The following is a 141,670-nucleotide window of genomic DNA, read 5'->3' on the forward strand; positions in this document are numbered from 1 at the left end:
TAGAATACAATAAAAACTTATTTGGTGGATAAGGTCCCTATGAGGTCAAAGAATATTTGGAAGGAGGGTCCCACAGAAAGTTAATTGGAAGGGTAGGAGGCATCAGTGACTGAGATGCCTGAAATGAGATTATTGGAGGTGCAGGTATTGGTGAGGGCAACATTTAGGGTATGATCATGTAAGTCAGTGGAGAAGATAGCGAAAACGTAGCAAGGGATGGGGCCTAACCCCCTTCATATCAAAGATGCTGGAGTTTTTGCAGGAGGAAGAAGTAATTTGGAAGCACCTCCATAGACCCTGAGTTACGTGGGGTGCAAGAGAAAAAAACACCCTTCACTGTTTTCTTTTCCCTTCATCTTTGCCTGTAGGTAGGGCTGTCGAGGAGGCAGTATCTTCAGGGGACAGCCAGATGTCAGTAGAGTGAGACAGTGAAGGGATGCTCAGGCAAGGGCTTCAGGATAGGGGGGCATTGACTGGTGGCAGACTGAGTGCCAGAGGATACAGGGGAAAGGTTTAGGAGGGTGGGGAGAGGTGGGAGACGGGATTAAATTAGTAGCTATGCAGAGTGGTTTGGGGATTCTGGTCTATGGGATTATGGATGATATGGGAACCTAGGACTTGTGATATGAGGCGTGATGGGGCATGTTCTGACATTGTCATTGAGGAAATATGGGCGGTCAGTCAAAGCTACATACAGTCCAGAGTATTTAGCTGGCAAGTATAAGAAGAAAAAGATGAATGAAATGAACTCTTGTATCCTTGAGATGGCCAGTGCTGTGCCAGGCACATGGCATATTCATTGATTAAAACTGCATATATTTGATGCTCTGGTGACTGTAATAGGAGCAAGTCAGAATCCAGAGCACTGCACACTGTAGGTGCTCTGAATCCTGTGGGTGATGCTCATCTCTAAGTACCTTTGATTGCTTAATATGGAAATAGTTTGCACTTTGTCCCTTCTGATGAAAGTCATTCCTGTATTTAGACTGACCAGGGGCTGGAGTGTAGTTGCGTTCTGCCTTAATTAGCAAGGTGTGGACAGGAGGCAGAGGTGCGGATAGGATGGTGACCTGTTCCAAGTTGGAGATTCAGGACATCCCTGTCCCCTAGCCCCTGTCCCAGACTAAAACCCAGCACCATCACTGCAGGTCCTTCTCTGGAAACTCAGCGCAGAAGAAAGAGTAGCCACATCCTTCCGTTAGAGTGAAGATGGCCATTCCAGCCCTGGGCTTTTGGCATTCCTTCTTTCTCCCTCTAGGTGCTTTTCCTCCAGAATAAATGATTTCTATTTTTTAACTCCTATTTTTCTAGCCTCTCTGATCTCATTTGCCTCCTCTTTGTTTCATTGAGTCTGGGGCCACTGTCTCTGTCTTTTCTTCCCCAGAATATCCCACAGAATGCTTCCCTCCTGTCCCAACCCCTCCCCCAATACCACTAGCTATGAGTCCAAAGCTTTTTCTAAGAGGCCTCTACAGTTCCCACTGATGTTATGCCCCAGTGTCTGAGGTGACCTGGCCTGGTCTCTGTGTGGCTGAGAGAGTGTCTCTTTGTGTTGGTTGATGAATGGCTGCCCTGTCCTGTCCGGGACCTCAATACCTGGAAGGTAACAGGAGAAAGCCCACTCCCCTCCTTAGGCTCTGCACCTGCTGCTCTCAGCTTTCCTCGGGGGCCACAGGGTGGCCGGGCAGGTAGCTCGCTTGCTTGCTAAGCCTTAGATGAGCAACGCTAGGAAGCAGGTCCAGGAGTCCTTCCTGCCCTGTCCTCTCTGGACGGAATGGGGCCTGCCGAGAGGCTGCTCAGACTCCATGGCCTTTCCCCCTCATCACCCCTGCTCCATCCCTATCCATCTCATGTTTCTTGCAGGGATTTGGTCTCCCAGTAGAACAATGAGCCTGCTGGGATGCTGTTTCCCTCTGTGACTGAGAGTTTGAACTACAGAATTTCTGGGCTGGAAAATATCTCACCCAGTTAGACATCTTCGCCTTTGCCTGTAGACAGAACAGTGTGCAAACCTTCAGGCCAGAGTCACTTTTTGAAAGTGACTCTGTGGTTTTCCTTGATAACACATCCCGGTGTTTCACACTGTAAAACTCAATTCAGTTCAACAAATGTGTACGGAGTGCCTATTTGATTGTTGTTGTTATGTTGCTTCACATATTATCTCATTAAGATATTTCATTGATCATTTTGGACAGGTAATACACACACAGGGTGCGATATCAGAACTACTGGAGGGTAAACCATGAAATGTGAGTATCTCTACTTATTCCTGTGCCCCATGCACGCAGATCCACTTCCCAGAAGTGACTACTGTTACCAATGTCTTGTGTATTTTTCTATAGATATTCTACCTGTATCTAATTTCACTTAATCTTCGCAACAGCCTTCTCGGGTGGGTACTGCGAATCCTCTTTGAAAGATGAGGGCACTGTGGCTCAGAAAGGCTAAGTAAAGTGCACAGAGTGTGTTAGTAACAGTGGCAATTCCACTCAAGGTATGTGTGAGTCCAAAGCCCACACGGTTTCTGTTCTAACATGTTCCCAGTCTGCCGTTTCACCCTTCCCTTCCCTTCGCTTCCCTTCCACAGCCATTCTCTCAGCAGGGTTGGCTCGAGAGCCTGGGTGTGCAGGGCCCTGTCCTAGGTGCTGAAGGCTCTTGTAGAGGCAGGGGATCACTTTAGCCCCTCCCCTCACCAGGCTCACGGAGGAGCTTGAGGAGGCCGACAAATTACCTGAAGCCTAGTGGAAATTTCACAAATGCTGCTTGGCCACGGAATTTCTATATGGCATTTACGCAGGCCATTCTCCCTTTCTGACTCTCAGTTTCCCTATCTGTCTGATGGGGATAAGCTTAACCGTCCAATAAACTTAACTCAAAGGGCTGTTGTGAGAATCTAGAGGTAATAAATGCAGAAGTTCTTAGAAAGCATAACATACAATCCCAGCATACGGGAAGGAGTTTAGGGGGTTCCTATGGGCAGTGTGGAATTGGGTTGACCAAACAGTTCTTTCGGGTTTTCCATAAGATAGTGCGGAAAAAGCCAAATGAACTTTTTAGCCAACCCGATACAAGCGGCTGGGATGTGATGGACTGAAGCAGAGTTATCACCATCTATGTTCTTTATTTCAGCGTTGTCTTTAGCAGGCATAGAGTTAGTCCAGTTGCAGCAGACAGTGACTGGAAGTAAAATGGGGGTAGGGTGTGGGGTTGGCCTAGAATGAGAAACAACACACAAGTGAGCCTTTTCCAGAACATTAGCCTGTAGGGGCTGAGTCTTCAGACCCACCTCCCTCTCTGCACGGTGGACGTTTACCTGCCTTCTACAGGGCCTCTTACCAGCAGATCAAGGGCTTTTCTACAAGTTCCTTCTGCCCAGAATTCTTCCGGTGCCCCTCCCAGCACATCTTAACCTCTTTTTCATCCTTCAGACCTCCACGTAGATCTCATTTCCTCAGAGAAGACTTTCTGGACTCCCCAGAGTAGATTAAGAGCCCTTGCTATTCACCATCCCCAGCCTACCCCCAGTGTCTCCTGATTAACTCACATCACACCAGTCAGTACCCATCCTGTCCACCAGCCTGTCAGCTCCAGGGAAGTGGGCACCAAGCCCATCCGTTCGCCTGTGTATCCCCAATGCCCAGCACAGAGCCTAGCAATTACGACATGCTAAAGTATTGGTTGAATAAATGTCTGAAGTCAGTCACTCCTACCTTTGGGTTCAAAACTTGCCTCTGTCTTGTTACAGCCCCTCTCACACAGTTGTGGTTCTATTTTTTGTACATGACTGTCTCATCTGAACCTTTTCCCTTTATATTCCTGGTGCCTAGCCCACATTGTGGCACAGGGGTGGTCCTGAACATTGCTTGCTTGCTGAAGGAATGAATGAACGAATTCTTGACAGGGAGCTGCTTTGAACCAGAGGGCATTTCCTTTGCAGTCAGTTAATGAGCTGTCTTCCCAGGTTGGCCAACAGAAGGTCCAGGAAACGGGGAGCAGGATTAGGCAGGAGCTGATGGGGCTGGAGAGAGGAGAAGGCAAACAGCCTGAGTGCCAGCTCCTCCGTGTTATTGTTGCCGTGTGGAGGGCAGGAGATGGCCCCAAGGGAGAGGACTTAGTCATCGAAGGGATCCTCTCCAAGGGCTCTCAAAGTCCTCTCTCATTGAGGTGGGCTTGGCTCAGGTGACTGACGGCAGCTGCCCTCGCCTTTCTCCTTGGGGAGGAGATGAAACGAGCGAAGGGGTAGGGTACTCGGAGATCGCCACCCTCTGGGCTTCTTTTCCCCAGTCTCCCCGTCCCCAAGACACCAGCCAGAACTGGGATGAGAGAGGGGTCGGGCCGAGCCGGGCGGCGGGGGAGGGGCGGCGCGGCCAGCCGGCTGGTGTCCTCTGGCGTCTGGAGCCGAGGCCTGGGGCTCTCGGCGCCCGCGAAGCGAGGCGAGCCGGAGCTGTGCGGTGAATGCAAAGAGCCGGGCGAGCTCCCAGCCCCGCGCCGCCGACGGCGTCCTCAGCCACAGCCCAATGAGAAGAGAGCAGATAATTTATTCTCTAATCCCGGTTCGGGTGCCGGGCGCTGGCGAGTGGCGGGGGCTGGGGAGGGGGGAGTCTCCTCTTCTTCTCTTCCCCTCCCGCCGGCCGCCCCCTCCCCGCCCCTGCCGGCTCCCTGCGCGCACACACACATTTCCTGACAATTAGCGAGCACACCTTGGCCGCGCGGCCTCTGGCGGCGCCGCAGCTTTTGTCTCCCGCCCGCCGGGCTGCGAGGCGCGGGCGCCTGGGCGCGAAGTTGCGGACGCGCTGCTCCGGAATGCCGGCCGCCTGCTGCCGTCGGGGGGCGCGGAGGGCGGGGTGTGGGGGGGTCGAGCACGCCGACCCCGGGGCTGGGGGGCTGCCAAAGAGAGGAGAAGAGAAAGAAAAAAGTAAGGCAGCGCTGCCCCTCTTCCTTTGTTATAACCCTGAGTGTGTGCGGGCGTGAGCGCGCGCGGGAGTGTCTGTGCGCGAGTGTGTGCATCTGTGTGTGCGTGCCTGTGTGCGCGCGCGTGTGCAAATGCATGCCTGCGTGTGCGGGTCGGGACCGGCCGGGGGTGGCGGGACCCGAGGGCGCCAGGCTGCTTTGCCCGAAGGGGAGTTGAATCGCGTCCCGGGTCTTTCTCGCTCTGCCCGGAACTCGGGCGAGCTAGCAGGTAGCCGTCCCGCTCTCGCCAGCTTCTCAAAGGACTGAGCTCGGAGTTTGTTGTTAGACAGGCACTGTGCGGGGGGGGGGGGGGGGGCGCGCTGGCCTGGGCCGGGCCCGAGGATGTTGGGGGAGTGGAACCTCCCGCAAAGGATCTGCCCCGACCGCAGGGGGCGCACCAGGGAGTCTCCGGGCACCGAGCGCGCCGCCGACGCCGCTACGTTGCCCCCTGGCCCCGGGGTGGGCGCTCGCGATGGCTACTGCGAGCCCGGGGAAGGGGCGAGGCTGCGAAGGTGGCTCGTGGGGCTATGGAGGGAATGGGAGGCGGCGAGACGAAGTCTGTCTAAATGCCAATTCCCTGAAGTTCAGCGCATCGGTTGTCATTTCATACCTTAATGCATATTTATGCTGCGCCGAAACAGGCTTCATAATTAACTCCCGGAGCATCCGCAGAGGTTAAAGGGACCCCGAAGATTTGTGCATTGATTGGGTACCACGGCGGTGTGTGTATGTGTGTGTGCGCGCGCGCGCGTGTGTGTGCGTGCGCCCCGTGCGAACCCATTGAGAAGAATAATTATTTTTCTCCACTGGAAGCTACAGCAGAGAATCAGACAAGGAGTGAAGAGAGAGAGAAAGAGATTGGAGAGGGAGAGAGAGAGAGAGAAAGAGACAAAGGAAGTGAGTGCGAGAGAGGAGACGGCTTAGCATCCGAACTGTGAGTACTGAGCGAAAACAAATAGGCCGAGAGTGCTGCAAACCCCTGGGCCGGGTTGAGGGCCGAGCGGCTGAGGACCCTCCTTTTCACCGGGGGTGGTTTGGCTGGGCGATGAGGTGTCCTTGAGCCTTGGGCGGACCCCAGGACGCGGGTTCAGGCACTCACCTGAAAGCCAGCTCCGACAAGCCTCAGCCTGCGTCAACCTGCCACCCCAGGTCCGCCGAAAGGAAGCCCCCCACTCCGACCCCATTGTCTTTGTTCGCTTTAAAGGTTTTTGCTGCTGGTGGGATTCAGGGGGGGAGTGTAAGAGGGAGCTAGAGCCCTGGTTCAGGAGGGAGCCGAGTCTCCCTCTCCCGGCTGGGAGAAACCCGCTTTGGGTGACTCCCCGCTTTCCTTTACCCCGTGGTACGGGGTGGGACGGAGAAGGGGCTATAAACGAGGTGGGGATCAGGACTTTGTGACACCTGTGCATTTGTTTGGCACTAAGACGGGAAAAGCAGAGGTGTCCGGTACCCCTGGGGCAGAAGTCCTCAGGAACCAGCTTGGGAGGCTGGAGAAGCCATTTCCTTGGGCAAAACCATCAACTCTTAGCCCTAAGTCCTTCTCCCACCTCCTTCCTCAACCTAGGGCCCTGGCATCCTTAGAGGGGCTGGAGCTGGAGGCGAGCCAGGGAGCAGGAATGCTGGCCTGGGTGGGGGTGGGGGACGCAGCTATGGAGAGGATGGCTGCTCCCTTTCCTGAGAAAGGGTCCGTGACAGGGTGCCCCTAGGGAACCTGGCTGGCCACCAGCCCCTGCCTCTACCAAACTGGTCAGGAGAGGGCGCCTAGGGGCTGGAGGGAGAGCCCTCCCTTCCTGACCGACATTCCACAGCCTTCTTTTGGAAGCACTAGTATCCTGCTCTTCTCCTCTCAACCCTCATTGACAAATTCTTCTTCAGGTTTGAATATACTTTTTCCTGGTGGTTTTTCAATGTACCTTCATCTGCCAGGGAACAACCTAGCCCAACTTAAGTAACACTTAAGCTGACTTCGGAGAGAAATTCGGCTGTTCTGAGGCCGAGATGGGAGCCCCAGGATCAGAAAGCTCTGAATTGATTGTCCTCTAAGAAGCCCCCTTGGGGAGCAGTTTTGGTGGCCTGCAAACCCTGCTTACATCCTCCAGGAGGACACAGCTGGGGCTTGGGGCTGGGAACCGCTTCTGTCTCTGTCACTCAGTTCCAACTCCCCATCGCCCCATGGGGCCTGATACAGTCAGGAGAAAGAAAAAGATCTACCACACACACACACACACACACACACACACACACACACGCAGAATACCCAGCTGAGGCCACTCTCCTAAAGGCATGAAGAGGAAGGACTGACCATCAAATAGGGGGGAGGGTCAAGTTCAGTTTAACCCCCAGAAGGCATTGTGAAGGTTCTGGTTGGTGGGGAAGACCAGAGGCAGGGCGGTAGGACTGCTCTGAATGCAATCATGTACATCCACATCTAGGCCTGTCTTGCCACAGGACTGCCTGCTTGGTGGCCGTGCCTTAGTGAGTGCTGTCTCCCAGTGCCCAGCACAGTGCCTGTCCCATTGTATGTGCTCAATGCATGTTTGCTAAATGAGGGGCTGCCCAAAGACCTTCTCCCCACCCTTTATCTCTGCTTGCCTCCTCCTTTGAGAGGTACTCCACTGGGGCTTGGAAAAGCCCAGCTGTGTAATTCTTTAGACTGGACCACAGTTGCCCTATGTGAGTTGAGGAGGGCATAGGAGAAAAGGGGTCAAGGGAGGAATAGGGCCTGGGCAAGGCACTGGAACCTTTTGACATTAACAAACGGCTCAGGTTGAAATGAATGAGAGTTTGCCAATGACCCGTGTTATTGTATTTTTCTTTAACAGCTTGACTGCTCTGAGAGGCAAAACTGTGGCGGGGGTCCTGTGCTTGGGGAGGCTGGATTCTGGTGACACAAGCGCTTCCCTGTGTTCTCCCTCTCACAGCCCAGCACTGGAGCTTAGTAGAGATCAGATGCAGGCGCTGGAGGTGTTAAGCCTGTAGGGACCACCTCCTGCCCCCAGGTTCTGCCCAGGCTCTCTCCTTCCCTAGTCTCTCTCTGCCTTCATTGCCTGAGGATATCACCAGGTCTCCTTTCTCCTTCCTTAAGAGCCCAGGGACCCTGCCGCCAGGCAAGGAGCTCTCTCTGTTTGCCTGAGAAGGCTCAGAACTGAGCCTCCTGAGACAACTAGAAAAAGCCTTTGGGAAAAAGAGAATTCCTGCCTGACCTCTCTGCTTTCTTGCTCAGTAGAGCAGCACCCCCTGTGCCCCGCCCCCCTCCCGGAGTGGGGCCAGGGCTCCTAAGTCAGTGACTGAGCAGGAACCTGAGCTGATCATACTTTGAAGTAGAGATGGAGCTGGGAAACAGGAAATTTGAGCCATGGGGAAGGCTACTACCTAGGGTCCAGAAATAGGATGGTCATCCTGCTCTTGGTGGCGATCACACCACTCGTCTGGCTCAGGTCTGGAGGACAATATATGGGAGACTTCCAGGTCCATCTGGAACTAGTCTTTTCCTGGGTCAGTTCTGCGCCAGGGACTGCAACAGTCCAATCGCAACTCCAAATCTGGAGGCCTATTTAGGACAGAGGCAGCAGAATCAAACCCCCTAAGGCTCCTCTGAAGTTTCAACAGTACTTCGCCCCCCATCCTCTGTGGGTAGAGTCAGATGCCAGGGTGTGTTTCCTACCCACAACCTGCTCTGGTACAAGGACCCTCCTCCCAGAGAGTACAGGCATGAGGGCACTCCAGGCACACACAAAGCCTGAAATATGGGGCAACCTAGATATCTCTTGCCCTTGTTTCCAAGCTTCATCATTCATTCATTCAACAAATCCATAACCATGTCATTCAACCAACATCTTTATAATCGTGGATATGCTTCCGGTTTACTCTCTTCCAGGTGAGAGTGAGTGCCTCCTTTTCAGTACCTGCCTAACATCCCGATTTGTTGCCACTATGGATAAAGAGGCAGGGCTGCTGGGCTCCACGCTGCCCCCCAAAAGTACAGAAGTCTATGAAAAGCTCTGAGAGGCGAAGTCAGCTCCAATGTAGATTCATTGTCTTGGAGTTGACGGGACGTAAGTTTTGCTCTAACTTACTTCCAGGTGCAAAAATCCCTTCCACGCTAGTGTTCTATTTCTGAGCACCTGCTGTGTGCCTGGCCTTGGTCTGAGAAGTGGTTGTACACCCTGTGTTTGACATCCTTCTGTGGCAGGGAGCACACTGGGCCGCACTGGAGCAGTTCTAGTTTTCCATTCCTTTCTCAGGCTGAGCCCAGTCTGCACCGCTCGCCCCTTCCTCTGTGGCTTTCTCTCTGGAGAGTGAGTGGCTCACCAGCCCCGTCCCCACTCCTCTCCTTGCAAAAGAGTGCGTCCCCCAGCTGGCTTACCTTCAGCTTGGAACCATCTCCAGCCCCAGTGCCCTGATGTAGGCTGAGATCCAGGGTGACTGTGTGCCCTCAAAGGGAATGGTGGGACCGGGGGCTTCCAGAACGGGAGCTGCTGCAGCCTACTCCCCAGTGAAACAGGCTTCAGTTTCCAGGCTGGACTTCTGTTCTCCGGCATATGTGGGCATCAAGGAACTTATTAGTGGAGAGGGGACAGCACACCTGCAGGGCCTCAGGATGTCCGCTCTCCAGTCAGGCAGACAACCCTGAGGGGAGGGCAGGAGGTCAGGAATACCTCAGGTCTGCTTTCACGAGCCATCAGCCATCAGCCGGCTCCCCCATCCCTCTCTGCTTCCTCCTGTTCTGCCTGTTTTCCACTGCAATCCTCCACTTTCCTCATGGTCAGCATTCTTCCTTTGCCAGCTCTCTCCTTTCTCTCTCTCAGCCTTCTCCTGCCCTCTTCTCTAAGAGCAAAATGCCCACCGAACCTCTGCAAGCCTCAGTTTTCTCATCTACCAAATGGGAATAATAATGATCGTGTTTGCATTCACCTAGTGATTATAAATAACAGGGGCCTAGCACGTGCATGACACATAGTTTCCACTCAATAACATATTAGTTCCTTTCCCTTTTTCTCCTATATCACTTCCTTTCCTCTTTCATAATTTCTCTCAGCGTCTCTGTTCTCTCTCTCCCACGTGTCTCCTCCCCTCCTCTGTTCCGTCTCCAGCCTCCATTTACTCCCTCCTATGTCCACCCCCACCCCCCAATTCCTGCCACAGGCTGGTGGCCGGGCCCAGGCTGTGCTGACAGCAACAGCAGGGCTGGAAGGGCTGTCTCGGCTTCTCATTAGAGGCCCAAGAATGTGTGGAGTCATGAGGGACGATGGGAGCCAGCAGCAGGAAGAATGGGGCCTCTGTCAGGGCAGGAGAAGTTTCCCAAATCCTCAGCTCAGCTGAATGGGAGTACCTGGGGGCCAGGGAGGGGTGGAAACTCCCAGAGGTGGAGGGGTGGCCACAGCTGGTAGGCATGGGGGACCTGGCAGGGCTCTCTGGGGTCACTAGCATGGGAATTCTTAGCATCTGTTGGCTTTTCCAGGGAGAGCTCAGACCTCAGAGGTGACTGTCTCTTTCCCTGGAGTGGCCTCTCCTGGGGAACAGGACCAGGGAAGCCAGAGAGACGTCATACCAGTGACCCTGTGGGGTGGCCTATAGGCACTGCTCCTTGAGCTGCCTGAGCCCCACTCGGTCCTCACCCTCAGCAGAGCTGCGGAAGGCTCAGAGGCAGCCACGGAGGAGACAGGAATTGCGGGTGGGGGGTGGGGGCTAGTCCTAGCTTGAGAGGGTGAATCCTTGGGGCTCTCACCAAGTGGTGGCCTTTCACTAGAAACCAGATTCTCGAGACTGGAGGAAGCAGAAAAGGAGGTGAGGCCTGGTGACCTCTCTCCCTTACTCCACATTCCAAGGAGGTCTCGGACAGGCTAATACCTGAGACTTGAGAGCTGTTCTCACCCCTCACCCTCCGGTCCTTCTGGCCCCAGGAACATGGTGGAGAGAGGCTGCCCCGCTCTGGAGCTTCCCTGGGCTTGTCAGGTGGGCTGGGGCTGGCAGGCAGGCTGAGCCTTTCCTGTGCTCGGGGCCAGGAAGCCAGGATTGGATCCCAGCTGCGGCCAGGAATCCGAGGGAAGGACCAGACCGGTCTGAGGATCTTCGAAATAGAAGGCGGGGCCGAGTGCGGGAGCAGAGGATGTGGACGGACACAGAGTGGGGGGCGGGGGGAGCGTGGAGAGGAGCTAGGCCTGCAGAGATGGGGAGGGGCAGTCAGGCAGAAGAGGGGGCCTCCAGGGAGCCGCCTCAGGTCTCCTGCCAAAAATTAAACCATAAAAACGCTGGAGGGGAGCAGCAGGGGAAGGAAGGAGAGAAAAGAGATGGGGAGGGAGGGAGGAGACAAAACAGCCCCTCCACACCAATAGCCCAGCAGGGGGACGTGAGTAATACATGGCTGGTTCAGAGGGAGTGAGATCAAAAGCGAGTAGATACAAGAGGTTTGTGCTTCACCAACCAGACAGCCACAGGCTCAATGAGACCTTTGTTACCCAGGCCCAAGTCAGGGTTGAAGGAATACCTGACCTCCCCTGCCTGCCCGGCCTGCCCTCACCCACCGGCTACCGGCTGGGGGAGGGGCGGCCAGGTCTTCACTAGTGAGTCAAGTTGAGTCGGGCACAGCTCAGACCAGGCCAGTGGTGGGCGGGAAGAGGGAGGAGGCCTGCCCTCTCAGGGCTGGGCCTGGAGCTTCTGGGGGTAAGTGGAGGAGTGAGTGGCTGCCTGGAAGTCAGGAAGTGGCTCTGCGGGAATGTGAGGGAGACCGCGAGGGAGAGGGGCCCTCGCTGGGCCCACCAGGTGAGCAGGCCCTTGGACCCCCGCCCAGAGCCCAGTGTCCCTTGGGAGGGGACTGTGGTCATTCTGCTTGGAGCCCACGGTTTTTTACAAGTCCTGAGTCTGGGATTTGGGGACCCATGGGAGAGGAAGGGAAGGAAAACTAAAGGCTTCTGGGGTTGGGGGCCGATGACCCAAAGTTCAGGTGGGAAGTTTGGCCCTAAGTTTGGGCAAGACTGGGGTGTGCTGTTGCTGGGGAGTGTGCATGGCCCAGTTGAAGGAGGTTGCTCCAGCCAGGGTCCTGCAGAGATCCAGGGCCTCTGAGCCGTGGGGGGAGGGCTCAGGTGGGGACTGCAGCTGCTCCCTAGCAGAGCCGGGGCCTGATCTGGTCCTAAGGCCTCTTACCGTTCTGTTGGGGGTCCCTGAGAGAGGTCAAGGCCATGCGCAGGGATCTGAATCCCTTGGGGCTTCCCTGAACTCCTTTTCTCCGAGGCTGATGCATGCCCACAACTGACGCATCATAGGAGAGGGAGTGAAGAGACTACTTGTGCTTAGAGCACATCTTTTCCAGGGTCCTGAGACCTTGGTTCACCTCGACTCAGCTCTTCACCCTAGTCCTAGAGGTGCCTGTACCAACCACCATATCCTGCCAATGAGGGAGGCGGAGCGCCAAGAGGCCCCCTCCCCCTCCCCCACCCCTCCCCCACCCCTCCCCCACCCCTCCCCCTCCCCCACCCCCAGCATTGCCCAGGGATGGCTCCAAAGCTGGCTGCCCTCAGCTGGTGGGGATTTCAAGGTCAGGCCCTTTTCCTGCCTCTACTTAGGTCTGAAGACAGAGATCCTTCCGACCACTCCCGCCCTTGTTGTGTCACGCAAGAATGGGTGCAGTTGGTAGCCACCTGGACGAGTCTAGGAAGTGCAGGCCAGCCCCCAGCCTTGGGGGTGCTCAGGACACTCGTTCACCCCTCTAGGCCCAGGCCTTCCTCGGCCCTCTTTGCTTCCTGTGGCTGGACTAGAAAGGGTTAAGCTTTGTAAGGAGAGAGCCTAATATGGGGCTGGTCTTGGGCACTGGCAGCAGTAGCTTTGAAAAGATCCGGCCTTATTCTCTAGAGGAGGAGGTAGTCAAGGACCCTGGGCGGGGGTCTGGAGGCTAATTAAGGAAATTTGAGGAGGTCCTTTATGGCCAGGAAGCCACCCCTCCTCATACCCCGGAGTGAGGCCCATTGTGTGGGGCTTTTGTAGGGCAAGAACTGGAAACTCATTACTGCGGTGGCTTTAATGCTTCAGGGGCCCCGGCAGGTGGTGGGGGATGGTAAGAGAATGTGACCTGGGGGGCCCGGTACTTCCTGGGAGGCAGTGTGGGTGTGTGGGTGGGGCTGGTGGGAAGGTGAGTGAGGGCTCCCCAGGTACCCCCAGCTCCCTGCATCCTTTTGAGATTCCTGCCGCTGGACCCCCTCAGCTCTGCTGTGGCCTATGGCTTTTCATTCCTATGTGATTACTGTTCCAAACTCATGTAGGGCTAAAAGCCATGGGCTACAGTGAGGGGCGCACTCCTACTCCTGCAGCACCTACATCTCCCCCCAGGACCAGGCTAGGAAGCAGCCACAAAGGGGGGCACCAAAGGGGGCTCCGCTTGGGGGCTGTGCATGCAGGGGATCTGGTAACCCGGGATCGAGGCTTAGCTGTGTGACCTTGGCCAAGTCACTTCCCCTCTCTGGACTTGGCTTCTCACTCTGAGATGAAGAGGCTGGATGAGTGATTCCAGAGGGAAATTCCCTTAGGATGGAGGGAAACATTCAGGGGGTGCTGGGATTTCTGAGTTGGTTCCTTTCCCCTTGCCAAGTTACTGAGGCGTGTCTTGTATCAGAGCTTTGGGGGCTGGAGTCGGGGGCATTGGACCACACAGCACAGCACTCAGGCCTTTGCTCGGTGCCTCCCGGACAGCCTCTGCTTCTCGGCCTTGCTCACGTCTCTGTGGTCAGCTCGGAATCCTCAACCTTTTTCTGTGTGAGAGAGACCTCGGGACTTCTCAGTGGCTGAAATGAAAGCGCTCAGGCAATGGAGTGAAACTAGGAAGGCAGCTGCTCCCCATGGGCTGCAAGTTGGAGCCCAGGGTCCCCAGCCTCTGGTCTGCTGCCCAGTCCAGGCATTTGCCTCCCTCCTTCTGGCTCTGTGAATGGTACCTGCTCTCCCTATTCCTGCCTGCCTGCCACTCATCTGGCCGAGGTCCCCATGCCTATTTCTGCTCTCACGTTTAAATCTGCCTAACTCCTTCCCAGCCATCCTGGAAGACCCTAGCAGATGCAAATAAGGCAGTCTGGCTAGAGCAGCAGAGGAACAACCTTCGCCTCCCCTTTCCTTCCAGCCCCCGGTCTGCCTAAGACCACTGAAGAATCAGAGGGTACTATATTTGGTATTGAGAATCAGACTTAGAATGTCTCAGAGCTCTTAATTTCCCGTGCCAACATTTACCAGGCATGATTCAATCTGTCTCACCTGTACTAACTCATCTAATCCTGGAAACAGCCCTATGAAAAGGATACTATCATTATCCCATTTTACTTATGGGAAATCTGAGGCACAAGGGAGCTAAGAAACTGGCCCAAGTTCACAGGGTTAGAAAGAGGCAGGGCTGGAATTCGAATCCCTGCTCTTGCCACATCACGCTGGGTGTTGGGAGAGCCAACAGGCAGATGCATGGGAAAGTGCTGTTCTCACACCAGGGCCTCTTCTCACCAGGTCTCTATTGATGTATGTCCACAAATGGCTCTGTGGTCCAACTCTAATCACCCTTTGTCCATCACAGGTTTTCCTTTTCCAGCAGGAGCAGAGGGGGGAACATGAAAACAACAGGAGAAGCAAAGAGCCCGAGCCAGCTGGGTTTTCGCTGGGGCTCATCCAGGCCATTTCCCCTCTTGCCCCAGCTTAGATGGTACAAGAACAGGGATGAGAATTTGCCAGGGTTTCCCACTTTCCCTCTGGGTTCTCTTGGCCAGAGATCAGAGGTGGCTGGTACCTCCCCCCACCTCCCTCCTTGTCCCGCTGCCCACCCCTGCTCAGAATGAGCCTATCCTATTCCTACAAGGACACCCAGGCACCTGATTTGCTCCCCTAGCTCCCCATGTCCTAATTGAAAAGCCAGGTTGAAGCAGTGCCCCCTTCCTGCCTACAGCTGAGTCCCTCCCAGGAGTCCTGTTGCACAGTTTGCCAGGAAGTCCCCGGCACTGGGCTGGGCCTAGGAAGGAGGGGACAGATGACCCCTTCAAGGATTATTATGGTCCTGTGAGGCTCCAGCGAGGCAAGGCTCTCAGTAGGGGTTGCTGGGTACACGTTTGTTGAATAAATTGTGAACTGGGAGAACAGGTGGGTGGGGTAAAAGCGGTCAGCTGCCGCAAGCAGGGGCACAAGACAAAGCCCACAACTCACCTGAGACGGTCCTACCTTGCTGCGCCTGGGCCTGGGGTGCTTCTGGGGTTAAAAAGTTGCAGCTCCTTTCTCTTCTTTGACTCTTGGCCACTGCTGCTGGGACAGGCCTAGAGGAGATATGCAGTTATATATTTCACATAATTGTTGAACTGAATTGAATAGGCAAGCTGTCCTCATGCCCCCTCCCGGAGGATTCACAGATCAGAGGGCTGTGTGTATCCTGTCACCTGCCTGCGGACAGCTGAAACCTAAAATATTCTGAGCCATCTAAGTCTTTTTCACAGTCTTCAGAGATACCCAGCATAAGGCCTGCCTTGGGAGAGTGGACCCGTGTTTAACACGGCTGTGATTCGAGTGAATCTCTCTGGTTGTATTCGTCCCACGGAAATGGAGTTGGACTGCTAACACTCTGCTTTCTAAATGCAGAGACTATTGAAAAAATCTCTGTCCCATCTTTAGAGGGGCACGGCACTAACGTTTGACTTCTGGGGCCCTTATAGCACCGATGGTCTGGACCACCACGTCACCATGTCAAGCTGATGACCCCAGTCATGCTTGTGATGACCCTTGTGATGGGCCAGCCTCAGACAAGCAGGCCTGGAAGACCCTGGAAGCCAGGGTAAAGACATTTCAAGACTTTTAGTGTTTTGACCCCTTGAGCTCCCAAAGCCCCCAAGTCCCCCAGAACCACTGGTAAATGCGAGGCTGCCCTTGTACTTTTGAAAGGTGGGGGCAGTTTCCCTCTTTCTCCATAAGTGGGCAAGCGAGAAAAGCGGGGAGGATTGGCTTAGGCAAGCCATCAGATGCAGAGGGGACCTTGGCTCCAGATTCCAGGCACTCAGTAAGCCAGAGGCTGGAACTCAGTCTCAAGCAGGCCAAGAAGGAGTTAATCTCCAAGGAGAACTGGGCTTCTCCCAGACTGGAAGCCTGTGCCCAGTTTTGCTGCTGCCAACCCTGGGAAGAAGGCCTGGGATCTGTAGTTTGTGCCACCACCCACCCCTGGCCTGCCTGTTTATCAACACAGTGCTGGAGACTACAGTTCCCAGAAACCTAACGAGGCCAGGCTTTGGGGAAAAGGGGTGGGGTGTGAGGCTCCGAGGAGGCCCGAGGGAGAGGGAGAGGGGAGGAGGTGGGGAGAGAAAACCCAATTCACTCCCTTTTTAATTCTTTCTCCTGGTGTGTCTGCTCCACCGCCGGAGCTAATCCCCCAAATCCGGTCTCCTAAGCCGCAGCTGCTTCCCTTCGCAGTGATGAATGACTCGGGGAGGGAAGGTGAATTCATATTTTAATTACTGAGGCGCGGTGCTAAGGGGAGCTGGGGAGGGGGCGGGGGCTCAGCATTGTCCTAGAGGCTGAGGGCACCCCTCCTCTCTAGGTCACTTCTCTTTTGCCCTTTACCTGAGGTGGCGGTGGGGCAGAGTGAAGATGGGAGGGCCTTGCTGGAAGCTACTCTGCTTCGGCAGGTGAGGGGATCGGGGTGGGGGGCAGGGGAAGGAGTATGTCCCTTTTTTGTCTGTCAGAGAATCCCAGCCTTGTCCCAACACTTGTAAATATCTCCCTAGCCTTCCAACCCCTACTGCCGCCCACTCTGATGAAGGACGTTGCCAAAATTTGAGACACCTAGGAGTTTGTGGTCTGCAAGCCTGGAGCCCCAGCTTCTTCCTTACCTTAGTTTCTAGCCAGCCCTGACTCCCTTCTTCCTCTTGGTTCTTCCACCATTCAAGCAGTCTCTGACCCACTGCCCCATTTTTGCTGAAGGGGCTAGAATCGGAGGACCCTGGAGGGTGTCTGCAGGGTCCTCTAAGAGAGGAGAAGTGGGGGTGAGAGGCTTGGGGAGGGGGCAGCGGGGAGGCTGGGGATGATCCTCTGTGGCTTGACAGCGCTTCTGCTTGGCCTCCACAAAACTGACCGGCAGAGGGTATTTAATGACCCCGTACCCCACACCATCTCATCTGGACCTGAGCTGGGGCCAGGCCAGAGAGGAGGATGTGAAAGAAACCAGGGCCAACAGCTTGCAGTCAGATGCAACCAACCGTGGGACAGCAGCCGTTTGTTCAGTGTTCACCTCCCTTTCCTTCCTATTCTGGGTTTTGGGGGGCTGTTTTTCAAATCCTTAGCCCCTCCTGGGCATGGAAATTAAGGTTAAAGGAGAAAGCTGCAGAGTGGGAGGGGAAGTTTCCATAGCGAGCATGGACCACGGATGAGCGGGGGGCGGGGGGGCGAGTGGGGAGTGCCCCCAGTCAGTCCACTGGCTTCACTGAGACTCCCAGACTGTTCATTTCAGACATTCAGACCCCTTTCCCCTCAAGTAGAAACAGTTAGAGGAGTTTCTTCAGGATCTGACTTCTCCAGGGAGCCCCCCCAGCTAGTGTGAAGAGCATAAGGCAGGGGGCCCAGAGCAGAGAGAGGAGCAGAAACCACAGCCCAGGCAAAGGGGGTCCCCAGGTTCCTGCTGGTAAGGCAGAGGGATTCTGAGGGAGAAGGAAGGGGGCTCACAGCAGGCCTGAAAGTGGGGTGGGGCTCTCTGCCCCAGGTCTGTCCAGTGCAGGGGCTGACCCGGGGACCTGTGTGCCACCAGGGCTTGGAGTCGTGCACCTTGCAGTGAAGACCCTGTCACTCCCGTCACTCCCTGGTAGAGAGTGGGAGGATAGCCAGGCACTTCAGGTCAAAGACCTGAGCTCCCCTGGGTGTACTCTCTGCCCTTAGAAACAAGGACCCAGCGCTGCCAGTGAGCAGTTGGCTTTCAGACACACCTCTCAGATACACCTCGGGAGCCAGGTTGCAGCCCCTAGCCCAGCTTTGAGCGGCTTCACTTGACCCTCCTTTCCTCTGATGTGTAGGTCCTGGTTCCTTCTCCCAGCCCCCACTGTCGTCACAGTGAACAGAAAACTCGGCACGTTCTCATCTTTCCCGAAGGATCCCTGGGAGGCACAGTCACTGGCCTGGCAAGGGGGAGGGGAATGTAGGGGGTGTTTTTGTGTACGTTTTGCTGTTTTTAAGAAAGCAGGCATTGGATGGGAAGTAGGGTGGGGACGGAAGACGATCTCTGAACCCTGGGACCAGAGACTGTGAGGGTGGTGATGGGGGCCTGATGGTCACAGCTACCTGCTGGACTTGTTTTAGTTGTGAATTCCTTCCCCAGATCAAACGTGCTGTGCCTACTGATTCCTCCCCAAATACTTTTCCTGTACTTGTGGGAATGCTTTGTCAATAGTACCCTTGATATACCCCACCTCCTGCAGCAAAGGAAGTGTATGCATTAACAATTACTGATCACAAGGAAACCCACAGCCCTCCCTCCCTTCTTCCTAATCAGGCTAGGATTCCTAGTGCCCTTTCAGCGCCTTAGCTTTGGGGTCTAAGCGTTAAACCTTGATTAATCTCCTGGAACACTGAAATGAGGAAATGAAGGCCCAGAGAGGCACAGTCACTTGCCTAGGGTGACACAGCATGCCGGCGTCAGAGCCAAGGATAGAACCCAGGCCACCTAAGCCCCCATTAAGATCCCGGTCTTGCTCTGGGTTTGTCACGGGAGGGATCCAGAGACAGCTGCAGTGGATAGATCTAGAAATATAGTAGTTGTGTCTTGGCTCTGTCTATATATATCCCGGAGATTGCTCTCTGCTCTCTATATATACTCCAGGAGAGTGGGTGTGTGGATGGTGCTAGAAAGCGGGTATTTAAATAACCAGTCTACCTACCCATGCTGACTCAAGCTGGGCTTCCTGCCCACCCAGCTGGCCATTGGAAATGCATTGCACCTATTAATTACAGTCATTAGCTGGATTACCAGCACACTGAGAGGGGGAGGGAGGGGAGAATCCTGACAGGACCCACTCCACTGTGGGCACTGTGCTTGGTGAGGGACTACCAGCTGGGCCCTCTGCTCTGCCTGGAGAAACATGAAGGAAGTTTGTCCAAAGGAGCCAGGTTGGCCAAGCCTGTGGAACTATTCAGAGAGCCACCAGCCGGGCCCTGCCAAGTTCCTCAAAGACAATGGAAACACTTTGCAGGTGTGCCTAGCATCTGGGGCATTGGACATTCTATGCAATCTCTATTGTAGGAGGGGCTGGGCGGGATACGGCTCATGCTTCCTTATTCCAAACCCCTTCCTCTCAGCATCTGGGCTGTCCCTGGTGTTCTTCCCAGAGAGACAAGTGATCAAACCAGGCCCAGGGTGCAGGCATGACCTCAATGCAGTGTGCTTTCTTTTGTCCCGGCTGCCCTGCTGGAGCTGACTTGAATGTATTTCTGCTCCCTCCAGGGCAGGCCCAGGGGCAGAGGAAGGGCAGAGAAGTGAGCTGGAGGCATCTGCGGATGGCTGAGGCCAAGGAGACCTCAGTGAGTGTTTGGAGAAAGGGATACTTTCACAGATTGAGAGCTGGTCTTCTGAAGCCCCCTCCCATGCCGCAGATACCAGAGGGGCCCCTGCTGCCTGTGATGAGGGTCGTGTCAGCCAGAGGTGGGGGACAACATGCCCAGCTGGGGTAAATCCAGCCTCAGCCCCTACCTCAGACTGACTTTTGTGCCAGGGAAGAAAGCATACCCTTACCCTTACATTCTTACCTCCCAAGCCCTTTGCCCAGCCTAGGTGCTCAATAAAATAGCCTGTTGGCTAAAAGAACTCTGTGCTGTCTGTTCTCTACTGAGGAGGATGGGGATTTGTATTGCCCGGAGTGGTTAAAGCAAGTGCCTTATGTTCCCTATAGATTTCCCTAAGGGTTTCAGACAAATTGGGGCCGTTAGGGAAGGGAGGAATCTGAGACTCAGTTCCAGGTGTCAGGGTAGAGGCTGTGCTGGATGAGGGACTTCCTTCAAGGTCCCCAAAGTCCCACACTTGGATTATCGGACTGTGTGATCTAAAGGATCCAGTGGGAACCCCCCCCCCCACCTCTAACCTGTGCAAGGTGGCACAAGACAGTTATTTTGAGCTGGCTTGATTCCTGTTCCCAAGCATAGGTGTGTGGTGACGAGGGGAGGCAGAGGGCGGGAGGGGGACAAAGGTAGCTGCAGCCGGGGCCTTCTCTTCTCTACCCTGGACTCACCCAGGCTCCAATTTGAGGAATGACATCAACTCCACCGACCAGGAAACACTGAGGTTTCAAAGAGGCCTTTGTTTGGTGGCGCGCCCCGTCCGCCAGCGGTGTGAGAGGTCTAGCGGGGCCTGGGCAGCCTCAGGAGGGCTCCAGGATGTTAACCCCAGCTTGCTTCTCTCTCCTGCCTTTCTCCTGCCCCCTCTTCCTCCTCTGCCTTTCCCTGCAGATCTTCTCTGGTGAGCAGCCCCCAGCCTGGCCCAGGGCATGCCCCAGTTCACTTTCGCTTGCTTCTGTGGCCTCCACGGTTTCTGCAAGATGAAGAGGAAGAAGGAGGAAGTTCACAGAGAGCGGGAAACGGCGGTGTGAGCGGAGCCAGGGCCCCTTCTTCAGCCCCCAGCAGGTCCTAGGCCTGAGGCGCCTGCTTCTGTCTGAGGCTTGGAGCAGGAAGTTTCCATCTGGCCAGGGCTCTTCTCAGGCGACCCGACCACCTGACCCCGTCTAACCTGTGAGCATCAGCCTCCTGTGTGCCCTGGCCTCCTCCTGCCCCTGGGTTTCCAATCCTGAGACCTCCCTGAAGAGAGGCCCCAGTCACACCAGGGGAAGCCCAGGACCTGCCGTGTGCCTTCCAGAGACTGAGAAGCCCCAGGGAGGCCCCAGGAACGGAGCTTCTTTCTGTCCTGAGGTCCCGAGGGCTCTGGGACTCTGCTCAGGGTAACCACTCCCATGAGGGACATGCTGCCTTGGGCCAGGGGAGCTGTTGCTAAATGGGAAACTGGCTGCTCTGCCAGAGAAACTCCCAGCAGCCTTGACCGTGGGAGAGGCCTCAGGCAGGTAGATGTGTGAGACAGACCTGCTCCAAGCCCAGGATGGAGTCTCTCCTGGGATGCCAGGACCTGAGGCGGGAGCCTCCAGAGCCCAGAGCCGAGTCCACAGGAATGTGGCCAGGAGATGAGTCCTTTACCGTCTGTCCCCTCCCAGCGTCCCTTTGGGCCAGCCCTGAGGGAGGCCACCTGGCTGTGAGTAGCGTGGCTGTGCAGGGCCAGCGAGAGGCCGGGCAGACGTCTGTCCTCACCTTGCCCCAGCTCGCAGCAGGCTCTGTGTCTCCCTCTGCACTGCTCTCTCCCACACTCCAGAAAGCAGCCTTCCCTCCAGCCCGGCCTCTCTGCCCACTCATCTCCACTATGTCTCCTCGGCAGCAGCTCAGATGTGGGCGGCCTCCTTCCCAGGCCCTGACTCCCCTCCTCAGGGACTGCCTTCCGGGGCCAGACCGGGTGATCCCTTTCCTGGACTAAACTGAGCCCTCCCTTTGTTCTCCCATCTCCTGCCTCACTCACCTGCCCCTTCCTTCTCTTCTCAGAAGCCCTAGAGGGGGAAATGCTGGCATGTGGTGCCTTTAGGGGACACTCTGGGAGGAGGGGGCCCTCTAAGACCTTCCTGGACTTGTCCCCTAATCTCCTTACCTCCAGCAACCTTCAGGGTCAGAATCTGTCTCCACTCCCAGCCTATTTCCAGGAGGTAGGAAGCAAACAAAAAACCATCTCCTTCCTTCGCTTCCTTCCTTGCCTCCCATTTCGATGAAACTCGGCCTCTGTCACTGTGCCTGGACCTCTCAGGTGCTAGAGGGTCACGCAGCAACGCCAGTGGCAGAGACACTTTAGGCAGATTCTGCAGCTTTAGCAAGTCTGTCCTCTACTTCATCACAGGAACAATTCAGCCCAGGAACAAAGTCACAGCCCCTCTGGCATCCAGGGACAGAATAACCTTTCTGAAACATAACAAGTGACCTGGGTAGAGGAGGTCAGGGCCCCAGGACAGGAGGGGCTGTGTACCCCTCTCCTTGGAATGTGGACCTCTCTGGGTAGTTAGGGAGGACAGGACACCTCCTCCACTGTTTCATGCAGAAGCAAGGGCACATTCTATCCTGGCAGCCTTTGCCTGTCTCCCTCAAGCCCCACACGCAGGGGCATTTCCTGGGCTTTTGGCGGATTTGGTGGTATCCAGGTCCTCTTTGCAAAGCTAGAGCACAGCTTAAGATTTCTCTCCTCCCATCCTCCAACCCCCTCCTTTGCCCTTACTGCCCAGCCCCAACCTTCTGCAATCTGTTATTTCCTTTTATATCCAAAGAATTATAAACAGAAGTCCTTCCCTCGAGGAAGGAGCAGTAAAGGCCAGTGGGGTCACAAGGGACAGAAGAAAAACCCCCTGGTTCTTCAGCCTCTTGGACAGCAGAGGCCTCGGTGAGGCAAAGAGATGGGCAGAAACGCTTTCAAGGGTTCCTTGATGGGCGGGAGAGCCCACCTGGAGACCAGGTACGTCCCTAGCAGTTGCCTGCGAGGCTGCAGCCCCAGCGAAGTCACTCCTGTGGTGGAGGATGAAATTGTATCCCTGGAGACAGAGGTGTTGGGTGTTCTGTCCTGACCACATGGGCTCACCTGGAGGAAAGGTCAGGAGAGTGGGAAACATATGCGGGAGGGGTGGCGAACGAGAGCTTTCCCCTGTGCTCTCAGGCTTGGCAGCCATTTCAGCTGCAGGGGTTTGGCAGTGAGCCAGCTCAGAGAGCTGCTTCCCCCAGGGGAACTCCATTGGCTCCGGAGGGATACTGGATATCTTGAGCCCCTGCTATGGGAACAAGGAGAGGTCCCAAGGTCAAGGCCCAGCTGTATCTGCAGACAGCTGCCCTTGGCCTCCAAGCTGTGGCCCCTTTTTCATCCAGGGCGAAGGTTGAGGCCAACACTGCAGCTGAGTAGGAGGCGGCAGCAGCTTCTAGCCAACTCACCCTACAATCTATCGTCCCTCAGTTTCCTTCTCAGGGAAATGGGGACTTGGCCCCTCTCAGCATCTCGAAGGGGGAGCCCAGGAGAGAAGTTTAACCCAAAAAGGCAGAAGCAGCCCCCGCATCCACAGACCACGTGCCCCAAGCACCTGACTTGTAGCCCAGGCTTTTCTTCCTCCCGTTCCTTTTAGGGGCTGGGGGTGGGGTCTGGCTGCCTTGTTTCCTGCCCTGAGTCTCACGCCTTCCCAGAGGTCAGGTTGCACTGTTTTGTCCTCCCTGTTTCTAATTTCCTCCACTCCAATGTTCTCTCCCAGACCCTGCCTTGAGGTGGGGACGAAGAGCTCCAGGGGTGAGGCAGGTGGCAACATGAGTAGACGATTCCGAGGAGGGGTCGGGCCTCCCGGTCTTGCTGCGTGGCACTGAGTCCTCCTCGCAGACAGGTGAGACGGCTTCGCTTTCCCATCTATAAAAGGGAGAACGCCGCCGGCTCATTTCCTCTCTAGTTATGTGGGCTGTTGTGTGGCGGGATAAAGAGACGTGAAGGGTGCTTGAGGCTCTTACGACTTGAGTGTTGTCTGGGACCCTGGCCGGAGGGGTCCCGAGGAACTTCTTGTCTCAGGTCTTTTTTTATTAGAATGTCATTTCCTTCTCCATTCCCAGAGAAGGGCTTTCTGCATGTAGCATATGGGTCAATGGGAATATATAGGAAGATTGTTATTTTTGGAAAAAAAAAACAACAGCAATAATTTAACTAACCGAACTATGCACAAAGTAGCACAGTGGGATGAAAAGAGCATTGAGCCGGGAACCAGCTCTCCTGGGTTCTAGCCCTGCTTCGTCACTGATGGCGTAACCTTAGGCTAATTATATCCTATTTCTGGGATTCAATTTCCTCAACTATAAAGAAGGGACTGCACTAATGTCCTCTAAGTCCCCTCCAGAGTCCAGGGCTCTGTGGGTCTGGAAAGTTGAACCTCAGTGGGGCTCAAGGCTATGGAACCAGAGGGGTTGCAGGTTTCCTGTGCCCCAGCTGGTGTGCTTTGTGCATGCAGCAAATGTGCGGGGAGGGTGGATGGGAGTGATATGGTAGATCCAGGAAAGGGTGGGAGGAGTGAGAAGGAAAGCCAAGGCACCCAGAGCCTCTCCTGCTAGAATCCTACCCAGCACTCCCCGCTCAGGGAACCAGGATGCCCTGAAGTTCTGTCTCTCCTTCTTGTAGCCAGGACTCCAATTCCAGGCCCTGTTGGGGCCATGCCAAGTGCCACTTTTGTGCACGGTCTCTCTTATACACACACATACACACACACCTAGCAGATGGAACTCAAGGACCCGCTCCCTGCCCCAGTTTATGTAACCCTTTTGCACAGCTGCTGGTGAGCCCATCTCCAAGCTGACTGACCCACCCCACCTTATTACCTTGCCTTCTGCAAGGGGAAGTGCCTCAGGCTGCAATCTGCTATCTACAGACTGAATGTGCGTTTTGCCCGGTGGTCTGGGATGTGCCGGGGGTGGGATGGGCTGATGACCGTCTTTGGATAGAGAGCTGCAGCCCCCAGTCTCCCAGAGCTCCCCCATGGCTGACTCCTGACCTCGGCAACTTGCTTCCTCTCTCCCAGCCCCTGTAAAAGGTGGCGACAAGACCCATTTCCTCCCTACCTCACAGGAAGGCATACATTGCAAGGGTACATTGGATCAGATGTGCCCAGGTGTGGCTTGAACTTTTGGAGACAGACACAAGTGTCTTCCACAACCATGAAGATGCGATTGCACCAGAGAAGAAAATCTCGGGCTGCTGTGTTTGGTGGGCTCCTTGCACGCTGGCCCAGAAAGCGTGGTGTTCACCCTGAAGGTGGCTGCTGTGTCCAGCTGGTGATGGGGCTGACACCACGAGAACCAAGAACCAGAAGCTGTTCCCAAAGAGTGAATGCTCCATCCCCGGACACAAAAGCAAGAGCAAGAGATAGCTGTCCCCGCCATAACCCTGTTCCCAATACAAACTGCTCCCTAAGGCCAAGTTGTGAGCAATGCAGGGACATGGGAGTTAATCCTCTATCCCTCAGGCCATACTCCCAAGTCAGTGCGCCCTGTGCTGGGCTGTTGTGGCCAGTCCTATCTGGGATCAGAACCACAGACCATGAAGACTAAACAGTGACCTTGGCTGTTCACAGGGGAGCCCAGGATGTCAGGACCATCCACCAGGAGGGTGAAGTGTGGGGGGTACCCTGGACATCCCTGGATGAACTTGTTATACTGAGGAAGAAATTCTAAAACCCAGGAGTCCCAAGACTTGGGAGCCCAGGCTCTGGCAGAAGCCTCAGGCTTTGGAGTTTAAGGGTTTCCTAGTGGGTTACTGGTCTGTCTCCTTCCCCTTGGGCAGTCTTCCCTTCTCCCTCAGCTTATTCCTGTGTTCCATCCGAGAGGCGGGAGGAAGGCTGAAGGGGAAGATGGCAGGACCCAGAGATCCTCAGGACTCTCCCAGCCTTCGTTGCCATGGCAACACTGCTATTTTTATCCCATTGTTCATGTTGCTCAAAGGTCTGACTTTCTCTGTTCCAGAGAGGCCAGGCTGGCTTCTGCCCTCATCCTTCAATGCAGTACCTTCTCCCAGAGGCCTGAGAGGGGAAAAGAGTAACGGAGGAGACAGGAACCCACTGGGTCACCCCTCAACCAGGGGAACTGTCTGACAGCGGTTTGCCTCTGCACTTTTGAGCCTTTGGTTTTCTAGTGGCTTAGGTGCTCAGTTTTATGTTTTTAAGGAGATCAAAACTCCCCATCGTCTTCCTGATAGTCTGCTCCAGAGAAAAAAGGAAGAGCTGCTGCTTGCAATGACTTTTTCCCACAAAGCTATGACACTGGGGCTGCTGCCCTTCTTGGGAAAACCAGAGCTGGTTCTGGTTTTGTACCAACAGGACATTCTGGAAGAATGTCCTGTTGGTACAAGCCAACCCCTGGCCCCTTGAAGGGGGCTGGAGAGCTAAGTTTGGTTTATTAGTAATCAGATGTACTTAACATCACTAAGGAACCTAAACCGGTACCTCCCTTTCCTTTGCCCCTCCACCAAAGAACTGGGGCAACTGGGCTTCCTTCATGCCTTTGTCCAGTTTTTATGCCCAAAGCCAGTTAGCATATATTCTCCAGGCCGGAGAGCAGACTCATGAGTTTCTCTCCTTCCCTCCCCCCACCCCCCAACAGCCGTTTCTTTCCAGAGGCTTGAGGTCTTAAACTTTGATGATGCTCTTGAAGCAGGGTTTAATGAAAGGATTTCTTAGCCTCCCTCCCTGGCCCAGCCTCTGGTCCTCTCCCTATGCACCACCCACCTCAGTGGCAAGGTACCCCTGAGAGCCAATGGTGCTAACCTTCCCCACCTATATGCTTTGATGGTCAGTGAGATTTGAGCCCAACAGCTGGGGTGGGTGGGTTCGGAGGGAGCATTTCATGCATGTCCTTAAGACTATGAACCTGGAGACAGGTCCAGGTCTTCACCCAGTAAAGTACAATCATATTGTGTCGGGCTCCTGCATTGAGGTGAACTGACTCCTGGATGGCTAATTTTTCTAGGGGGGCTGGGACCCATTCACCAAGCCTCTAACCGGTTTCATTTTGGCCCAAGATGCATGGTTTCCGAAATCTATGCACCTGGAGTAAGCGCTTTTCTGGTTGCCTCTGAAAAGCATGCTGGCAAATGCTGCTCTGTTAATTGCTGTAATAAAGACTTTATTATATCCCTCTGCAGTAAATGAATTATGTTGTCAGAGTAGATGGGGCCTCTACCCTCGTGTTTATTTTGCACTGTGATACACGGCAGCAGCAGAAGCTAAACATTTATTTCCACCAACTCTGTTGTGGAGAAGGGAGACTGGGAGGAAGAAGAGTGTGAACATAAAGTGAGGTGATGGGGCCTAGGAGGTGGCTTCAGGAGATACGCTGAGCCCTGGGGCTGTGAGCCTCACTTGTGCTATCTAGAAACTGGGGGAAGGCTGGCCTCCTGCCTCCTAGCACCTCAGAGAAATAGTGGGATAAAGCTGGCTGGAGGAGATGAGGTGGAGAACAGGGAAGGTGGTTTAGGACTACAATATGATCACACAGATATAAAGATGCTTTTATTTTTTACAGGAGAATAAAGACCTTTAGTTGTACTTCTCAAGACTAGTGATGTAACAAATGGGAAATTTCAGACTTAAAGGAGAGACAGATGCTGTAAGACGGCATAATATTAGGAACAAGAATGATTATATCATACAGTATGTGAATTATATATCAATAAAACTATCTTTTTTAAATTTTTTTTTACATCTTTATTGGAGTATAATTGCTTTACAATGGTGTGTTAGTTTCTGCTTTATAACAAGGTGAATCAGTTATACATATACATATGTTCCCATATCTCTTCCCTCTTGCGTCTCCCTCCCTCCCACCCTCCCTATCCCACCCCTCCAGGCAGTCACAAAGCACCGGGCTGATATCCCTGTGCCACGCGGCTGCTTCCCACTAGCTATCTACCTTACGTTTGTTAGTGTGTACATGTCCATGACTCTCTCTCGCCCTGTCACAGCTCTCCCTTCCCCCTCCCCATATCCTCAAGTCCGTTCTCCAGTAGGTCTGTGTCTTTATTCCTGTCTTACCCCTAAAAACTATCTTTTAAAAGAATTATTATATCATAACTCCACTTTGACTGGAGGGCCAGCAAATCCAAATTATCACTGAAGCAAGAGGCTCTGAGGGGGCCAGAGAGCTAGAGCCATCAGGTTTAACCCCAGAGCCAGCATCCTGTAAGGCATGGAGTAGCCGGGGCAGGATGAGGCTGAAGTGTCACATGCTGCTCCGTAGTTTAGAGGGTGGATTGGCTGCTCCTTGGAGGGGCTGCCCCTTCTCCCGGAGCAGCCACCACAGTGCTAGTACATAAGCACTCAATAGTGGTCGCTGATGGTCTGGGACAAATAAGTGCCCCACACCTTTCAGTCTCCAGGAGTCAGCTGGGGTGCCTGCCCCTGGCCCTTCTGCTGTCAGTATCCCAGTCCTTACCCCTTGTATGGGGAAATGTGTGCTGTGCACGCCTGTCAATTCAATCCGTCCCATCAATATTGAGTCCTGACTGTGCAAAGCCCTCTGGGAAGAGCTGTAGGAGAAACACAGGGAAATCAGACATTGCCCTGCCCCTTGAGGAACTCACGATTTAATAAAAAGCAACATGCAAAGGCTTGAAGGATGTGACATGCAAGATGTAGAGTACAAGCAAAGTGTTTGGAGAGTGGGGAGGGATCAGGGAAGGTTTCGCAGTGAGGTGGAATTTGAGCTGAGACTTGAAGGATGGAGCAGAAGGCATGTTCAAAGCACAGATCCCAGGGCCCCTCTCTCCACTTTGCTAAGCTCTACGACATTTGCCCATAGCTGTATGCACATGCAAAGCCAGCAATCACCTTGCAAACAGGTGCTATACGTAGCCTCTCCTGTCACAGGTGGGCCCTATTGCTCCCAAATTCCTTTTCTCTCCGGGAGTCTGACATTTCAGTAGTGCTTCCTTTCTTTTACTTCAGGATTTGATTCCCTGGGGCTTGTCATCCAGGAGGATGGTGAACACTGGGCAGTTATCAGGCATTTGCCCCACAGCATCAAAGAATACATTGGATTCCCTCCCGGAGCAGGTTTCATTAGGATGGGAGAAAAGCATGGGAGTATCAGTGGGCATCTGGCCCCAGGGCGGCATGGGTTGGTGGGGGGAGAGGGCACCTGGTGGGGAAAAGGGGGCAAAGAAAGGGGTAGCTGGGAGCTCTGACAATGAACTTCCCCTACGTCACAGCTCTGCCTGGCCAGGCTATGCAGTCTATGCCTACTTAAGCTCCTTCACTCTCTAGACCTCCTCCCTCCTTTTCCCTTCCTCCTCTTCTCTTTCTCCAAGTACCTTTTCTCCTACCCTCTTTCCAAAGGATGTCCCATCATGTCCCAGCACACTGCCTGGGTCCAGACTGGGGAGAGAGGCATGGGCTGGCTGTCCTAAAGATGCTGTGTTTCTGTCCTGGATCTGCCCCAGCTAAGATGCTTGTTAGTGGCCAGAAAGACGTGTGACTTCGTCTGTCTAAACTCTGGTTTCCCTCCTTATAGAATGGGTGGATCTCTGCCTCCACCTTCCTTCCTCTCAACTGGCTATGGTGGGGAAGAGCACAGGACATGGGTTCTGATCTCAATTCTCTTCGCTAGCTATGGCAGCCTAGAGAACTCAATCTCCCCAAACCTCTGTTTTCCATATGTAAAATACAGATAATAATGCTCGCCCCATGTTTTTTGAGGATCAAATAAGACAGCATGTGCTAAAATGCTTACTTAGTGCCTGGCACAAAGCAGGAGTTCAATGAGTTAAGTGAAGGGGTTAGTTGAAAGAATTAAAAGTGGCAGGGGATTTTGCATATCTCACATATCGTACTGACTCTAGCACAGTAGTGTGGTGTGGTGAAAGTCAGCAAGTGTTCCTCTAACTTCTGATTCTCCCCGTCCCCCCAGGGCTGAGCGGTCTAGGACGAGTCACTTCCCTGGCCACGTTTTGGGGAGCATCCTGCAGGCGACGCTCTCCCATCATTTCCGCCTCAACAGAGTTGGGGCTGCCGTAGGGAGCGAGGGGTGAGGGGAAGTGTGAAGGAAAAACAGCCCCACGCATCGCTCACATATTTACATCTGAACTGTCAAAATAGTTATTTTAAGTCGAGTTCCGTCTGCTGCGGGTTTAAAATCAAGCAGGGCGGGGGCGGGGGCGCCCTGCTGGGGAGCGGGGGCGGCGGGCGCGGCGGGCCTAGTGCGCTCGCGCAGAGCGGCTCGGGGTGCTGGGGCTCCCTGACGATGCTTGTACATGAGGCGGTGCGTGCGTGGGTGCAGCCTCTTCCTTTCGCCACTTTGCACCGAGCTTTGGTAGGCGCGGAAACCCAAATCTGCCATTTCTGCCTCTCCGGAGCTGATGGGAAGGCTCCCCCAGTCTCAAGGGAAACCGCGCAACCTATCGTAGCCAGGATGGAGATCTGTCCTGTTCTTACGGTTCAGTGGGAAGGAGATTCCACGGCTTTGCTTGTCCACCCTCCCCAGTCCCTGATAACCTCAGCCTGGAAGTTCTTCTCCCTAGCCTACCATCAGCTCTCCTAGCTACACCTCGGGCCCATTCCAACTCTAAAGCAAGACCTCACGGGCTCCGGATCTAGGTATCATTTTGAGGACCAGTTCCCCCATCCACACACAGCCATCCATACCAGAGCCCTTCCCAGGAAGGAAGGGGCTGGGGCATTCATCAGGACTGGTCAACGTTTGGGTGGGCCTGAAGCTAAGGCCCCCTGGGTCTGCAAGCCGTGGAGAGAATGACTTAGCGTTAAATGTCAGGGAAGGCAAGAATTCATTTTTCTCTGCAAAGTGAAGGGCCTGTGGGTTTGACGCTTGTGACGCTTCTTTCTGGCTCTCGCTCGCTCTCTCAGGGGCAGTGGGATTTGAGACAGACGCTGGCTGGCTCTGCTGCCATCAGTATGTGTCCCAGCCCTGTCCAATGTCTGCTCTGTAATGAGTACTGTTTCGGAATGTCACCTCTGTTAATGGGGAAGCGGCACCTGCACACAGCCGGAGCCACCTCTCTGTCTTCATTAGGCAATCCGCAGCCTGGCGGCCGGCTGCCCTCGCTGGGTGACAGATGACGGGATGAGGAGTGAGAACAGCGGCCTCCTGCTGTCCAGGATTCGTTCCCAGACAATGACCCCGAATGCCCGTCCCTGCCGGCCCCCCCCCCCAAGAGACAGCTGGGAAAAATGCCCTTCTAGGGCAAGGTGCGGCAAGGATAGATAATAGCTAAAAAGCAGGCAAAAGAGAGTGGAGGAGTCATTTCCAGAAACAGACACCTGCCCTAGCCCCTGTGGTCTCCTGTCCAGATTGCACTTTAGGGTCTTCCCCTCCCCCACCCAGCTGTCTTCACAGGCCACTTTTTATGTCCCTCCTGGTAAATCGATGCACCAGGCAAAGTCACAGGGTGCGGGTGTAACACTGTTCTAATTCCAGACTTCCCTCTAGGCAGACCTGTATATTGCCTCCCAGCAAAATCCTGCTCCCTTTAAGCCTTAGCCCTAATATCCTCCTGAGACAGGGGACATTGAAATGAGCCAAGCCTCAGAATGGCATGAGACACTGACATTGCTTCAGAGGACCCCTGCTCTCGTGATAGAAACATCACCACGGGTACCGTATTTCACTGGGTGGGCTCAGTGCTCCCCCTTCCCCTGCGGCTGTGTTATATCATCGCTGTGGCGTCTCCTTTACTGGCCAAGCAAGTTAAGCTGGGCTCACAAGCGTCCTTCTGTACTTGTCTGTGTGTTGGAGGGGAAGGTGGGTTGGTCCTGCTTTGGAGGGTGAGGGGTGGAGGTGATGATCATTCAGAATTGCCCGAGGAACTGTCTCATCCAAAAGTTACACAGCTAGTTGATGTCTTGACTGGGGCTGGTGGTAGAAGTGGCTTCACTTTGCCAGGCCCTCATTTTGAAAGGCTGTGAGGGGGCCACCTGGGGGTCTGGACCCTTCCCATTACTCCTCTTCCCTGACTCAGTGAACAGCACCCTTGACCACCTAGATATTCGAGCCAGAAATCATCCTTCAATTCAAGCCAGAGAGTCATCTTGACACTCTCCACCCCCATTCGATCCATCACCACATCCTGTTGGCTCTCCCTCCTAAATCTCCCTCAAATCTACTTGCTTCCATCTCCACGGCTACCACCTTAGTCCAAGCTGTCATCCCTTCTCACCTTGCCCTCCGGTCTCATCTCTACCACCCTCTCACTGATGCTGCTCGAGCCACCCTGACTTTCTTGCTGTTCCAGGTACAGATGACCCTCCCTGATCACCCATTCTAAAAATTAGACCCCTCCCTCCCAAGTCCTTCTCTGTCCCATGTCAGTCTCATTATCACACTCTGAAATTCTCTTGTTCACTTCATTTGCTTGTCTGTGTGCTTTCCCCTTAAGAGGCATAAACTCTAGCAGGGCAGGAACCCCTTCTGCTTTATTTACCCTTAAATCCACAGCACCAAGAGCTGTGCCAGGCACGTGGTAGGACTCAGGAAATATTCGTTGAAGGAATTAACGAGTAAATGAATGAATGGGTTGCCACAACCTAATGGTACCCTGTCCCTGCGCCACTCCTGTCATTCTCTCCATCGCATCTAGAGGCATCTTCCTCAAACAGATGTCCTCATGCCACTCCCCGGCTCAAAGCCCTTCGGTGACAGGCAAAATGTTGGCAACTGTTGAAGCAGAGTGAAGGGTATGTGTGGATTTCATTATACTTTCGCTCTACTTGCTTGTAATTTATTTCTGCTGGAAACCGTTTAAAATAAATTGAATTTGAAAACTGTGGAAGCAAAAACACATCATAAAACCTTCAGTGGCTTCCACTGTCCTCAGGGTAAAGCCTTGGAGGTCCTTCTTCTCGTGCCCTTCACTCACCAGCCACTGAGTCTTCCAGCCTCACCCTTTGCCGGTCACCCCATTGCTTTGCACACTGAGAGGATCCCCGTGAAACATCCACACTTCTTTTTTTTTTTTTTGACCATGCCCCACGGCATGTGGGATCCTTGTTCCCCGACCAGGGATCGAACCCGCGCCCCCTGCAGTGGAAGCGCGGAGTCTTAACCACTGGACCGCCAAGGAAGTCCCCATCCACACTTCTTAGCACCAGGAACAGTTAGAATTCTCCGGAACGGTAGTTTTGTTTTCATTTTATGAGTATAGAATTGTAGATTTGTGTGCATGTGGCTGCTGGAAAGCTGGGTCAGCTTGGAGCTCCTCCTGCAAGGACAGTAAATGTACATTTAGGCCATTGGCGTCTCCGTCTCTCTTAGCCTCGTTCTTGGCTCCATTTTATGCTCCTGCTTGTTCTTTCTTCTTCTGCTTCTCCTTGGTGATCTTTCTGTGCCTGTCTTCAAACCCTTGCTGGTACAGACTCTCCTTTAAGCCGTGGGAATTCACTTCTCCTGGGTTTTAAGGGCAGAAATGGATGTCCCACCATGCCCTCTCCATCTTGGCCTGTCATCTTTTATTAAATTTGACTGTTCTTTTGTGGGTTGTTCTCCTCCTGCGGTGTGAGCCCATTCCCTCCAGTGCATTCTCTCTCTCTCAAATGTCCTTAGAGGAAAAGCAGGTCCCTGACTGGTCTTTATAGGAGGACAAGCTATATACTTTCAGCTTCCCCTAGTTCACAGGGAAAGGTAGGCTATGATACTAAATAAGGTTGAGAGATGCCCTGTCACACCTGTGTCCCCTCCCCACCAAGAACCCTGGGATAGGACACTGGTGCCGCGGCAGAATAATGGGGTTTTACTCACAGCCTGCACTTTTGAGGCCTTACTATGGGCACTGCTGAAAATAGTGTATTAAGCACTTGAGGTGCATTAACTCAGTCCTCAGTCATTCTATGAAGAGTACACTATTATTATATTTCCATTTCACAGATGTGAAAGCCAAGGCCCAGAGTAACAGAGCTTATAGTAAGTGGCAGGTCCAGGATAGGGACAGAGGCAGTCTGGCCCCAGAGTCTGCACTGAACCACTCTGCATTTGCCTCTGAGGTCCTCTGGAGGGTCCTGAGCTCCTCGTTGAGACTCTGGCAGTCCACAGCCTCCCTGAATTCCTTCTACTACTGCTTATTATCATTCCATGGGGAGACTAGGGTGAAGGACCCCCGCGTCTCGCTCCCTACTGGCCTCTCTTCCCCTGCAGTGCACCTTGCCCTGCACTGTCAGATTAGTCTTTCTGATGGCCCTGCTGTCATCACTGAGCACCCTGTCAGAGGCCTCTAGGGGCAACCCATCATTGGCATCAGAGGGCCCCAGAATGGGAGGATCCTGGAGGCATAAGGGACCTGAGGCCCTACACCCTCGTAGGAAATCCTAGGCCTCATCTGGGCCAAGCGTGTCCATCCACTTATGTAAAGCAAATCCTTTGCTGAAGCTAGACTGCTCTCATCCCCATCACTACTCCAGGTCTTTGTTCATGATGTGTCTGTCCTTGCCTGTAATGCCCATCCTCCTACTTCTGCGTATCCAGACTTTACTTGTTCGGTATGTCCCACTCCGAGTTCCACCTCCTCCAGGAAGCTCTGCCTGAACACCTCCCACCCCTAACCAGGGGTGATTTTTTTTCTCTGCTTCTGAACTTCTACAGCGTTTATGGGTACTGTGTTGGTATCTGATTATGAACTTTGACTTCTTACCTTTTATCTTACGTGTTTTTTGTTTGTTTCTCCACTTAGAACGTAATCTCTTTGAGAACAAAAACCACATTTTAGATGTCTTTCTATTGTCCACAGATTATCCAAAGTTTCTCGCACTTGGGTTATGCACAACAAATCTCCCTGTACAGGACCTATAGGATACCAGAAAGGGAGCCCTCGAGATAATAATTTGTCAGCATCTAAGGGCTGGTTTGTCTTCATAACAGGACTAGAAGATAGATCCATTTTGGTTTTAAGAAGCAGCACAGAGAACAGGGTAGATGGGTAGCTTCCTAACTTTGAGTAGCAGTGAAATTCTGCCTTTAAAGGCAATCCTCGTAGGAGCCCAATATGTAAAGCTGGCACAGGTGGAGTAGTTCTGGCTGCCCTGGAGTGGGGCTGTCCTGTGCCCCCCACCCCTCCATGGCAGGTTAGAGGAAATCTTGGGGCTGGAGTATCATAGCTTGAAAACCACTAGGGAAGATCATGTCTTATTGTACTTCACATAAGCAGCATTTACTAATTTGGGTGCTGAAAGAAGAAACTGTATGCACTCAATCTTATTGAAAGCGTATTTGCTGTTGTGTTTATAAAATGGCAATTAAGCGACTTTCTTCTCTTTGTTTCACACAAATTTGGTTTTGTTTTTTTTTCCATTAACCTTGTTCATGCCTTATTCTCTTGAGAAGATGCTTCTGCCAGAGCCCTCACTGCATTTGATTAAACAATCCGTTCACTCCTCTGTTGTCCCCATTAAACAGGCGGCTCCTTGAAAGCAGACACTCCGCTTTATCCAACTGCTCATCTTCAGTCTTAGCAGGGTGCCGGCTGTGTAGTAGGTGCTCAGTCACTGAACTCCCAAGGGATCTGACTCTCTAGCTACACAGCCACCTCTCAATGAGCCAGGCCCAGCTTGTGGCCTCCGTGGAAGGTCCACGTGGGATCTTAGTGTGGCGTAGCTTTCTCCTGCTGCTCAGCCTGAGACTGAGCTGAGCCACACTCCCCTCCCCTCCCCTGCTCCCCTCTTCCCCTGCCCGACTGTCACGGGCTCTGAGAATATTAGTTAATTTTAATATTAGCCTAAGAAAGATTAATTAGGAAGGCAAATTTGCTCCTAAAAGTGTAATTAATTCCAAAGCCAAAGAGAAGAGAGCTACAGCTTATCTGCATTGCCGCTGCCTTAAAGGAGTGTGGAGAATCAAGGGCTGACTAAATGAGCACAGAATAATTTTTTAAGTGTCAGTGCTGTGTCGACTAAACTCCAGATAGTTCCTTGAAGCGGGCTCATGGCTGAGACAAAAGATTTAGACGGAGGTGGTGCCTGTGCAAGTGAGACAAAGAGGAAACCTCCAATCAGACATCCTGTCTGGACTGTTCCGGCTCCCAAATCATTCACAAATCATGTGTCTTCCTCTCTTGTCCTCCCACAGACTGGCCTGGTCCAGGTCGGAGTCAACTCTTTTCTGGACTATTGCAATAACTCCCCCAGGTAGCCTCCAGACTCTGCCCTACCAACTCATTCTCCACTCAGAATCAAACTGAAATTGTATCAAACGCATAAACACATCGTCCTCTACCTAGTGTCAAACATAAATTTGGTCATGCCATGTGCCACTTACAAACGTCCAAATGTGCCTAGAGGTGATTAAGTCCTTAGCCTGGCCCACAGAGCTCTTCATAAAGTGGCCAGACCTGTCCACCTGGTTGATTTCCCTCTCGCTCACCACATCCTAGAATGACTGTCCCCAGCCCCCTTGTTACAGGGCAAACTACTGTTCATTCTAGAAGTCTAAGCCCAAATGAAACTTTCAACCCTTAGAACCTTTCAATTCTGGGTTCCTGGAGCACTACAGCTTATTTTCTTGTAGTTATTTGCTTTCTTTTCTCTTTAAGGAAATGCGCTCCTTAAAAGAAGGACTGTAGCTTTTGTATCTTTGTATTCTCTTCTTTCTCCCCTAAGTTAGGCCAAGCATAAAGTCTGTCCCATAGGAGATGATCAATAAATATTTGTTGAAATAAATTGGTCAGTTGATGGTTTCAACAATGATGCCAACTGGATTAGCTCACTGAAACTCAAACTTCCTTCTTTCTCCCCCAGTCAATAGTAAGTCCAGCTTGAAATATCTGGGGAAATGCCTCAGTTCTCCATTTCCTTGTACCTGCCCAGCTGAGGTTCAGAGGTCCCGGTGGATTCGGGAGGAAAGTGGCAGGAGACTCTGCAAGCCATGCAGACTTCAGCCTGACAGCTGCTGGTCTTTGCTTTAGTTAATTTCCCCCTTTGCAAATGGTTATTGGCAATTGAAACTGCAAATCTACTATCTGCTCCCCTATGTAAATTGCATTTACATTTAAATTGTTCATTCTTCCAAAGGATGGGGTTAGTAAATAACAGCAGATTAAACTTGAGGAGAGGAAATTGTGCCCCATGTCAAACCTGAGACTGAAGTGACATCTGGCTTTTACTATTTCCGTTATTTCAGTTTAATAACAGCATGTGGCATTAAGGGAAAAGAAATTGGATCTACATTTTAATGAAAGAAGGAAGCTCTCAGGGTTTAGATACCTTATCATGTTGAATACCTAGTCAATTGGCAATTAAAACTTGTTTCCCTGGAGAAATGGAATAAAACATCTTTGCAGCAGTGGAGAGGATAAAACAAAAAACAAGCTAATGACCAGGACTTCACAGATAAAACCAAGGGAAACGGGTGCTATAAACATCAAAACCAAGTATTTCAGAGTACTGCAGAGTACAGGAATTCTTAAACAGAATAACACTGAGAATAGAATCATGGATATGCCAGTGGGATCCTCAAGAGAATAACTTCAGATAGAATGGTTTGCAAATAATAGGGGGCTCCACCCAATCAGATCATCTGATTGAATCCTTTGTCAACCTAGCTTGGTATTAAACCCCACAGGCCTGACCAAGAAAATATTTTAGAAATGCCAGTTTAATCCCAATAGTCTGTTGAAATGGAAGCAGTCCCACCTGCTGGCTGCTTTTTTGTTGAAAGCAGTTCTGGGAAATGTGGATAAAACGCTTGTGCATCCTAATAACCCAAGCCTATCATTTGTTTGCTTTGATTGAAACAAATGTGTCAATTTTCAAAGTCTTTGTTTGGTAAATCCAGTGTTCAGATGTTGGCAAATGTTCGAGTTGCATGTTTGTTTGGAAACTGATGCTCTATTCAGAAACTCTAGAGCCATAGCCCTTGGAACCACAGCCTGGGATCACCCAATGAGCCTCCCTGACTATGCATGCAAAGATGGTCCGTCCTTTCCCAGTATCTGGAAAGTGTTGAAATGATAGACTCCCATGGGCAAGTGTAAATGGGATGGAGCCTCCTAAGAAAGAGACTGGATGTAGAATTTTTCTGAGGGTAGGGCTCATGAAAAATTAGAACAGCGGAAAACATCTATATGGTACTTACTATGTGCCAAGCACTTTATGTGTACTATAACTCAGTGAATCCACATAACAGCCCTGCGAGATAGGTACAGTTTTCATCCCCATTACAGACGAAGTAAAGGAGACACAGTGAGGTTAGTAACTTACCCCACCCAATGTCACCCAGCCGGTAAGAGACAGAGCTGGGATTTGACTCTAGCCAGGCTGGCTCCACTGTCCCCTTAACCCCTTCCCGTGATTTCCTCCTATCTCTGATATTTAATGAAAGCATTGTGTTTTCACAAAGTTATATTGTCTTGCATAATTGTTTTTAAAGTCTTAGCAGTCTTTTTTGAAATACCCAAGCTAATTGTCTGAGGGATTTTCCTTAAACAAAATAAAGCAACAATAACAGAAACTAGCCTCTGCAATATGGACAATAATATCTGTGCTGGAGGTCTTACAGGAGTGTGCAGAGGATGAAATGAGAAGATATGAGAGTGCTTTGAAAAGACCAAAGCCATCAAAATTCTGTGACATATTATTATTTATCTATAGTCTATACTGATTCTTATTCCTACATGAGCAGTTCCTTAACAAGTCAATACGGGTTTCTGCCACTTTCTTTTGTCCCCTAGAGTAATACGGCCAAATTACCCAACTACTACTGTAAGTCTTTTGATAATGGCCTAGTCACTTGAGTCTGTTTGATTTCTCCTTTATCTTCCCAGTTTCTTGGCACCATTTGGTCTGGTAGCAGCTCCTTCTTACTCCCTGTGCATAATGATAACTTCTCTGTGTCTCTTGACATTTTACCATGGCAGTCTGCCTGTGAAGTCGACCAGTGCCTCCTTCTGTTTGAACTCAGGTTAAATGAATCATCTGATTTTCACATCAGTCTGTTGCCATGGGGCTTCTGATGTCACACTGTCAGTATTATGATTACCATAATACCTAACAGGCAAAAAGGGATTGGTTGCTAGTGGAAACCCTTGGGTGAAACTCACACAGTTTTAGTAACCAACCCAACTGCATAGACTTTAGACAACCATGGGTAAGTGGATTAATCATTAATTATTCAGTTGGATGCCATGTGAATATTTTTCTTCCATATGTGTGTTCCCTTTAAGCAATCGTCTAGTGTCACTTGAAACTGATGAGGGCTCTTTTGGAGGTTATTTTTGGGAAGGTGGTGAAACAACAGACAGCTGTTCTTGGGAACAAGTGTCATAGGATCTGCCTAAGCTAGCTTCCAGTTAAAAAAAAGTCTGAGGTGCATTGTCCTTTCCTTCATAACATTAGGTTGTTTACTAGTGGTCTGAAAGTGTCAGTTCAACTTCCCAAACACCTAGGAAAGAAGGTAACTTACATTTACTAAGAACCTACTGTGTGCCAGGATGTGACTCTGGTCAAAGTATAGCTTTAAGGTGGAGAACTGGTAAGCTAGGTGTTCTTGAACAACCCTGTTACACACGACAATTCGCAGCTTTTTCCAGCTTGTATACAATGTTCTTCCTAATCAGACATTGACTGACCACCAATAAAGGCAAAGTCAGCACTTAAAATTGGTCCAGATCCTCCTATGCTGAGTAGTTGTCTTGCAGTCATTTTCACTGCAATATTAAAAGACTGGAAACGTAATAGAAACGAGGTACAATAAATAAACTCCTGAATTAAAAGGTTTGTTAAAAGGTTGGACAAATGCGTCTGTCTTTTTAGGATCTTGTTAAGTAGGTGGAGGGGTCACTTTTAGGGGATAAAGGGATCAACGGAATAAAACTGATTGAACTTGAGGCTGTGCAGATTTGGAAAGCCATATCAAGACTTGCCTAAATCTATATAAATCAATTTGTGTGCCAGAGAATGAAGAGCTGACTTTTTTCAAATGCCAATTCAGCAATTACAAAGTCTGCTGGTGGTTAATTAAAAACTACCATCTCATTATGTTCAGAGTTAAATTACAAGTGTGAAAAGACTACTGTTTGCAATAACTGAATGCTCTGTACTCTCTGTGCTCTCATCAAAAGGAGGGCAGGGATAAATAACTTTTATTTAACTCACTGAAAAATCTCTCTCAGCTCTTTCATGTTTAATTAACTTCTTCCCAGAGCTTGGGTCTTAACTTAGAGTTCCTAAGCAGTAATGGAAATATTTGTTCATTTTGTGCAGAAGATTTTTCTTCCATTAGTTGAGTAGAAAAGTTAGAAATAATTGAACCCCAAAGACGCTGGGGAAAGTGACACCCATCCAGAGATTTTCATTGAGGCCACTAAATCCAGAAGAGATTTATGACAGAAAATGGCAGAAAATGGTGATTTTTGCTTTACTGCTTGTGTGCCTCCACGATTGGGGAGCTGGGGTCGTAAACACTTCTGTGGACCGGTCAAGTTTTAGTTCTCATTTGTAAGTCTGTCTTAAGGAACTTAATGTTTTGCTATTTCAAGGATTCCACTGTCAGAAAAGAGACCAAACTTTTATCACCATGGTGGATGTGAAGTGTCTGAGTGACGATGAATTACAGAACGAACTTGACAAGTTTGGATTTTCACCTGGCCCAATACTATGTATGTATGCAGCAAGTATTAGAGACTACTCAATGATTACCTATAAGCTACCTCCAAAGATCGAGAATTATTTACAGTGGAAGGAACCTATGCAATAAAAACCATTAAAATAGAAATAGGAAAAAAATTTAAAACCCAGCTCTTACTCACAGATTAGTAAATTTGGTGCCAAAGAGGAAGGATTGTTTTTTTACAGTAGTGAAACACCAGTTACTCTTGATTATATCACCCTGGGCTCTTTATGCATTTCTAGTATGTGCACTGTGTTAACTGTTTATGTACTTACTGTCCATATTTCCCGCACATAGGATGTACAACTTCGTCTGTCTTGTTCCCCAATGTACCCAATGCCCGACTCCGTGGCCAATCCACAGAGGCCCCACCTTAAGTGATGGTGGAAGGAAAGGAGTGAGTTGAGTAGTTGTGGGGTCTACCTTATCGTAAAAGCCATAATTAGCCAATAATGTAAGATACAAGAATAAGGACCTGAACTGTGAAATATTTTGAATCCAGTGAGATCACATACACAAACAGAGAAACTTAACTGCTCTCCACGTTCCTTCTCAGCTTCCACCAGAAAAGTGAAGGAAAAGAAGTTAGTGCAATTGTTGGTCTCAACTCCCTGTGCATCACCCGAGATGAATGGACCCAGAGAACTGGACAGGGCTCAGGACTATGATGACAGTGAAGGTACCATCAGAAGCTGTACTGTAGATAGCAGCTGTGCGCTTACTCATACCTTGTCCAGCATGATTTATGCAGCTTTAAATGGTAGGCAGGGTGACCTGTGAAACATCCCTACGGGCTCTTTGCACACAGAGCCTGGAAAATAGGCCCTTGGGCTGCAAAAGGAATCTGTTAACTCCATGTCTACATTCATGCCAGTGCCTCAGTGGGGTAGACTGTCAGGGGAAGGACTGGTCATTCTGCACGTTCTCTTACTAAACAGAGCCAACTCTGTGTTTGATTTCTAAAACCGGAAGTTCCTACAGGTGATTTCCAGGCCTCTTTTGAGGTCTCAACCTCTGCTTTGCCTCAATCAATAAATTTGACAATGATTTTCTTCAGATTAAACGATTGCACATCCATTAAGAAATATGAACTAGGGACTTCCCTGGTGGCGCAGTGGTTAAGAATCCGCCTGCCAATGCAGGGGACACGGGTTTGAGCCCTGGTCCGGGAAGATCCCACATGCCACGGAGCAACTAAGCCTGTGCGCCACAACTAATGAGCCTGCGCTCTAAAGCCCGCGAGCCGCAACTACTGAGCCCACGTACCACAACTACTGAAGCCTGCGCGCCTAAAGCCCATGCTCCGCAACGAGAGAAGCCACCACACTGAGTAGCCCGCGCACCGCAACGAAGAGCAGCCCCGCTCGCCGCAACTAGAGAAAGCTCGTACACAGCAACAAAGACCCAACACAGCCAAAAATAAAATATAAATAAATTTTTTTAAAAATTAAAAAAAAAAAGAAATATGAACTAGGTTGCACCTCCCCAAACTCCTCCTGTGCCTACTGCCTTCCTGATTTAATCTGGGCTGACCACAGCTGGTCTCTTCCAGGTCCCAGGGAGGGCGGGAGTGGTGAACTCTGGGATCCGTGGGCTTCCCTTTAAGTGGCCCCTGCCCCAGGTGCACCGTTCTCCTGCAGGGGTGTCCAGTTTGGGCTCTTAGGGGTGGGCTTGAAGATTCCCACAATGCATTCCGAGGCTCTTTCATCCAATAAATATTTATTAGGAGTCCTATGTGAGCCGCAGTAAAATAACAGAAACTATCACTTATTGAAGGCCATCAGTGCATTTCTGGCCTAACAGGCATTATCTCATTTAACCTTCACAATACTTAGGTGAAGTTCAGACAGGCCAGGTGACTGGCCCAACATCATATAGCTAGGAAGTAGCCCCCAAAGATAAGCTTCCATTAGAATGTGCCATGAAGAGTGAGGTCCGTCTATCTTCATTACCATCACGTGTCCAGGTCCTAGAACAGTACTAGGCACACAGCAGGAATTCGCATATATTGAATATACTGTGACAGAACTGAGATTTGAACCCGGGTCTGGCTGTCATAATTGTGCTCTTTCAACCACATACTCTACACTTTTCTCACAATTTCTATTATGAGGATGAACAGATGACATTTTTGTCCATGTCTGGACAAAAAATGGCAGTTTCATATAGTTCAAATTAAGAGCTCAACAAACAATGTAAGTGCCTGGGGCCCTCTGAAAAGTCCCCTGTAACGCCTGGTATTGGTGGTGGCGCAGGCACTGGGAGCTTTCCCCGAGAGTCTGGCATGGCCTCATTTGGAAATGGCAGCAAAGTTTGGGGACAGACCCCACTGGCCCCTGAGCAGAACAGCTGGCATGGGGGTACCTCAAGGCAAGTGACGACCCCAGACCCTTTCTGGATGTGAGATGCCTGCAAAGTCTTGACCCAGACCTGGGGCTGCCTCTGTTCCCTGCCAAAGATACAAGCTGAGGGGACTAGACCAGCCCTCTGATGAAAAGCAGTGTCAGACTAGAAGATTCCAGAGAGGAAGGCTTGTACACTCACTGCTCACGACTGCCCAGGACTGCAGGTCAGACCTGCACAAGCAAGCTGTTGTGGTCTCAAGCCATCCCGGTTCCCAGCATGTAGCCCTCCGAAGAGGTGCATTTATGCGAGGGCTAGGAGAAAGCTGGTCCTTCGGTTTGCTTTAGACTGTCTACCTGATGCTAGCCAACTGCAGGCAGTCAGGTCAGAGGGGGAAGCTCTGGTTCAGTCCTACTCTTGTAATGCTATTCTGCAATGTCAATGTCAATACAAACAGAAAACCTGCTTCTCAAGGTCAGGTCTGAATTGGATGTTTGAATCTGCCCGTTGAGGACCCTCAATAAGACCCTAGTGCCATTAGAATGGAGGGGTTGTCATGGAACTCATGGGATCTTGTGGAATTCAGCCTTGGGCATTTCACAGAGACATCCTGGGCTGGGGTGGGGTTGTGGTGGAGGGGCAGGGCAGTTCCAGGCCTGAGGCTGAGCATTAGGTCATCCAAACAATGGGTGGATTCGATTTTTCTCATTTTCACTCATTGTTTTGTCACTAGGTGGACATAGCGTTAATGATCTCACCTCTTTTCAAACTTCCCAAATATCTGTGACATGGAGAACTCATTTAAAATCCCCTGCATTAGGGCTTCTCTGGTGGCGCAGTGGTTGGGAATCCGCCTGCCAATGCAGGAGACATGGGTTCGAGCCCTGGTCCGGGAGGATCCCACATGCTGCGGAGCAGCTAGGCCCGTGCGCCGCAACTGCTGAGCCTGCGCTCCAGAGCCCACCTGCCACAATTACTGAGCACACGTACCACAATAACTGAAGCCCATGCTTCAGGAGAAGCCACCGCAATGAGAGGCCTGTGCACCGCAAGGAACAGTGGCCCCTGCTCACCACAACTGGAGAAAGCCTGTGCGCAGCAAAGAGGACCCAATGCAGCAAAAAATAAAAATAAATAAATTAATAAAATCCCCTGCATTAAAACCTCTGCTGAATGTCCAACAGCACACAACTGCTCCAAGTTTATCAAAATGCTTCTTCACAGACTGAAGCCGAGGGTTGATCAACAACCTTTTCTGCTCCTGGCGGTTCCCCTGCTTTTAAAGCCTTTTTGCACAGGTTTGGCCTGCCCTCCCCTGCATGCTTCTTGGGATACAGAAGAAATCCTCCTTCCCTATCTTGACAATCAGGGATGCATGAGGCTTAAGCTGCTTTGAAGGGGCAATGACTAGACTAAAAACGCGCCCAGATGAGCAGCCAGCTCAGGCTCTGCAATGTATTTCTCGCAGAGGTGTACAAATGTGACAGCCTCCCTGGTAGAAGCCCTCCCTGTGCTCCCAAGGGAAGGCCTGTGTGTTCCACAAAGGCCACTGCAGAAATGTTCTTTTCCCTCAGAAAGGCAAAGTGAATTTTCTTCCCCTCACAAAAATCTTTGCCCTACAGTTGAGAGAATTCACTCCTACCATTGGTGTGTATTCCCTTTGCTAGCTCATATGTTCTCATGGCCTATTTTCCTTTTGTTTCCCATGATCCAGAGCTTAATGCCACTATCATTTCGAAAGGAAATATCATATTCTCATCAGAAAAAAACAAGGGACCCAAAAAAGTGTGTACAATTCTAATGCATGAATACTTTTACACATATATTAAATATAGAAAATAGCACTTTTCATGTGTATTAAGAAGGGAAATAGAGAGTCACTACATTCTGTTACAATGGTAAAATCCTGGTTTAAAACAGCTCATTTTAATGAAGGTTTCTGTTTTCTGAAACTATTTCCACGTTCTAGCATAGGACCCAGAGTCACAGTGTCCCCCTGCGCCATCTCCTCACCCTGAGATAGCCACCCTCTCTCCCCTCCAGCTGTTGTCCCCTCTCTCTCCTTTTGCCGCCCGTGGTCTCGTATAGACCCACAGTGAGCATGGAATAACTGTGAGTTCCTGTTCCCGTCTCTCTCTCTCTCTCTCTCTCTCTCTCTCTCTCTCTCTCTCTCTCTCTCTCTCTCTCTCTCTCTCGGACACTGCGGTCATTGAAGCACAAGACCAGGTGTGTGAGAGTAACAGGTTTGGGTAAGCCCAGCTGGCTTAGAGACCCTGCCCTTCCACTTGCTAGTTGTGCGACCTTAACAGATCTAAGCCTCCCCTAGTGCAGCGCTTAACAGCAGCGTCCGCTTACAGGGTGGCTGGGAAGGGAAAGGCCAGTAACGCTCTTAGCCCTGGACCTGGCACATCATTAGCTCACATAATGAACTCCAGGTCGTCAACTCTGGGGAGCCTTTCTCAGTCTTCTGACCACTGTCCCTCCTTATTTAGAGACACCTGCTTTCTTCGGTTTGGGCAGCTCTGTGCTCTCTTGGTTCTTGGTTCTACCCTCTACTCAGCTGTGCTGAGTCTTTGTCTTTTGGCCCCTAAAGAAGCTTGTGCCTGAGGTCTGTCTTCAGCCCTCTTCCCTTCCGCTCTGCATCGTTTCCCTTGCTGTCTCCTCACTTCCCGCCTCTATGTCGTGACTCCACATAGAACCTCCACACAGGACACCCCTCCTAGGCTTAGGCCTGCATATCCAGCTGCTTTCTGTCCTGGAGAACTCCTTCCTTCTCCTTCTCTTCCCCTCCTGCTTTCCCTCCTTCCCGCATTCACCCAACAAATGTTTGTCATCATGAACATTTCAAAGATTAGATATATGTATATATGTATTTATACTTCCCCCTGTGGTTACATTCCAGCACCTCACATTCAGGGTATCCAGGATCAAGCTCATTTTCACTCATCCCAACCTGCATTTGTGGCCTCTGTTTATCCTGATGGCTTTATTGCCTTCCCACTGTCCAGGCTCAAAGCCTCCCCTCAGCTCCTTAGGTATAAACAATTGCCAAGTCCCATGGATTAGAATTATGAGTTTTTAAAAAATTATCCCCCCTTCTCTTCCCACTGCCGCTATCTTAGCTTGCATTCAGCTACTTAAAAACAATTTTTTTTTTTAACAATTGCAAAATCCTCCTAACTGGCCTCTCTTCCTCCAACTTTTCCCAATTCAGGTCCAAATCTATCAGCAGAGATTGAATCACATTATTAATTTGCCTGGAGACTTTACAACAAGAGGCAAACTTATTATGCACCATGAGGAGACACCAACGTCTCCTGTAACTTTATCTCCCTCATCGTCGGATCCAAACCATAATTACTTGTTTCTGCATCTCTCACACTTTCTTCCCACGTGCCTTTGCCTCAACTGTTCTTTATGCCTGGAATTCCTTTCATTTTCCCACCCCCTCCCCATTTTTCTTCCTGTTAAAATATTGTGATCATTTAAGGAACGTCTCAAAGGCCAATCCTGTGCATCCCTTTACAGTTGCCTTTTATTCCCTTCATTGGCTGTCACGGGCTCTTGCACATAGTAGGATCCCAAAGCTCACCTCATCAAACACTCTAGTGACAAACAGGTTAAGTTTACAAATGTGATCTAGTATTTAAACTACCTGCTGAGCTTAAATACCAAATGAAAAGGAGCCCCCAAGTAAACACTCCTGCAGTACGCTCTAGCTTTAACTTCCCGTTTAAACACAATTCAAATTAGATGAAGGAATTCAGATATCTTATAAATTTTCTAAAAGGTTTTTAAAAATCTTCTAAATGGCTCATTAAAGGAATCCTTTCCATTCATTAAACCTCGTTTCCACAGAAAACCCTTTTGTATAGTTCCTGCAAAGACATTTACAGGAGAAACAGCAGCCTGAGTATTTAAAAACGCATCAGGTGGGACCAGTGCCCTTCAGTCTTTGCTTTACATAAACCCGAAATAAAACCACATCAATATTTTGAATTGGCAATAGAATTTAATAGAAAGTTTGTGATGGCATAAAATGTTTTGATCTGAAGGATTTACATAAGCCATTTTGATTCTCAGAAGGGCCCCAAGACATCTGTTCAACTTTAAATCTGAAAGTAAATGTAAATAAGCACTTAAATTTCCATGTAAAAGGTGGTAGAACATGTGTTTATTGAGACACTTGTCGAACACCATAGACTTTAATTACTTAAAAGCAGTGGTCTGTACCTAACAGTCCTCTAAGTACCTGCAAAGGTAGTATTTGCATTTCTTTGAAACACCAATGAACACACATTTTCCTCTCATTTCAGTAGGTTTCTAGTGGAATACAAACCACTTTGAGATTTGGATTATGTCGATGTGTGGACACTTTTTCATAGTCTGTGTGCTTTATCAAATCACATATATGGCCCATTTGATTTGGTGATTAAGACCACCGGAAAGCCAGGTCATTATTTTTTTTAATTGTTTTTCTTTTTCATCAGATAGACTCTAAACACAGCTTATGTTTCCACTTATGGAGGAGGGAGTTAAGCCAATGTGTATAACTCAGGCTCTAAGTCCCCTTCCCCTAAAGAGGAAAAAAAATAGGGTTTGGGGGCAGTAGGGACCATATAATTTATCATCCCAAACAGGATACTTTTGAGAATGAAAGGGGAGACTAACCAAAAGGGACTCTGGAATAACAGAAGTAAAGCAGCACTGTCCTGGCGAAACAGGGCATATTGTCACCCCGGGTTTGGGAGTGGTTCCAAAGGGTGAAGTGTTTGGACGTGCATGCTGGTTGCGGAGGACTGATGCAGGCAATATCCAGAGGGCAGCTTACCCGGGCAGGTGTGTGCTCCTGGCCCCATCTGGGTGTTTCCTTATTCTCTCCCAGACAGAGCATGCTGTTTCCTGCCAGAACCTCTGTTCATTCTGTTCTCCCATCCTGGAATGCCTTCTTCTCATCTTGCCACCTGTCCTATACTACATTCCACTAGGAGTTTCTCAAAATGGATTCTGTGGGTCTGGTTCTAGGAGTCTGCCTTTTCAATCAACCCCTACTTCCACCCTCTGCCCAGGAGCTTCTGCTCTAGGCTGTAAACTTTTGAGGGTAAAAACCTATGTCTGAATCCTCTATGTTTAATTCAACATATGGGGGGAGAGGGAGTTACTCAGTCCCTGTTGGCCAAACTGAAAGGAAATTTTACCCTACACTGATGTTGAAGAGCTCGCTTTCTGACTTCCTAGTCTGTGGCATCTCCTGGACATACCTTGATGTATTCTCTTGAGAGACAATGCTTAGGTCATCACAAATTGATGACCATCCAGGGAATGGTTGTAGCAGAGCTTCCACTCCTGGATCTCAGCCTGTGAGTTAACAACTGTTTATTGTGTACAGGGCATTGTGCTAGACCTTCTTGAGGAAGAAAATAGGAGCAAAAGGGGCCGTAGTTTCTGTCCTGAAGAAATTTAAATAGAGCTCTGGAAACAAAGAATATGTGTACCAAAAATATGGACTCTAGAGTCTGACTGCCTGGGTTCAAATCCCAGTTCTGCCACTAACTTTGACAAGACACTTGGCCTCTCTGTGTCTTAGTTTCGTCATCTATAAATACGGATAATAATAGTCTCAACTGCATAGAGTGTTGTGAGGATTCAGTAGAAATATGTAAAATAGAGTAGTGATGACATATAATAAGAGTTGTATAAGTGCAATAAGTATTATTCTATCATTAATATTATTATTATATAAAAAGCATGATCTTTAATTAGCTGCAATACAAAGCAATATAATTAGTGAAAAATAATATAATGGAAACTGAATCTTTAGTACTGAACTCCCAAGTGCCATAGAATGTGATTTACAGGTGCCTACAAATATGTTTATATAGTTAAATATACAGATGTAACTAAAGATTGTTCTCTGTGGGCGCCGTGTGTTGAATGAGTCAGACCAAGCATTTAAAAAAAGTCATATATGCCCTCCCAGTATATAGGATTCCTTCTTCTCAATCTTAGGTTTAAATCCATCCTGTGCCCCTTTAAACACTTTTTTGAACAATTTATTTTGAGATAAGTTCAAACTTAGGGAAAGTTGCCAGAATAGTACATAGAATTCCCATATCCCAGATAATCTAATTGTTACCTTTTACCACACTTTTTTTTTTATTGGACTACAGTTGATTCACAATGTTGTGTTAGTTTCAGGTGTACAGCACAGTGATTCAGTTATACATATATATATATATATATATATATATATTCTTTTTCAGCTTCTTTTCCCTTATAGGTTATTACAAAATATTGAGTATAGTTCCCTGTGCTATACAGTAGGTCCCTAGTGTGTGTGTGTTTGTGTGTGTGTGCACGCATGCAGGTACCCTACCATTATGTCTTTCTGAACCACTGAGAGCAAACTGTAGACATGAAGCCCCTCAGCCTTCCAGCATGTATTCTGCTACCCCCAAAGGATACTTTCCCACATAACCACTGTATAACACTCCAAATAATGAAATTTACATTGATTCAATGCTAACATCCGATATTCAGACCCCATTCAGATTTCATCAACTGTTCCAATAATATCTTTTGCTTTCTGGTCCAAGGCCAATCCAGGAACATGTGTTGCCTTTAATTGTCAGGTCTTTTCAGCCTCCTTCAGTCTGGAACAACTGTGCCTCAGTCTTTCCCTGTCAAATGCCCTTGACTGTTTTAAAGAGCATAGGCCCTTCATTCTGCAGGTGATTTTTCTGATTTTTCTTTTGACTATTCATAGAGGCCATGCATCCAGGCAGGAATTCCTCAGAAATGATGCTGTGCTCTTCTCATTCTGTTTCACTGCTGGTAATGCCAGCCTTAATCACCTGGAAAAGTTGGTGTCTCTCAGATTCCTCCATAAAGTCATCATTTTCCCCTTTGGAACGGAACAGTATTTTGTGGGGAGATATTCTGAAATGACACCTCATCAAACCTTATCCATTAGCCCAGTACCCATAAGTGACTGCCTAATTCAACTTCCATCATCATGATGGCCCATTGGAAGTTTCTATTTCTATTATTTCTTCTAAGTTTATTAGTTGGTATTCTATTGTGAGGAAGACTTTCCCTTCACCCTCATTTATTTATTTATTTGTTGGTTGATTGGTTGGTTGGTTTGTTCATATGTCTGTTCATTCATTCATTCATTCATACTAGTATGAGTTCATTGACTCTTCATTTCAGTGGTTGTATCTGTTGATATGATTATTTATCCTAATGCTCAATTTGTCCCAGATTTGGCTAGTGGGAGCCCTGGCAGTCCAGTGGTGAAGACTCCACGCTTCCACTGAAGGGGGAGTGGGTTCAATCCCTGGTCAGGGAACTAAGATGCCACATGCCATGTGGCAAAAAAAAGAAAAAAAAAAAGATGGATACTGTGTCCTTTTGACGTGTCCTCATCATTCCTTGAGCATTTCCTTAATTTCTGGCCCAACAAGATGTTTCAGACCCATCTTGGGCTTTTTCTGCCGCAGGAACGCTGGTTCCTTTTACTGCAGGATATCAATTCAGAAACCAAGATCTAGGCCTTCAGTGAGCTCCTGGTTGCTGGAGAGTTGTTGCTTCTAGGCCCTCTCAGTGGACAGAGCTAGAAAATAAATGTTTGTGTATATGTACACATACACATATGCATCTATCACTATTTTTATATCTCTCTCTCTATGTATTTTTAAACCATGAGTCCATATTGACCTCCAGTTACAATCCAGCATTGCAGTGTTCTTTCTAACCTTTCTCCTTTCTGTGTTTGTAAGTCACTTCTCTGACAGTGAGAAACCTGCCTTCCATTAGCCTCAATATGTTTACATTTTTGCTCAATTTTCTAATTTTCTCAGTGTAACCAATCTCACAATCATAGTAGCCTGCTTCTCCTCTGCATGGTCCCCATCATCACTTCCTTGACCCCTGGACATGCCAGCACCTCTATGTGGCCCTCCCCTTACTGTCCTCCTTGGACAAAGGGCACACTAAAGCCTCCATGCGGTCCCCTCCCCTACTGCTCTTGTTCTTCAACCACCAGGCGCCCCAAAGTCCCCTCCATATCCATAGCTCCCTACCCCATTTCATTGTCCTGCAGGCATGCTGACACTCTGAGTCCATGTCCCCTCTGCCACACTTCCAGTGCAGGACACACTGACATTCCAGGGAAGGAAAAGGAAGAGAAAGAAAGCTTCATGTCTCTTTTTCGTTTCCAGTTCTGAGGTCTGTTTCATTGTCTTCGTGCCAGGACTTTAATAGGATTTTTACTCTCTGTGTCTCAGTTGCTATTGTTGCTGATAATATACCTTGTAGGCCTGTAATTATCATGTGCAGGGCCTACCTCAAGTGCTGCAATCAGAAGGCCCAATGTACCAAGGGAATATACTACCATTAAGACTACCATTAAATGTGTGGTTTGAGTTGCATGTCAAGATTTTAGGAGACCTGATCAGGTTAAACATCTCTACAATAGTTTCTTAATTAATTGAAAAGCATCTTTATTCCCAACAGTAGTTATATATTACAGTTGGATCAAAGTGAAGAGTAAATTACATATTCTATAACTACTTAATAAGCCCTTTGTTCTTACCTATGACATGTGCTAATGGGAGCTAAATGCCATCCTTACAAGGAATGTAATTTAACATTCTTCTTGTAAAAATACTGACCTCCTGGTAGATATGCTTAAATATGCCTAATGATCAATATACCTTTATCTTGTTGATTACATGCTGATTCTTTCTGTGTAGTAGAACCCAGCTTTGAAATACAAGAGCAGCAGGAAGAGATAGTGAAACCAAATTCTGATTACAATGATTCTAAGATGATAATAAAGGTAAACTTATTTATTTTCATAAAACTGAATTATGAGCAGTGGTGGTCTTTTTCTGTAGGAAAAATATTAATTTGTTTAGGAAACACAGCTTTCCCTTCCCTTTCATCTAATATAACCATTACTGACTTTAGCTAATTTATAATTTGCATTATGAGTATAGACACATGTATCCGTTTTAGGGAGAGGAATTTCCTGTTGTACCTCTCACATGAGGACCCCTGAGTTATTTTAATCTCTTGGGACTTGTTAGGGCTTTGTGAGCACCAAGCACTATTCGTCGCAATTCATGGGTCCAGGCATGATTTACTATAGATAATCATTGATTATGGAATTTACTATCTGAAAGCCTTCTTGGAGGAGGCTATATGGTTCATCTTATAGATGAGGAAACAAGCAGAGAGGGCATATGACTTGCCCAAAGCACAGAGAGTTAGAAGAAAAATTGGAATCGAATTCCAGTCTCCCAGTTTCCATTCTATTGCCCTTTCCAGTATATCAAGCTGCCAGAGGGGCGGAAAAACAACCAGGCACCTGAGTAGTGAAACAGCTCCCCCCAGTGTCCCTTTTTTTTATATCGCAGAAGGACTCCAGAACATCTGTTCACCCATGGAAGCAAAGACTTTCTTTCTGATGATTGCTTTGCAAAGAAAGTCCTTGCGAGGCACTCGTTGGTGACTCTTCCATTCACACATTAAACCATGCTACAGAAATAATGAGAGTTAAAATGGGCTGACACATATGCATATGGGTACCTGGAATTCTCCCAAGTGGACAAAAAAAAATCTCAAACCTGAAAAACTTTTTTTGACATTTTATTATAACATATCTTACGCATCCAAAAATTTATAAAGAATCACAGAATGGGTAGAGTCCCACTCCAGAGATTTAAAAAAAATCATTGCTAATTCAGTTGAAGATCCCAATGTATCCCTCCCTGGTCATATTCCCTTCCTTCCTTTCCCCCAAGGTAACCACTGATCTCAATTTTCTAGTTTTCATTCTTTTCCTTTTCTTTACAGTATCCACAGACATTAGTTTCTCATGATTTGGGACTTTATTTAAATTATAATGTAATGTAAGTATTCTTCTGTAACTTTCCTTTATCATTCAGTATTATGTTGTGAGCTTCATCCCATATTTGTAGCTCTAGTTCATTCATTTTTATTGCTATATACTTATTATGAAAATATATCTATCCATTCTTTATTTATTGGACATCTGGATCATTTCCAAGTGTTTCTAATACAAGCAATGCTGCTACAAACATTGTGACAAATGATCCATTGTGTAAATGTACAAGAAATCTTCTTCTGATTGAATGAATGATCTAGGAGTGGAACTGCTCCACTAGTAGTAGAATCAAAGGATATATCTCTCTTCAACTTAACATAGCATGCTAAATTGCTCTGAAAAGAAGCTGCAGCATTTTATGTTCCTACCAGCAATACATTAAGAGCTCCATTGTTCTAAATCTTCTTCAAAATTTAGTATTGCCAGATTTCATTTTTGTCAATGTAGTGGTTGGAGGATGGTAGTTCATTATGATTATAATTTGTATTTTTCTTATTATTAATAAGTTGAGCATCTTTTCACATGTTTGTTGGTCATTTGTGTTTTCTCATCTGTGAAATGCCTGTTCATTTCTCTTACCCATTTTTCTATTGTTTACCCTTTTCTTGTTAATTTATAAGAGCTCTATATATTTTGGATACTAATTCTTTGTTAGTCATTAAGTATAGAACATATCTTCTAGTAGCTTGGGATTTTTTTTTTTTTTTGAGAAAAAGATTTTTTTGCAGTAGTCTTAGGTTCATAGCAAAATGGAGAGGAAGGTACAGAGATTTCCCATATAACCCCTGCCCCCCACACATGCAGAGTCTCTCCCATTACTAACAACCCTCACCAGTGGGCTTATCTTTTCACTCTTTTCTTGGTGACTTTTTTTTTTTTTTTGCATTGAGAGCCCAGAATCCTAACCACTAGGCAACCAGGGAACTCCCCCTTGGTGTCTTTTTTTTTTTTTAATGTAATTTAAAAAAATGATTTCAAACTTACAGAAAGATTCCAACAAAATGTTCCTGTGTGGCCTTAACCTAGGTTTACCAAGTCTTAACTTTTTACCACATTTTTTTTGTAATTTTATCTATTATTTTTTTCTCAAACTAAATTGTAGACATCATGACCTTTTACTCCCTCCCCAAAACTTTATTATGTATTTCCTTAGACTAAAGACATAAGGACCTTCACAGTACAATGACAGGAATCAGAAAAAAATTTAATTGAGATTAAATTCACATAACATAAAATTTACTATTTTAAAACGAACACTTTAGCGGCATTTAGGACATTCATAATGTTGTGAAACTACTACCTCTATCTAGTTTCAAAACATTTTCATCACCCCAAAATAAAACTCAGTACCCATTAAGCAGTTATTCCCCAATTCCCTTCTGGCAACTATTAATCTACTTTCTATTTCAGTCAATTTACTTTTGGATTTTTCATTTGAATGGAATCATTCAGTATGTGATGTTTTATGACTGACTTCTTTCACTTAGCTTAAGGTTTTCAAGGTTCATCCATGTTGCAGCATGTATCTGTATCTTTTTATGACTAACAGTTCATTGTATGGATATACCACAATTTGCTATTCATTCATTCATTGATGGACATGTGGATTCTTTCCACCTCTTGGATATTGGGAATAGTGCTACCTTGAACATTCACATACAAATATTTGAGTACGTGTTTTCAGTTCTTTTGGATATATACTTAGGAGTGGAATTGCTAGCTCTTATGGTAATTCTATGTTTAACTTTTTTAGTAATGGCTAGTTGTTTTCCACAGTGGCTACAGCATTTTACATTCCTACTACCTATATATGAGGATTCTAATTTCTCATATCCTTGCCAACACTTCTTATTCCACTCCAACTTTTTTTTAAAAGTCAGCCTGGTGGGTGTAAAGTAGTATCTCATTGTGGTTTTGCTTTGCATTTCCTTAATGATTAATGATATTGAACATCTTTTCATGTGCTTATTCCCCTTTTGTGTATCTTCTTTGCAGAAACGTTTATTCAAGCCATATGCCTATATTTTAACAAGTTAACTTGTCTTTTTGTTGTTGACTTGTAAGAGTTCTTTATATATTCTGAATACTAGACTGTTATCAGCTATATGATTTAGTAATATTTTTTTTCCCATTCTGTATGTTGCCTTTCTTGATGATGTCCTTTGAGATCACAAAAGTTTTCAGAAGTTTGTCTATGACAAGTCTTGGCATAGATTTCTTTAGGTTTATCCTGTTTGGAATTCATTCAGCTTCTTGAATCTGTAGATTACTGCTTTTTGCCAAATTTGGAACGTTGTCAGCCATTATTTCTCCAAATATCTTTTTTTGTTGTTGTTGTTTGTTTGGGTTTTTTTTTTTTGCGGTACACGGGCCTCTCACTGTTGTGGCCTCTCCCGTTGCGGATCCCAGGCTCCGGACACGCAGGCTCAGCGGCCATGGCTCACGGGCGCAGCCGCTCCGCGGCATGTGGGATCTTCCCGGACCAGGGCACGAACCCGTGTCCCCTGCATCGGCAGGCGGACTCTCAACCACTGCGCCACCAGGGAAGCCCTCCAAATACCTTTTTCAGCCTGACCATCTTCGTCTGCTTTAGGAACTCTGATTACATACATTAGATCTTCTAATCCCTTAAGACTCTGAGACTCTGTTTTTGTTTTGTTTTTAGTCTATTTTCTCTCTCTTGTTTGGTTTGGATGATTTATATACGTCTATCTCCAAGGACATTGATTCTTTCCTCTGTTTTCTACATTCTACTGTCAAACCCATCTAAATAAATTTTTTGTTTTGGTTGTTGAATTTTTTTCAATTCTAACATTTACATTTGGTTTTTCTGTATATATTGTACTATCTGCAGAGAATTAATATTTTTCGTTTGTTTCAAACATGTCTCATATTGTTCCTTGAAACATTTTATGGTGGTTGCTCTAAAATCCTGGTCAGATGATTTTAATATTTTTGTCATCGTGGTGTTGGCATCTGTTATTGTTTTTTCTCACTTGAGTTATGAGACTCCAGATCTTACTTAAATCTTTTGCTTTAGCTGACCTCCTCATACTCCACACTGGTGGGGAAGAGGGGTGCCAACTCTTTGCTCTCACGTGGGGGTAGAAGTCCAGTTCCCCCACTGGGCCTCCACTGATGCCCTGGTGTGTGTATGTGTGCCTTATCATTGCTGGGCTGCTGCAGGGGCTCCCACGTGGCCTCCACTGACACCACCCAGCTGGGGAGGGGGCTTCTGACACATGGAAGTGGAAATCCAAGCTTCCCATGTGCCTTTATGTTGGGGGTGGAGTGTGCCATTTGGCTGAAGTAGAGCAGTTACTGTCAAAAAGTTTTGTCTTGCTAGGCTGCTCCTTTTCCCTTTCTTTGTCCTTTGGCTTTTTGGGGGGCTTTTTTGTCTGAACCCATTGATGTTTCCAGGTTACGGCTTCTCCAGCACCCAGTCCAGGATTTGTGAGGTAAAAAGAAAGCTCAGAGCACTCACCACATGTCATCCCTCGGGTCCCAAGGTCCCTAGCCCATCTGCTTCTCTCCATCTTTCAGAGTCTTTTTATGTTTGCTTTGTATATAACATCCAGGTTTTTGGCTGTACTTAGCAAAAGAAACTGGGAGAAGCACATCTAAGCCATCTTGTTCCCAAAACCATTTTTGAGCAGTCTGTCCTTTCTCTTCTTATCTGCAGTGTTAACTCTTGTCATATATCAAATTTCTATACATACATGGGTGTTTTAATACGTACCTAGGATTTGTTTAAATCAAGTATGGTAAGGTGATAGACATGGAGACAACTGCCTTTGAAAGAAGAGTTTATTACCTACAGCTCCCAAGAGGAACCCGCACATCATGCCATGCAGGGCCACATGGGGAAGTATCAGGGTCAGGCAGGAGGTAGGAGTGAAAGAAAGCATGGGCTCACGCCTTTAGTGTGATGTTTGCAGGAAGGAGTGGGTCAAGCAAGACAAACATTTTAGGATTAGCTAGTTTGAATAATTTTAGTGGGCTCTGGGCTATAAGTGTGGTCCCTAGTTGTCCAATATCTGGCCAACTAGGCGAAATAATGGCTTGGTGTGTGAGAGTTAGGTAGGAAGGTGTTTGGGGTATGCGTTTTGGATTGTTTGGTTTGCATATGAAAGGCTTGCTTTACTATCTCTAGGAATTAGCTAGCCTTTTTTTTTTTTTTGCAGTACACGGGCCTCTCACTGTTGTGGCCTCTCCCGTTGGGGAGCACAGGCTCCGGACGCGCAGGCTCAGCAGTCATGGCTCATGGGCCCAACCGCTCCGCGGCACGTGGGATTCTCCCGGACCGGGGCACGAACCCGCGTCCCCTGCATCGGCAGGCGGACTCTCAACCACTGCGCCACCAGGGAGGCCCTAGCTAGCCCTTTGAGAGGCAGTCTCTCAAGGATTAGCAAGGCCCCAAGATGTCAAAGCATAAAATACAGAAAATAAAAACTATGATTAATACAATGGGGTCTCTGATTAATTCATCTAGCCTGTGCTGAGAGCAGAATGTCTTAATTCCCATAGCACCCCTTCCCCCACCTTGTCGTTGTTTTTAAATGGTGTCTTTATTTTACTTGTCCCTTTGTTCTTCCACATAAATTTTAGAATGTTTATCAAGTTCCATAAAAAATTCAGGTTGGAGGGCTTCCCTGGTGGCGCAGTGGTTGAGAGTCCACCTGCCGATGCAGGGGACGCGGGTTCGTGCCCCGGTCCGGGAGGATCCCACGTGCCGCGGAGCGGTTGGGCCCATGAGCCATAGCCGCTGGGCCTGCGCGTCCGGAGCCTGTGCTCCGCAATGGGAGAGGCCACAACAGTGAGAGGCCCGCGTACAGCAAAAAAACAAAAACAAAAACAAAAAAACAGCTATGTTTGCAGAATCTAGCTCTGAGCATGGGGAGAAAGGAGCAGAAGTATTCCATTTCCCCATGGGTGCCATTTACTCTCACTAAGCCACTGCTTTAATGAACGCCAATATTTTTTAGTGCCATTGTAAATGGTGTTTATAGTGAAAATCATATTACAACAACATTAAAGGAATTGTTTAAAGATGAAAAATAAGACAGCTACAAATATGCCACCTGACGCAAAAACTGATTTAATTTTTTCTGATTTAATTTTTTTCTCTCTAGGTTTTGTTTATGTGCATATGCAGTATGTATTTACACAGTTGCCATCACTGTGTACATACAATTTTATACTGTTTACTGTGTTTAACATTAATCGATAACCTTTTCCCTGTTAAATAGTCATTATAATAATTATTTTTTATATAAATTTATTTGTTTATTCATTTATTTAATTTTTGGCTGCATTGGGTCTTCGCTGCTGCACGCGGGCTTTCTCTAGTTGCAGTGAGCAGGGGCTACTCTTTGTTGCGGGGCGCAGGCTTCTCATTGTGGTGGCTTCTCTTGTTGCAGAGAACAGGCTCTAGGCTCATGGGCTTCAGTAGTTGTGGCACACGGGCTTCAGTAGTTGTGGCTCGCGGGCTCTAGAGCCCAGGCTCAGTAGTTGTGGCTCACGGGCTTATTTGCTCCGCGGCATGTGGGATCTTCCCAGACCAGGGTTCGAACCCGTGTCCCCTGCATTGGCAGGCGGATTCTTAACCACTGCGCCACCAGGGAAGCCCTTATAATTATTATTATTATTATTGGCTGCAGAGTCATGTTGATAGGCCATAATTACTCTTTTTTTGAAAATCAAAATGTCTACCTTTTACATACTGTAGGAGAGCTCTAGGAATGTTAGTAAGGCAAATAAATTATAGAAGAAGAGGAAATCAAAGACCTATACCTCCTTATGGCAGGAGGAAAGAGAGGGAGGGAGTATCTGATTGCCTAAGAGCTGTGAAATCCTATAATTTGATTTTGCAACAGATTTCTACCCTAATGCCTTACTTAACATATCTATTTTTAAATTTAAGAGAATTAAAAAGAAGTTGCATGTGACAGGTACGTGGAGGTTCATTTTACTACTGTCTACTTTTGTATATGTTTGACACTTTCTGTAATTAACAAGGTTTAAAGAAAAGAATGTGCTTATAAAGGATTTTTCCGACACCCTTGGAAATCATTTGAGGTGTCTCTTGGTGAGCAGATCCCCACAGCCCACGCACGTGGGAATTTTCAAAGTCTCTCTACCTCAAGAGTCTTTGCTTCCTTCTTCCAGGAAATTGATATAGTGTATGTGCAGAGATGTCCATGCTGGGAACAGTGCTCCCTCAGATGTGGCACTCTTGTGCCTGGCACAGCTCCCACCATCTGCAGAGACCCTGCCCAGGTATCACTAAACCACTGTTGAGAACATCTTTAAGAGGGTGGGGCAGGGAGTAGAGGGGAAGGGGTGGAGGCAGTAGCTGACTCATCATTGCTGGCCTAGGCTGGGAAGGGGTGACCGGTAGTAAATGGTTGTAGAGCAGGCCATGCCCTCTCTACCCCACCTTGGGCTGAGACCATCACACCTGCTGATACAACACATCCTGGAGGTGATTGTCCAGACTCATTAGAGTTACATGCTCTTTTGGGGTGTCCTGACGACACACTTGCTAAGACCAGGGCTCTCCTTTCTCCTGGTAACTCTGTGACTCACGTGAATGCCCAGGTGCCCCCTGTCCTGTCCTACCCTCCATCACACCCTAGTCAGTCTTTCTCAATATTGCTGTCAGAACATCTCCTTTTGGGACTTCCCTGGTGGTCCAGTGGTTAAGAATCTGCCTTACAACGCAGGAGATGTGGGTTCAATCCCTAGTCAGGGAACTAAGATCCCACATGCTGATGGGCAACTAAGCCCGTGTGCTGCAACTACTGAGCCCAGGCCCTCTGGAGCCCACACACCATAACTAGAGAGAACCCCTCACACTGCAACGAAAGATCCCACGTGCTGCAACTAAGACCCAATGCAGCCAAAAATAAATAAATAAAAATATATTTTTAAATTACATTAAAAAAAAAAAAAGAATGTCTCCTTTTGATTTTCCTTCTGGTTCTTGTTCTATGCTGGTGTCGGTCAGTCCTTTCCTTGTCTGAGACAAGTCCCATCCTGCTCCTGTATATCTGAGAGTTCTTGGTGGCTGTCTCCTTTGCCCTCAGCCTCTGGCAGTATCATGAGGCCTCTGGCAGCACGGCAGGTGTCAGAGGCTCCTGTTGTGTTTAGGGGTCCTGAGCCCCTGGGAGGGGGGCAAATATCTACACCCAGTGGTAGATATTACGGGTTGATTAAAGAGAAATGGAAAATCAAACCATCATGTTGTACACTTTAAATTTATACAGTGACGTGTGTCAATTACTTCAATCAAACAGGGGGGAAAAGAGAAATAGAAAACAGCTCTGTGAGATCCAACAGATGGTCTGATTGGGGAGAAGGAAGTCAGTGCAGAATACTTAACAAAATCCCCATGCTCAATGGTCAGCTGTTTAGGACAGGGATGGTGTGGTGGTCCCTTCAGAAATCCTCACTGCCAGCGTGGGGACTGGTACTCAGCAGCACGGTACAAATGTTTGTTGAATGAATAAATAAAACTTCAGGTCAATAAAGTCAGGTACAGAACATGTATATGAGTGCCAAAGAAATATAGACCAGATGAGTGATCTGAGTGGATAGAGTAATAAAGAAGACTTCTTGTAGGAGGGAAATTATTTTTAGAAACTGAAGGGTGGAGAGGAGTCTAGTGTAGAGTCCCATTGATAATACTGTATGACCTTAGACAAGTTACTTAACCTTTCTGTGCCTCAAACATCATCTTCAAAATGGAGCAATGAGAGTGCCTACCAGTTGGGGGCAGGGTGGTCTAGGAACCTCAGTGAATTCATGGGAAATGGGACCTGGAACTTGATAAACAGCGGTCAGCAACATCATCTGATACCACATCTTTACATTCTTAGGGGTCACCCTGGACACTGCAGACATTTGAGGATGATAAAGTCTGAATCTTAAATATGAATGGACCGTCAAGGAAAACCAGACATATGAGGAGAAACAGCAACATGAAATTAATAACAATTATCATTATTACAATCATTATGACTAATGTTTATTGAATGCTTACTATGTGCCAGGAGATGTTTTCATCACTTTGCATATATTAAATCATTTAATCTTTGCAACTGTATTTCACAGGGAGGAAACAAAGACCTAAAGAGCTATACCTTTTCACTTTACTGAAAAAAATACCATCATGAAAGAAATTTGGGGGAAAAGGAAAAAAGAAAAAAGCCACGACTGTCTCTCCTTCTACCCCTCGTACAGAACATTTTCACTTTCCTAAATTATTTTCTAGTCCTCGTTCATCGCCAACTTGTTTTTTGTTTTTTTTTGGCCAACTTGTTTTTTTAAAATAACTTTATTCTTTATATAAGAATGGCGCAGGCTCATAAAATAAGTTCCAAGCAATAAAAAAGTACAAATAAGAGAGCAAAAGAAAGGGTTATTTAAGAACAGAATGCTGCTGGCATCATGTGACCTTCGTCACTGGCATGTCTATTGTGTGTGAATCACTGAGGTAAAATATTACTCTGCGGAACTTGGATGTTTTTACTAATTACTGAATAAAAGAAGGCAAAGTGAAAGTCTGTGCTATGAAGTACTAAACAACCTGATATACCAAAAACTTATCAGTTCTCAGAGTATATGACTTTTTCTAGAAAAAAAAAGATTCTTTGTACAAGACATTGGAAACAATAAATTCTTCTTTATATATATATATATATATATATATATATATATATATATATTTGATTCATTAGAGACCCAAGGCTCCCACCAGTAAACCAAAATCCCTAGGAGGCTTCTGCCTGGATTCTAAGCGTTCTGAGGGAAGAAGGTAATGCTTTTCTTAACATATGAGGAGATATTATTGTCTTATGTAACTCTGGGAAAAAAATTCATTATTCAGATTTCTGTGAAGGGTTTGAGTCTGTAAAGAACGTGTTGACAAAGAAGAAAGATTGGTGATATCTCACAATTTCGAAGCCGAAGGGGCCTTACATACTGTCCAGTTCACCACCCATGTTTAGAGATAAGCAAACAGGCCAGAGAGGCTGAGGAGGATGCCATAAATCACGGTGAGCTGAGACCATCCCAAGTTTCTTGATTTGTAGTCATTTAGAGACATTTATTCCTATTTGTGGTAAAGGGAAAAGAGAAGAAAAAACAAACGAGCAAGTAGTTGAAATAAGTGCTCAAGACAGGATATTTTATGGGTCAGAGAGTAAAGCCTTCTGGAAAGTTCCCTTACTTCTGAATAAACTTGGGCCGATTTCCAGGATTTGACTAGCAGAACAGAAAGTACCCCCTTGCCCTTTTAAATGCAAAATAAACAGATTTCAAAAATAGTTCCCATCTCCACCCTGAAAAGCAGTGCTTATACCTGTGGAGAGAGAAGGAAGAGGGCCAGTGAACTGATGCCCCCCATCAGCTTGTACCCATCCCTACTGGGGACCAGGGTATCTGTAAGTCCCTAAGCTGGCCTTGCAGCAGCATTGAAAGACGTTACACAGTAGGTGATAAATAAATGCTCTGTGGGATTTTAGAGATCTCACATCCTGGTGATACCCTGTTAACATTACTCATTGAAATTAGCACAGGTTTTAAATGAGTGGCACTCTTCCCTAAAGCCCCACTGTGGTTACTCCCTTGGGCCCAAAGGTCCGCAGATTTTAAGGGGTGCTCAAGTAGCAGTTGTACACAATCCTAAGAGCCACTACTGTTTTCACAGGTGTGCTGCGAGAGCATCAAATGTCAGATTCAAAGCATGGAATAACATCAGAGAGAACGCCTGCTGCATAGTGAACAGGAGCGCTGGGAGCAGGAACATAGAAACGTTTCCAGCAGGCTTGAAACTTGCTGTGTTTGGCATCTTCATCACTGTGATATTTGTCTACATAACTGTGGAAGGGAAGCCACTCTTTGGTTAAGTGCTTTAGAAGCAGAGTGATGAGCGCATGCCTGAGAACTGCTCCAAGCCCTCTTGCTTCAGGAAAGAAGAGAGGCTACTCTTAACGGGGTGGGCCCAGCCCCATAGCCAGGTAGTCTTCCCTTGCACTGTGTTGCTCTCAAGGATCTGTAGCCAGGCTCAGACAGATAGAAGCAATGAGGGAGAGAACAAGGCACTTGTGTCAAAGGGCTTGATAGTAGGAAATTCCCCGAGTCAGGTTGGCTACCATTAAAGGTACTTTCATGTTTGTGCAGACCTCTAGAAAGGACACTGTGCCTGGAGTTTTTCCCTTTAACCATGGCAATAAGCCGTGGATCACATTTTATTCACTCATCAAATTGTATAGTCAATTATGGGAAAGGCCACAACAGGTAATTAACAAAAAAGGAATTGTCTGGTTTGGCAAACACAAAGAACTAGCCAACATCACCAGTAATGAAAGGAAAACCACTTAGAACCAGATCAAATATTTGCCGTTGAAACTCAGCAAGGTTTGAAAAAATTGAGGCCTGGTGAGGGAGTGTAATGATCATGGCCCCTGGGAGCAGGTAGAGCTGAGTAGGCACCTGAGCTCCTCTGTTTATTGGCTTTGTGACCTTGGGTGAATTAGTTTCTTCTCTGAGCTTCAGTTCAACTTCTGAAAATAGGGATAAAATAGACCTCTTAGGGTGATGAAGAATTTGAAGAAATGATATGCATATAAAGTACTTAGTTTGGTCCATACCTGACTGGTAGTAAACCCTCAATAAATGCTCAATAAATGCTTAAGCAATGTTACACTTTGGCATAATATTTTGGCTTCTGGGAGGAGCTAATTCTAGATACAGAGAAGTCTTAGGTACCAGGAAGTTGACTGTAGCAATTTTCATGGCAGCCAAAATGTAGAACCAACCCAAATATCCAACAATAGGGGAATGCTTTAATAAGTTGAAGTATAGCCTCTTGATAGATGACGATGCAAGAATTAAAAATATTAGTTTATCATGACAGAAAATGCTTATATAAAAAATTTTATAGCAACTTTATTGAGATGTAATTTGCATGCCATACAATTCACCTAAAGTGTACAATTCAATGATCTTTAGAATATTCGTAGGGTTGTACAACCACCACCACAATCAATTTTAGAATATTTTCATCACACCTAAAACGCTTTTTTTTAATGGTAAGCAAAAAAGGACAGAAATTTGTTACTACTGTATTATCGCAACTATACAAACAACACTGGAAGAAAATATGTCAAGATGTTAACAATACTTCAATGATGGGACTCTGATTTTCTTTTCCTTATTTCTATGTTTCCATGTTTTTAAAGATTTCTATAAGCAGGGTGTGTTAATTTGCTAATGTGAGGAAATTTTAATTTTAACAAATTGTATACCATATTACAGTTTGGCTGCAGGGAAAACTGGCTTAAACAGACAGGGATTTATTTTTATCTCATAAAAAGAAATTTGAGGTTTAAGCATATAATATTGTTAAAAATAACTAAATGTAATATGAGCCTGATTCAAATAAACGAACTGTAGAAAAATTATGTTCAAGAAAATTTGAAACTGACTAGATATTTGGTGATATTTAGAGATGTTGGATCTCATTGAGCATCAGCAGCTATTCTGTGACCATGAGTTAAAAAGCATAAGAGGAAGGCAAAGAGAATCACAAAGACATTGGCCTGCTATCTTTGTTCTGTTTTTTGTTTTTGGCCATGCCGCGAGGCTTGTGGGATCCTAGTTCCCTGACCAGGGATTGAACCTAGGCCCTCGGCAATGAAAGCACGGAAACTCAACCACTGGGCCACCAGGGAATTCTCTGGCCTGCTATCTTTGAACTCCTGAAATTAGTTCTGCAACTCAGGCCATTGCATTAGCATTTAAGGCAGAACTTAAGGGCTCACCACATCCCATCACCAGCTCTGTGTTACGTATTTCATCCAGAACAGTAAGAGAGGCTGGAAGAGTGGGCACTCGAGCTTTTGCAGCATCTATTTCAGACAAGGGAGAAGAGGACTGGGCATAAGAATAGGAGAAAGCAACCTAGAGTGACAGCCACATGTTCAGTTGTTAATAATATCAAGCATTATAAAAAATAAATAAACCTCCTAGACAGGGTTCTTCAGTACTTTGAATTTTTGCCAATTAGTTCTTTTAAATCAGAATCCTGGAATCAGTTTAAAGAGACTGCACAAGACTTCTAGTTAGTGCCTTACCACTCAGTGTGTGGGTCCCCCAACCAGTAGTATTAGCATTTCAGGCCCTACGCCAACCTACCAAGCTGGAGTCTACATTTTAACAGGATCCCAGGATTCCTATATGTATAAAAGCTTGAGAAGCACTGCTGTGGTCTCTGCCCATCAGATGTTTATGTAGGAGGAATCCTAGCTCAAGCCTAAGCCAGCCTGAGGACCTGGAGTCCACTTAGGAGTGTCAGGCCAGAGGACCAGTAGGGTAGGTCCATCAGGGGTCTATGCACACTGGGGACTGCTTCCCTCTTTGAGAAAAGTGTGTCTTAAAGGAAGACACTCAGGCATACAAGTTTGTTTGTAAACAGTAAATGTTTCACTATTCATCCATCCAATAATTTGTCTCCTGTATACCCTCAATAGAATGGCAAATAAAATCAATATAAGATACAATCCCTGCTCTTAAAGAACTGGTAGGGTAGATGGAGATGCCAATAGACATTGCAGTGTTAAGTGATCTCCTTGATGGTAGGACGGGGGCCCTGGGAGCAAAAGAGGGCAACTTTCTCAGATGTTGGGAGTGGACATGGGTGGCTTCCTAGAGCAAGTGGTATCATAGCTGAATCCAGCAGAATGAGTAGGATTCAGTCAACAGAAGGGGGAGGAAAGTGGGTGAGGCTAAAGGTGAAGGGACTGTCTCCAGGCCAAGGGCACAGTGTTTACAGAGATTGGTATGTGAAAGAGAACAGGCGAGTTTGGAACCACTAGGGAAAATGAAGGTGGTGGTGAGGGATAGGGCTGGAAATGAAGGCAGGGTTCAAATCATGGCAGGTCTTGGGGGCCATATTAAAGAGTCCTAACTTTAATTCCGAGGCTAATGCAGAAGAGGAACTCTCCTAAGAACTAACCGTCCCTGCCTCACTGATTGTCTTCCGCATCAGTTTTCACAGCTTCCCCCGAGAGCTGGGGAGAGAGGGCTTCTGAAGAGGTACCAAACCTAAGGAGCTGGTGGCCCAGCCCCCTGAGGGACCTTGGGCGCGCAGGGCAGTTCTCTGTGTTGGGCCCTGGCAGCAACAGGAGTGGGTAGCTCAGCATCCGTGGGAGGGAGGGAGCACACTCTGACATGCTCTTCAACATGTGTGCCCTTGACAAGGGCAGCAAATGTAGCAATGCTCCAGGAGCAAAGGCAGCAGAGGGGAAGTCGGGACATGCTCCCCGGTGTTGGTGAGCAGACATGAAGCACATTTATGGGACTCCCGGAGAGGGAAGGAAGGAGTAGCTGCAACTGCCCCGTGCAAATAGGGTTGTGGGGGGGAGTGAAGGCGAGCTGTTGAAACCCCTCTGCATAGAGAACTCTAAAACTGCACTGCCATGTCTTGTGAATACTCATGATGTGACGCAAGTATTTCTTGACCCTTTCTTCAAGGCTCACTTTTCCCTGGTAATCTGGGGAAAGTGTGTATGGGGAGTGGGGCTACTGTCCTCCCAGGACCACTGTCCTCCCTCTCTCAGAAGCTGCTGCTACCAAGCTGACCTCAGCAGAGGGTTGGTGCAGGGAAGCTGGGTGTGTAACAGGCTTTTCTGAAACTTTAGACATAATGAGGAAACTGAAATGTGGGGAGGAAAGAACTGGGCCTACTTTGGTGCCTTTCCCAACACAGAGTCATCTACCCACCCCCACTCCACCTTCAGCTACCCACTGATGAAGCAGAAGCCATGACACTGAGATTTTCTTTTTTTAAAAAAAATTAATTCAGTTATTTTATTTTTGGCTGCGTTGGGTCTTCATTGCTGCAGGCAGGTTTTCTCTAGTTGTGGCGAGCGGGGGCTAGTCTTCATTGCAGTGCACAGCCTTCTCATTGCAGTGGCCTCTTTTGTTGTGGAGCACAGACTCTAGGCACACGGGCTTCAGTAGTTGTGGCAGAGGGCCTCAGTAGTTGTGGCTCACAGGCTCTAGAGCACAGGCTCTGGAGCGCAGGCTCAGTAGTTGTGGCACACAGGCTTAGTTGCTCCGCGGCATGTGGGATCTTCCCGGACTAGGGCTCAAACCCGTGTGCCCTGCATTGGCACGTGGATTATTAACCACTGCGCCATCAGGGAAGCCCTGAGATTTTCCTGACTTTGGGCCAAATCAAATTCCCAGGCAGGGCTCCCTCCCCCACTAGTCTCAGCAATAGGAAGGGAATTGGTATAGTGATTTATTCTCTCGTCAAGGGCAAACTCCCAGCCATCAGGGTGTTTATTTTTCCAGTTCTAACTACTTGTCTGCCTTCCCTACAAATTCTGGAGCTCCTTGGGTTGGGGACTGTATCTTAATCATCTCTGAATCTCTTCTCAAAGTCTTAACTCCATCCAGAATGAGCCCACTTCCTTTTCAAGCCATTTCCAACCCAAATAGACATTTGAAACCACAAAACCAATAACCTAGATATCACCTCCTACTTATTCCTATGAGGAGAAGTTCCTAAAATGAGCAAACTGCTGCTGAAAGGCGTCCCCGTCAACCTCATTATGCGTGTTTACCCCTTAACAGTCTGTCCTTCCTGGGCATGGGTAGTGTTCATGCGGGTAAATGTCACTATTTACCTCGGGTTAAGACCTGCCACCCAGAGAGGATGTTCTCCCTCTGATTGCCAAGCAGTTAAGGGAAGTGCTGGCTGGCGAAACAGGATTCAGCTAATTGCACGTCCCGCGGGGCATTGGATTTTGTGGGCATGTGTTCTGCATATGGGGCAACGAGGCCTATTCTATCACGTGTGCTGTTGAAATCTCTACCCAGCCAAAATTCAGGCTGGCAGATGGAAGAAATTCTTAAAGTCTCTATTTCTGGTTTTCAACATTCAAAGAAACAGTGTGCTACCACCTCTTAAAAATAATTGGTTAAGCACCAAGTTATATTCATTGCCACAGTCATAAATAAAGAAGTGCTAGACCACATTATTCACATCTAGAATATTGATAATGATTCTTACATGCAAGAAAAAGGATTACTGATGTTTGGGAGGTTGTCTTTTTTTGCTTTTTTTTCCTTCTGTCCTCAAACCCCACCCGTACCCCCCAGCCAAGAAAAGTCTTGTTGATTAAAGTGAAGAGGCTGATCTTTGAAGTAAAATTAAACTTTACTCTTTCCCGAATCAAGAAATAATCTCAAGACTAAAATAAGAAAGTGGCAAAGCAACTTAGCATTTGATTCTGAGGAAGATTCCCCCAAGAGACTTGGATGGCAGAAAATGAAAGGGAAGCCAATTAGCTTGTGTGAAGCCATGCTAGCTTTGAACTAGCTTCGCTCCAGAAGAAATGCACCCATTAAGAAAGTACACAAAAGTAAGCACAACTGCCATCCAGGCTTCTTCCTGCCTGGTGCACACAGACAGCTTCCTGTCCATTTCCTGCTGGCAAAGCAGGTGAGTGGAGAGCAGGAAAAAACATGCAGAGGTGTTGTAGCTACGCACCAAGCAGCATTGCTTTCACGGGCCCTCCGGCGTTACAGGACCATGTTCACTGAAGAATGATGACTCCCGTGAATGTTCTCGTGTGGGGGTGTAACCTAAACACAACCCTGCCTAATGAATCACTCTCTGGAGAGCCAGAAGGGGGCTATTCTAGGTATACTGCCGATGTGGGTGAGGACGCGTCTCCTCATTTCCTGGCAACGGGAGAATGCTGTGACGACTCCAGTTCCTAGAGAGCCACTGTTAAAATCCTCTTTGGAGTTGAGGGATTAGCTAAAAATATGTTGAGGGGACAGGATGAGTTTGCCTTTTGGTTCTTGTTGTTTCGACTAGGGTTTTTTGGCCTCTTGTGGAAAATGGGTTACTAATGTCCACTACTCTCCTGATTAGAGGGCAGCTCTTTTGCTTTTCATAAGACTGATGTCAAGCGAAAAAGAAGGGCAAGTTTGCAACCTGCCCAGGTAAGGATGGCTCGGCTGCCACGAAGAGCACGTCTTTCTAACTGATGGTGCTGGAGAGTTGAAACATAGTCTAAGGAGGACAGCACAGGGGAAGGTGACTGACCAGGAACTCAGGGGATCCGAGTTCCAATCCCACCTCTGCCCCCAGCTACCTGTGGACACGTAGGGCTTTCCTGGGACCTCAGTTTCCTCCCCTGTAAAATGAGCACGAGAATTCTAAGTTAGAAACTACATGGATGAACCTGAAAGACAGTGTGCTAAGTAAAATAATCCAGTCACAAAAGGGCGAATGCTGTACGATTCCACTTCTATGAGTTACCTAGACTAATCAGGTTCACAGAGACCGAAAGCGGAATGATGGTTGCCAGTGTCTGGAGGGGGGCGGACTGGAGAGTTGCTGTTGGATGCGTACAGAGTTTCAGTCTGGGAGGATAAAAGAAGTTCCGGAGCTGGATGGTGGTGACGGTTGCACAGCAGTATGGGTGTTTAGGTTCACTGAGGCACACAGCTAAACATGGTTCAAGTGGTGCATTTTGTGTTATGTATATTTTGCCACAATTTAAAAGAATAAGAAAGAAACGAGGCGATTTTTCGCAGCATTAGTGCACAATATCAGGGGTTCTCAAACTCAGACATCCACAGGCCCAGGCAAATTGTGTAAATGAGTGAGCGAGCCCTGTGACTTGCAGGATGCACATCACGCTGGAGGCGGCAGCAGCTCCCCAGCCCAGCCGAGACTGGCCGTGTGGGAATGTGGGTAGATTTTTCAAGAAGAGTGAAAATTCTGGATACTTAGGTGAAATCTCTGAATTCTTCAAATTGGCAACTAATCTAAAAAAAGTTTTTAAACCCACGAAACTGTGGGCCAGACAAATTCTATTCTGCTTGCAGGCCTCTAATGTTCTCCCTCCATGTGGATAGCCCATCTGTATCATCTGGTTTCCTTTCTTCTTTGCATCCCATTCCCCGCTTCTCCCTCAATAACACATTGTGGCCAAGACAAGCTGTATCTGGATAAGTCCCTTGACTTTCCACTGTGTGCCCATAGAAACCCAACCAGAATATGCCAGAACAGGCAGGATATACTCCACCTGTAACAGGCGTGTATGCCGGCGTCAACATTGTGGTGGTCCTAACAGGGTCCATCAGAGATGTGGGGGGCACTTATGTACATATTCTAGCTCCAAACTCCACTAACTCTATCCTTTTTTTGTTTACTTTCCTTAATGGAGACATAGTGAAATAGTCCCTGACTCTCCCATCACACTTGATGCCTTCCAACTCTTCATTTCTGTTTTGAAACTGATCAACTTCCTCGCTATATCTGGTGTCCGTTCTCCTTAGCATATTCAGAAGTCAGATGATATCATGCATATTTCTTGATTTTTGACGACTGTGGAAAATATCGATACATCCCAGTACGTGAGACCTCAGGGTAAAGGGATTTTATGTTATCAGAGTAGTAACAGCCATGTAGATGCTAGAGGTTTCCTGTACTGTATTTCACTTATAAGCCCGATATTGCAACTTGGCAGAAGAACATAGGCAGTTTTCCGCATTTGCTAGCAGCTTTATTTAAAGGTGGGACATTGCTTGCAAAAGTAGGCCATTTGGAGAGGTGTAGGGAATACATCGCTAATCACCTGCCAGTCTATTTCTCGCTTATACCAAAACTGGTAGCAAAAAAAAGGAGAAGTCTGGGCATTTCCTTAGGCAAGGTTTTCTACAATTAATTCTCAGTGACAGCACAGATGTCTCCCGCTTGTGAAAAGCCATCAGAAGGTTCTTTTTGATGTGATGTGCTCTCCCAAAGTGGGGAAGCAGAAGTATTGCTTAGATGAACAGATCTGCATTCTCAGCAAATCCTGCTGGTGATGGGAAGGTTGGGGCTCTGTACTCAGTGAGTCTTTCTGCCTGTCTACTCCTGTGGTCCAGCATGGCCTTATGCCCAGTGATTCCTCATTCAGCTGCAACTTTTTCCAGATAACTTCAGTTTGCCTCTTTGAGAGCGGTGGCAATTTCCTTCCTAATGGTGTGTCTTTTTGTTGACATTTATGAAGGGTTTACTATGTCCCAGGCCCTGTACTAGGAGCTGGGCTATAAGGACGATCTAGTGGGAGAAGCAGAGTCATAAACAGAGGATTATAACTTGTCCGGAGTCTGTATGAATGGATGCTGCTTTGGTGCTCTGCCCGGGTCCCCTTCCCTTGCCCAGTGTACCCACGCCTGCTGTGTGGGTTGGCTGCCAAAGGCTCATGGGTACCACTCTCCTCCTAAGCGTTGTCCTCAGCTGATGGGGGCTGCTTCTCCTGACCAGTCAGACCCACCCAGGGTAGCCCACAGCCAAAGACTAACTGATTGGGAAAAACAAAAGGCCAGCCCTGTGGCATCAAGGTGGGGAGAAGACACCTCTGTGATGTTAATTGTGTTCCAGAGCGCTCCACTTCCCACCCATCCACCTTGGATCAGGCCAGGGCTTGATGGTACCTGAGACCACAAGAGCTTAAGTTCCACGTGGCTCTTTCCCCTTATCCTGCTTCAGACCCTTACAGGTTTTCTGAAGAGCACTTCTGCAATAAGTTACAGGCCTCAGACTCTGCTTCTAGGAAACCCAACCTGTGACAGGGTTATGAAGACGATATTTTATAGGAATCTTCATGAAATGTTATACCTTTCTTTGCTTTTGAAGCAAAGAATCTGAGTATACAATTTTTCAGGAGAAAATATTTGTGAATCACATATCTGATAAGGGGTTAATATCTAAAATATATAAAGAGCTAATAGAACCCAACAGCAAAAAAACAAAATCAATATGACTAAAAAATAGGCAGAGCGTCTGAATAGATATTTTTCCAAAGAAAACACACAGATGGCCAAGAAGAACATGAAAAGATGCTCAACATCACTAACCATCAGGGAAATGCAAACCAAGACCACACCAAAATATAACTTCACACCTGTTAAAATGGTTATTATCAAAAAGACAAGCAATAACAAGTGTTGACAAGTATGTGGAGAAAAGGGAATCCTTGTGCACTATTGGTGGGAATGTAAATAAGTGCAGTGACTATGGAAAACAGTGTGGAGATTCCTCAAAATATTAAAAATAGAGCTACCATATGATCCAGGAAACCACCTCTAAGTATTTATCTGAAGAAACAAAAACACTAATTTGGAAAGATACATGCACCCCTATGTTCATTGCAGCATTATTTACAATAGCCAAGATATGGAAACAGCCTACATCTCCATTGGTAGATGACTGGATAAAGAAAATGTGGTATATATATATACAACGGAGTACTGTTCACCCGTAATAAAGAATGAAATCTTGCCATCTGCAACAACATGGATGGACCTAGAAGGCATTATGCTAAGTGAAATAAGTCAGACAGAGAAAGACAAATACAGTATTATCTCACTTTTATGTAGAATTTTAAAAACAAAACAAAAAACCAAGTTCATAAATACGGAGAACCGATTGGTCATTACCAGAGTTGTGTGTGTGTGGGGGGGTGCATGGTGGGCAAAATGGGTGAAGAGGGTCAAAAGGTACAACTTCCAGTTATAAAATAAATGTCATAGGCATGGTGACTCTAGTTAATAATACTATATTGCATATTTGAAAGTTGTTAAGAGAGTAGTTTTTAAAAGCACTTATCACAGGAAAAAACATTTTTTTATAACTATATAGGAACAGACTTACTGTGGTGGTCATTTCACAATATACACAAATATTGATCATTATGCTGTACACCTGAAATTAATATAGGTTAAATTATGCCTCGGTAAAATATATATAAGTATAATTTTGCATATTTTGGAATGACTTCCCCTTATGTTTCCTCAGTAAAATGAGGACATTGAATGAGATGCTCTCTCTGCGAAATCTTATGTGTCTTTGACTTTGTAACCACAAGCATCACTTTGGGGATGAAGTGGAAAGAGAGAGACCTGGGTTCAAATTCTGACCCCACACCTAACAGCTGAGGGTCCTTGCAAGCTGCTTGGCCTTGCTGAGCCTTCCTTCATCTGCTGAATAGGAAGTGATATCTATCTCAGCATTGTTGTGAGGACTAATGAAATAATCTATGCTGAAGCACATGGTGCAGCACCTAGCAGTAAATCATACTGTTATTACTACTAATATTTTACTTCTCTAGTAAAATAGGGACACTTAATAGGCCTATAAGACAGCTTGCCCCACACTACATGGTCCCAGACTGCTGTGCTCTCTGAGTCGTTGGCTTTGTCTGTTTTTCCTCTGCCCCAGGCTGTCAACTATCTTGAACAATTCTTTCCTGCATTTGAATTTTCTGACTAATCTGCTATAGATTGGAGAAAACCTCTAACCAGACTTATTAGAATTGACTGGGTTATTATTATTATTATTATTTTATTAAATTTCTTGGCCTGTCTACTCGTCTCATGGTAAGTTGTAGATGGGCAGCTTTCAACTAGACTGTGGCCTCTTAGAGCTCGAGGACGATGTCTTAATCATCAGTCTCTAACACCTAGTCTAGTGCCAGCAGAACCAATAAATGGGATCTAATAAATTCAAGTGGGAATACACTCTTAATAAGGATTGAAAATAAAATGTAAGTAAAGAGGCTCAAAGTGAGGGCCTAAACCTCTGCTACAAAGTCAAGGCCATACATTTTTGTTCTGGATAGCTGAGACTTCTAGGTAAAAGATTTTGAGATTGAAAAAGGTTTTATTACATAAGTGGACAATGTAAGGGGAAAGGAGAGGGTGAATTTTATCTTCCAATTAATGTTAATAGGAGGACTAAAATTCTGAATGTTAAAATTCTGCTTTTCTTTTCCACAATCCCCATGATGGGCACAGTGTCTTAATACTATGGGTTTTGCAAACAATAGTGAAACTCAAGGGAAAAGCCACATGGTGTTTGTCCCCTGTAGCTCCTAATCATCCTCCTGTCATTCTCCTTTGATGTCTTCCTTGTCTGTTTGCCTAAATGACACAGATACTCCCGGCCTGTTTCTGGGCAGAGTTGTTTCTTGCTCTTGGAGAGTCGGACGGGAGCCAGATGAGAGAGAGCTAGGATGCTTAATCAGCTCTCTTTACTGCTCAGGCCATCAGGCAGGGATGGGAGGAGAGACGGCTCCTCTGAGATCAAATTCTACAAAGTGCTGCAGTGGTACATTTTGTTCACACAACAATTAAACTGGTTAAACACTGCCTGACCCTGGGATTGCTGGCTGGGGGCCCGGGTTTGGTCTTCTTATCTGTCTAACAGGAGCCTACAAAGCAAGAGTCCTTCTGGGCTGTCTCTAGGCCTAGTAAGGAGGTATATTTCTTCCTTATCTTAAAGGCCCAGCAGCTTCTGTGCAAAACTCACCTGGCCATAGCTCAGTGGAAATTGGAGCATCTCCTCTCAGAATCATTACCACACAGATTCCCCAAATCCAGTGGTCCTCAACCTGGCAGCCCATCAGAATCATCCGGGGACCTTTTAAGTGCCGTCTGGTGCCCAGGCTGTCCCCCAGACCAGCAACCTCAGAATCTCTGGGGGAGGGACACAGGCACCAGTACGGCCAAGGTTGGAAATGAACTGCCTTGGGTGAAGACCACTGCAGAGAAGGTTAAAAGATTTCAAATGATTGAGCTCAGAGAAGAGGAAAGAGTGTGACCTTAAGATTCGTGAAGGCCCCAGTGATGTAGTAGAAGAAACTTCTACATGGTATCAACTCACGGGGCTTGGGCTCTGGTGCTGCCACCTACTACCTCTAGATCTTGGGAAACTAACTCTGCGCTTCCGTTTTCTCACCTATAAAATGGGTTTTGTGCGGTAGATAATACACAGAAAATACCTGTACATAACAGGTATTCAAAAAGTAGCAGTTACTAGACTCACAGACTTAGAAAACAAACTTATGGTTACCAAAGGGGAAAGACGGTGGGGGGAGCATAAATTAGAAGTTTGGGATTAACATATACATACTACTATATATAAAATACATAATCAACAAGGACTTACTGTATAGCATAGGGAACTCTACTCAATATTCTGTAATAACCTATATGGGAAAAGAATCTGAAAAGGAATGGATATATATATATGTGTATATGTGTGTATATATGTGAATCACTTTGCTGTACATTTGAAACTAACACAACATTGTAAATCAACTATATTCCAATATAAAATAAAAATTGAATTAAGAAAATAAAAGGAGACAATAAGAGGATATATATATTTTAAAAAGTAGTAGTTATTATTAACACAGGCAGTGCTTCCTTAGCCAGATGAGAACACTTTTCTTGGTTGTCTTTTCTCCACTTGCAAGCCTTTCCCCATTTAAGTTGGGAAGGAAGATTAGAAGAAATTTAAATTGTTAAAATTGCTATTCTAGATGACTTCTTTTTTGCTATATACTTTTTTACATTATTTTCCAATCGAACTAGTTAACAACATCTTTTCATATGTTCATAGGCAGTTATTCTTTCATGGCATGACAGGTAATTAATTTTCACAGTTCATTTAAATGACAGAAAAATAAACCTACGTGGAGGCTACAGAAATTGTGGTTGGACTTTTCCTTGCTTTTCTGGTCCTGGTTATACCCTCTTTTAGTCAATCACATACCCACCAAACATACCTTCATAGCGTCCCACTCAAAGGATGTGAAGTTAATATAAATATCGCCTGCTAAGTTTGCTGTGAAACCTTTAACCAAAATTAGTTTAACTCAGGATGTCTTCTGGGTTTGTTGTTTTTAATTCTGAGGATTGTGTTTCAACAATCGAGAGGTATATTTCCTAATTTTGAAATGCTATATGGAATTGCACAGTTGTAACTTCCTCAGATGTATACACAGTCCCATGAAGCTTTCAGAGGACACTTTTGTATAAATTAAGATGCTAGAATTAAGCATGGTCTGTGGTCACACACAAAATTTGGTACTCATCTAAACTTAGTGGCATAAGTAACATTAACTAAAATCTTATTATATGCCTGGAACTGTGCTAAGTATTTTACATGCATTATCTCATTTAATTCTTTCAGCAACCCTATGAAATAATAATATAATAATAAATATATATTATATTATTATAACTATATATATATATTATTATAACAATACTGATTTTATAGCTAAAGACATTGCGACCCAGAAAGTTGATTTATTCAAGATCAAGTGGAGAACTGGGATACAAACCCATATCTATCTGATGCTAAAGACTTCACTTTAAAAAAAAAAGGCTTTATTGAGATATGATTAACATACCATACAATCCAACCACTTAAAGCATACAGTTCAATGGCTTTTACCAGAGTGTGTAATCCTCACAACAATCAATTTTAGAACATTCTCATCAATCCAAAAAGAAACTCTATCAATTAATGAATGGATAAAAAATGTGTGTCGGGGGCTTCCCTGGTGGCACAGTGGTTAAGAATCCGCCTGCCAGTGCAGGGGACACAGTTCGATCCCTGGCCTGGGGAGATCCCACATGCCGCGGAGCAACTCCAGTGCACCACAACCACCGAGCCTGCGCTCTAGAGCCTGTGAGCCACAACTACTGAGCTCACGCGCCTAGAGCCCGTGCTCCGCAACGAGAGAAGCCACCGCAGTGAGAAGCCCGCGCACTGCAACTAAGAGTAGCCCCCGCTCGCCACAACTAGAGAAAGCCCGTGCACAGCCACGAAGACCCAATGCAGCCAAAAATAAATACATTAATTAATTAATTTAATTTTTAAAAAAATGTGTGTCATATCCATACAACAGAATGTTATTAGGGGAAAAAAAAGAAATGAAGTTCTGATATAAAAGATTTTTTTTTTGATTCTGCTTTTGGTCTCATATCTAAGAAACCATTGTCTGACCATAGTTAACAATCCCTCGATAGTTGGTAAAAGAATAGATTTTAAATGTTATCCACACACACACACACACAAAAGGAAAGATAATGTGACGTGATGGAAGTCTTAACTAACCTTATTCCGGTAATCATTTTGCAATTTATACATGTATTAAATCACCTGTACACCTTAAACTTACGTATGTTATATATCAACTATATCGCAACAAAGTTGAAAAAAAGAAAGAAAGAAACCGTAGCCAAGAAGATTTGTGCCTATGCTTTCTTCTAAGAGTTTTTCTTTCTTTTATTAAACTTGTTTTTTATTGAATAGTTTTAGTTCTTATATTTAGGTCCAAAGCTTTTACTCTTAGCCACTGCACTTTACTGTTTTGTGTGTGAATAGACAAAAATATGTCTACAACCCATGGAGGAGGGGGTAGAAAGAATGAGGCAACTGAGTAATTGGAAGGTAAAGTTATCTCTGGATTTTAATGATCTGCATTTGTCCCACGCCAACTATGCTTATAATTAAGAATTAAATCACTTGGTCATGTCCTCAGTATATTTTTAAATCTTGTTTACAAAAAGCACTAAACATTCCTATTTCCATGACCCTAAGTCCTCATCCCTCCCAAGACTGTGTTGATAATCTTCTAAGTAGAGCAAGTTCCTCTCCTATAAAACCCATTACCCTTTATTGAAATCAGTTGCATGTTAATTTATTAGGCTATAAGACAGGGACTGTGTCTTTCCTTTTCACCGTCGTGCCCTCGGTGCCTAGCATAGTGCCTGGCACCTGTTATGGGCTCCACACATCCCTGTGGAAAGGAAGGCTGCATGGGTTCCTCATCTATAAACACTTCAGCTGGACCAAACCAGTTTTACAGTCTGCTGCCAAGTTAATATTCTAAACACTGCTCTGATCATTTCACCCCTGGCTCAAAAACCTTCAAGGACTCTCCATTGCCTTCTGAGAAGCCTAGCTCCTTAGCCTGGCATTCAAGCAAGGTCTGTCTCTGGCTCTACCAGTCTTCCCTTCACCTGATCTTTCAGTACTCCAAGGCATCTTTGGAGCTAGTCAGACCTAGAGTGAAATCCTGTCACTGCCACGTGTTAACTGCTTGACTAGAGCCACAAGTTGCTTAAACCCTAGAAGCCTTAGTTTTCTCACCTTTGAAGTGGGAGTGCTGACACTCACTTTACGGAGGTAGTTGCAGTGGGTTACAAATAATACATTTAAGCATCTGGAATATTGCAGGGACTTAACATATGAGAGTGGTCCTTTGCTTCTGTCATAAGATTACCAGATTTAGCAAATAAAAATACAGGATACCCAGTTAAATCAGAATTTCCGATAAATGACCAAAATTTTCTAGAAAAAGTAATCCTAAATATTCCAATTTAACTGGGCTTCCTGTATCTTATCTGTCCACCCCCGATGTGTGGTTTTTCAACCACACCCCAGTCTGCAAACGCGGATCTACTGTGTCTCTGCTTGAACGTCCTCCTCTCTACTTTGCCAAAATCTGCCACCCATTTGCAGGACTGGCTCAAACACCTCCTCGCTCCAGAAGTCTTCTCTGGCAGCCTTAGAGAATTATGCTTTCTTCTTCCTCTCCACTCCCAAAGTGCAAAGAGCACACTGATCATGTGTCCCTTACACGCTTCCTTCTACTCTGGACATGTATGTCCTGTGCCTTATTCCCCCTGGAGCCTGGAAGTTGCCTGAGCCCACAAACCAGACCTGGTATGCCATCTCATGCTTTACACTCAAAGGTGCCCCATAGCTATTTGTTAAATGAGAAAAATGAGACTCGATTGTCCTAAATCAGAGCTACTTTCTATTTTCATTTTCAGAGTAGATTTCCCCTTTTAAATCCTGGAATCTGGGTATCACTGGCACATGGGGCTTTTAAGAGACTTTACCGAAATCTTCCAATTTAGGATAAAGGGGAGGAATGTTAACCTTTTTCTTCTCTGGACAAGGAAATGAGAGTTCATGAAAAAGAAAAAAAACAAAAAGACAGAACTGGCAAACCACTGGTTACAAAATAAAATAATTACAGCGTTAAAGGAAAACGTCTCCATGTGAACAAAGTTCTCTTTTCTTGCGTACACAGGCAGACAGATGTATTCCAGCATCTGTCTGAGTAGGTTTGCACTGAAAAGAGGAAAAATGAAATCCCCGGGGCACTGTTTGCCAAGGGATTTGCTCCCCTTCTTTGTCTGTTCTGACTAATCCCAGAGTGGCTGAGAGCTGCCCATTTTGTCTCTGGGTTCAGGCAGAAGGGAGAAATATTTTTCAGAATAGCCCATGAGATGGCTGGGCTCCCTGAGACAGGATTTGGGGAAGGACAAAGGAATCGTGTGGGTATTTTGTGAAGGGTGTCTGGATTGGGGGCCTGTCATTGGGAAGGCATCTGCTCTTGCCATTTGCAAATCTTAAGTAATCCTCTGTATACAGCCTCCTGGCGCTCCTTCCTGCCCACTTAGACTGTCCTTCCCTGCAGTGCCCTCTGATGTCAGGCCCCCTCTTTTACTGCTCTAATTCAATGGCTTCTTATTGGAGGTTCTGCCTGGCTAATGGCTTCTTCCCAGCTGCAGAGCTGACATTTACTTACTTGATTTCCACCCCTCCCTGTCCTCTCTGGCCTCCTTTGTGAGCAGAGCTTAAATCAGGCAGGATTTCAGATCCAGCACCTTTTTAGACTCCAGTTTGGGCCTCCTTTTTTGGGAAGAGGAGGGTGGCTACGTTGAGAAGAGCCTGGGAAATAGACCCTGGAATGATCAATCCTGACACCTGCAGATAAACCCAGCTTTGTGACTTATCTGTATCCCAGAACCCCAGCTGTCCCATGGGCTACCTTCCTTCATTTGCTCTTTAACCTGGACCCCAGCCTGTTAATTTCAACTGGAACACTCTTTCTTTAGTTCATCACCTAACATCAGACCACTGCCAAAAGAGCCGTTGCTCATTTTCATCATCGGAAAGGTTCCGGGGTGAACATTAGACCCTCTCGTCACTAGGATTTCACATTCAGAACTGCAGTTTAGAGCTATGATCTTCTTAATGGCTATCTTAGTTGTCACAATCCCAACTCATCCCCTTCTCTTCCCTGTCCCTAGATGTGAGCAGCTTTGGAGAGATGAGGGAAGTAATCCTGAAAGGATTTCACATTTGAAACATCTTCACCGTATCATCATCTTTGCATTTGTCTCTCACTCAGTCTTGTATCCCCAAACAATACAGAGAAGGAAGAAGAGCCAGTATCCCCGAACATTTGCTCAGAATGGATAGCCACAGATTGAGTTTAAAATTATTCTCAGATTATGGGTTATGGGATGTATTTATTTATAGGCATCACTCCATAGGACAAACAAACAAGGAAGCTCCCCTTTGGTCTAGGGCCGTTTGGCAGCAGGGCTTCCATCTCCAGCATCCCCCGAGCAGCTATCGTTCAGGCAGGCTCTTTGCTCGCGGTCTATCATCTATCCCCAGGGACCAGTTTTACTTGATTCTTAATTATATTCTACTTTCCACCCCCTCCAGTCCCTTTATACATGTGCCTGTGTGCTCACACATACATATACACACACAATTCCTCTTTAATTGGGCTGCAGCAATCCCTCTCAGGCGCTTCTAATGCGGCAGACCGTTCATTCTTGGGCTACCCTAATGGACAGCTGTCTCCCCGGGCCAATGCTTCATTAGGTGTGACAGCCTGCAGCCAATAGTCACCATGCCACTCTGCTCAGGGGCTCAGGTGCAGCTCAGGAGGGAGTTTGGGAGACAAAGGGCAGAGGCAGTGGTGGTGGGATGGCCCCTGGAGCAGATGCAGAAAGCAAACTGGAGTGCAGTTCACTTTCTTACATCAGGTTATGAAATTAGGAGCTGGGTTAATAAAGGAAACTCTGTTACCCAGGTGTTGCCACTGTAACCGAGAGATTGACGTTCAAGCCTCAGGAAATATCGAGAATAGCTGAATCTTCACAGGTGACCCGCTACCTGCAAAATCAATGTGGCCTGTGTACGAACATCTCCTCCCTGTGCAATCCCCCTCTTTTACTTCTAGCTTTCACTCTCTCTTTCCTGTCTTTGTGGGGAGAGGTCAGGGGATAAGAATATCTCCTATGTTCTAGACACTTATTACTGATATACTTGTTTATATAAACATATAAAAATCAGTGTCATTTACATACAATAAAATCCACAGTTTGGTGGGTTTTGACAAATGCATATACCCTGATAACCACCACACCATTAAGTATAATCTCATAACCCTCACATTTTAATCCCCATGAGATAGATTGGTGTTATTGGCTCACTTTTTTTTTTTTTTTTTTTGGCGGTACGCGGGCCTCTCACTGCTGCGGCCTCTCCCGTTGCGGAGCACAGGCTCCGGATGCGCAGGCTCAGCGGCCATGGCTCACGGGCCCAGCCGCTCCGCGGCATGTGGGATCTTCCCAGACCAGGGCACGAACCCGTGTTCCCTGCATCGACAGGCGGACTCTCAACCACTGTGCCACCAGAGAAGCCCCTTGGCTCACTTCTATAGCTGCAGAAACAGAGGACCAGAAAGATTAATAACAGTAGCAATAAGAATGGTAAACACCAAGGGCTGGGCACTGTCCTATGTACTTTACACACATATTACCTCACTTCATCCTCTCCACAATCCTATTAGTCCCATGTTACAGATGAAGAAACTTGTCCAAAGTCTCACAGCTGAATAATTGGAGTGGGATTTCTGGTGCTCAGTTGACGTTCTTACCTCAGAGAATAAAAAAATGTTCCCCTAGTTAGATTTTATTTTACTCCAGAGAGACAATCCCCCCAAAGCAGAACTCAGAGTCATAGAGTGGAGAAGCCACACGTACCACATCTCTGCCATTCCCCCCACTGGCTTTCTTTAAGCTCCGGACAGTCTGCTCTAACCTCATGGACAGAGGAGATGGGTCTTAAAATGCAGCCTTGTTTGGTTACCCCTTGAAACCCTGCGCTTTTCATCTAAGAGATTTCTGTGAGCCATCTCCTCAAGCAAAGTGATCCAAATTGCCCTAAAATGTTGGGCGTGAACTGGTAGCATGTGTCTAGCTTTGCTAGCAGTGCTGACTTTTCGAGGGAGCTGCTCTCCCTCTCTGAACGCTGATGCCCACTCTATGCACAGAAGGACAAAGGTGTGGGGTGGCTATTTGGGACTCTAATACCAAAAGGTCCACCCACGCCTCTGCCTTTTACTCACAGTCCCAGCACTCCAGAACAGGGAAACCGGCAATGGTTGGCTAAGGGCTGAGGTAGACATTTGTTCTCTGCATAAAAGCCCTGGCAGTGAGGCTAAGGACGGCCCCTTTCTCTCTTCCCTCCTTTCTCTCCCATCTGGCAGAGGAGTCCGGCTCCCTAAATCTTTTTGTTGGTTAGTTTCCATGACAGTTATTGTCTGTGTGTGTGAACATGTCCACCCCCTCACCCTTTCTCCCTACAGAGCAGGCCCTCACAGCTGAGGCTCGGTAGAGAGAGAGGCAGGCAAAGCCGCCAGGGCTCTTCAAGCAGGCTGAGTTCCTCTTGGTGGGGGGATCACGCCTCCTGAGCTCAGAGCCCCCCAAGCTTCCGTGCATTCAGGATGGGGCCCCCTGCGTAGGGCCTGGCTGTATCCCAGTTCATCAGCCAGAGGCAGCAGCAGGGAACTCGTAATCCTGGAGAAAGCCCTTGGGATCCTGGGGACACTGTAGTCCCTGCCCCCAGCCTGCTCCTAGGAGGAACCTCGAGCCGACCCCTACCGGGTCCTCTCCAGCCCCCTCTCCTCCTTTGTCTCTGGCAGATGATCACTTGATATCCTTTTCCCCTGGTCAGGAAAGTTTTATTTCAATCCATGTATGCAGAGTGTCACCTTGGCATTCCCCAGTGCCTGCTGCTGGGGAGACAGGTAGCAGTGTTGGTTAGAGACAGACTGGCATAGGATTGGGAAGGGTGAGGGTCTCTAAGTGCCTTTCTTCCTCAGCTTGGCCACTCTGGCTTTGCAGTTAAAGTTTCCTTCCCAGCTGGTTCTAACCTAATTAACTTCCAAGATCACTGTCTTGGGCACAGACTGACCAACATACAGCCAACATCCAGAACTTCTAGTTCTGGTCTGAATTAAGCTCAACGTATTGAATATGAACTATGTACAAATTGCTGTGCTTGTCTTCAAAGGAATTGCAAGAATGACACACTATAGCGGTTCCCACCTTCAAAATGCTTACCACCTGGTAAGACAAGTAGAACCTCTACACAAATGGTATGTGGACTCCAGGGTCAGACAAGCTTGATTTCACACCCTATTCTGGCTCTGTGACCTTGAGCAGGTCACTTAACCTCTGTAAGTCTCAGTTTCCTCATCTGCAAAATGGGGATAGTAGTGCCTACCTTATAGGCTAAATGATACACACATATATATATAAAACTTAGATCCGTTCATGACATTAATAATCACCATATCTTTGTTAACTATAATTATTAAACTCATATGAAATTTAAATTATATAAAATATGTAAAGAATTTGGAATAGTTCTCTGAATATCAGTGGTGGTTATTATCATGGGAGGCAGTTGTACGTGCTCACACAGTTACAGATAAAGTTCTAGGAAACATGAGAAGATCGCTCTTGCCTGCCAGGATCATGCAAGGCTCCTGGAGGAGGTGGCATTGAGTTTGAGCACTGAAGAGGGAATAGGATTTCAACAAGCAGGGATGCATAAATGTAGCAGAGAGCACCAAGCCATGGTGCGGCACTAAGAAATGAGAGTTCTATTGGGTGTCAGCTCTAGAGCACTTTGGCTGGAGACCAGGCACCGAGCCTGGCCGAGAGGCTGAGCTGGACTTTGGGCCCCAGCATCTTGAGGACAAGGGCCAAGTTTGGGGTGTGACACTGTGAATACCGGAGTAACTAGCCCAGCCCTGGGAGGAGGGAGAGTGTGACACTTGAAAGACATCCAGGCTGGGAACCCCAAGACAAAGGTTCAGGTCCTGGCTGAGCTCCCAGTTGAGCTGGGTGCTCTGAGGCTCATGTCTTCTCCCCCTCTGGGTTTGTTTTCTCACCTGTGAAATGGGAATAATAAAACTTGGTACACCTCTCAATTTTGTTATAATTATTAACCATGTCATATGAATGTGAAAGTATAAATCAATATGTAAAATGCAAAGTACTATTCTTCAAGATAAAGAACAAATAGTATATCATCTGCACAGCTCGGGGGAAATGCAGAGGAATAAATCATTTAACAAGGAGACATGAAAATCATCTAGCATAACACCTGACTCATAACAGTAGTTGAATAAATGATCTCTCCCATAACTGACTGATTGGTTAACTTATTCATTCATTAATTCAACAAGTATTCCTGGAGTCGCCACTGTATGTCAGGCTTTAGGCTTGGTGATGGGAGAGAGTGGTATATAAGAGAGGCATAGACCCTGCCCTGAGACCCTTATAAGCAATTCAGGGAACTGGCAACCTGAGGACGTCCCTCTGCCCCATACTAGCAGCTTCCATCCTGCTGGCCATCTTCTAGTTTCTTTCAAGGATTATTGCTATTGGACATTTATTTTATTTATTTTTAAATCAGTGTTCTTTTTTAAAAAAATTTATTTATTTATTTTTGGCTGCGTTGGGTCTTTGTTGCTGCGGGAGGGGGCTTTCTCTATTTGCGGTGAGCAGAGCCTACTCTTCATTGTGGTGTGCAGGCTTCGCATTGCAGTGGCTTTTCTTGTTGCAGAGCATGGGCTCCAGGGCACGCAGGCTTCAGTAGTTGTGTTACACAGACTCAGTAGTTGTGGCACACAGGCTTAGTTGTTCCGCAGTATGTGAGATCTTTGCGGACCAGGACTCAGAACCCGTGTCTTTCCTGCATTGGCAGGCAGATGCTCAACCACTGCGCCACAAGGGAAGCCCGCTGATGTTTCTTTTTCATTGATTTTAGGTTCCTAAGACACACACCCCTCCATGGGTCTTGAGAACACCTCCTCTCTGCCCTCTGCTGGTGGGGAGTTGTAAGGGCTTCACAATAAACAGCTCAATGTTCGTTACTTATAAATATCGTGAATTCCTGCTGCCTTCCATCACCCCTGAGATGAACTGAAATGCTTTAATATTTAAAGAGGAATGAATTTGTAATTAGCACCTTAACTGTTATATCTGAGCCATTCCGGAGGTTTTCTATTTAAATGCAAATTGAATCTTCCTGAAGGAAAGCTAATACGTGATAAAAGTAGATAGCAAGAGATGAGGCAGCAGGAGGAGGGAGGTGGTGCTGACGTTGTGTTTTAGACCTGCTGCCTGCGGCCCACAATGCCCACACCCATAGACCAGGCCCTGAGGCTAAGGGAGCCTGAGGTGGGGTTTGGGTTGCTGGAACCTGAGTCTCAAGTCTACTGTTTGTGGGGATGCCCAAATCAGCAGCCATTTGGGCGGGTCCTCACTGGGCTGCTGGAAGTCATCTTAGCATCATGGTGGCCTGGAGAAGATATTGGCTTTGGAAGAAGATATTTTCAGACAGAACTGGGTTTGAATCCAGAATCCTCTTCCGATTAGCCATAAGAGCTTGGGCGAGTTTCTGAATTCCTCTGAGCTTCCATGCTTTCATAATGTGAGCAGCCGTTAGTGCTTGTTCCTCTCAAGATTGCTGTCAAGATTATGTGAGAAACAGAGAAAATGTGTCAGGTATACAGTAGGTGCCCAGCAAATGTTAGTTTCCTTCCATTGTCATAAGATATTGCTATGCAAACTTAACACGTCAAGGTAAGCGAGAAGCAGGCTGTCAAGGAAAAGGTGGTAATACCTCTATTTCCCTTTAAAGTAGCGTAAGTGGGCAGGGGGCGGGGGCGGACACAAACTTTTTCTATAAAGGGCCAGGTAGGAAATATTTCACACTTTTCAGGCCATACGCTCTCTGTTGCAACGATTCCACTCCACCATTGTAGTGGGAAGGCAGCCACAGACAACACATAAACGACTGAGTGAATGAGCGTGGCTGTGTTCCAGTATAACCTTATTTATAGATGATGAAATGTGAATTTCACATCATTTTCACATATCACAAAATATTTTTCTTTGGATTTTTTTCCAACGATTTAAAAATGTACGAACCGTTCTTAGATCACATGCCATACAAAAACAGGTGGAGGGCTGGATTTGGCCCACGAGTCATGTTTGCTCACCCCTGCCCTAAAGTATTACAAGAGGCCTTCACCTAAGATTTGGGAGACTCTGCACCAAGGAACCTCTCAGAACATAACTCCTGAGGCTGGGACCACAGGGCAGGGATGTCACCCAAGGAAGAAAATAGCCCTTTGGGCCAGGACTTCCAAGGATCCCTGGTGACGGTCTCTGCTGGGGTGGCAGCCGTTGTGTCAAGCCGTGAATAGAGGGGTCATTCTACTTCTTGCCTAGTGATGTCCAGGAAGGACTGAGGGCTCGTGGGCACTGAGCAGGCAGCCATCTCCTGGTGACAGGCTAGGGGTGGGTGCTCAAGGGCTGTACCCTCAACTGGGAAAGCAGTGCAAGCTCCTTGGGCTCCCCAGACCTCCCAGGGGCACACCTGCTGAGGACAGGCCGGACCTCTGATTCACCCAAGGCTTGGCCTGTTTCTCCCCTTTCCTGGGCTCTCTTACATCTATTGTTAAACACACACACACACACACACACACACACATACACACACACACACACACACACACACACAGAGCCCACTTTCAGCCAGCCTGTCATGCCTCTCCCCCTTCTCTGTCTCTAGCACAGAGAGAACACAGGTCACTACACCAGATGGCAACTTTGCTGCTGAGGCAGACTGCCGGTCTCCGGTGGGAGGAAGGGTTAAAGCAGGGGAATGGATGACGCCAGCTCCGCAGTCCCCACCCCTTTCTCTTTAATAATGTGCCTCTGCCTGGTCCCTTCTCCAGAACCTCTGGGGAGGAGGGTGCGTGTGTGTGTGTGTGTGTGTGTGTGTGTGTGAGTGTGTGTGAGATGTGACGCACCAGAGGACAAGGGGGAGAGGTGAGGAGAGACAGTGCCAGAGGGAGAACCACCCTGTACGTCTATAAAGGTCCCAACCAGGGTGGACAGACACCTCTTTCCAGCTGGAGGATGAGCCAGACCTGCTTCTCTGGCACCCATGGAGGATCGTGGGCTCCCGGAGGTGGAGGTGAGCAGAGCCACAGGCTGGAGAATGAGGCTGCTCTGTTAGAAGCTGCCCGAGGCCTGGCAGGAAGACAGAGGCAGAGGGCTGGGACCCCTGAGGGTAACTGCTCTCAGCTCCTGGCTCTCTAGAGGCCCCAGGCTGAGTGTCATCTCACGCCAGTCCAACTTGCGGGTCCCCCTCCTGCTCCTCCCAGCCCCGTAAAAGGGCCTGGAGCCTTGCATCCCACGGCACATCAGGTTCAGCCAGTATCTGCTGCTAACAGGGAGGCAGGGAAGGAGAGGCAGGCCCTGAGAAGCCCTCCTCCTAATGTAAGCAGTGATGATCAATAGGAACCCAGCAAGTGTGATGTACAGCAAGTGAGCAGTACCCACCTGGAAACAAGGGGGCTCTCCAGGGAGTTGCCAGGACGAGGATGAGACGGCAGCCTTGCAGCCTGAGCTTTTGTCCTCCGGATGAGACAGTTTTGCCGGGAAGTGGGGGCCCGTGCAGGAGGTGAGCAGGTGAGGCTTTTGTCTGAGGAAGGCCTTATTCCTGGGCCTCAGAGCTCTGTGGACTGGGCTGTGTGTCCACCACCCTGCTCCCTCAGAGCCTGTCAGCAGGAGAGCCAGCCCCCCCCCGACCTTGCCCCCTAAGTGCACACACGCAGGCACCATCCATGACAGGCGGGCTGGCCCATCTGCCAATCAATCTTCCTTGCCGATTTCCCAGCTGGAGCAGCGGGGCTGGTGTGTAAATCATTCAGGGCCCTCTCTCAGCTCTGCCAGGACATGGAGCTCTTTTTAATTAAGAAGAATGGAGGGTGATGTTGGCTCTGGAGATGGCGGTATTAACTTACTAATGGGCATTTAAAGAGCTGTGTTTGAGAGCCCTGCTCCTGCCTTCCCTAGCCTACAGCCTCTTGCTCCTCTGCAGAGCCACCCAGACCCCCGTCAAGGCTCTGCTATCCTCTACATTAGAAGGGGTAGAGGATAAGCCCCCCCACAGTGCCCAGTCAGGCCCTGGCCCTGTGACCTGGGACAAACGGGCCCATTTTTTGCTTTTAGAGGAAGGGCCAGAACTGGGATGACTTGAGCCCTGAGTCCTCTGCCTCCTGTTCTTGCAGCTTGTGGGAGGTCAACAGGCACCCCGGAAGTGTCAGGACCCAGCAGGAAGCATGATTAGGCTTCCAGGTGGGTGCCCAAGGTCTACAAAAAGGCAGCCCATTAGCCATAGCTGCAGCTATCACAGATCCCTGTGTCCCCGGCTGAGCTGGGGGAAAATGCAGGTGGTGGCAACAACAGCCCCAGGGGAAGGCCCCCAGTAAAGTCCCTTCCGGTGACAGAACCTTGGGTAGTGGGCAGTGCCTACAAGAGTCGGTGAGGCCAGACCTCTGTGTGTTTGCACGTCTCGGAAGAATGTGAGGATGTCCATTCTGGAAACTGCTGCTTTGTCACTACGGTTAAACGATTATTTCTCTAGGGCTTGCCACCCTGCACGCCCGCTGTGGAAGAACACTCCGGCTGGGAGAGACCTCAGGCTGCCGTCTGCTTCCTCTGCTTTCTAATTTTACAGACCCCAGAATGGATATGACTCGCCCAGAGGTGCACAGCCCGGTTACGATAAGACAATGGGCTGGAACAAAGGTTTCCTGACTCTCAGTCCTGTGTCTTTCCTGTTTCCAGTACCTCCCAGGGGAGGTGACACCATGGTCTCTCACCTCACCTCCTGCTGGTGTTTTAATTTTCTGATGCTCCCGGGCAGGAAATTCTTCCTTTTTTATAACCCAGATCCTCAGGCTTTATTATAAGCCCCATTTCCTCTTACAATTTCCTCAATAAACACAGGGAAGTCGTCAAGGTCTTTCAAAGAAGGTTTCTCTTCCTGCTGTCATTGTCATCTTATGCATTAAACGGAAGAGTATGCGCTTCCCAATTCTTTCTTCTAAATCGTGCATTTTGTGAGTCTGAAAATCAAGATGACCACCCCCCCACCCCGCCCTGCCAATCCCTTACCTGTGATCCATTTTACACTTAGGTAAAATGTCCCGATTTTACCTAAATAGGCAGAAGTTGCTCGTGGGTGGACAGATGCATTTAACACTGATACCCAGTAAGTCCCTCTAGGCTCTATGCTGTATGCTCTGTGCTCTGTGCTCTGTGCTGTGTGCTCTGTGCTCTGTGCTATACTTTGGAGTAGGAGGAGGGAGCAAGGTGGGTACTGGAAGGAGTGTGGCTAACTCAGCTCTCTAATCAAGGCTGCATGGTCAGGAGGGGAAGCCCTGTTGTCTGAGGCCATCCCGTGGGGCCTCAGACTGACACCCTAAGGGTGCAGTGCCATATGAACAGATGCAGATTATGGTTGTGACTGCTGGCACCTGTGTTGCACCAGCTCCAATCAAGTCCTCTTGAGCCCTAAATCCTTCCTCTGGGCTGATGTCAGGACTGAGCAGGGCGGGCTCTAATGAGGCTTTTCAATGTTGGGGGAGGAATCTACCCTTCCCTTGGTCTGCTGGCAGCCTCAGTCCTAATTGGATGAGTCACCTTCCCTCCCCAGCCCCCGAATACCAGAAGCCCAAGCTTCTGGTGAGGAATAAGAATGTGCTTGTCTAAAGGAGGGGCACCAGCTGTTCTCCAGATCACAGTGCTGTTTAGGCTGCAGTGGAAGGAATTCCAGTTAGCTAGGAGGAAATATCCTGTCCAAGACATAGGCCCAGAAATGGTTGGATACAGAGGGTGTGGGCCCTGGTGAGGTGCTACCACGTGAGATTGGCACGTGCTGTTGGACACACTGCCTGGAGTGCACAGAGAGCCAGAGGTATGGAAACCTGCCGCCACAAAGGGAGGAGAGCTGTACTCTACAGAGGACCTACTGCCTGCCCAGGAGCCATGCCTGGCATCTTGTTGCCCCCATAATGCTAGAAAGTAGATTTTCTTCTTCCCTTTTTCACAGATGAGGAACTGAGATTCAGGATGTAAGTGATTTATTCATAGTCACACAGCCAGGGGACGGCTGAGCCAGGATTCAAGCGTCTGTCTGATTCCAGATTCCACACACCTTCCCACTGCCCTGTGACTGTGGGGCACTGCAGAGAGAGAACTACACAGGGGAGGTGACCCAGCCTCGGGGGGCTCCAGGTGCGCCCCTCCCCCAGAGTGGTACCCACAGAGGGAGTTCCATGGTATCCACTGACAGGAGGGTAAACTGTATTTCTGAGGAGGGAGAAAGGAGCTACTGTAGAATTTAATAGCTAAACAACCCCTCTTTCCCCACCCCCACCCCTGTGTGCTCTACACTTGGAATCCCACCAGTCCCTTGAGGCCCTACACACAGATACTACATCCATAGTCTGCCACACTGGGAATCTGCCTAGTTTACTGGGAAGAGACTGTCACCTCACTACACCCTCAGCTTTCCCAAAACCTACCACAGAGTTCAGTGAAGGCCGGCCCCTGAATAGCTAATAAACTCAATCGCTGCTGAGTCAGACTGTGCATTTTCATGTATGTAATTAGGCCTTAATAAACCCAAATTGAGACTTAAAAAATAATAATAATAGGGGCTTCCCTGGTGGCACAGTGGTTGAGAGTCTGCCTGCCGATGCAGGGGACGCGGGTTCGTGCCCTGGTCTGGGAAGATCCCACATGCCGCAGAGCGGCTGGGCCCGTGAGCCATGGCTGCTGAGCCTGCGCGCCTGGAGCCTGTGCTCCGCAACGGGAGAGGCCACAACAGTGAGAGGCCCACGTAATAATAATAATAAGTATTTCTGGGGCTGAGCACCCCTCAACCGATTTGACTGATGCATTAATATCACAATAATTAAGACTCCAAAGTACCAAAGGCTTCATCTTTAGAGGCTTTCATGAACTTTCCTCTCCCCACTTTCCTACCTTCCCAGTACCACCTTGTAACCAAGGCAAAAACTCAAACACTTTCTTAGAGAGCAGAGAAACCCAGACCCGATGCAACACAAGGTTTTAACGCAGAAGGATTTAGGCTTGACATGAGGAAGAACTTCCTGATGGGGAAAGTGGTTACCCACAGGAACGAGCTGGTGAAGAATTAAAGGGCGTCACTGGACTCCCCACCTCTGCTTGGCACTCCACAAGTCCCCAGCTTGGTGCACTCAGCCCAGGCATGGAAACCGCAGGTGACTCAGGGAATCTTAAGTGGTGGTTGCTAGGTTACAAGCTTCCTCAACGTGCATTCAGTGTAAAGACTAAAGGATGTCACCTGGCTGGGAGGAAGAGCTATGGGGGAAGGAGTGGGGGAAATGGAGAAAAGCCAGGACTTCCAAAACAAGGAATTAGGCCATGGCCTGGAAGGCATCCTGTTCTTAGTACTTTTCCAAGGGTCTGAGTCCCATAGTCCTCACAGAGGGTGTTGCTTGCAGGACATGAACATTAGGTTAGAATGGGGCCTATTCTGGGCCTGGATTCTAGTCTTTTCCCAGCTATGCTGCCTGGCACAGACAGTATGGCAACGGGGAGAGGACAGTCACTGAAACCTTTGAGGTCTGGGCCCCTTCCTTCACTGTAATTGGACAGAAAGCCAGGTGAGAGTAGTGAAGTCTGATGTCCTTAATAATGCACAATTCTTTCATTTGTGATTTAATTATGATAAAGCGAAAGAGCACTGGATTTGGAATTCACAAACTAGACCCACCCTGAACAGCTCACACGGTCATAAGTCAGTTACTTCATGTCACTAAGTCTCAGAGTCCTCATCCATAAAAAAGAGTGCTAATACCTGCCTGACAACCTTTCCTAGGGTTTTTAAGATTACGAGAAAGCGGATGTGCGAGGGCTTAGTTTAGCTCGAGTTACGCAAACATAAAGTAGTATGAACTTTATATACCTGCTCACTGAGCTGTCCCAGCTGGGGTGGGTGGAGGCACAAGAAGCCTTGCCTCACTGCTTTGGGAGAAGGCTCCATGGGCAAGAGAGGCTGAAGGTGGACCCTCAACAAGCCCCTCTGAGGAATGCGTATGGCTTTCAATCCTCCTGATCACCCTGCCGTGGTTTTGTGAAGACAGTTTAAATTGATGGTTGAGGGTTTGTTCCCTATTCCTCTGGGCAGACTGTGATCTCCAGGAAGAAGAGAAATGTTTGATGTTTCCTGTGAAACTTCATTACTTCAGACCACATTTTTTGGAATTTGTGTTCTTATTGAATAAACAGAACACAAATTTCAGGGAGGGGGAAATTTCCTCCCTTACTCGTAACTCTTGAGTTCTTTTGGCTGGTCTAATAGTTAAATTGACAAGATTATCAGGAGGGGAAAACAAACCAATTTCATTCACATGCACAGAGGTCCCATAGAAATGGGACCCCCGCAGTGCCATAGCAGGCTGTTTATGTGTCATTTTTATTTATTTTTTATTTTTTGCGGTACGCGGGCCTCTCACCGTTGTGGCCTCTCTCTTTGCGGAGCACATGCTCCAGACGCGCAGGCTCAGCGGCCATGGCTCACGGGCCCAGACGCTGTGCATCATGTGGGATCTTCCCGGACCAGGGCACGAACCCGTGTCCCCTGCATCGGCAGGCGGACTCTCAACCACTGCGCCACCAGGGAAGCCCTATAGGTCATTTTTAGACAAACAATTATTTGTGAAGACTTACCAAAGGGGCTTGCACTTCAGGTACAGACTAATGAAGTAACAAAATCTGTTTATACAGTTTTCTTAGCCTTGAATTCCCTAACTGTGGTGATAAGTAAGGATGCTTTCTCTCTCCTGATATGGGGAGGATACTTTCACATGGGAGATTTATTTCCCACTTTCGGGGGAAAGAAGGGGTACAGAGTGTTTTTTTAATATCAAATGTTTTTTCCCAACGGCTGTTTCTCAAGTAACTTTAACTTAAAATAATCAATATGCCATTGTGGTATACCTTGGGGTGGCCTGCTCTGAGCCCCAACACAACTGTCCTCTGTGAAGGTTCTTAGAGGTACTTACTATGTAAGTACAGAGAATTCAAACTAAAAAGCAGTGGAATTTCTAAGCCAAGAACTCAAGATGTTAAGGTGGGCCTATGAGCTGTTAAGAGGTACTGTGACCTCTGTTTCTCACAGGAAGTCATTTCTAAGTGAGGGGCAAAATGTTTGTGCTTGTTCTCAGTTTTTCTTTTTCTTGGTTTTGTTGATAGTAGTTGTAGTAGCAATGGTCTTCATAGTGATTTACCAGCCCCTTGCTGTGTGTCAGAAGCTGAACTGAACACTTTACAAATATCATCTCATTTTTTTAAAAAATAAATTTATTTATTTTTGGCTGCGTTGGGTCTTCGTTGCTGCACGAGGGCTTTCTCTCGTTGCGGCGAGCAGGGGCTACTCTTCGTTGTGGTGCTCGGGCCTCTCACTGCGGTGGCTTCCTTTGTTGCAGAGCACGGGCTCTGGGCATGCGGGCTTCAGTAGTTGTGGCTCACGGGCTCTAGAGCTCAGGCTCAGTAGTTGTGGCGCACATGCTTAGTTGCTCCGCGGCATGTGGGATCTTCCCGGACCAGGGCTCGAACTGGTGTCACCTGCATTGGCAGGCAGATTCTTAACTACTGCACCACCAGGGAAGTCCCAAAAATATCATCTCATTTAATCTTCACAAAAATCTACAAGGATATATCTATACCATGGAATGCTACTCAGAAATACAAAGGAACAAACTAGTGATACATGCAACAACTTGGATGAATCTCCACAGGATCATGCTGGGAGCAAAGAAAGCCAATACCCGAAGGTTACATACTGTAAGTTTCTATTTATATAACATTCTTGAAATGACAAAATTATGGAAATGGAGAACAGATTGGTGGTTGCCAGGAGTTGGAGAGAGAGGGGTGAGAGGGAAGAAGGTATGGGTGTAAAAAGGCAATATGTACACCTGAAACTAACACAGTGTTGTAAATCAACTATACTTCAATTTAAAAAAAAGGCAACATGAAGGGTTCTTGTGGTGACGGAAATATTCTAAATCTTGACTGATCAATTTCCATATCCTGGCTATGATATTATTGTACTACATGTTTTGCAAGATGTTACCATTGAGAGAAATTGGGTAAAAGGTGTTATTTCTTACAACTGCATGTGAATCCACAATTTATCTCAAAATACAAAGTTTAATCTAAATAAAATAAAGAAACTGAGCCTCGGAGTAGTTAAATAATTTCAGAGCCAGAATTCAAACCCAGCTCTGTCAGACTCCCAAGCCTGAGCGTTTCAACACTTGGCTCTATTCAAGGGAACCATGTGGAAGGACCCCACAAGCCTGCAGTTCATCACACCAGGTGGCTCACTGGTGTCATGGGCACTTTTGTTACTGGGGACTACTGTCCTGATAAGGCCATGACAGAATGGCTTGAAAGAATTATCTGGCAAGACCTGTGGGTTGGTGCTGAGGGCCAAGATTTGATAACCAGGTTTTCCCTTCCTAAGGTGTGATGTGGGAGGGACCACTCACGTGTTTGCCTTTCCACTTTTGTCTGTGGCTGTGTGTCCGCATAACTGTGCATTTTCTGTCAGTTTCTCCGTAGATATGAGCATTTCCGGGCGGAGGGTGAGGTGATGTGTAAATTATGCACATGTGCGCAGGTCGGTGTGTACATTGGATGCACCCGTGTCAGGTCTGCGTGTGTCACACCCACATAACTTGTTTCTATTAGGTTAAACCATTTGATAATATCTCCCCCAAAGCAAAGTCGACTATTGAGCCAGGCTGTCGCGAACTGGGTCTGTGTACTGTAGATAAACTGGGTAATTGGACTCTCTGCCTCCTCATCCAAAACAAACACTCACAAACCGCCCACCCCCACACTGGAGGGAGTCTAGTCCCCGTCATCTGGGTACTTGGCTCTAGTGCCCCGCTTTCCCTGAACAGTGGGCAAGGTGAGCGTCTCCCGCCGGGCCCTTTCCCTCCCCCGCAGGCCGGGCGCAGCCAGGGCTTCTGTAAAGAGGTCAGGGCTCGCTTCGCCGCGGGGCGCACGCGGGTTCCTGCACAGGTGTGGCGGCTGATGGTGGGGATGTGCGTGGAGCCGGCTCGCCGGCCTCCCCCCAACCCCACCCTCCGGCGGCGGCTCCGCTTCTCCTTCCTGCTGCTCATTTATTCTCCTCTTCTGGGTGTGTGACAGCGGTGTGCGGACCGAGGAAGGACAGAGCGCCCTCTCCCCTGCTCCCCGCGCCGCTCTCGGGTAATGCGCTGCCTGCGCCTCGCCGCCGCACTGTGTAAGTGGCGCGGGGGCAGGGACGGGAGTTGGCGGGGAGGGAGAGCCGGGGGAGGCAGGCGGCGGCGCCGAAAGGTGTTAACTCCTTGCTTCGCCGGGAGGCAGCCTGGCACAATGAACCCCGGAACGCCCCCGGCCCCCTACGCGTTCCGCGGGTTTCCGACCAGCTGGCTGGGAGCGGCGGGGGACAAAGCGGTGCGGGTTTGATGCCGCCGCGGGGTGGCGCCCTCGCCGCCGCGTCTTCCCTTGAAAGTTGGCGGGGGGCTGGGAGCCCGCTCGCCCGCCCACGCCAGGAGGCCAGGGCGCCGGGCCCGGCTGCCCTTGATTCGCCCCATTCCTCTCGCAGGGCCGGGCTCGGACGCCTCCGGACAGCTGAGTCTCGAGGGACGGTGAAGCGCTGGCCGGCGTCGGGGCCCTTGCTGGGGGTCGGGCGGGAGCAGGCGAACCGGAGCGAGATGGAGGCGGCGAGAGGGGGCGCGGAGTAGCCGGCGGACCCCCGGGCTCGCACTTCCCACGGCGCTCCGCGGGGGCGCGGGGGGCGGGGTCCCCGGGGCTGCCATGGAGGTGCCCAACGTCAAGGACTTCCAATGGAAGCGCCTGGCGCCACTGCCCAGCCGCCGGGTCTACTGCTCCCTGCTGGAAACCGGGGGGCAGGTCTATGCCATCGGGGGATGTGACGACAACGGCGTCCCCGTGGACTGCTTTGAGGTCTACTCCCCCGAGGCTGACCAGTGGACCGACCTGCGGCCCCTGCCCACAGCCCGGGCCGGGGTGGCTGTCACCGCCCTGGGGAAGCGGATCATGGTGATCGGGGGTGTGGGCACCAGTCAGCTGCCTCTGAAGGTCGTGGAGATGTACAACATCGATGAAGGCAAGTGGAAGAAGAGGAGCATGCTGCGTGAGGCCGCCATGGGCATTTCTGTCACGGCCAAAGGCGAGTGGGGCCAAGGCTGAGGGCGGGCAGAGAGAAGGGAGTGGGGTGCCACGGGGAAAGGGATGGAAGCCAACCCTGAGTTGGAGGCCACTGTCACATTCCTGATCCCCAGTTGATCTTTACAATGGACACTGAAACTAGAGACCCGCTGGCCTTATTTCACAGATGGGAAAATTGAGGCTCAGCAAGTGAAGTGTCTAGTAAATCAATATGATGCCAGAGCTCCACTCCACCCCACCAGGTTCCTCCCAGCAAACTGGGCAGGCCGGGCCAGAGGGGAGAGCCAAAGGGGGCTAGTGCAATGTCCCTGTACATCCCTTCATTCAGCGGAGTGATTGGGCCTTCCACCCACAGCACCAAATCCCCTGAAATCTTCCTTGCAAGTGCCATGACCTCCAGACACATATTTGGGGCCCTGGGGATGTTCATACCATCCTCGTACCATCACTAGGCCCCACTGGGAGGGCTTTGGGACCTGATTCCAGGACCTTCTCACCACCATCTGCTTCCTAATCTCAGAGACACTGATGAGTGGACACCATAATGTTCCTGAGGGTCGTGCTTCTGGGGCATCTTGCCCAGGTTCACTAGGTTCTCAGGGCATGCGTGTGCTGATCACGTAGCTTTGATTCTCATTTCGCTTTTTCCAAGCCCATCATTTCTTTCTTTTCAGGCCTGGTGCAGCCCAGAGCACAGAGGGGGCTCTGAAAGCTCTTTTGCTAAAACACACAGGGTTTTATGGAAAATGGCCCAGCAGGAGTTAGGAGACCCCAAGTTCAGATCATACAGGCTTAGTGGGATGCAACCTTCTCTCCTTCTCTTGCAAAACCATTTCAGCTGCCTGTCAGGTCTACTGTAGATCAGAAACCAGTGTTTCTTGAGTACCTGCTCTGTCCCTGGCACAGTTCTAGGTCCCAGGGAGGAGGGAAAGAGGCAGAAGATCTGATCCCTGCCTTTAGGAGCCCAGGTCTTACCAATGAAGGTCAGAGAGAGAAACTCTAACTCAAAATCCCTGAGGGCAGAGTAGCCAATGGGGCCTCCTGAACTCCCAGTAAGAAAGATGGAAGGCGTGGAGGCCCATGGGGAAATAGAGAGGGAAAGGGTCGTCCTTTATCCGCAGATCTCAATAAGTGGGGCTGAAAGATTAAGAACCAACATTTATTGAGTCCTTACCATAGGTGCCTTATAGGTATGAACCCCTTTGACCCTCACAACCTGTCTGATGAGTTAAGTGCTATTACTATCTTCATTTTAGAGAGAAGCAATGTGAGGCCCAGAGAGGTTAAGTAACTTACCCAAGGTTACGCAGCCAGCAGGTGATGGTCGAGTCTGTGCTCTTAACTATGGCATTGAATGGGTTCAACAGTTAGTTTACTAAGAATTTACACGCCTGTGTGCCACGCTTTCTAGCAGATGCTGGGGCCACAGATGAACAAATCTCAAGAACCTAACAATCTATCGAAAGAAGCATACAAAGGTTATTTCAGTAACGTGTGGCAAGTAGGGTGATGCAGGTGCCACGGGAGGTCCTGAGCCGCCGCTCTCAGCCCAGCCTTGCAGTCCAGGGACACCCAGGTGACTCTGAAAGGATAAGTAAGAATTGGGTGCAGGAATGTAGTGTGGACTGGATGTGAGGGTTCTCAGCTGGAGGTGTGTGGGTGAAAACAGGAATAGAAGAGGTGGAGTTTGTGTAAGGTAAATTTCTCACTAGCAGGCCCCATCTCCCAGCCACAGGCTAGGGTTGGGATTTGTTTTCCCTCTTTTTAGTAAAATTGAAAAGTAGAAAGAAGTAGTACTCATCCCTGCAATCCCCTTGAAGAATGAAAGTCTCCTAGAGCCAGAAGCAGTGAGGACTGGCTACTAGGAGACAGAATCCCGGGCAGGGGTGAGTCCCTGGGAAAAAGAGGGCCCTGGGGGTAGTGCTGTGTCCTTAACAGGCTGTGTGAGGTACTGGGGTGAGGCCCAGGGAGACATGGAGGCGTTGCCCATCCTCTCTGCTGCACTTTGTCACCTGCAGCCAAAAGCAGTAGAGAGTGGGGGGGACTCACTTCTCTGGGCAGGGCTTCTTATAGGGGCCAGTTTTCTCTCCTCCAAAGCCTCTCCCTCATTCACCCCTAGCGCATTCAGTGCAGGGTGCCTCCTGGAGCCCAGAGCTTTCCTGTGCATGAAGGAGGATAGCCTTCCCCTATCCGGACAAGAAAGAGATGGCAGCAAGCCAGTGTCCCACGAGGCCAATGACAGCAGGGCTGACCTCATTTCCAAAGGCTCCTGCTAGGTCTAGAGAGTTCTGATCTGGGAGTTCCTGAGGAAGAGGCCACTATTGGAGGGTATCAGAGGAATACCCCTTCTCTTTGGCATCCCTCTGGCTGCCCAGGAAGGAGGAGAATGGAGGGGATAAGACCTGCAAAGGGGTGTCCAGGCCTAGACTCCACTGCAGTATACCTCTGTGAAAGTCTTAGTATTTCGGGTTTAACCGAGGGCCAGCCACCAAGGAAGGCTAAGGCATGTAGGCCTGACACAGCTTCAAGAAGACCCAGGCTCGACTGTGGCAGGAACTTTTAATGGTGCCACCAGCCCATTCTCGGGCAGAGCGGTGGTTGGGACCTAGCCGGGCTTCAGTGCTTGTATTCCAGGGGTTAACAGAGCCTGGCCATGGTAGGAGCTGAGTACGATGGGCCTGTCTCATAGTGTCTGCTGTATGGCCTTTCTCCCTAGATTACCGAGTGTACGCGGCAGGCGGGATGGGCCTGGACCTCCGTCCACACAACCACCTCCAACACTATGACATGCTCAAGGACGTGTGGGTGTCTCTAGCACCCATGCCCACCCCGAGATATGCTGCCACCTCATTCTTCCGAGGTTCCAAGATCTATGTGCTGGGTAAGGACCCATGGTTGTTGGCCCATGTCTGGCCCTTCTTCCCTCCCCCGGGTCAGTTCCTATTGGAAGCAGTGCCTGTGTGCTGAGCATCTCCGGGGCACTGGGGGTTAATCACGCTGCCCCACCCCTCAGGGAGCTTCCTATATGATCTGATAACAGTCAGAAGGGGAAACCCAGCCCCAGTCCTCAGAGACTTACTCTTCTGCCCAACCTTCGCCCTACTCTGGCCTCCAGGGGGACGACAGTCCAAGTACGCGGTCAACGCCTTCGAGGTCTTTGACATCGAGACTCGCTCCTGGACCAAGTTCCCCAACATTCCCTGCAAGCGGGCCTTCTCCAGCTTTGTGACCCTAGACGACCGCTTATACAGCCTGGGTGGCCTGCGGCAGGGTCGGCTCTACCAGCAGCCCAAGTTCCTCCGGACGATGGACGTGTTCGACATGGAACAGGGTAAGCTGGGCGCCAGTCCCCAGCTGCGCACCTCCCTTCTGGCTGAATCCCCCACCATCCACCCAGGCTCACTTACCCAGCTGGGTGAGCCTTTCAGAGTCTGAACACCCTTCTCCATTCAGGGCTACTCTTGGGATCAAGTTCTTTCATCTGTACAGGGTTCCCTTTGATTGGTTAGTTGTTTTTATCCAAGCCTTTTCCACCTATTGTCCATTCTTACAACGTCCAGCCAGGGCCAGGTGAGGAAGGGCTTTTTCCTGTTTTTTACTCGTGGAAAAACAGAAGGATCCTGACTCTGACGCTCTCTGCCTCTAGTCAGCCTCCTTTCCAGCTTAAAGCCCGTGAGAACAGAGGTAGGACAAGGTGATTTGTCACAAGAGATTATGGTTCCTTGGATTACAGCAAGCATGGGAGAGGGTAGAGTATCATTTCAAACAGCAGGAGACATTGTATATGTGCTGAGCACACAGGGTAGATGGAGTGGAGATGCTACCTAGGGTGAGAGCAGTTTGGGACTCATGTGTATTTGGAGGGGCGGGTGGTCAGCATCTAATTCTCTCTGTGTATCTCCTGCCATCACCCATGGCCTGTAGGGGGATGGCTGAAGATGGAGCGCTCATTCTTCCTTAAGAAGCGGCGGGCAGACTTTGTGGCCGGCTCTCTGAGTGGACGGGTCATAGTGGCTGGAGGACTTGGTAAGGATAGAGCTTCCGGGCTGGCACTGTGGTCTGGTGCTTGGTGGATTCTAGGCAATCTGCATGAGCAGGAGAGGGTGCTGGCTCCTTGCACACCACCTGCCTACTGCTTTAGTCCAAAGAATTTCAAAGCACTCCCCTCCTCCCAGCCTAGATGTCGTGTCTCCATGGACGGGCCTCAGTTGCGGTCTATCTGTCCTCTTACACAGGAGAAACTGAGGCCCAGAGAGCATAAGGGACATACTGATAACCATGTGACACAGGCTTGCCAAGCACAGGTCCCTGGGCCCCCGTCCAGGAATGACTGGAGGTGAAAGTGTGGCAGGGATTGGCCTTGGTCCTCTTTCTCTTCTCCCTGGATACCCAGCTCTGTCACGGAGCAGAAAAGCAGTCTGATCAAATCAGTTATTCTAATGAATTCAGGATTTGCTGTATAAGACCTCCCAGAGATTAGGGTATGTTGAAGGCGGGACCCCAACATCAACAGGGGAGAGACAGATGGGCAGCAGAGCTTCCAGGAACCCAGAGTTTACTCAGTGTGGACAGACACCCTGTTTACCCACACAGGAAAGCAGCTTGATGTAAGCTAGACCATGTGAGCAGCTTTCTCAGTAAAGGGCAGAAGAGAGGCAGTAGTGTCTAGAAACTTCTGGTAAGAGCAGCGGTGGGGAAAGAAAGTTACTCTTGAGATGAAAAGACAGAGAAGGCAGGAAGGACAAAGCAGCTGTTTGACAAAAGGGTGGGGAAGGAACAATTCTGTAGCCAAGGAAGTTGAGGTTGATTGGCTTCTGCTTGTGGTTCCAGAGGGGGGTGGGGAGCAAGATGGGGGGACTTTCCCGGGGCAGATTGGTGACTGGACTCCTTTGTAAGGTCCGGTTCCCTTGGCACTTTCAGGGAACCAACCCACTGTCCTGGAGACGGCAGAGGCGTTCCACCCGGGGAAGAACAAGTGGGAGGTCCTCCCCGCCATGCCCACACCCCGCTGTGCCTGCTCCAGCATCGTTGTCAAGAACTGCCTCCTGGCCGTGGGGGGCGTCAACCAGGGTCTGAGCGATGCGGTGGAAGCCCTGTGTGTCTCTGACTCCTAGCTGGCTCTGGGCCCAGCCACCGTGTCCTGGACCGGATCACCCCACTCTGGACAAGAGGAATGATCTCATCAAAGTAGTTTGGGCTGCTTCCCCGGACGCCAGCTCCTGTCAGCAGCCAGTGGGGTTATGCCATAGGGCTCTAGGTGACCTCTCCACCTCCAAACCCTACCAATCCGAGAAAACTGTAAGAAGTCTCGATGACTCTGCCATCCCCCTTCCCCTGTTGGGGCTCAGGTGACTTCTGGGGAGAGTTCTCACTTACTGCTCAGGCAGAGCAAGGTAGGTAGCAGGAGTATATGCTACCTCCCTTCCTGTGGGTTTACCTCTCCCATCTCCAGGATAGGGGGTACGCAGGGCAGTTCTGACCCAGAGGATAGCTACTTGTAGCTGTCCTTTCCCTGGATCTGCGCTAGTCTGAAGGTCTCTTGGGATGGAAGATGGAGAAGGGTTGCGGGGTCCCAACCCCTCTTCTCTCCATTGGTCTACATCTCTTCCCCCTTTGGTGGCTAACTGTGGGCCTGCCCTGGACCTCATCTACTCAGCAAGAATTGGCCCTGAAGCTGGAGGCAGCTGATTCGGAAGGGAAGTCAGGTTCACGTGCACTGGTCCAGGTCAGAAGCCCTGGCCAGGAAGGACCCATGCCTCTCGGGGTCCTGATGGGAATGTAATGATGGGAATGGAGCAGACTCCCAGCCCAGGGTCTGCTCCCCACTCTTCTCCTCACTTCATTTCTGCTTCGGTCACCCCTCCCCAACAGAGGCACTCCTCCCCTTTGTCACCGACAGCCCCAGAGTGTTTCTGTGTGAAACCTTCTTATTTACACTGTGGCATCAAAATCCACAAAGGGTGGATTACTTGCACTCTGGTTAACAGCAGGAGCACAATGATTAAAATCTATATTCCTATCTTCTCTGGCACCCTGATGCAGGGGTGGGGTGGACGGTGTCTTGATATGCGGAGGGGACCGCATGAAACAGTCCCTCTGACATTCTCAGGCTAAACGGGGCCCCAACGGACCACTTGTTCTTGGCTGTTCCTTCTGAGGAGGTTCCACCTTCAAACCACCCTGCCCTGACCAGTCACCTCACTCCTAGGAAAATAGCCCACTTTCTGTCTCCTGCGCGTTGACGCCCCACAGGCGTGTTGGGAAAAGGCTGCACTCGTTAACTGACTTCTTCGTTGGGTTACGTCTTGTGACTGGCCTCAGTTCATTCAGCTCGAGCTCATTTCTGTCTTGCCCACAGTAGAAAGGGAATTGCTCACTAATGTAAAAACGTGAAGGACGTGCCTCCTTTTAGCTGGTATAGCACCGCTTTCTGATTCCAAGTTATTTTTAAAAGCTGTGCTAACACGGGGGATACAAAGATGAAAAAAATACATGCCCTGGAGGGGCGGTGGGGGGGGGTCAGGGAGCACGTACCACATGCTGGTATGATTATTTCTCCTGAAGCAGGAACACCCGTCTGAGGGGTCACACGGAGCCTCCTGGAGGAGGTAACACCTCCACTGGACCTTCACAGACAAGTGGAACCAGGGTCTTTACGGGAGTCATTTTGCCTCCCTTTCTCTCGTACCTGATCTTTTTCTTTACCTGGGCACTGGAAGGACACTGCCACCTGCTGACCCAGCCTTTCCCTCCCACCTTGGCATCCTGTGGCCACGGGTGCCCCCTACGGAGCAGACTGCAGAGAGGCCTTCCCTACTGCTTCCAGACCCCCACCCCCAGCCCATTTCCGTTGAGCCCCCTGAAGTGACTGTTAGAAAGAGAGGCTGGGGCAGCAGGTTAGGGGAGGCATCGCGAAGCCCAGCCCTCCATTCCACTTCTGTCTCTGCACTGCCTGCTCCCACGCTCCCCAACCCCTCCCCAAGAAAGGCATTTACGAATGGGCTGCCTCCACCCCTTCTAACAGGAAGCCTAGCTTTGTGTGTAGGAGGCTCTCCAAGCACACAAAATGGCACCAGACATGTGGATGGGACTGAGGCATTTTAAATAGTTGGGGTACCTTAGGGCTGTAGCCAGCCCTAAAGGTTCTTCCCATTATGAGAATGGGGGACTGACTGCTGCAACCCGTGAGGGCCGCTCAGGGCTCAAGCTGGTATCTGCTGAGGACTCACCTCTTGGAGGTCCATGCTGGGAAGACTTTGGGTGTGGCTCACAGAGGAGCGAGGGAAATAGGGGGTGTCAGCGGCATACCTCATGGCTGTACCTCATGGTGCTGCAGAGGCCGCTCAGGATCTGGGGTCCGATGGCCTGGCTCGGGGCCTCAACGCCCTCCCTGCCTGCCATAGGCCTTCTCATCCCCGTCTGTCCCCTCTCTTGTCTTCATTTCCCAATCTGTAAAACAAAAGCAATGACAATGCCATCTCACAAGTTGGCAAAGCACCCGCTTCAATCCTCAGATCAACTCTGTGGAGAAGGCAGTATCCTCGTATTTTGCACATGAAACAACTAAGCCTCCAAGAGGTTATATAACTTGTCCAAGGTCACAAGCTAGTAAGTGACTGAACCAAATCTGATTCTAAAACCTGTGACCACAATACTGCCTTGCCTCAAATGGAACAGCACATAGGAAAGGGGAGAAAATCAGCTGCTCTGTACTCTGTAGGGGTTCAGAATGTCAAACCTGGAAAGATGGAGGGCTCCAAACATTCCTTTTGTTTCCCAAGGAATGAGTATGAGAATTAGCAAGGAAAGATTGGGAAGGGCTCCCTAACGTGCAATGAGCATAGAATATTCCTAAATTTACATCCCAGGAAAGTTCCCTTCTGGCTCTTTGACTGTGTCAGCTACTGCAAAGCATTGTTTGACACTGAACTCCAGTTATGTGTCTGGCGTGGTCCTGGACTTGGGATTCCTGCCCTCCAGTAGCTGCAGCCTTGGGAGGGAGCCGGGGACTAAATCTGCAGTTAGTATTTGATGAGACAAGTGTGAGCCTTTGCTAGTGTAACCCAGAGGTGCCCCATCCTTACTGGCTACAGAGAACTGAGAGGAACTGAGGGGATCAGAGAGGTTTCCAGAAAACAAATCTCAAACTGCACTTTGAAAGAAGAGGGAGAACAGCCAGGCAGAGGAGGATGACCCCAGGCTTTGAAGCAAGAAATGTGAGTTCAAATCATAATTGTCATGTGCGGATTGAACTTGGGCACGTTGTTAACCCCTGAATCTCAGTTTCCTTATTTGTAAAATGAACAAAATAAGGCCTCACTGAGGTTAAAAGCTACCTACTATACACAAAATGATTTGCATATATAGGGTGAGTAGCTGCACTATTATTTTTTGTTGTTGAGGGAGAGACAGAGGTGTTCTCAAGTCCACTGAGGGACAACATGCACATTGCAGAGAATCTAGGGAGATGGGCTGGAAGTACAGGCAGGGCAGATCAAGAGGCCTCACGTGCCTTGCTAAGGAGTCTGGACTTTATCCATATGGGAAACTGGGAGCAAATTAAGGATTTTAAGTGGAGAAGCATCGTGACCAGATTTGTGCCATTGGAACATAGGATCAGCCAAGTTCCTCTTCTGAGGAAAACGAAGTAAAATCGCCAAGGCACCATCTAAGATGAGAAAGAACCCCAGGGACTTCCCTGGTGGCATAGTGGTTAAGAATCCGCCTGCCAGTGCAGGGGACCCGGGTCCAAGAAGATCCCACATGCAGCGGAGCAATTAAACCCGTGCGCCACAACTACTGAAGCCCGTGCGCCTAGAGCCTGCGCTCCGCAACAAGGGAAGCCACCGCAGTGAGAAGCCCACGCGCCGCAGCAAAGGGTAGCCCCCGCTCATGGCAACTAGAGAAACCCCACGTGCAACGATGAAGACCCAACACAGCCAATAAATAAATAAGTAAACTTTTTTTTTTTTTTTAAAGAAAAAACCCCAGTTGGGGTTGGAATCCTCAGAAAAACACGTGGGCCAAGCTTGTCAGGCCTCCTCTGGAGGAAGGTCCATCTGCTGGGCAATTAAAGTGCCAGGAGGGTTTAGAACCACAGAAAGTGGACAAGTCCCTCCCTTCCATGGCTTCTTCTCCTCCAGAATTTCTAATGATCTCTTGCATTTGCGTTGAGCTTTCTGGCCCACAGATACACTGAACAGGAGGTGGGGTACCATCAGCCTTTTCCAACCCCCATCTGTAGAAGAAGAAACAGAACCGGGAACCCTATGACTAACCCAAGCGGCACAGCTAACAAGTGATGGAACGGAGACTCTAATCCAGCTGCCGGGGTGGAGGGTAGTGCACACCCCCACCGCCCACCATTCTGAGCTCTGCAGTAAGAGATGGCATGCCCGCCCCTAGGTGGCGGCAGAACAGGACCAAAGCCTCAGGCCAGGCTTGGTGAGATCAAAGAGTTGCGTGGGCAGGCGCTTCTTGTTGGCATTAGACAACTGCAGAAGTGAAGGCATGAGGCAGAGCACAGGCAAGAGCTGAAGAGACGGGCACATAAAATGACCCAGACAGGTTGGGCAGATAAGCTTCCATTTTATTAGTTTCCTAGGGCTGCCATAACGAAATACTGCAGACTGGTGGCTTCAAAAACAACAGAAATGTATTGCCTCACAATTCTAGAAGTCTGAAATCAAGAGGGAGGGGGAAACTTCCTTGCCTCTTCCTGGCTCTGAGGACTGAGCTGATCTGGGAAGGCTTCCTGGAGGAGACTGCTGTTATAACTGGGCCTCAAGGGAAGGGAGAATTGGGTGCCAAAATGCACACAGGAGTGGGGAGTGATGTGAAAAATGATTAGAAGGCAAGTTGGAGCCTGTGCCAACCCTGAATAGTGGGTCGATGCCTCGAGAAGAAGGGTTTGAGGAAGGTCAGCATCAGTGTGATATGATGGTTGTGGCCGCCTCTCCAAGCACACCCCTCTCCATTGGCGGTGCCAGGAGTGACGGGGGAGGGGGTGGGGAGTAGGGGGGAGGAGCCCATCTGTGGGAAAGGGTGGCGAGCCAGCTGGCTGCAAGTGCAATGTCTCTAGAGTACCCTGTGTTACGTTCTTGTAGAGTCTGCATTCTCCCTCAGGATGTGACCCTTTAATAATTTAAACTGTGGGGTGTTTTCCCAAATATCCAGTTCATTTGAGCTCCCCAGGCAGGTGTGTGCCTGGTTCAAAGAACCCCCAGAGCCCACGTGTTCCTGACGGCGTGAAGCAGAGCACCAAGAAACCACCGTCCGCAGCCCAGAGGCCAAAGTGTCCCTCTTTCCAAGAGTGATGGACCCCTTTACAGGTTATGTGCAGTTGGTATTTCATACCAGACAAACTTCCTGCGACTCCACCCAGCATGCCCTGGGCCAGCCTGACCCCTGCACATGAGCACACTCACAAACATACACATGCTCACACACACACACACTCACCTCTCTCCCTTTCCCCTCCCCTCTTTCTTTCATGCTCACACACACACCTCACACACCCACATTGCCCTCACTCTTACACAGATCTTACATGTACACTCGCAGATTTACACTCACATAATCACTCATGTTCACATACACAACTCACACACCTCACTCTTACGCTTCACACTTGCCTCACACCCTTACAATATAGCTCACACTCACACGTGCCTTAAACTCTTATACCCACACACTTCAAATACACCCCACACTTTTACACATTTGCACGCACTTCACACGCATGTGCACACCCGTTCACGCACATGTTTACGCTCTTACGCACGCCTCGCACTCACACATATACCCCTCACACTTACACTCTGGTACACACACTGGGAGCAGGTGCCCGGGCTCAGAACCCCTTCAGTGTGGACGGTGAGTTGCCAGCTCAGGAGCATCCACTGCTTTGACATCCGCACTGCCGGCCCCTCCAGAACCTCGTGCACAGTTTGCTGTAACAGTTAGGGGGACCTTCGCACCCTCACTTCCCTAGGACCTTAGGAAAGACTGGGATCCATCTATTTTACAGGGGAGGAAACTGAGACCCAGAGGAGTCCTGTGGCTTCCCCAAGCTGTCACGAGTTCCGTAAACGGGGCGGGGAGGGCGGGGGGAACCGTTTGCGGCTTCTCTGCTTACCTTCACGCGCTCAGCACCTGGTCCATGCCCTGCACGCAGCCAGCACTTGGTAAACCTGGACTGAGACAGTAAATGGGTGAAGGGAAAGGACAGGGGAAAAGATCCTGGTGCCCCAGTCCCATTCCTAATTTAGCCAGGCTGAATTCACCTGGCTCTTGAGACTTTTCTTTTCTTTTCTTTTTTTCATGCAAAACCTCCCAGCCGCCTGCCTCCTCCGAAGAGGAAACATCTGGCAGACGACTCAGAAGGTCAATAGGGGGAGGGGCTGGAGGCCCGGAAGTGTCTGAAGACTTGATGCCTGAGGTGACACTTTAGAAGTGGTGGCTTTTGTAGGTGGTTCAGGGAGAACTCTGTCTCCCCCAGGCTCGTGGGGTCCGCCTCCCCCTCCCCGCACCCTCCGCGTTGCTGCAGTGTGGAGACCGGGCGGGCGAGGAACTCCGGGCTTGCGGTTGGTGGCCTTCTGACCCGCTTGGGCACTAACCGGGCTGTCCAGGCTCCAGCCTCGGTCAGCCTCGGAAGGGGGGGTGTGGATGTGCCAGGAGGTGAGGGACCCCTGAGGCCCCATTCACTGTCTCTAGAAGGTGGCCCACCTTGCCTGCCTTATCTGGAGGACCAGAAGGAGGACTTTGGGGCGACCGGCCTCCCATTCAACAGACAATGGGCCTTGGTCCTAATCTCAGTTTAGCAATTCACATTCTTAAAAACAAACATTTATAAGGCAATAATAATTTACAAATCCCTTTCCCAGGCTCCCCACTCCAGATACAGCAACCCCATCTGTAGGAGAAAGGACTGGATTGGAGCTGCCCTTCCAAACTGGTCTTACTCTGCCTCAGACTCAAGTCCCAGCACCTCAGGGAAGGCAGCTCAACCGTGGGTGGAAAACGACCGCCTCGTCCCACACCTCCGGCCCCCTCCACATGGCGGCTGGATTCCTCTGCCCTTTCAGAAACCGTTCTCATCTGCAAACCTGCCTACACCCTCACAGAGCTGAAACACCCTCCCTCAGCTCCCCCGTTCCTCCAGGTGATTCCCAGCCTCCGCCTTGACTTCTAAGACCCTTCACGAAAGTCCTGCCCTTCCAGCCCCCCCTCCTTACCTCTGCCAAGTGTGGCTTGTGGGAGACCACTGGAGCAGGCAGTTCCCTAACCTGTCCCTGCTGCTCCCCCCCCACGCCCCAGCCCATCCCTCCCCGCAGAACACAGAATACCCCCTCCTTGTGTACCCCCACCTCACCCCCCTACACACAGGGCTCCTCAGGACACGGTGAGATCGTCAACCTTCATGCCCAGAGCATCACTGCGCTGGGCACCAGAGCCTCAATGTGGAATAAGTGGCTGAATGGAACAAATGCGTAACAAACAACCAGACAGAAGGAAAGTCAGGCAACCAAGGGCCCAGAGGGCACCAGCTTCGAGAGGAACCTTTACAAAGCCCCCTTCCTCTGAGCGCATCTGGCTGGTGTGAGGAACCAGAGCCAGGAAATCGGCAGTATTTCAAATCCCCCTGCTTACGAGGTGGGTTCTCTCTCCCCTTCTCCCCGGGCTCTGACAGGAGTGATATAAGGTCAGAATTGGGCTTTTCATAAACTTTGGGTGACAGCCAGCCTATTAATCCAGGCTGGTGGTAGCAGCCCCAGCACAAGACTGTGCTAGCGTCATTCAGGGCCAAGAGAAATGCTGGCTTCCCTTCCCAAGGGCCAGGAGCTGGTGACCTGGCTAAAGAATGTGCTTGGCTAGGGGTTTACATTCCAGGATCAGTTTGGGAGCAAAGGGCTTAGGTTGCCAGTGGGAGCCAAGTATGGGCAGGGAGGCGGCACTGGGCAGACCTTCCTCCCTCGTCCCTCCTGGGCATACCTCCCATGCCCTGCCCTTTCTGGTCCTGCCTGGACCTCTTTGGACCTCCCTGAGTGCAGGGTGGCGGCTGTGGACCAGGAGGAGGAAAACCTCAGCCCCCTCAAGGGAGCAGCATTTAAATGGAGTATAAAGTACTGAGTTCTAAGCCACAGTATCCACAGCCATAAATCCCCAGCTGCTGGAGAGCCTTTTCCAGTTTACAAAGAGGCTCCACGTTCAGGATCGCCTTTGGCCAATAGGAACTGAGGCCTGAAGGGACTGAGTCACCCACCCCAGGTCATGTGGCCAGCAAGGGGCAGAGCTCGGTATGGAAACCCATTATCTGACTGCCATTCTGAAGCTCATGTACCCCCTTCTTCATCTATAGCAACAGCCTTTGTACCCCAGAATCTAACCCAAGGCCCTGACCTCACAGAGTCAGTGAAGGATCAGTGACCACTGTAATGATAGGGGTTTATTTTTATTTACGTCTTCTCCATCTCAGTCCATCAAGGATCTCAGATGACCAATGGCAACAACACACCAGGGTTAGCTGGTGGACAGTCCTCGGTGACTGGGTACCCAGTGGAGGAATCCCATGAAAGCTTTTGTCCCAGTCATAAGCATAGGGGCCCCCCCTCTACACCCCCACCCCACAGCAATGGGAGTTACACAACCTCAGAGATTGAGCATGAACATAGAAGTGAGGGGCAGAAAGGAGCTCTTTTTGTTTTGCCGTTAACAGTGGGGTAAGGAGACCCCTTTCCAAAGTACTGACTAGAAGCCCTAGACTTTAAAGCTACACAAATATCCACCCACCCCACCTCCCAACTCTCAGCAAGAACCCTCGTCTGGCATTAAAAAACAAGCAGTGAGAGTAATTCAAAGGTCCTTCCTTTTCTCCCCCAAGTGAGGCTGCTCCCTCCCTCCGCCAGCACAGAGCTCCAGCCTTGGGCGGTTTCAATGACCACTTCCTAGCGCTGAACTTATCTTAACAGTCCTTTGTCCCAGATCAGATCAGCTGTAGCTCAGGGGGACAGCCCCTTGCTGTCATAGCTCCCATCCACACAAACACACACTTCGGTCTCAGCCAGAATGGGGGTTGGGGGGAGCAGACTTGGGAGGACCAGAGCCCAGCAAAACCCCAAGCAGACTGAGAAGAAACCATCAGTCTGACAGCTTCACATCTTGTTTCCTCCCACAGCAAGCCCAGGAGGGATCCTGAGGCACGCTTCAGGTTGAGTGAACTATGACTTAGAGAGCTTAGTCTACTTGAGACTTGGGTAAATCAAGGATCGTCTCCAAGCCACAGTATGATGGTTGAGAATGCTATTTCTGGAGCCAGATTGCCTAGGCTCCAATCTGGCTCCACCACTTGCCAGCTCTGTAACCCCACATGGGCAGGTATTTAATTTCTCTGTGTCCCAGTTTCCTCATCTGTGCAATGGGGATAATCATATGTTAGAACCTATTTCATAGAATTGTGGTGAGGACTGAATTCATTCATACAGTGACTAGCACACAGTAAGTGTGTTAGCTGTGCAAAAGAGAATAATTCTTACCCAGAGAGTTGCCGAGAGATCAGGGATAGTCATAGTCAGTTAGTGGCAAAGCAGAGCCTGGAGCCCAGGGTGTCAAACTCCTGAGCCAAAACATCATGCCAGGGGTGGGAGCGGGAATGGGGCTCCTGAGTGTCCTGTAGTGAGGGAATCGGTTGCCAGGTGGGCAAAAGAACAGGCATGACTGAGATTTCTAATTTGTCCCTACTTAAACATTGCAGAGAAGTTACAGCAGAGTTGAAATGCAACTCAGAGTTGATTTATCCAAATCCCTTTCTATAGACGAGGAAACTGCACCCCAAAGAGAAAGTCCTTGGCCATGACCAACAAAGTGGGTAGTGGTGAAAGAGGAGGTGGAACCCAGGACTCCTTTTTTTTTTTTTGGCTGTACCACACAACTTGCGGGGTTCCCTGACCAGGGACTGGACCCCGGCCCTCGGCAGTGAAAGCAAGGACTCTTAACCATTGGACCACCAGGGAATTCCCTGGAACCCAGGACTCGTGACTCCTGTCCGTCTGTGTGTAATTTCCCTGCTGCTCCAGGTGAGAGACAGTGCAAACTCTCTGGCTTGGGGAGAAGAGCTAGCTTCTCTTTGGTCACATCCCTCTCAGGCCTGGCCTGTGAATAACATTCAATTTCCCATTGTAACTGAGAGCTTGGGGACTGTTTTCAGCGTCTGCAGCACAAAATCCCCCAAACTCCTGGTAAGGCTTACTAAATTTACATTGTAAGCGGCTCATCAGTTCCATCTTGTGTTTCCGAAGCCCATGTGGGCACCACAAGACAATGTGATTCTTAAGGACTTGAGCTGTGATGTAAGACTGACAGAGTTTGCCTCCCAGCTGTGTTACTCGTAGCTAGGACTGAGTGGTCTTGGACATGACACTATATCTAAGATGCTTAGAACCAGGACTGGCTCAATAAATGTCGGATAACATTATACCCATTATTGTAGTTGCTCAGCACATATTTGTTGAATGAATGAATGAATTAATTAATGAAATGAACAAATTGCTCATTAAATGAACAAATTGCCTAAGCAGACCTCCACTTGTGGTCACAGCATCGGGCATTTCATAAAACTTGCTAGGCTTAGTTCGGTCAGCAGAGGGCAGCATTGAGTCAAGCATGTCAATTTGCCGGAGACTTGCAGAATTCACAATCCTGTTTTCGGATGCCCAGCTCCCAATCTTGGAGGGCCACTTCTAACGTGTAGGTTCCTAACCGAGCAGTTCCACCAGCCCCTGAGAAAGAAAGGTCAGCACCTTCAAGGCCATATTGTCCACCACCCGAGAGTGTCAGTTACTGAGGGCTGTAGCTCAGAGCTCTGAGAAAGGGAAATATAATGGTTGAGGTCTCAGGCAAAGAGGTGGTAAGCTGAGCCCTTTAGCCTGCAGCAGCCCTTTTTCCAGAGAAAAGGAAAGAGGGGCCCAGGCATCTATACTGAGATAAATCCCAAGGCAGGAGATGCTCTAGGGCCTGGGAGCTCCCCTGCAGATCATCAGATCCAGAAAGTGCTTAGCTGGCCCTCTACTTTCCTGCCCCCACTACTCCCTCAGCATCTCCCCTCACTCCTACTCCACCCCCACCCCATCCCAGAAGGTCTTTCATCACAGTTTACCCTCCCTTCAAGGTCCAACTGGCCGCCTGTGAGGCCCTCCCTCAAACCCCTGAGCCAGAATAAGACCCATCCTTTCAGCCCCACGTGGCATTTTGTACCTGTCTTTTTTTTTTTTAATACATACATAGTTTAAATTTATTATAGTTTGTTTTCATCTCTCCAAGGGAATGACTGGATTAACAGTGTAGATATGGGGATGTGAAATTTATGGTATGAGATCAGACATAGGGTAGTTGCAAGAAGTTGCTTATTTTTTGGTTAACACTCATAAAATTTTTTCCTTCATATTTTCTTCAAGCATTTTTAAAAATAAATTTATTTATTTATTTAATTTTGGCTGTATTGGGTCTTCGTTGCTGTGCACAGACTTTCTCTAGTTGGGGCGAGCTGGGGGTTGGGGGGAGCTACTCTTCGTTGCGGTGCACGGGCTTCTCATTGTGCAGGATTCAGTAGTTGTGGCTCACGGGCTCTAGAGTGCAGGCTCAGTAGTTGTGGCTCATGGGCTTAGTTGCTCTGCGGCATGTGGGATCTTCCCAGACCAGGGCTCCTTTACACTGGCAGGAGGATTCTTAACCACTGCGCCACCAGGGAAGTTCCTTCAAGAATTTAAGTGCGTCTCTTGTGCCCTAAATTTGTGCTACTGACCAAACCACCTATCTAACCTTCTTCTTAGCTTTTATTTTACTTTTAAAAAATTTTTATTGGAGTATAGTTGACTTACAGTGTTGTGTACGCGGGCCTCTCCGCGTCGCGGCCTCCCCCGTTGCGGAGCACAGGCTCCAGACGCGCAGGCCCAGCGGCCATGGCTCACGGGCCCAGCCGCTCCACGGCACGTGGGATTCCCCCGGACCGGGGCACGAACCCGTGTCCCCTGCGTCGGCAGGCGGACCCCCAACCACTGAGCCACCAGGGAAGCCCCAGCCTTCCCACTTCCTGCTTTGGATTACATGGTACTTTATTTATCTTATTTCCCTTACTAAACTGTAAACTTCCTGAGAGCAGGGAGCTAATTCTTAGTTGCCCCTCAAGAGTCATCTTAGATGTATTTCTTTTTCAGTAGAAATACCCCAAAGCGTGGCCTTGGTATCCCTCACCTGCCCTCCCACGGGCACCCTGCACTTCACACATCACAGCAATCCTTACTCTGAGCCACGTTAACATCCTCTTCTGCTGGTCTGGACACACACAGACACACACAGATTGTGAAGTGTGCAAGGACTGGCACAGATGTTTGTTCCTAACTGTCTCCCCAGCGAGGCACCTAGTAGGCTCAATAAATGGTTAATCCCAGAGCCCCTCACACAGTGATCACCAACAGTAGGCTTCCCCCCAACACCCCGCAACTGGCTGGTGGGGCAGGCAGCATTGAGATGGCTCAGCTCAGCCCAGATTCCTGGGCACATCCGAGCACATGACCCAGGAATTCCCCAATACCTGCCGGCAGCCAAGTCCCCTGACGTAATCAGATTCTCTGTCAGGCATTCTCGCTCTGAGACAGACCAGGTCTCCCTTGAAGGAATCTGAGCATTGAGTATTAGCAGTTAAGATCATTTCCGAGTTGTATGCTGTTCCGGCTCTGTGTCTGTTTGTCTGCCTCCCTGGCCTGTCTGCTGTAGGCAGACAGCGGCCAGGTCCATTCATCACTAAAGCCCTCTCTTGTAGTTCCTTAGAGGCCAGCAGGCTGCGTCTTGACTGGAACTGAGATCTCTTTTCTCTGCAGACTTTGGCTATCATGACTTGCCCCCTAAATGGGGATTCACATTCTGATCAAAGGAATCTGAAGTGAGGGCGGGGAAGGTCCAAGAGGTACGGGAGATCTATCCCAACTCCCCACCCCCCCACCCCTGCAATAGTCAGTTTAGCTGGGAACAGAGGGAAATCACTTTAGCCTTTGAATTCCACTGCACACGCATTCCTTTAGTTCATAAGCATCTACTGAGTGCCTTTTTTGTGCCTAGCAGTGGGCTAAGTGTTAGGGATACCTGGAATCTAGATTAGGTCTAGACTAATCTAGATTTCATAGAAGTCTTGATTAAGCTTGAAAGGGAATTTTAGGCTCATCTGTATGATTCTTTCATCTTACTTATGATAAAATATTGATTCATCTGGCTAACTGTCTCAGATCCTTCAGGTCTCAGCTTAAAAGGCTCTGTCTTTAGGAAACTGCCCCAGACCAACCTCCTCCTCTCTGCGCTAGGGACTCCCTCCTGTTATATACCCCAAGGGCATTCTGTTCTTCCCCCATTGTGTACACATCTTCCTCTGTCTAGGATTTGCTTATTTCTCACTAGACTGAGAACTCTCAGAGACCATGTCCACCCTGGCACCATCATATCCATAGGCCAGCACCTAGTGGGCACCAGTATTTGTAGAATGACTAAGTGATGGGGTAAAAGGCCACAGACATGGTTGGTGTCAGTCAGAACTAGAACTCAGGGCTCCTAACACTCAGCCCTGTGCTTGATCTTATATTACCCATGCTTCCTCTTGAGAGCCCTAATCTATCTAGATGGCCCCAGCTACCTGGCCCCAGGAATGGATGCAGATCTCATTGGGGAAAGGAAGTGGGGGGGGGGAACTTTCACCTGGGCCTCATTCTATTTTCACAGATAACCCAGGGGAGGCCGGCAGAGAGAAGAATGCCAAACTGGCTACCACCTCCTGTGATCCTCCAGATTTGGGGAAGCAGTGTTGGTTTCCTGCATAAGTGGATCCTCTCCAGCTACAAAGGAAGCCAACGGCCCCATTCTCCACCCCTAACTCACAATAGAAAGGATCAGTGGAAGTGGGAAAGTGGGCAGACACTAAATATAAATTTCAGTCACTGGGGATCACGTCCTTCTTGATCTTCAGCATGTCCTGAATACACAGCTGGCGGCACCATCCTCCTGAGGCCTCTGAATCCCAGCTCTGCCAGTTTCTCACCAGTTGTGTGGCCTTGGGCACAGGATTGAGCTACCATGAAGACTCAAGGGGAAATGTTCCTTTCTCCCCATTACACTCCACATCTAGATGAAGCAGGAGAGCCTGTGGATATTCTCATTTCACTCTAAATGACACTCAGTATGGGGATTCTGGACCTGGGGGTTCTGCTCCAGGCCTTAAAAATGAAGCCATATGTCATGACTTACCTGGCTCCAAAATCACAGAAAGGAAAACTTGAGTGGGCAGCTATTTACAGGTTTAGGGACACAAGTTATATAGCAGGAGTGTAACACATTTTTTAATGAATGAATGTTTCCCTTTGTTTCTCTCCACCTCCTCCCAATGCTTTGTAAATTCCACCACCTCTTGAGGGACCCACTCAAATTTAGAAGCCTTATTTGCTGAAGAAGTAAGAACTTTCCAGAACTGCATTTCTGGGATACAATTAAGGTTGATCCAACTGAAGACAGTTGAATTCAGAACCCTGAAACAGCTCTCCCCTAGCCCTCCAACTTGAGAGTCTGCCTCCATCCCATTCCATCCCTCCTTCCTCCTTACGGTCTTAAAGAAGTGGTCAAGTGCCTTTACAGATTTTGATTTGAGAGAAGCAAATTACTCAGGATGGGGAAATACTTTGGGGACCTCTAGTACTGTCAGGTTGCCCCTTGCTAAATGAGAACAGCACAATGGAAAGACAACAGGTGCCTCTAACCAGGACCAAGAGCCTCTCAGGGGTAAGCGCTGTTCCAGAGCCCCTGAAAATTTCTGGACCCCAGTGGTATCAACCCCCGCCGCCACTCACCCAACACCCCTCAACACCCCCACAACATCTCCGCCCCGCCCCGCGTAGCCGACCCCGGCGTAAGGTATTCCCCTTGCCTGACCCTCGGGGGCCCAGGTGGGCGGGGCTCCATTGACACCTTTCCCAGCCTCTCTGGGAGGAGGCGGAGCCAGGGACCCGGCAAGCCAATGCTGGCGGTCCTGGTCACGCGCAGCCGGCGATCAGGCCAATGGGTGCCGGGGGGTGTGGCCAGAGCCTCTAGTTCAGGGCGTTTATAACAACTTGGAATTCGGCGCCTGGTCGCGCGCCTTGGTACGGCTGTGGATTCTCGCGCCGCGAGTGGGCAGGCGACCTGGGCTCTAGGTCTCTCTGCCCAGCCGATTCCTCCTCTGCCCTCGCTCACCTGCTCGCCATGGAGTCCTTGGCTTTCCCCCGGCGCCTCGGCCCGGCTCCCTCGGCCACCGCTGCCCTGGCCGCGGAGCTCGTTCGGCCTTTGGCCGACGGGCTCCTCAAGTCGCCCAAGCCCCTAATGAAGAAGCAGGCAGTGAAGCGGCACCACCACAAGCACAACCTGCGACACCGCTACGAGTTCCTGGAGACCCTGGGCAAGGGGACCTACGGGAAGGTGAAGAAGGCGCGGGAGAGCTCTGGGCGCCTGGTGAGTGCGGCTCCCTCTCGCGGCGCCAGCCGGCCAGGCTCGGGAGTTAGCCGCAGGCGGCGGGTGATGGAGGGTGGGCCGGGAGCTAGTGCCTTGCTTGGTGGACTTGCCCGCATTCAGTCTTTACCGCGCTGAGGTTGCGTATGTGTATGTGGTGCTGGTAGTGTTCACTGTAGAAATTGGCCATGGCTGTAGGGACAATGGTCGTGGACCTGAGAACCCCACCAACTCCGGTCAGCAAGTGATGATTGCCAAATAAGTGAGGCGGGGTGCACAGAGGACGAAAGGTGTCCAGAGATGAGAAGGCTTCCTAAAGACGATGAGACTTAAGTGGAATTTTGCTTGTAACAGACTATCCAATAGAGTGGGATGGGGAGAGGAAGTAGAAGGCACCTGATCTTAGCAAGGGGTTAGTAAATGTGTGTAGTTGAGTGAAAAAGTGAATGAAGTGTCCAGTTCCTCAATTCAGTTCTAATAGTTTGGCAGCCCAACATACTGTGGAGATATCACCCCCTCCCGGGGGGCGCGGGTGGGTTTGACATTTAGGTCCTTTCCAGGTCTAAGATTGAGTCAGAGTTTCATTGTGATGGGTTTTTAATTCTGGTAAATGTGAAACTAGGCTCTCGTGAAAGATCCACTGTGCCCCAAGATACCTTTGGGTTTGGGGCCTTTTCAGGTATGTGTCCTGTTAATTTGGGATGTGTGTGTGTGTATAGTAGTAGTAATCTGTGGGACCTTGTGTAATTTACTTTATCTCTGTACTCTGTTTCCCCTTCTGCAAAAATGAAGAAAACAGAGCCTCCCTCACAGCTGCTATGAGGATTGAATGAGATACAAATATGAATTTAAATTGTTGCTGACAATAGAACCCGCCATGAGAACTGGTATTTATATTTGAAAAGGCTGGCCCCGAAGGGATAGCAGTTTTGCCAAAAGTTAACAATGGTCCCCAAACTTGAGTTTAATGTGCATAGGAATCACCTGGGTGCTTGTTTAAAATACTTCTTCTCTAGTTCCACACCCAGAGGATTTTATTCTGAAGGTGTAGGATGGGGCCAAATAACCTGTATTTGGGGGGACGGCTGCGCCCTGCAGGCTTGGCATGTGGGATCAGGACGCAGATCAAACCTGTGCCCCCTGCAGTGGAATCACAGAACCTTAATCACTGGACCGCCAGGGAAGGCCCTAAGTACTCTGTATTTTGACAGGCCTTTTAGGGCAGGTGGTTTAGGGATTGTTTTGCCAAATCCAGTTGGGTGCTGGTTATGAGATGTGCATGTATGTGTGTGTGCCTGCATGGGTGGCCATGGTCTGCCCTATCAGCTGTGGCAGGAGTTACCTCCCCAGACTGTTTGCTTTTGCAGCCAGTAGATGGTTTCAAATTCAAGAAGTCATTTCATTGGTGAAGGAGAGTGGATGCTGGGGAAAGGGAATGGATTATGGCCTCATCAATAGGACCGAGTATGTTTTTCCTGCTAACACCTGGCACGGTCCCCAGTTGCCTGCTGCCAGGTTACAGCTATTGGGCAATCATGTACTTCCTGGCTTTCCTTTTCTTTCTCTTTCTATAAAGTGTGAGGGCCGGGTGAGGCTCCAGGCTGGAGACAGCTGGGCCCAGGCTTTGTCAGGGGCTCAGCTGGAAAATAGCTGCTTGTGGCTCGTGCCTCTTTTGGGGGGCAGACTGGATTGGGGGCACTGGGGTGGCCTGGAAACTGAGATTGAAGTTCAGAAATCCCATTAAGCTCTTGACCTGGGTCACCGCATGTGTGTCTCTGTGTGTGTGTGAAAGAGAGAAAAGGAGAGATCATTGATTCTGGAATGAGATAAACCAGCTTTCAGTTTTCAAACCTCAGTGGCTGTAGGCAGGGATTCCAGCTCTTATTACATCAGAACAGAGAGAATTCAGAAGGTGCTCCCTGGCTTCATGTCTCTTGTATACAGGGAGCCCACTTCAGGAGGAGTGGGACCTGCCCTAAAGCTCCCTGATCCATAGACCACCCTGTACTTCTTGCTCAGGGTCTCCCTCCTCCTTGGAGAGCAGCTCTACGCGCTGCTAATTGTTTCTCAAAATTCTGGAGAGGAATCCTCCCCCCACCGCACCCCCATTCCTGTCTCTTCACTCTTCTCCCTGAAGAGAGACCAACCTGGTGCCTCAGGATCTTCAGTGGGGGAGAGGGGTGTGGGAGCAGCCCACAACCTCCCCTCAAAGTGAACTGAGGGTTCAGAGGAAAGCCCGCTGGGTGACTTCCATCTCAATTTCTCTCCACATTTCGCATTCCCACCCTGCCTGGATAGGATTCTCAGGGGCCAGATGGGATTGTCCAGAGGGAGGGGCAGGTGAGCAGGACTAATGGCTCCTCCAGGAGGGCATTAAAGGAAAAACCAATATTTGCTCTGGATCTCCTAGCTCTGACTACACTCCTGGTAGCCACATGGCATTTCCTCCTTTGACTCTCACAGCTCTCCTGACCACCCCTCCCCTAAAAACAAAAACACCTGCTAGGGTCCCTGGAACGGTGGCGTCCCCCAAAGCCTTTAGGTTGATCTGCATGGAATTTTTACTCCATGAGGAGCACAGGGGAGTCCAAGGGGACAGTGATCTGGGGCAGGGGTGCTTCTGTCTCATATATTGGATTGTTGCATGGGATTTCAAAATGTTTGAAAATGACTGAGATGGTCTGATTCCTTCACTGACAGATGGGGACACTGAGGCCCAGAGAGGGAAGGGGACATGTCCTGTGGCTGGTTAGTGGCATGCCTGCAACATAGGCTCCTGACTTGACCACCCCAGGTGCTAGATGACCAATACTGAGTCTTGCACTGGGAGTTGGCTTTGGGCTGAGCCCAGGCTTGCCTCAGTGTGCTTTGTCATTCCAACAGCTAGCTCCAACTGCCTTTCCCAGAGCTCCAGGCGCGCTGAGGGTGGGAGGAGTCACTGGGAACAACCCCCACCCCCATACATACTGACAGTGTCGAGAGATCCCGAGTAGGTGAGCTCCACTACATTTTACTTTGTCAGGAAGACTGCTCAGCTCAGCATCAGAGTGCAAGCATTCAGAATCCTGGCTCTACTGCTTACCGGCTGTGTGACCTCTGTGTATCTCAGTTTCCTCATCTGTAAAGTGGGGATTATAATAATTCCTACCTCGTGGGGTCCTCATAGGATTAAATAAGATAATATATGTGAAGTGCTCAGCACAGTAGCTGACACACACAGTGTTACTATCCCAGCAAGGCTGGCTTTGTTGAGGTCCTACCCTCCCTCTCTTGGGGGAGGGAGAGTCCACCCCACCCTGGGTCTGTCCTGCCCTGAGCAAGAGAATGGCTCGTGCTCAGCTTCCCTAAGCCCTTTGGTCTCTACGTCGTTCAAAGTCCCAGCCTCTCCTTTAGCCCCTGATCCAGAGAAGGGCTCCCGCCTGGCCAGCTGCCAGAGGCCTCTTCTGTGTGGTGCTGCCCTCCCAGCTCCTCCTGCATCTGCCTGCTCAGCAGCAGGGAGGGAGACTCCAGCTGCAGGTGACTCTTGTCCTTGGACTCTGGCCAAACCACACAAGAGGGCTGGGCAGGGAAGCACCTTGCCTGGCAGCCTGGCAGAGTGGGCAAAGAAAGGGTGGGCACAGCATGGGGTTTAGGGGAAGCAGCTCAGCCTCCCCTCAGAGCCCATGCCTGCTCCCAGCCTGGTTCTCTGGCAGGCTGGGTGGGATGGTGAGCCATCCCCACTCTGCCAGCCCTGGCCAGCCCAGCCCAACCTCTCCTGCATTATCTAAATGGGTCATCCTCCAGCTCCTTGCCCCACCTCCCAGAGGCAGCTGCTCCGTGAAAGGCCAAAAAGGAGTCAAGGATCTTGGCTCCAACTCTGGGTGATAGCTATGACCAGAGATGCCCAGCTTGTACCCTCTCTCCCGGCACCTGAAACCAGTACCTCTAGATCTTCTTTTTCTAAGACCTTTCTGCCATCCTCTCCTGAATCCAGATTATTCTTTTTTTTTTTTTTTTTTTTTTTTTGCTGTACACGGGCCTCTCACTGTTGTGGCCTCTCCCGTTGCGGAGCAAGGCTCCGGACACGCAGCCTCAGCGGCCATGGCTCACGGGCCCAGCCGCTCCGCGGCATGTGGGATCTTCCTGGACCGGGGCACGAACCCGTGTCCCCTGCATCAGCAGGCGGACTCTCAACCACTGCGCCACCAGGGAAGCCCCAGATTATTCTTGATCTGAGTTCCTGTGGGGACTGGGAGGAGAGAAGGCAGTGTTTAACCAGTTGAGCCCCAGCGCCCATCTCTCCAACGTCTTTGTATATCTGTAAGTGGGATGAGGGTGGCTGGTGGTACTGCACAGCCTGGCCCATGGCAGGGTGTGGGGCATTCCCTTCTCCAGGGGTAGGAGGCAGGGAGCTGGAGGCAGGGCAGAGCATCTGCAAGGAACTTTTGTCTTCTGAAGTGGTGGTTTCTCCAGGCAGCACCCCTCCATCTTGGGTCCTGACAGCCTTGATATGTTGAGGAACCTCGGAAGAGTCACCTTTCTGGACTTTTGTGTTTGCCATTTACAAAATGGGATAAGGAGTTAGCTCTGCTGCCCTTCCAGCATGCAGGGCCACAGCGGCAAGAAAATCACTGGGCTGGTATCAGTAGGAATTTTGCTCAGGCAGGTAAACATAGATATAGCATGGGGCCTCTGAATAAACCTATTATAACAATCCTTGGTTAGCACCTTCCTGGCGTAGTAGCACGTGACCCATTTCTGAAGAAGCTCAGCGGAGAATGCTAGAGTTTGGAAGGGAGCTTAGAGATCCTAATGTGCAAATTCGTGTATAGTTCCTTTCCTTTCTTTCTGGCCTGTGCTCAAACCTTTCTCTCTGCCTGGAATGCCCTTGTTGCACTGCCCCCCTCAAAGGCCTGCCCACCTCGGCTTGGCAAACCCCACACTTCCTTCAAGATCTAAAACAGAGTTTTCCCCCAGGGGTGATTTGCCCTGCTCCTCCAGGCGAAGGAAGCTCTCCAGTGCTCCCGGAGCCCCTGGGCAGCCAGGGTTCTCAACCGTCATGTTCATCACACTAGACTGGACCAAGGGCCTTGGCGCAGGGGCTATCCAATTTTTGTCTGAATCCCCAACACCTACCATAGCGCCAGGCACCTACCATAGCGCCAGGCACGTAGTAGGCATTCAGCAAATGTTTGGAGGATAAATGTCCTTTTATTTTTCAGATGAGGACATTAAAACTAGCCAGGCCAGTTAACAGGATCATTTAAGTGACTTGTCTCGAGTTATGTAGCTCCAAAGGGGCAAATAAAGACTAGATACCTGGGCTCTTGACACCCCTCCACCGATCTGGTGTTCACATTTATATTGTCATTGTTGTGCCTCTGTTTCCTGCCCCCTCTGAGTAGGGTGGCCGTATAATATAACATCTCAATTCGAATACTTTGCGGAGTAAAAGGGGCACTGTTAATAATTATACGGGATGACCCAGGATTGTCCCCAGGGAGGTGGCCTTCCTACCTCTGGGTGATCCATTCAGCGACTGTTTTTCTCTTCCTTTCCTCTAGTCACTATATTTGAATGGTTGCTCAACTATATTGCAGATGAGAACAAAGGTCCCTCAAAATGAGTTCTCACAAACATGGCTGACTCTCCACCCATGCCTTGGAAAAAGGGCAGAAAGTCTTATCTGGGCACTGGTGCCATCAGTCAGGGATCAGCCCAATGACTTAACCAATAAATATTTATTTGTGATTTGTGTTCACCAGTAAACAGTTGAGGTCTGTCCAGTGGGACTAGGATAGATGGGGGAACAGTGGCCCAGCCCCACCAGGGCAGTGATACATGGCTCTTCTTGTCTGTCACCTGCTTGGGGACTGGTGGAGGCATGAGGACCTAAGTTGTTTCTTTCCTGGGAAGTACCAGCCAAGCTGTGGTCTCCTAAGACCTAATATAGACAATGCGGGGTGGGGGGGGGTGGGGGGGGTCCTTGACCTCACCCCCTGAGGCCAGAGCATGAGCTTGCAGGAGGACGGAAGTGTCCACTAAGGATCAACAATTCTGATTTTAAACAGTAGACTTCCAGAGTTGAAAGAAATAGATCTCAGGATTCAACTTGTACACCCTCTACCCATGCAGGGACTCCTTCTAGCACCCCTCAGAGCCCTTTATTTTTTTGAAACCTCATTTCTTTTAGGCCTTGTCTTCTTTAGAGCTCTGCCTCCTAGCCCACGATGATTTATCTCATTGTATATGTTTGTGTGTGTACAACTGTACATCCAAGATATGCCTAGTTTTTGCATATGTGTGTTTCTTAAGCTCTCAGATATTTGTTTCATTATCTAGGTATGTGATTTACATGTGATTTTTTTTTTGTTATCTATTAATTCAGTTTTATGGGCCTTTATCTGAAGAGCTCATGGCATTTTATCTATTGTCTGATTTTTTTCTTTTTAACAGGAGAAAAACAAATTTAATTTCACATGTACAGGAACCCCCCCCCCCCCAATTATGTGGCTTCCCAACAGTCAGGCAATTGAGGCTTACCTGCCATCCTGAGCTAAGGAGAAGGGGGCAGGGGTCTGGCATTGGAAAGGGGAGGACGGCAATTCACAGAAAGATGGGAAGAGCGAATGCTTGGTAGATAAATGTTTGCTGGGCCATGCAGATAAGTCTTCCTGATGAAAAAAGTTATCTCTGCTAATAGCGCTCTCTCTGGTACAAGCCTCCTATCTAAATTCTTTAATGCAGTTCAGGGAGGGATAAAAAGCTCTTCTTGAGTCAGCTTCATTGTCTTCAGCTCAAAATCATCCACATGCCAAAGTGACAGTCTGGGGTAGCCTGCCCTGAGCCCCACCACCAAGTAATGCAATTACGTTTCAGTGCAGGCATTTATGTTCATATTTATAATCATCATAACCTTTAAAGTCTCGGCAAACATGTTTAGTTGCCACTGGATTGGTGTGTCCTCATGTACAAGTGACAACTCTTTCATTTGTACCTAGAGTTCATTTTTTGCAGTTATAAGACCATAATTCTTTTCTGCAGTGATAATTCATAACTGAAAAATTATTAGAACATTATCTGATATATCAAGACAGTTGCAGCTCTGGAGTTTCTATGTAGGAGAGACGTTAATGGCTCTAGTGGGTTGGAATTAGGAGCAACAAGAGTTGTCTTGAAGCTTCACTGTATTGTCTGATTTTTAAAACAAAGAATTCAGAGAGAAAAGAACTAGTCCATAAAATCTCCCCTTCAGGGAGAGAAAAAGGGTCTGGAGAGGTGTTCAGGAACCAAGCTCCAGGCCGGTTGGAGGAGGATTTAAGCCCCTTCCCCCCATCCCCACCCCCTGGGCAATTCTAAGCCGGGGATTTTTCTGCTTAGCTCATTGCGGTGGTTTGGAGCAGAAGGGGTGGGGGGCGTGAAGAGAGCGCCTGAGGTGCAGCCCGGCCCCTGCAGCTGCAGCGTGGGCCCCTCCAGGGGCTTGGGCAGGAGACTCCATGGTGACCGTCCCTCCTGCTGCCATTGTCCTCGCTGCCCTGCTCTGGGAGGGCGAGAGAGCCGGGCCTCCCCTCTTTCATGGATGCAGCTCCAGGGGAGGAGCGGGGCGGAGGGCACGCCATCCCTGGCCTGTTGCCGGGGTGACCAGGCCCAGGGCATTGTGAGCTGCTCCTCTTACAGGATTACGGCTGTTCCGCATTCTTGTCTGAGGGGGACACAGGCCCGAGGCCCGCGGTCCGCAGCGGAGCCGGAAGCCTTTGTCTGCCTCCAGAGCCCTGTGAAAGGGGGATTAGAGGCCCCGCCCCTTGGGCTCTGGGTTCCCTTTTTTCCACCTCCTTTTGAACCTTGAGGGGAGGCGAACCCTCCTGGGAAATGAACGAGGAGCTGTTTTCCTCAGCCAGTGCCTCGGGATTTCTCCTAACTTGCCCCGCTCCTGTGAAGGGGAAGTCTTATATTTACCATTTGTGTCCTTGGACAGGACTTGTCAGGAACTGACCAGCCCTGTGACACCCCACCCCATACCCGCCCAGCGCCTGATGCCAGAGTTGTAGCCTCCGAGGGCCCCGGGGCATCTATATGGTCACTTCACAAAGTCAAAGAAGGAAAGCACCCCAGACATCTTAGTCCAGCCTGTTTATTTCACAGAAAACGAGGCTGGGAGAGGGCATGGGCCTTGCCCATGAGCACAGCAACAGAGCCTGGAGGGCCCAGGTCCCCTGACTCACCACGCGGTGTCTTCCCCACACACTGCATGCGCTGTTGGTACTCTGTCACCATCGCTGCTCAGTGCGGTGGAACAGAGAAGGGGGCGAGATGCCTCAGTCTCTAAGAGCTTTGCTTAAGCTGCTTCTTGGCGGTTCATTCTCCACTTCCTCTTGCCTCCCTCCACCCTTCCTGAACCCACCACATGTACCAGCCAGAGAGTTTAATCCTTAAATGGCATTTTCACCTTTACGGACAAGATAGCAAAGCCCAGAGGACTCTGTTTAACTGTCTAGTTGTTTGTTTGTTGCTGGGGGAGAGACATTACTTACCTAGACCGAAGAGACTAGCATTTTTTCCATAACTTTTTTGGGTGATTTTTGTGTGTGTGATAAAGCATATGTAACATAAAAGGTTCCCTCCAGCCTCTCTGCCGCCCGCCCCAGTGAAGGGTGGAGAGGCTTCTCTGGGTGCGCGCTGTGGCCTTTGCAGCGGCTGTAGGCAGATCACCAGGGTCAGGGCTCCCAGAGTGTCCTCAGGGACGCCTTTACCTGCCAGACCTTTCTCCTCACTCTCCTGCATTCTCTGCTCCCAGGTGGCCATCAAGTTGATCCAGAAAGACAAAATCAAAGACGAGCAAGATCTGATGCACATTCGGCGAGAGATTGAGATCATGTCATCACTCAACCACCCCCACGTCATTGCCATCCACGAAGGTACAGAGGTGGAGCATTTGAAGCTGTGTGTGTGTGTGTGTGTGTGTGTGTGTGTGTGTGTGTACGTGTGTGTGTGTCCAGTTGGAACAGATGACACAGAGGTAAAAAAGACACAGGCTGGATTTGAAACCCAGCTATATGACTTTGGGCAACTAATTTAATTTTGTCTCTGGGCCTCAGTTCCTCATTTGTAAAATGGGATAATCCCACCTACATCACAGGGTTGTTGCAAAGATCAAATTAAATGTCACCAGGGAATTCCCTGGTGGTCCAGTGGTTAGGACTCTGTGCTTCCACCTCAGAGGGCACGGGTTTGATCCCTGGTCAGGGAACTAAGATCCCGCATGCCCTGTGGCACTGCTGGAAAAAAAAATTCAAATTAAGTGTCACCAAGTGCTCCTCTCATGGGAGGAACTCCACAGATTGTAGGCATTTTTGTTCTTAGGTTTTCCGTACTGGAACACTGTTTCCCCAGACGAATGAGATCCTTAGCAATCTGGGGGAGGCTGAAACATACGGGGACCTGCACGCGTCTCAGGTGTGTGGGTGCTGTTTTTCTTCATATACAGGAGCCAGACCTCCTGTCCTCTGAATCATTCCCGCCATGGGGCTGGCTTCTACTTCTCCTCGTCTCTTGAAGCCTCCTCTTGCTCTGACATCGGTGCTGGCTTTCCACTCCAGCTGCCCTGTTCCCTGTGACCCAGACAACAAAGTGAGCAAGAGAGGGTGATGAGGGAAAGAGGGGGAGCAGCCTCCCACACACACCTGTCTGCTTCCAGCCTTTACCTAATATCAGTTAGACAGGAAGTGAGGAACGGCAGGAACAGCAGGAAGGAGGAAAGGGAGGCTGTGGCTTTGCCCTCAGTCCGAATATTCCTGATAGGAAGAAAGAGAGGTCTCCTCTCTTAAGTTCTGTTTAGAGGAAGACTTAGGGCAGAGCCACTGACATGGCCCTGTGGCCTGAGCCTTTCCCATGAGCCCTAGCAGGTGGCTGGAAGGCTAATTGTTTCTCTGTTTATTTCCCCCAGGGAGGAGTTGGTTAAGCCAGGCTAAGCTTGGTGATTGGGCTGTGTGTGTGTGTGTGTGTGTGTGAGAATTCTTCCCCACACCCATTATCTACAGCTAGGTCTGGGAACTGAGCTCTGAAGCTTAGGATGTAGCTGCTACTTACTGCACCTTCAGATTCAGCAAATGTTGGGGTGTCATAGTTACTGTGTATCTGGTAGACCTCCCCCAGATCCATCCCCATCCACAGACTTTAAGAGATATGGACTGGGGGGAAGGCTGCAGTCCTGGGAACTGACTTCTAACATAGGTGCTCTCCAGAATGTGCCCTGGCTGGCTCCTGACCCCCAATTTTACGGCACAAAGTTTGCACACATCCTGCAGAGATGTGGAGAACCACAGGGGTGGAGCCTCAGCTAGGCACCCCCCAGCATTCTGGGCCACTGTGCTCCCCTAGGAAAAAGCACAGTCCTCCTGACCATGTATCCAACTGCCTGGGAGCTGGGACTCTTCTTGGGAGAAGCCTCCTCTCTTAGCTCCTTCTCACAGGCTAGACAGTAATCTCTCTGGGGCTGGCTGAGCAAGCCAAACTCATAGGACTCGTTTGACACAAAGATGCAATATCACAAAACACAGGGTGTGTTTTGACACACACCCTGCTGAAGGGCCAGTTTGGTGAACCAGCCATTCCCTACTTTTCCAGGAGGCAAGACAAGGCCTGAGGTGGCAATAGGGCCCCTTCCTCACATGGAGATGAGCCAGCTGGAGTAGGCTGCCTGCCAGGAGCCCAGCCAGTCAATTAATTACCAAATATTTATTGATCGTTTCTAAGTACAAAGCCCCAGCCTGGATGTTCTGAATGGGAAGTCAAAGATGTTAAGGGTGATCAATATCTCAGCTCTCCACGGTACTTTACAGTTTACAAAGCACTTTCATACTTTTATTCCTCTTCTGATCCTCAAGTCAGGCATTATTATGGGCATTATTTTTCAGGTTTATGCGTGAGGATGCTGATAATAAATATAACAGTAGGTACAGTCTGTTGAGTGCTTGCTTGTATGTCAGAGCCCACACCAGCTTGCTCCGCCAGCCTGAGAGCTGTGACTAACTTTTATCTATTCCTCGCCCCAGCTCTGTGACGTTGCTATCATTATCCCTCTTCAAATGAGGAAACTGAGGCACACTGATTGAATAACTTGCCGTGGTCACCCAGCTAGTAAATGATGGGGGCAGGATTCAAATCCCAAACCTACATTCTTACTGATGTATCTAGAAGAGATTTGCCCAAGGTCACGAGGCAAAAAAGTACTGAACCAGAGAGCCTGGTTTTTCATTCTCATCCAGTGATGTCTCAGAATTTGCAGGGTAGTGTTAAGAATCCTCCAAAGCCTGAACTTCCAAGGAAAGGGAGGGTGAGCCAGTTCCCTTGGCCTTAATTCGTTGCTACTGGAAGGTGTTGGGAGCATCAAAGGGCACTGTCCTGCCTCATTAGCAGATGTCTCTGGTGGGAAGTCCTGTCTGGTTTGGGGGCCTGGGAGTGATCCGTGTTCCCTAGTGGGGAGCAGTGCACTCCGGAGGGGCCTGACATTCCTGCCTTGCTCTGCCCCAGTGTTTGAGAACAGCAGCAAGATCGTGATCGTCATGGAGTATGCCAGCCGGGGCGACCTATATGACTACGTCAGTGAACGGCAGCGGCTCAGCGAGCGCGAAGCCCGGCATTTCTTCCGGCAGATTGTCTCCGCCGTGCACTACTGCCACCAGGTGAGCGGCACCTGCCTCAGCCCTGTGCTGAGGGGGTGGTCCCTGGGGCTCGGGGGCTGGTTTCACCAGAGAGATTCCATGACTGGTCCAGGATCACACAGGGAGATCGAAAGAGGCAAGACTCAGGTCTGGACTCAGCCTGGGGAATGTTGGTGTCTCTGGCTTCAAGTCTCTTGGCTGGGGTTGGAAGGACCATGATTTGTTGTAGTACGTACCAGTAAAGATGGGCCTCCCAGCCTACCTGTGCTCACCCCCACGCGGCCCCCTTTGTGTTTCCCTCACTGTCCAGACCAGGTCCTCATGTCCTTCCCTCCCTGGTGGCCTTCCCCTGACCCTCCTCCCTCCCTCTTTCAGAACAGGGTTGTCCACCGGGATCTCAAGCTGGAGAACATCCTCTTAGATGCCAATGGAAATATCAAGGTGAGCCTCACTTCTTGTCTAAAGCTGCTTCCCTACCCCTCCCCAGCCTGTCTGCACTGTCCCTTGCCAAGCATCTCTAAGCCCCTAGGGGCTTCCAGAAGGAGCTGAGCAAAGCTCAGACTCTTATGTGGGTACCGATAAGGACCGTAGCCATCATCCGCTTCAGTACCTCATTCTATGGATTGAAAGCTGAGGCCTTATGATAAGCAGTGATTTGCATAAGGTCCCACAGCTAGCAAGTGGCTGAGCCTCAGCTAGAACCAGAGTCTTCTGACTCCCTGACCAGTGCTCTTGACGTCACAAGGCTGAAGGAGTCTAGATCTAAGGTTGGCTTCTGCTCACAGCCTTGGGACTGGCACGGAGAGGCCATGGCCTGCGTTCTCCCCGCCTGCACGCATGCAATGCACGCACGCATGCGCACTTTAATCTGCCGCAATTAGGCAGCCCTTCAGCACCCTTCACCACAGCAAGCACTCCAGAGCCAGCTTCCTGCTTTCTGCAGCTGCTGAATTCCCGTGTCTAAGTAGTTAAATTTAGGCCTGGGAAGCTCAGGTCGATGTGATAAACTCGGGTCTTGGGGCTGGAAGGGGAGATGGCAAGGGCTGGCCCCTGCAGATACCTGGAAGGGCTCTGACTCTGCAGTCGCACCCTCCTCAGAATCTTCCCGAACCCAGATCATAGTCCTTTCCCCAGAGGCCCCTGACCTGTGCCCTGAGGTGCCCTAAGGCGCCCTGGCACTGAGTTCATTTTCCTTACCAGTTCCCGGAGTAGGTGGGGCTCTCTTTGATGCTGACCAGGAAGGGGGAAACCAGAGCCAATAAATCCACACAACCCAGGCAGGCACGAACTTTCCCATCTGCACCAATCATCTGCCTCATTATAGGCTTCAACTGGTAACTGCCTGATAGGAGGCCAATAAAACCCATAAATGAAGGAGCCAGAGTTCATAAACAACTTCTCCCCACCCTGGGCACACGTGACCGTCTGCTGGGGATGAAGAGGTTGGGAGCAAAAGGGCATTGGCCTCAGCCTTTGTCTGAGGATAGCTGGCGGAAGGGCCTTTCTGAGGAATGAGAAGATGGGCTTGGGGCCCCTCAAACCCTCAATATCAGAGGGCTCAGGAAGTCCTGTAAGAAGATCCCTTCTACTAGGCTATAGCCATGACCGTAATCTTTGTTCTTCCTTCAGTACTGCTTCTCAGCTATACTGGGCTGACCCCAGTCCCGCCACCACGTTCCTGCCCGGGTGTGAGCAGAGAGATGCATTCTTTGCTGGGAAGGGCAGCCCAAGCCCAAGTCATGGGGTAGCTTGCTTCTGAGGTTCATGGCATTGGCATAAGACATTGTCTGTCCCCCTCCAACTGGTAGACCCTTCCTTTAGTCAGTAAGTGGCCGTTAGTCCCACCCATGGGTCACAGCTGTGCTAGGAGTTGCAGGAGGGGTGGGGGCAGGAGGTCAGCATGGGAAGCATATTGATGTGGCAGTATGAGGAGACGGAACTGACAAGCAGGGGCTACCGTGAGCCACTGCAAATGGTAGGGCTTCATGGGAGGAGGAGATCTCAGGGCAATGGAAGGCTTCCTGGAGGAGGTGGGCTTGCTGGGTCAGGAGGATGTGTGTAGGCAGAGAGAGCATCCCTGGAGTAGAGTACAGCGTGAGCAAAGGGGCCTGGGGAACAGTGAGGACCCTGAAGCTCCCCGACACCTCTGCCTACGCTTTCCTCATTGACACAACCTCCAAAGGGCTCTTTCTTCCAGGGCCTGAGCTGTGTTGGTGGTGCCCGGTATGGGGTAGGGGTCATGGGCACCCTTTCCTGCTGCTAGGACCTGGGTTTCCCCGGGGTCTGGCGGGGGGCAGACCAGGAGCTATAGAACAACACAGGCCTTGGTGTGACCCCTGCCTGTGTTTGACCCAATTCTGCAGATCGCTGACTTTGGCCTCTCCAACATCTACCACCAAGGCAAGTTCCTGCAGACATTCTGTGGGAGCCCCCTCTATGCCTCGCCCGAAATCGTCAACGGGAAGCCCTACACGGGCCCAGAGGTAAGTGTCTGGACTCCTCCGCCAGCCTGCCTCAGCTTAGATCCTGAGAGAGGGATGCGCTACTTTTCTAGTTATTCCCTTTCTCAGATCACAAAACTCACTTCCCCACCAGAGTAGTGTGTGGCCGGGTCTCTAGCGGGAGTGGCAAAACTGGAACAAGAGTCTTCTGCCCCCCAGTCTGGTTCTGTGCCCCTCACCTTCCACATTCCCATTTCCTTTCCCAGCCCCCAGCCAGCCTCCCTGGAGGGATGGTATCTGTCACAACCAGCACTCCTGGCCCAGAAGGGATGACCTTGTCACTGATCTTATGTTTGTGGCTGCTTCTCCCAAGGGGAGGCAAATGACAGCAGCTCTCCATGAACCTCAGTCCCTTCTGCAGCGTCACCCTCTCTGCCCCTGGGTACTAGAAGGAGGTGGTCCTCAGATACACTGGGCTCTGGGTTCTCCAACATGGGCTCCCTTTTCCCCATGGTACTGAATGAAGGTGAGGCTGGAAGCCCTCTAGCCTGTGGCATGAGGAGGTCCTGGCTGATCCTCTCTCTCCCTCAGGTGGACAGCTGGTCCCTCGGTGTTCTCCTGTACATCCTGGTGCATGGCTCCATGCCCTTTGATGGGCAGGACCATAAGACGCTGGTGAAACAGATCAGCAATGGGGCCTACCGGCAGCCGCCTAAACCCTCTGGTGAGTGAGAGGTGTAGGTGTTCTCATCTAGGTGCTGGGTGTCCTTTGCTCATTCCTGAGGCAGCAATTAAACAGTGACAGTAAAGTGAAGAGGGCAGCCCACTGTGGCTGGAGTGTGCCTTCCACCTCAACTCCTGCTGCCACCTCTTTGCCTCCTATGTCTGTGGCCTCTGAGGAAGGAAGGGATAGCTCCTTCCTTCCTTTATGGGCAAGCTTTATCATATTCGGAAAGTGCTTCCTAAGGTCCAGCTTAGATCCTCTTTGCTACAATTGTCTCGTTTCCTACTGCTTTTGTCCTTGTCCTTAGAAATCTTTTTGTCCTTTCACGTACGACGTGTAAGGCAAGAAGAAAGGTGTGAGGACCTTGGTTTACTCTTGAACAGTCCCTACCTTCAGAGGGTTGCATGTCAGTGGAGCAAAGGAGGATACACACTAACACATAAACATGGCTGTGGTCCTGAGGGGTGGTGGGATGGAAGAGGAAATCTGACAGTCAATCCAGGGAAGCTGGAGACTGGGGGCCCGGCCCGGGCTGCAGCGTGTCTGGAGCCCTAGGTGGGAGTGGCATATCTGACACAGGAGTGAGCAGTGTCTTAGCACAAATGGGGGTAAGCCAGTGAGGGGGACTGTGGGTGCCCACGCTCATGCCTATGGATCTGAAACCCTTCTCCTTCTTCTTTTAGATGCCTGTGGTCTGATCCGGTGGCTCTTAATGGTGAACCCTACCCGCCGGGCCACCCTGGAGGATGTGGCCAGTCACTGGTGGGTAAACTGGGGCTATGCCACCCGTGTCGGGGAGCAGGAAGCTGTGCACGAGGGAAGGCGCACCAGCGGCGACTCTGGCCGGGCCTCCGTGGCTGACTGGCTCCGGCGGTCCTCCCGCCCCCTCCTGGAGAACGGGGCCAAGGTCTGCAGCTTCTTCAAGCAGCACGCGCCTGGAGGCGGGAGTCTCGCCCCTGGCCTGGAGCGCCAGCATTCGCTCAAGAAGTCCCGCAGAGAGAATGACATGGCCCAGACTCTCCAGGGGGACCCAGCTGCTGACGCCTCCCCTCGCCCTGGCAAGGGCAACCTCAAGCTGCCGAAAAGCATTCTCAAGAAGAAGGCATCGACCTCCTCGGAAGGCGCAAGGGAGGGCCCTGAGCTTGGCCCCGTCCCTATGAGCCCAGGACAGGCTGCCCCCTCGCTCCCCAAGAAGGGCATCCTCAAGAAGTCTCGCCAGCGGGAATCCGGCTACTACTCCTCTCCTGAACCCAGTGAGTCTGGGGAGCTCTTGGATGCAGGGGACGTGTTTGTAAGTGGGGATGCCATGGGGCACACGCCCCCCCAAACCTCAGGGCTGCTGCTCCATCGCAAGGGCATCCTCAAACACAACAGCAAGTTCTCCCACGCTGCCCTGGAGCTCACAGCCCACACCGCTTTTGGTTCTTTGGATGAACTGGCCCCACCTCGCCCTCCAGCCCGGGCCAGCCGCCCCACGGGGGCAGTGAGTGAGGACAGCATCCTGTCCTCTGAGTCCTTTGACCAGCTGGACTTGCCCGAATGGCTCCCTGAGCCCCCACTGCGGGGCTGTGTGTCTGTGGACAACCTCGTGGGGCTTGAGGAGCCCCCCTCAGAGGGCCCTGGAAGCAGGTCCCTGAGGTGCTGGCGGCAGGACCCCCTGGGGGACAGCTGCTTTTCCCTGATGGACTGCCAGGAGGTGACAGAGGCCTACCAACAGGCACTGGGGGTCTGCTCAAAGCTCAGCTGAAGGTGGGGGGCGTTGCCCCATCCCAGCTGGCTCTAAGACGCAGCTGGCTGCACCCTGAGGGGAAACTGCCTTCTTCCCTGCCTCCCAGGACCAGCATCCCAGCCCAGAAGGCTGGGATGGTTTGCAATTGAGCCCTGGGGAGGGCTGGATGTGGGAAGTGGGCAAGTGAAGTGTACTGAGGGTTCAATGTCTTCAGCCGCATGGAACCAAGAAGGTAGTAGAAGGGAAATGAGTAGAGAAGTAGAGAGGAAGGCCCAAGGCTGAGTCCAGGTTGCCTGTTTCTTGTACACATAGTAGGGCCGCAGAGAGCTGGAAAGAGCGCTCCCAGCGCCCAGCTCCTATAAAGAGTAAGTTTTGTGCATGGTGCCCTCCTGCCAAGGTGGGGATGGAAACTCTTGAAGTTCACATACGCATTCCCATCTCCACCAACCACTCAAGCTGGAGTGTGGCACCCCCCTAATGTGCCTGGGGTGTCCTGGGAGTGGTCTTCTAGAGTGTGCCCTTCCTTATTTATCTGAGCAGTAAGAGAACACAGCCTCTGTTTCCTCAAACGTTCTCTCCCCTTTCGCATCCTCCAAACCTGGCCCAAGCCTCCTGGAGTCGCTGCTATGAATCTAAAAGACTTGAAAAGGCTCGGGCTGCTATTGGACATCATCTCAAGGGGCCCGGATTCCCCTGGACCCCCACCTTGGACCTCAAAGACTCTGAACTTCTCTAGCCTCCAAGCTGCTCCTGCTACTGAGAATGGATGTGTCTGTTTCTCTGGGCTTTCAGGGCCTAGAATGTTCTTATTTATTTTTATGTTTTCAGCTCTGCATTTTTAAAATAGTGAATCTTACTGTTTTCAATAATGTGAATACTATGTTCTGGGGAAATGCACTATGACATCTAAGTTTTGTGTACAGGGAGATATTTTTGCAATGATTCCCTACTGATCAAGGGGAAGCGGGGGGCCTTTTATAAATCTACATGTCCCATCGCTCTGTCTGGAAGGGGTCTCTGGCTCCCTCACTCCACGCCCTGATTCTATCTACCTGATGGTCCCTCTTCCCTTCTGTGGTGGCTAGAAAGAGCCACCCCATTAAAAACCAGAACGATGATTGGAAAATAGCTTCTGTGGTTCTCTTTGGGGAAGTGGGGGCACAGGTCTTCGAGTTTTCTCTTAACACACACTCCCTTGGGCTCTCACAGATGGAAAAAAGAGAACCTGCTTCATAAAAACAAAACACACACCAAAAACCGAGCTCTTAGCTCCAAAGGACTCCCTGTCACACCTCCATCAGCGGTTCTGCCCTTGTAAACACCCAGCGGGGAGGGTGCCCTGGGCTAAGGGTCCCAATTCGCTCCTCCTGCATTTAGCACTAAAGAACTGGGTTTGGCAGATTATACAGCCCTGCCCCCACCCTTCCCCCTCCTCTCCCATCCCTCCCCCATCTAGCTCCGTCCCCTGCTGCTTGTAGGCACCTCCACCGCCTTTATTCTCTCCCTCCAAAGAAATCCCTTTCCCTCCAGTGCAGGCAGCTGCTCCCCACTCCGCCCCCCAACCGCCTGACTCTTAGAGGAAGTAAAGAATGCTTGGAATGCCCCCCTCGTTGGCCGTCCCTCTCCACCCCCTACAGAGCATTCCCCGGACTCCCGCTCCATTGAGAAACTCCCAGGCTCTGAGGGCTAGGATGAAAGGGAGGATAAGGACAAAGTGCAGGCAGGCAGCCGGCTGGCTCCAGCTTCAAGCAGGCTCCCTCCCCCATACCTCCCCCGGCTCTGGTGTTCGCAGGCCCCCAAACAGTCTGCTCCCCGTACACCTGCCCTCCTGCCGGCCTTCGGTGCCTGCCGCTTTGGAGCATCTGCACTGCCCTCCCCCTCCCTGCATCTGGGGAGCTGGCAAAGTTGCTGAGTCTGGGGAAGAAGTGGGGAGGCCAGGCAACTACGGGATCAGGATGGGAGAGTAAACAAGAAACCGTTTAGGCTACAGATGGGGTATTTCAGTCTGATAATTTTGAAAAGGCTCCACGTCTCCTGGTGATGGGGTTCCCACCTCCAGCCTTTTCATGGAGACTTTTCAAAGCTCTTCCAGCCCCGAGGCTCCACCACTTGAAAACAAGGCAGGTCCAACTGAGTGCTGGAGCTCTGGGCTAGACTGTGGGTAGACACAGGAGAAATATAAGGGAGGGTCTTTACCCAAGAAGCATAGAGTTCAGATGTGGAGTTAACTGTGTTCATTTATTCATTGACTCAGGAATCAAGCCCTATTGTGTGCTAAGCTAGCTCCGTGGAAGATACAGGTAATTGCTCTGTTTCTGGTGCAACGCATAAGATCCTAACCTCAGAGAGGTTGCACACTGAACAGCAAGCCAGCATGCATAAAAATAAGTAAAATTCAACAGAAAAATTTTTAGTTCAGAGAATGTTGAAGGGGAGTTGGGATGATGAGAGAGAAGAATTGCAACTTAGGAGGTAACAGGGCTACCATTTTTTAAGTGCTTATGTATCAAACACTTGATATGTTATGTAATGCCCAGGAAAGCCTTGTTAGTTCGGCACAATTTTTATCATTCTCGGGTCACAGAGGAAGAAATTGAGACTCAAAAACATAAAGTAACTTGCCTAGTTAGCAGGTGGGAAAACTCAACTCAAATCCAGGTCTGAGGGATGCCAAATCTTAGCGGAGTGGGCGACGTGGGGGGGGCTCACTTAAACTAGATTGGGTTTGGAGAGTTGGGAGAATATCAGTGAATGGAACTACAAATACTTATTGAGACACTATTACATGCCACACTCTTGTCCAGGCACAAGGAGTATGGCAATTCCTTCTGCCCCAGATGCCTTCCCCTTACCTTCAAAGCCCCAAAAGGGAGCTGGGAAATAGAGGGTGAGTGAGAACACGGAGAAGCTAGAGTGGGGAGACAGGACAGGAGGAGAGAAGGGACGCCAAGCCCCTGCAGCCCATCCTACTAACACTGCTGGCGGGGCGGATTTCTAGGAAGAGGAGGGGACACAAAGGTACTTGGTCCTGAGATCTTTGTCCTCTTTGAGGTCTGTTTGCTTAACCTCTTCCAAGCCAGGGGCTGGGAGGGGTGGGCAGGAGAGGGGATGGATGTGGCAGAAGCCCGCTGGGGAAAGAGACTCTGGGTGGGAAGAGAATGTCTACTACTCCAGCCCCTAGAGACCCAGGCTCGGGGATTCCATTTGCACGGAGTTTCCTTCCCCTCACTTGCCAGGATGCTTCCCCTCACTTGCCAGGATGTTTCATACCAAAAGCATTCCAGAAAGCAGGCTCAAAGAGATGACTCTGGGCCCCAGGGGGGAAGGCTGCAGCCCTAGGAATATTTAGTGCCACATCAGTGCTTCTGGAATGTGAATAACCCAGACAACCACCGGGGGCAACTTGGGGAGACAGGAAAGGGCCTTCAGAGACCAAGGCAAGAAAGTCTTGGTCAGAATTCTCACCTTAGCCTCAGCCCTTTCCTGGGGCAAATCCATCCAGGCTGTCCCTGAGTGGAAACCCCCTCACTGGGTAGTACCGAGGCTCCTCTGCGCGGAGCGGGGAGACCCCCACAGCAGGCATGTCAGGAGGAGCCCTTCCCTTCTCCCCAGACTCCATCCCAGTCAGGCTGCCTTGGACCTTCTGATGGGCTGGTGGGAAGGGGAAATGGCGATGCAACAGTCCCCTGCATGGCACAGCGCCCACGTCCCACTAGAGCTTCTGCTCAGCTCTGCAAGCCAGAATCCAGAGACTCACTGACAGCCAGAGCATGTCTGGACTGTGATGAAGCCAGGACAAAGGGCGAGCTGAGGAGCCTGGGCGTTTTTAAGAGGAGACTGGGGTTGGGGGGATACATTTGTATACAAAACGGACAAAAATCTCTACCCTTACCGGGTTTCCATTCTAGTGGAGGAAGATAGACAACGCAATAGATATAATAAATAGGTGAATTATATAGTATATTAACAGGTCATAAGCATATGAGGAGAATGGGAAGGGGACAGGGAATAACGTTTTAAATTGGGGTGATCAGAGAAGGGCTCATCGAGAAGGTGGCATTTGTGCAAAGACCTGAAGGAGGGAGGTGCTAACCACATAGATATTTGAGGGAACAGTGTTCCAGGTGGAGGGAACAGACAATAGAAATGCCTTAAGTGGGAGCAGGTCAGGCTAGTTCTAAAACAGCCATTGAGGTTTTAGGGCGAGCAACATGGCACCTGCCATGCCTATGCTAATGGTTCCGCCGTGGCCCCGCAGCCCAGGGACTCCTCCGGAACTGTTGGGAGCAACTGCAGCGGAAACTGCGGCAGAGCCGGCCAGGCTTTCCCAGTCCTCAATGGGGACCAGCATTAGCGGTCCAAGGTCCAGCTATATTTACAGAACCAGCAAATGATACCAATGGAAGGAAGGAGATTTCCAGTTTTTTGGAGAGCATCTTTTGGATGGCAGCTCCCAAAGACAGACGCAGCATTGAAGTTAACAGGTGTAGGAGAAGAAACCCTCATAAGCTTATTAAAGTTAAGAACAATATAGACGTTTGTCCTGAATGCGGTCACCTGAAACAGAAACACGTCCTCTGTGGCTATTGCTATGAGAAGGTGTGTAAAGAGACAGCGGAAATCAGAGGACAGATAGGGAAGCAAGAGGGAGCCCCTTTCAAGGCTCCTACCTTGGAGATCATGGTGCTGTACTTGGGGGAGACACCCTCCGAGCAAGATCAGGGTAAGAGGATCATTGAGAGAGAACGGAAGTGGCCATCCTGGTTCACCCAGAATTGACACCAAACATGTTTCGAGAGGATAACTTCACATAAGACGTTTCTCCTGAAAAAGAGGAAGATGCTTTGTTTTTATGTTGGTTGTGTGCTTGTTTTTAAATCATCAGCATAGCCTAAAGCATTCTCTATAAGCAGTTAGTTTTTTTGCGGGTAATTTGAAGAATGCATCAGGAGTAAAGTCTGAAAATGTTCATTTATGCAGAGGCTCAATGGATTTATGTGTCTGTTTCTATTATACTATGAAGTTTTAGTACACAGAATTTTCAGGACAGAAAAATAAAACCTAATTTAAAATTCATAGCCAGAATTATGCGTCTGGGCTCTGGTTTTGTTTGCCACTGGTTTTTCTTACAAGAATACTTACACAAGTGCTTTTGTTTAAGTAACACCTGAAAATAGGTTATTTAAATTCTGGGTATCGCTCTTTTAAGATGGTAGATGTAGCAGTAAGAAAAAGTTCGTTCTGTTTGGTTTTTTTGTTTGTTTGTTTCAGCAAATTAAAATTGCCTTTGTATAGCACTTTAAAACAAAAAAAGCCATTGAGGCTGGAACAGAGTGAGTGAAGGAGAAAGTAACAGAGAGAGGGTCAAGATAGGAAGCAGGGGTCGAGCAGTAGAGCACCTAGGGCCTTGTGAACCATTATACAGGTTATGGTTTTTTTCTGAGTGAAATGGGGAGCCAGTGGGAGGTTTTGAGCAAAAGGAATGGTGTAATCGGACTAAGGATGTTTTTTGTTAATTCCTCTGGCTGCTTGCTGAGAATAGCCAGGGGGTGGGGGTGGCCTGCAGGACTTGAGGGATGTTGCGTCCACTATTCGAGTGGGAAAGGTGGCAGGTGGAGGGGGGTGGGGGAAGCTAGGGAGCACTTCGACCTCCAGCGGCGATGAGAGGTATAAGGAGTCTGGAATTTGGGAAAGAGATGTGAGTTGGAGATAGAGATTTAGGAGTTGTTGCTAGGAAAGAGTTTCTGCTTTGGGTGGAAAATCACCTTAGTTGATCTCTGAAGTCCCTGAGTTCTAAAGGTTCCAGGATTTTATTGAATAGGAAAGCAGTTATTTGTATAGCTGATCAGTTGTTTGTGAAAGCTTGACAGCCTTGACAGCGGGGGAGGTGGGTGTTGCTGAGCTGGGGAGGCAGTTCTGCCTGTTTGCAACTGGTTTTCTCCTCCTGAGGAAGACAACGGGGCTTCTCCCATCCTCGGGAGAAGGCTGGGGGGCGGGTTGGGGAGGAACGGTCCGTTGTAGAACTGAGTCTTCCTGTACGAGAGGGCTGTACTAAAAGACTTCTCAAGACCCTCCCGCTCTGAAACTTTACGGCTGTGCATCTTCTAAGGCTTTTACAGGTTTTATAAGAACATGGGAAATGTCACTCTTGGGCCAGGGCTCTGCCTCTGACACTGGCAGAGGGGATGGGAGTTGCCTTGTACATCCCAGGCCCCAGAGAAGAAGCCGGCTCCCGGATTCCCAGTTCTCTTCCTGTGTTTCAGAGCTTCCTGCTTCAGATCACTGGGGAGCTTGAGCGCAGCCCACAGGGGGCCTGGGGATCTGCATTTTTAACAGGCCTGGTGATTGGTTCTGATGACACCGAAGTTTGAGAACTGACTCCAGGTGAGAGCCTTAACTTGCCTCTACAGAGCTGCTGCCTTTAGAGGAATTTTATGCCACTGGGCACACAGCTTCTCTCTGGGATACAAACCTCTTTCTCTTTCTCCCTCTCTTACTCTTATTCTGCCTCCTTTTGGCTCTAAAATGCTCCCATCACTGATTGTTTCTCGGAAGAATTCCCCATGCTTTTCAGGCTCTTCCCTCCTCACTCCAGGCACCAGTCCTCTCCCCCAGCTAATCCCACCTTCTCAATTTCACCTTTTCCCCTCTGGGGGCATTTAGGTCATGTTGGGAGAATGAGTCATCCTAGGGTTGGGGAGGGGGGCTTTAAGTCCATAAATGGGCAAAAACTCTGATTTCAGGTCTCAGTCTCTAGGAAAGAGCCAATTTCTCCCCACTGTCCCCCGCCCCCAAAGGAATTCCCCAGAGAAAAGGAAGGCGTTGGGAGAGGTACTGACCAATGAAATTCTAGAAACAGCAGTTTTTTAGGAGATAGGAGACTGACTCAGCTTCCCTGATAAACAGTGCGGGCCAGGATTTTCCCAGCCCAAGAGGCCAAAATCCCATTTCCGGGCGGAAACGAGGGCCCAGCCAACACCACCCCCTCCCTACTCCTCACTGCTTTCCCCTCCTAGGAGAATGCAGCTCCAGGCGGTGCTGACCCGGGCTCTGGACAGCACAGGCTCTCAGCTATCCCAGCAGGGCTGACCACATGCCTCACCCAGACCCCGGGGAAAGGGTGCTGTGACTTTTTAAAGTTCCCTGGCTGCATTCTGAATCACCCTCCAGCCTGGCCTGCAGTGTCTTCCTGATCCTTGGCTGTGCCCATCAAGCAGGTGGGCCCCTGGTTGGTAGCAGACCAGCCGCTGGCATGGAGCCCCCCCTCTATTAAGGGACCCCTGGCTTGCTCTGCCTCCCAGCCCAGTGCTCAGTTCTCTGTGAATGGAAAAGCCATGGGCCAGGTGGCACCTGGGGAGAGCTGGCTGTCTCCTCCTCAGAACCTCACACAGTGGCCAGGTCTCCCTTGAGATCCTTTCACAATTCAGGGTCTGGGCCTCCCGTGGCTCCTCAGAAACCTTGCTTGCAACAGGCCCAGGAGACTAGGGGGCAGACTCACAAACCTCCAGGAGACGAACAGACACAGCCAGAATGCCAATTTGTTGATTCATAATGAAAAATAGAACTGCTGTGAAACCCACCAGACACTCGGGTTTGCTGATGAGCACGTTCGCCGTCTGTTGGCCATTTCACACGAGGGGAAGCCGAGACTCAGTGGGACGGTTACTCGGGCAGCACAGGAGCTGGGCAGGGAACGCTGTGGCCATGAAGGGTCTTCGTGGAGTACCAGCCTCTCAGCCAGGACGCACCAGGTGGCCGTGCTCAGGACGCGCTTCCCCCGTACAGCTCTGGAGGACATCCCATACATGTATTTGTTGCCCCAGAGACAAGCTCCTGGCTTAGCACATTCCTCCTTTAGGCAGAACACAGGGCAGTCACTTAGAGAGCCCCTTTCACAGTACACTCACACCAGTCCTGTTTCCCCAAGGATTAAACTGGATGACTCATCAATGTGCTTTGTAAGCAACACCTCCCCGAAGAAACTAAGGAGTGGGAGAAGGTACTCAATAAGTGTTTAATAAAGGGCCTCCACCTGCTCTCCTGGCCCCAGCGCCTTAGAAATGGGAATCTGATAGTTGAATCAGTGAAAAGCCATCCCCTAATAAACCCATCAATGTGTATGGAGACCTTACTTTGTTCTAGGTGCTGTGGAAAATACGGGAGCAATAAAGGCATGGTTCCCTCCCTCAAGGAATTTGTATATAATAAAGTTGAAGCTATAAAATAACATCTACAGGATGATGGTGAACAGCCCAGAGGTGAGTGTGCTCAGGGCGTATGTCTGGTACAAAACATGTGTGGCCTGCTCATGTTCTATTGGACTTGGTAGTAATGGGACCACTTGTGTGGATGAGGGATGGACCACTGGCTGTTTTGGGTCCCCACTCTTTTGTCACTAGATTGGTCAGTAAATGAATAAGCCCCCCACTAACTAAAGTCTCTAGGTGTCTAGGCCCCAAGGCAGGGTCTCACTTGCGTCCACTCAGTTGAAATGCGAGGGCCCAGCTGTCCTTCCTCACAACCACTAGCCGTGGCAGGAAATGAGAGAGAGGGTCAGAACGAGCAGATGAACACCAGGGAGGGACGGGGGAGTAAGGTGGTTAGCTCCCTCCTTGCCAGCTATGGCTGGGGCCGGTTGGGGCAGCGAGCACACTGGTTCTTTGACCCTGTCCCCAGCAGCCCATCCATTCTTTTCTCGCTGCCTGGAGGAGTTTACCTTCTTTAGAGCCTCTCAGAGCCTCAAGATGAGGCAGAATTGTAACTCTCTCTCTGAGTCAGCTTGGTCCACTTCATAACTTGTGTGCCACCCCTAGGGCCCTTGGGTCCGAGTCTTTCTAGACCCATTTTTTTCCATCCCTGCTAAGGCACTAGACGAGATCCGGCCTCAGCCTCCTCCCACCCCCACTACCTATCTCGGAAATAAGAACCAGCTTGGAGTCACATTAGATTATGTGCGCAGTGTGTCATACACCCACCCCAAATCAATGTCAGGGGCAAGGCTGCTGCTACCGGTCAGCACTGAAGTCTCTGGTGTTGCTCTAGAGCACCAGCTCTCAAAGTGTGGTCAGGGACCCCTGGGGGTTCCCCAAGTCCTTTCAGACGAAAACAAGGTCA

The 141,670-nt window shown here is 49.3% G+C and overlaps 5 protein-coding genes and 1 long non-coding RNA gene across 7 annotated transcripts; all 6 read left to right on the forward strand.

The window, feature by feature from the left end:
* Nucleotides 1–11,657: 11,657 nt before the first annotated feature.
* On the forward strand, nt 11,658–19,471 carry LOC309824818. The gene is made up of 3 exons (XR_014296976.1): nt 11,658–11,709; nt 15,612–15,730; nt 19,376–19,471. It is a non-coding gene; the product is annotated as an uncharacterized lncRNA (long non-coding RNA).
* A 940-nt stretch (nt 19,472–20,411) lies between these two features.
* Nucleotides 20,412–20,513, forward strand: BLACAT1 (BLACAT1 overlapping LEMD1 locus; the record flags this gene model as incomplete). Its single annotated transcript, XM_082671322.1, has 1 exon — nt 20,412–20,513. The coding sequence occupies one exon, from the start codon at nt 20,412–20,414 to the stop codon at nt 20,511–20,513; it is 102 nt and encodes a 33-aa protein (XP_082527448.1).
* Nucleotides 20,514–38,542: 18,029 nt separating this feature from the next.
* LEMD1 (LEM domain containing 1) lies at nt 38,543–62,274 on the forward strand (the record flags this gene model as incomplete). Its single annotated transcript, XM_082654177.1, is given in 6 exon segments — nt 38,543–38,586; nt 39,977–40,096; nt 40,664–40,786; nt 44,165–44,238; nt 51,212–51,292; nt 62,014–62,274. Coding segments are annotated over 6 exon segments (663 nt in total). The 5' UTR covers nt 38,543–38,582.
* A 32,786-nt stretch (nt 62,275–95,060) lies between these two features.
* KLHDC8A (kelch domain containing 8A) lies at nt 95,061–101,444 on the forward strand. The gene is made up of 5 exons (XM_082665387.1): nt 95,061–95,510; nt 98,226–98,390; nt 98,625–98,840; nt 99,434–99,535; nt 100,430–101,444. Exons 1-5 carry the CDS (start codon nt 95,135–95,137, stop codon nt 100,621–100,623), a joined length of 1,053 nt encoding a protein of 350 aa, XP_082521513.1. The 5' UTR covers nt 95,061–95,134; the 3' UTR covers nt 100,624–101,444.
* Nucleotides 101,445–115,698: 14,254 nt separating this feature from the next.
* On the forward strand, nt 115,699–132,648 carry NUAK2 (NUAK family kinase 2). Of its 2 annotated transcripts, none has more exons than XM_082662511.1 (7): nt 115,699–116,026; nt 124,797–124,917; nt 127,478–127,683; nt 128,038–128,103; nt 130,026–130,145; nt 130,695–130,827; nt 131,511–132,648. In XM_082662511.1, exons 1-7 carry the CDS (start codon nt 115,781–115,783, stop codon nt 132,572–132,574), a joined length of 1,956 nt encoding a protein of 651 aa, XP_082518637.1. In that variant the 5' UTR covers nt 115,699–115,780; the 3' UTR covers nt 132,575–132,648. The 2 variants fall into 2 exon arrangements, with proteins under 2 accessions (XP_082518637.1, XP_082518638.1); XM_082662512.1 differs by having other exon boundaries at nt 127,532–127,683.
* Nucleotides 132,649–136,767: 4,119 nt separating this feature from the next.
* On the forward strand, nt 136,768–137,335 carry LOC309825697 (large ribosomal subunit protein bL32m-like; the record flags this gene model as incomplete). The annotated part of the gene is given in 2 exon segments (XM_082659331.1): nt 136,768–136,806; nt 136,808–137,335. Coding segments are annotated over 2 exon segments (567 nt in total).
* Nucleotides 137,336–141,670: the final 4,335 nt, after the last annotated feature.

This window comes from Grampus griseus (assembly GCF_964374135.1).
Source record: "Grampus griseus genome assembly, chromosome: 1".
Taxonomy (NCBI): Eukaryota; Metazoa; Chordata; class Mammalia; order Artiodactyla; family Delphinidae; genus Grampus; species Grampus griseus.

Excerpts from the sequence above, each read along its gene's own strand:
- KLHDC8A (XM_082665387.1), top strand. The coding sequence starts at position 95,135 with ATGGAGGTGCCCAACGTCAAGGACTTCCAATGGAAGCGCCTGGCGCCA. Across the intron at positions 98,391-98,624 it reads TTCCAAGATCTATGTGCTGG|GGGGACGACAGTCCAAGTAC; the intron begins GTAAGGACCCAT and ends TCTGGCCTCCAG. Across the intron at positions 99,536-100,429 it reads CATAGTGGCTGGAGGACTTG|GGAACCAACCCACTGTCCTG; the intron begins GTAAGGATAGAG and ends TGGCACTTTCAG.
- NUAK2 (XM_082662511.1), top strand. The coding sequence starts at position 115,781 with ATGGAGTCCTTGGCTTTCCCCCGGCGCCTCGGCCCGGCTCCCTCGGCC. Across the intron at positions 128,104-130,025 it reads ATGCCAATGGAAATATCAAG|ATCGCTGACTTTGGCCTCTC; the intron begins GTGAGCCTCACT and ends CCAATTCTGCAG. Across the intron at positions 130,828-131,510 it reads GCAGCCGCCTAAACCCTCTG|ATGCCTGTGGTCTGATCCGG; the intron begins GTGAGTGAGAGG and ends TTCTTCTTTTAG.